This window comes from Protomyctophum parallelum (assembly GCF_964188405.1).
Source record: "Protomyctophum parallelum genome assembly, chromosome: 22".
NCBI lineage: Eukaryota > Metazoa > Chordata > Actinopteri > Myctophiformes > Myctophidae > Protomyctophum > Protomyctophum parallelum.
In genome coordinates this window covers 34,217,658-34,361,836 of record NC_139714.1, presented here as the reverse complement: position 1 = coordinate 34,361,836, position 144,179 = coordinate 34,217,658, and the positions used below count along the sequence as shown (strand labels likewise).

General features: G+C 43.7%; 7 protein-coding genes across 11 annotated transcripts in view; 3 read left to right on the top strand and 4 right to left on the bottom strand.

Annotated features, from left to right (window-relative positions):
* Positions 1-16,831, bottom strand: part of LOC310853412 (fibulin-1-like) — a 22,646-nt gene extending 5,815 nt beyond the window's left edge. The window contains exons 1-15 of the mRNA XM_083757745.1: positions 16,705-16,831; positions 16,316-16,424; positions 14,470-14,605; positions 14,035-14,176; positions 12,315-12,470; positions 11,749-11,835; positions 11,367-11,504; positions 10,353-10,490; positions 9,115-9,258; positions 8,389-8,511; positions 7,773-7,898; positions 7,445-7,564; positions 6,935-7,066; positions 4,971-5,094; positions 256-398 (exon numbers count right to left, since the gene is read on the bottom strand). Coding sequence (XP_083613871.1) covers positions 256-398; positions 4,971-5,094; positions 6,935-7,066; positions 7,445-7,564; positions 7,773-7,898; positions 8,389-8,511; positions 9,115-9,258; positions 10,353-10,490; positions 11,367-11,504; positions 11,749-11,835; positions 12,315-12,470; positions 14,035-14,176; positions 14,470-14,605; positions 16,316-16,424; positions 16,705-16,753 — 1,867 coding nt within the window. The 5' untranslated portion in view covers positions 16,754-16,831. The remainder of the gene's footprint in view (positions 1-255; positions 399-4,970; positions 5,095-6,934; positions 7,067-7,444; positions 7,565-7,772; positions 7,899-8,388; positions 8,512-9,114; positions 9,259-10,352; positions 10,491-11,366; positions 11,505-11,748; positions 11,836-12,314; positions 12,471-14,034; positions 14,177-14,469; positions 14,606-16,315; positions 16,425-16,704) is intronic.
* A 1,294-nt stretch (positions 16,832-18,125) lies between these two features.
* LOC310853194 (uncharacterized protein) lies at positions 18,126-23,801 on the bottom strand. The gene is made up of 6 exons (XM_083757435.1): positions 23,746-23,801; positions 21,821-21,977; positions 20,946-21,047; positions 19,713-19,838; positions 18,502-18,543; positions 18,126-18,372 (listed from the first exon to the last, which is right to left on the bottom strand). Exons 2-6 carry the CDS (start codon positions 21,974-21,976, stop codon positions 18,268-18,270), a joined length of 531 nt encoding a protein of 176 aa, XP_083613561.1. The 5' UTR covers position 21,977; positions 23,746-23,801; the 3' UTR covers positions 18,126-18,267.
* A 1,191-nt stretch (positions 23,802-24,992) lies between these two features.
* On the bottom strand, positions 24,993-46,360 carry trim24 (tripartite motif containing 24). 5 transcript variants are annotated; one of them, XM_083757458.1, is made up of 20 exons: positions 45,611-46,360; positions 45,148-45,269; positions 44,313-44,460; positions 43,301-43,433; positions 42,479-42,595; positions 42,012-42,126; positions 41,711-41,857; positions 40,789-40,903; positions 39,997-40,181; positions 39,335-39,655; positions 37,796-37,921; positions 37,122-37,248; positions 36,527-36,584; positions 34,422-34,554; positions 28,692-29,065; positions 27,969-28,083; positions 27,477-27,542; positions 27,102-27,263; positions 26,388-26,876; positions 24,993-26,333 (listed from the first exon to the last, which is right to left on the bottom strand). In XM_083757458.1, exons 1-20 carry the CDS (start codon positions 45,894-45,896, stop codon positions 25,947-25,949), a joined length of 3,726 nt encoding a protein of 1,241 aa, XP_083613584.1. In that variant the 5' UTR covers positions 45,897-46,360; the 3' UTR covers positions 24,993-25,946. The 5 variants fall into 5 exon arrangements, with proteins under 5 accessions (XP_083613584.1, XP_083613580.1, XP_083613582.1 ...); XM_083757454.1 differs by having other exon boundaries at positions 24,993-26,876; XM_083757456.1 differs by having other exon boundaries at positions 24,993-26,876; positions 39,335-39,610.
* A 10,227-nt stretch (positions 46,361-56,587) lies between these two features.
* LOC310853187 (aldo-keto reductase family 1 member D1-like) lies at positions 56,588-60,623 on the top strand (the record flags this gene model as incomplete). Its single annotated transcript, XM_083757427.1, has 9 exons — positions 56,588-56,680; positions 56,871-57,038; positions 57,177-57,293; positions 57,644-57,721; positions 58,741-58,863; positions 59,037-59,146; positions 59,354-59,519; positions 59,624-59,706; positions 60,528-60,623. 9 exons carry the CDS (start codon positions 56,588-56,590, stop codon positions 60,568-60,570), a joined length of 981 nt encoding a protein of 326 aa, XP_083613553.1. The 3' UTR covers positions 60,571-60,623.
* Positions 60,624-61,162: 539 nt separating this feature from the next.
* On the top strand, positions 61,163-106,797 carry kdm5a (lysine demethylase 5A). The gene is made up of 29 exons (XM_083758087.1): positions 61,163-62,654; positions 63,490-63,567; positions 64,369-64,491; positions 65,653-65,823; positions 66,978-67,172; positions 68,309-68,387; positions 68,548-68,639; positions 68,747-68,905; positions 69,088-69,207; positions 69,480-69,638; positions 70,157-70,338; positions 70,807-70,969; positions 72,261-72,380; positions 72,577-72,771; positions 73,103-73,284; positions 74,404-74,528; positions 84,129-84,279; positions 84,460-84,580; positions 89,609-89,785; positions 90,210-90,388; positions 90,601-90,739; positions 91,952-92,131; positions 92,416-92,982; positions 93,952-94,110; positions 95,615-95,743; positions 96,176-96,323; positions 99,514-99,734; positions 100,911-101,396; positions 104,796-106,797. The coding sequence occupies exons 1-29, from the start codon at positions 62,508-62,510 to the stop codon at positions 105,135-105,137; spliced, it is 5,289 nt and encodes a 1,762-aa protein (XP_083614213.1). The 5' UTR covers positions 61,163-62,507; the 3' UTR covers positions 105,138-106,797.
* Positions 85,120-89,227, bottom strand: LOC310853570 (ATP-dependent RNA helicase SUPV3L1, mitochondrial-like; the record flags this gene model as incomplete). Its single annotated transcript, XM_083757950.1, has 2 exons — positions 86,852-89,227; positions 85,120-85,144 (listed from the first exon to the last, which is right to left on the bottom strand). Exons 1-2 carry the CDS (start codon positions 89,194-89,196, stop codon positions 85,120-85,122), a joined length of 2,370 nt encoding a protein of 789 aa, XP_083614076.1. The 5' UTR covers positions 89,197-89,227.
* Positions 106,798-112,743: 5,946 nt separating the features above from the next.
* Positions 112,744-128,621, top strand: LOC310853143 (sodium- and chloride-dependent GABA transporter 2-like; the record flags this gene model as incomplete). The annotated part of the gene is made up of 15 exons (XM_083757381.1): positions 112,744-112,753; positions 112,864-113,058; positions 115,203-115,337; positions 116,229-116,369; positions 116,751-116,832; positions 117,326-117,458; positions 117,861-117,995; positions 120,528-120,631; positions 121,960-122,084; positions 123,599-123,711; positions 124,039-124,176; positions 125,745-125,847; positions 127,653-127,753; positions 127,905-128,075; positions 128,469-128,621. 15 exons carry the CDS (start codon positions 112,744-112,746, stop codon positions 128,619-128,621), a joined length of 1,839 nt encoding a protein of 612 aa, XP_083613507.1.
* Between the last annotated feature and the right edge of the window lie 15,558 nt (positions 128,622-144,179).

Below are 144,179 nucleotides of genomic sequence, written 5' to 3'. Positions count from 1 at the left end.
AAAAAATAAAACACAAAGTAATACATTTCAAACAGTATAAAACATATAAAAGCTAAAAGTTGAGGAGGGACTAGGAAGGCCTAACTGTAGCGGGCACAAGACTTGTCTCGCTGCCAAGAGTTGCAAGATTAGTCCTTGACACTTGACAGTCCGTGTGTGTGTGTATGTACAAAATCAATGCATTATCCTTATTTTTCCCCTCTCCTTCCCTTTTTTGCCGGTTGTTAGTGTGGTGAAGTATAAAGGAGGTCTTACCCTCTGCGGCAGTGAAGTCTCTGTAGGTGGGCAGAGAGATGACGGTGTGTGTGATGAGACGAACAGGGTCTACAGCACAGCTGATGTCCCTGGGCTGACAGGCCTTCACACATCGTACACTGACCGAACCCACATTTCTCTGTCTAGGAGAGCAGAGGGACAAAACGGACAGAGGTGACTTACAAAGCTGCTTCAAACAGAGCAGTGCACCATTCAACTGAACGGTCACACAAAGAATTACACAGCATACACATAGATTTGTCACAAGTCTAACCATGACATTCTAAAACAAATACACGTGCTTCACCATTAATATGAAAGAAATGGCTTTTCACCAACACCACCACACGAAGGGGAGTTGCATAAGAACTCGACAACCCCTGAATAGCCCGATACACATCTATAGTTTATCAATGGATCGATCGCCAAACCATAGAGGCGTTTTAAAGAGGTTCCACTGAGGTGACGACGGGAGGGGAACAGGTCCTTGTAATTTGTAGGAAGCAGGTGGGTTCAAGTTGGTCTTTAAGCCTCAGGCCAAAAGCCACAGAAATGCTATCCATGGCATGGTGTGTTGCCACAGAGAAGAGTACAAAGAAAGGACTTGGTCATTCGAGGTGATCTGATGAGAAGAGTACTAGGGCTACTGCAGTGATTCTCAAACCTTAATTTGGCCATTTGATACCTTTTTCTTTTCTTTTTAATCTCTGGAACCCCAATCTACACTGTTAAATCCTCCGTGCATTTTACGTAAACCAAGGACTGAGAGAGAGAGAGGAGAGAAATGTGAAACAAGACAGCGATCAGATTTGAACTCTGGTCCTCACGCTCACAAGAAACGCATCCTCACTGTCAGGCTCAGGAGGAAACATGTCCAAAACATAGTTAGACAAAAATAAATAACATTTAGTCACAAGCTCTTGTTAATACTTTTCATTGGTTCAATATTGATCAAACTCTCTGACACATATAACCACTTGGTGTCCCTATTTTGGTGATGTGTTGTGATGTAGATCGGCTATTGTCAGCTCCTTTTTGCATGCCACTGTCATATGACAAAGTAAATGGGGCATTCATTTTTGAATAAAGAAAACATAAAATAAGAAATACACCTAATCAACTGTATCAGACATTCATGCGTTTTCAAGTAACACTGCAAACCAGACAACCCACAAGGAGCCTTTCTGCTGTTGGTGCTAGTCAGTCCAAACTGATGCCAGATATTTGGCTCTGATGCCAATCCCCACCTTGGAGGGACCTAGAGTCCTAGACCTAGACCACCGATTTATCAAATCTTCAATTTTTTTGAAGGTTTCTGAAAAAGTTTGGAATTGTTTGGCCTACAATGACATACATGCCCAAAATAGGAACACCATGTTGAAAGTGGTTGAAAAGATTGGGACACATCGACTTGCATAATTTGCCAATACCCTTCAAAGAAAATGTCTAAAAAAAAGGAAAATAACGGACAATATATCAGGCAGACTGATATATCGCTTGGGCTCCGGTGGTGGCCGGGTGCCCTTCAAAGGGCTGGAAAAGTGCTGTAGGGCTGCTGGTGTTTTGGTATCATTCACTGTATATTAACTGATATCAACCCAAGACCAACACCAAAAGCACCATCCATCCTGAGAGCTGTAGCGCTGGCGCACCACTAATTGAGACCCCGTCCTGGCCCGGGGCCGCCCCGGGGCCCCAGGTTCCCATAAATAAGTGCCATGCTTATTTTTCTTTGCTCTTCGCTAAAGTGGGACATCCTGAATTCCATGGTAGAGTCAGGTCTGGCACATGGAGGGTAAAGGAAATAACTGCATTTGCCAATATTAATGACCACAGAGTATAGGAAAACTGCATTGGCAATACTTAGTGTGCATGATATGAGCGTGAATGAGGGAATTATCTTTGAAAAGCAGTCGTTTGTGTATCACATCCATTTTAATTGAAGACACATATAATACAAACGTACAAAAAGACCTGCTGCTGTACAGACATGAGGTAGATTGAGCAGGCATGATCATTATCAATCAATCACTGCCTTTGAACAAGTCTTGTAATCGCTAATACAGGCATGATCTCAAAAACAGCTAAAGATCCCCACCTAGTGGTAAGAAAAAGTCAAAGCATCACTAGTATGTTATAATATAACATACATATGTTATAATATAACATACTAGTAACAGTTATATCATAAAATAAATTAAATAATAAAAGGAAAAGCTGGAAGACACAAAGAAAAGATAATAGACCTGTTTCGTTATAATAACGCTTATGGCACAAACAAACAATGGTGGCTGATTCAGGGAACAAAAACTTTCAGTGTCAGGAAAGATTCACCCCTATGGTCTACCTTAACTTATCATGCACAGTCCCTTAGGCTCAGGTCAGTTTTATACTGTCAGTACACCCTGACTCTATAGTGCATAATTATACGATAGTATCTTCAGTGTTAATTTATCCATTTGTAAGATAGTGTAAGTGTACAAATGTACCAAGTGTACTAATGTGACCACAAGGACCATCTTGTACACATCTGTACACCCCCAGAGGTCAATTACAGCTGAATGGGTAACTTCTATGTTCTATACCCAGAACATGCGTCCCCCGTGTGAGAGACCAGATTTCTACTGCTCAGCCAAGAGACAGTCGCTGCTTGGCGTTGGGGAGAGCTTCAGTTCAAGTACATGACACCAGGGCCAAAAAGTATTCTTGAAAAAGTAAGGTAGACCACCTCCAAGCACTGCAGAATGATGTGCCTGCTAGTTATATTGTGTTAACAATAACATACATCAAATTTCATTTCATTCATTCAAATAAGTTCTGGGTTTGCCGCTTTAATGCGTCAGATTTCACTGTATCCAGTCACTATGCAAAGTTCACCCATACTAGACATCTATGGGACCCGGCCACGCCAGGCTAGACATCTATGGGACCTATCTATGGGATCTATCTAGACGTCTATGGGACCCGGCCACGCCATACTAGACATCTATGGGGCCCGGCCACGCCAGGCGGAGGGGCTGCTCATGGGTGACGAACACGGCAATTTTGGCCATGTAGAGGTGTGTCTTCCCGTAGCGTACCAGCCTCATCTCCACGGTCAGAAAGTAGTCCCTGGGCCCGCTCGGGGAGCGTCGCAGCGAGATCACTCCGCCGTGGGCCTGCCTCTGTGTGCCAAAGTATCCGTCCTCGTCCCCGGACACGATGCTCAGCAGCATGCTGTCCCCCGGCACGGAGTTGGAGGGCCCCATGCGGAAGACGTCGGCGGGGACGGGGGCTTCGGAGGGGACGGTGACGGTGTAGAAGGAGATCCTCAGGGGCAGCGAAAGACACGCCGTGGGATCCCGCGTGAACTCACACGTTACGCGTTCGCAACGGCTGAAAGGGAGAAACGCAGGGGATGGGTACACGGGCGATGAGGGGGCAGAAACCACGGCACATACGGATCAACGAGGGAGGAAGACAAGACTGGAAGCCAATGGGTGTGAAGAGTAAGATAGAGAAAGATAGGGAGTTCGAGAGTACAAGGGAGACTGGCGTTTCTTGGTCGCTCTGGTTCCTATAGGTGAGATCTCCATGGGTTATTCGTTTAATAAGAGATCAAAGGGCACACCTAGGTGTGGAGAAAGTGAGATGCATCATACCAATTACATGAGCCCTGTCATAATATTCCACGAAAATAAGCATTCGCCAAGACAGTGGCCAGACAGTGACCTTGTGGTAGACAGTGTCCGCCCTGAAACTGGGAGGTCGGGGTTCGATCCCCGGCCGGGTCATACCAAAATGGGACCCAATGCCTCCCTGCTTGGCACTCAGCATCAATGGGTTGGATTGGGGGGTCAAATCAACTAATCAAAATGTATGATTCCCAAGCGCGGCACGGCTGCAGCTCACCGCTCCAAGAGAGGGTTGTCCTGATCGGACCGGGAGATCGGAAATCGGCTCCGATCACATGATTTTCAAAAGATCCGATTTTTTATTGTCTAATGTAAATCTCAAAGAAAGTCAAAACGGTTGTGTTTATGCAAATTGTTTTCCTTCTGGTCCCAAGTGAGAGATCATCAAACAAAGACACTCAGAGGCGTGAAAGACACCTATGATGAAAACATGCAACCCCCGCTATGCATGATGGCATAGGTGTCTGAGAGATACTCTTTAAGAGTTTTAACTTGACTTCAGTTCTATAAGCTGTAGAACTATATTCACTCTAATTAACCAATACATGGTTATTTTGCTATGATTCCATGCTTTCGTAGAAAGAAAGAAAATACACAATGACAGTCATTCTAATAAAAGTATAGTCACATTTTGCCTTTCAATAATTGAAAGGCAACACAACAGACTACACTAGAGTGACATACATTAGGATATTTGCTATTGTGATATGGCAGTGTTATATAAAAATATAAAGATCAGATCGGGAAAGATCGCTATCGTTATGTCTCAAAATGAAATGATTGTAATCGGATCGGGACATCCCTAGTCAAATGCGGAGAACACATTTCACTGCGGTAACGTGTGACAAATCGTACGACTTTGACTTTAAAGAATAAGCAGAGTGTTGCGACATATTGTCAGCTTGTAGATCGGCTATTTTCGTCGAAGCGATTTGGAGCAGAGGGGAAAAGGAGCAGACCAAGTACAGTGCTGTGATGGTCAACTGAAGTACCGGTATACACTGTTTAAGTAATTAATTGATTAAAATGATCAGCTCTTACCCCTCTGAGGCACGTTTGAAGTTGTGCGGGCAGTCGAAGGACAAACAACGGAATCCTCCCTGGATGTTGAAACAGCTCTCCGTGACAGAGCAGGAGTTGGTTCCTGTGGCACACTCATCAATGTCTGAAAAAAAACATAATCATTATGGAATAATTATTACATGGCTTGGTTGAATGCTTGATTCTGATTGGTCAATCGCTGAATTATCTAGGTCTGTTATGTCCAGATAATGACCGCTCCTCTCTATAATAGACCGCTGCCTAATCAAACCCTCTGAGCACCAGCTGCGCCCGCTTGATTTAGCCTACTGCTGTTTCCAACATGACAGCCGTGTAAACACACACACACACACACGCACACACACACACACACACACACACACACACACACACACACACACACACACACACACACACACACACACACGCACACACACACACACACACACACACATTTACAGCTAAACATTGCTCTCAAAACTGTTTTTGAAAACATTTTAGCGAGAAATAGACAAAGCAGTGCCCGAAAATGGATTATATTTGATCAACTCACTTCAACTCACTTCCTTGTTTTGTTGTGTTTTGGGTCAATTTATTAATTTATGTTAGGTAGCCATGTAATAAGCAGGATAATATCTGGCTAGGTGGTCATTGTCGGGATATAATTCACCTTTGGATAATTCACCTTCAGGCGATCTCCCGGCAATGACCACCTAGCCAGATATTATCCCTTACATAATGGGGTCATAATGTAACAGGTTGAGTGAAACATTGTTGTCTCCAGTCAGTTCAATTACCAAAACAGCTGGGATCAATTATGAAGAAACTTCCAGGAGAAAGACAAAGAAAGAATCCAAAAGCTCTGTTAGTGAGCCCTTCAGGCAGTGCTGCTTTTTCTTTTCTTTTTAAAGTTATAATTATTATTTTAGATAGGAGTGCAGACTGCAGAGGGACAGTAAACCAATGGCAAGACAAGACAGCGGTTGGATTCAAACCGAGGTCTCATCCTCGCACTCACAAGCAGCCACCAGACATCCCCCATGTAAAAATGGAAATCCAGCAAGTAGTTTCCAAGCTAAGTGGTGGTTCCTTTGGGGTATTGTTTGGCACAAAAAGATGTGAAAGTTATCCTCTGCATTTTACCCATCATAACTATTAGGAGCAGTGGGCAACGCCTGGAGAGCATTTAGGGGTTAAGTGTCTTGCTCAAGGACACTTTGACACATGGGACAAGGGAACCTCTGATTCCCATATACAGTCACTCTACCAATTCAGCTATGGCCCCCCTGTGGAGGACAGAGCATGCTCATCATCCGTAAAGCCCTGCCACTAGCAGGTTATCGAAACGATCAAATTGAGGTGCCTGGTGGATCAGCCCATAGAAAAGATACATGCCTCATTGGCCGCTGCAGTTAATTGGAGCGACGTGTCTCCAATGAAGGCAGGAAGTCAAGCGGAAGTGAGTGCCGAAGGCATTTCTTTCCCCTTTTCCCCCCATTTTTTTCTGTTTTTTTTCCCTACATTTATATGTCTATGGATCAGCCGGTTGCTGACAGACGAGACCACATGCTCCCTTTCCCACATTCCCTTCACGTCTCCCTTCTATTATAATACTCTGCCCTTCGCTTTCTTATCTCCCGCCCCAGACCTTTATATCTACATAAAAAGCTAAACAAAATTTAATAAATATAAATCAACACAAAACAAGGTGGGATTTTCAGATTCAAATATACTCACAATCTTACTGCATCTGCTCAGACAACTGTTACATGCATTTGACGGCCAATAATAACAAAAGCTGGCATTGTGTGAAAACAGCTTAATCATTAGGGTAATAGTAGAACCCAGAGAACCAAATGGACACATACTGTAAGTGTCCATGTTGTTCCATTTGTACACTCAGTTAAATTGACACACAGGAATAGGATAGTGAAGATGTGTTCAGATAATGGTTATTCCTTCACCTTGACATGAGCGTCCGTTGGTAGACAGTGTGTAGCCCGTTGGGGGACAGGTACAGAAGAAACTCCCAGGGGCGTTGACACAGCGGTAGGAACACACATGGCCTCCAGTCGGCAGGGCGCACTCATCAATGTCTGACAACAGAGGAGAAGAACACTGGTTGAAAAGACGCAGATAAAAGGCAGAACACTGCGTTGAAGAAGGAAAAGGGGTGGCGGTGGCTCAGGGGTAGAGTGGCTGGATGGGAACCGCAAGGTTGCCAGTTCGAACGAGTTAGTGTCGAAGTGTCCTTGAGCAAGACACTGAACCCCTAATTGCTCCCGATGTGCAGGTTGGTGCCTTGCATGGTTTCCTCTGGCATCGGTGTATGAATGTGTGCGTGAATGGGTGAATGTAATGCAAAATCTATGTAAAGCGCCTTGGATAAAGGCGCTATATAAAATGCACCATTTACCATTTAAAATCCACACGCTTCTTTGACGTCGCAGGGTGGCTGCGCTCCAGAAACATACCTTCACACGTGATTCCGTCATTGTCACTCAGCTGGAAGCCACGACGACAGTAGCACTGGTAGGAGCCGTAGACGTTGGCACACTCCTGGGTGCACGGGCTGTCCTCGCACTCGTTTATGTCTGGACGACGACAAAACAAATGCACATAGCACAATGTCACTACAATGTCTATGCAACTTTGCCTTTGTTTAAACTTTGAATAGCTACAAAGCACTTAAAACCTATTTACTTAGTTGACTGGGGGAGGGGGGGGGGGACTTTCACTACTTGTTGTACAACAAAGTATATAGGGCTGAAGTGATGAAGGCCAGCCCAGGAGTGTGTTTACCGTTACAGTTCCTTCCATCATTTGACAGTTTGAAGCCTGTGGTACAGCTACAATGGTAGGACCCCTCCGTGTTGTCACACTTGTGGGCACAGAGTCGTCCTGGATAATGCCGGCACTCGTTGATATCTGGAGCACATAATATAGCAGTTAACAGCAGTCGTTACAGATACTAGATAGAAACATAATACTAATAAAATAAGTCCCGACGGCCCCAAATGAAAAGAAGGAAAAAGAAAAGAAAAAGATGAAATCCAGAATTATGGATTATACTAATGAATGAATTCCATTTATTATATTTACCATTTGAGCACATTTCAATGATGCGGTTATGTACTCAAATGGTAACTATTAAATGCTTATAATTGGGTCCATATTTATAACATAATGCAATGTGTTTAATCAGTGACCCATCAGTGACCCATCAGTGATCCATTAAATTAGCAGGTTAATTTAATGGATAATTCACTATCAGAGTTAAATTAACACACATTTTACAGTGTAACATCAGGCTAAGACCTAACCTGACTCCGCCAGATGGGGGCAGTAACAAATGTGAAGCAAGCGTCTCTTTCATCTGGCGGAGTCAGGTTAAAGTAAATATTAATGTAATGATGACCTTCACAGTGCTTCATGTTGCTGTTGAAGATGAATCCGGCTCTACATTCACAGCGGTACGTCCCTACGAGGTTCACACAGCCATGGCCCCCACACGCGTCACCTACACGACACTCATCTACGTCTAAAGAGAGACAAGGAATGAGGACGCGATAGAGGGAAGCCAGCGAGAGAAAGACAAGGAGACGGACATCAATTTGATTACTTCATTACTGTATTGTACTGACTCGACAGACAGACAGACAGACAGACAGACAGACAGACAGACAGACAGACAGACAGACAGACAGACAGACAGACAGACAGACAGACAGACAGACAGACAGACAGACAGACAGACAGACAGACAGACAGACAGACAGACAGACAGACAGACTGGATCAGGCTTTCCACAGCAACCCCACAACACAGCAGGCAATGTGCTGGAAGTGCAGACAGCAGAGCAGAAGCTCTCAATGTTTTAACCATAATACAACTAAACACAAATCTCACTGGAATTGGATTGCAATACTTTACAATGTCATCATTAAAAAAAACAAATGAAACCCCAGAATTAAATATGACATTATTTAGTAGTTTATCTATTAATTGTTTGATTTATTTAATCTATTTTTTATATAGATTTCTTTCTTATGGGGTCTGGGGTGACGAGTGGTAGTTGAATCATAACATAATAATAATAACAAGATGAAGTAATAAAATGATTAATGTTCATGACAGCAGCTACCTTCACAGCGCGTTCCATCCTGGATCAGCCGATATCCACGACCACAGGTGACGGTGTTTCTGAGACAGGTGTATGACCCCACCGTGTTGATGCACGTCTGGCCGGCCCGGCACGGACTGGTCTGAGACACACACTCGTTCATGTCTGTCAGCAGTGGTGGGGGAAAAGTATTTTTTTATTTTTGTTTTAGTCAATTCAATTCAAAGGGCTTTATTGGCATGAGAAAACATACGTTTACATTGCCAAAGCAGAAAGAACAATACAACAATACAGCAATACAATCAATACAAAAATTATGTACATTTGAAGGTCAGAATCTTCAATAGATCAAATTCTATGTACCCAGGTCACTCGATGCAGGTATAGTGCAGGAATATACACAATGCTTAGTCTTTAGGGTGGTTGTGTTCCATTTGATATCCTTCTCCTATCACAGCAACTCACAAATCTTGCTGCTGTGTTTGCACATTGTTGTACTTCGCCCAGCAGATATGGGATTTTTTTGTCGTTGGTCATGTTTTCAAAATCTCTGTGTGTGGTTGTAATCAGTGGGAAGTATGTGTCTCTGATGTCTTGGTATAATGGACAGATGGTTAGGAAGTGTAGCTCGGTTTCCACTTCATTTTGTGTGCAGTGAGTGCATAGTCTGTCTTCTCTCGGGATACACGTCTGCCTATGACGGCCTTTCTCGATCGCGAGACTGTGCTCACTGAGTCTGTACCTAGTTAAGATTTTTCTTTGTTTTGGGTCGGTCACGGTGCTCAGGTATTCTTTAGTCATAGTCTCTTGAATAGTTTTGTAGTTTTAGTCACATTTTCGTCACCTGGATTCTTTTGTGTGTTTTCTAGTTTAAGTCGACTACATATCATATTATGCATTTACAATTATGTTCTCCAAAGTCCTGAAAACGTTACAGAACTTCCCTGAACAATAGCATGCAACCAATGCTCGTGAATAACAGAATAAGACACACACAGACCCTATCATAGATTACTAGTCCTCTTGCAGAGCCACAGCATAGAAATATTCACAAAATGTGAAAAATATATTAGCCTATGGCAACGTACCTAGGAAATTTGGTGCTGATCGTGCAGTGATGTTTAAGATTAGCAGCAGACACAGGCAGACATTATGATTAACATGGGGCTAAAGCATAATCTCCCCCCTGCCTTGGGCCTGGTAGAGATGATATAATACTGGATTTCTTGGGGGTACATAACGTGTGACACCAAACTCACCGATACAGCTGCCAATTGCATCCTGAATGAAGCCGTCTCCACAGCTCTCCTTAGGGTGACAACGGAACGAGCCTGGTGTGTTTTTGCATGCAAAGATCGCTCCGCAGTAATGAGTCCCCAATGCACACTCATCAATGTCTGCTCAGACGCACACAGACAGACATCGGGAAGAAGAGGAAGATCCAAGACATTAGAAATAATTCACATAAATTGTATTCCGTTGACTTTTTATGCAGTTGTACTTTTCCAATGTGTATTTTATGAAAGGTGGAACTAACTAACGCGACACTGTACACATCTTTACCAGCTAAATGACAATGGGTAACTCTTTCCATGATGCCCATAAAAGACCAAATAAAACACAAGCACAAAACACAAGCACAATAAGTGAATGATAGTAAGGTGGCCATTATTGGAAAATAACCCCCAAAAGCTTATTCTGTTTATGTTTATTGAGAACGACTGTTATCTGTTATGGTGTGTTCTAAAGAACACATGCTAAATTATAAATCCTCATTCAAGGACTTGGATCAACTTGTTTTCAGATTTCTGATCCGGTTTAGAGTGAATCAGTGGATACAGATGTAGTCTATGCTCTAAATAATTCCCTCTGAAACCAGGAGCACCATTGTGGTAGAGGACCTACCCAATAAACCTTTAGATTATTTGAACATTTCTTGGTAAACTTTGTTTGATAGTCCATGTTTCATTCCAATTCGTCACAACTGCCGATACTGGGCAACTCGATTCTGCATTCATGTGGGGGAGCAATAAGATATGGATATAAGTTGGGGAATTCATGACCTAAACCAGGTCACACTAGTCAGTTCGGAACAGAAAACTGTCTTTCTGCAGTGTGGAAAGCCTAGTGAATGATGCGACATATCTACACAGGTTTCCCGAAAATAGACAATCATCAAGCTCACAACGCATCGCGATTCGATGCGTTGTGAGCCGGTAGATCTGCTATTTCTGGCGAGCAGTTCAGAACGGACGTCTGGGCAGCGAGACTACCTTGACATTGGTTGTCGTCAGTGAGCTGGTAGCCGGTCCCGCAGCTGATCTTCCTCTGACAGCGGAACGAACCCAGTGTATTGATGCACACCTGACCCAGGACACAGATATGACCGGCGCTCAGACACTCATTCAGATCTGTGGAGAGAAACATGGACGGAGGACAATGTAGTGTGACCTACTGTAAGTCAAGGCAAGAGCGTCAATATCTAAGTGGTCACGCATATTGTGGTTATTCGTGCAACTGTAGGAGTTAACTGTGACAAAGGCACTAGAATACACAGGGAATTGGGCACTAGCACAACAACCAAATTGGACCTAAAAGAAGTAGGGGAAAATAAAGATTTGTATGATTGAATTCTTGCGTGAGTTGCGCATTTACCGTCACAGGTCACCCTGTCTGCTTTCAGCCGATAGCCGTCGCGGCAAGCACACACACCTTTCACACAGAGCTGGGAACAATTGTGTGCTGCAAAGAAACAATCAACACATCACCTCACAACGTCATAACATTCTATTATGTAACCTTTATTTAACCAGTAAAAAATACTGTGAGAGTACGTCTCTTTTGCAAGTATGCACTGAACCAATGCACAGGAATAGGTTTCATGCATAAAAATAAACAATACAAGACAAAACAAACACACATACTGACTATCTCAACGTGGGATCCAGGGACCACCTGGGGTCATTGAGGATGTTTCACCAAATGGACACTTATTGGTCTGTAACTCAGAGAGTTTACCCTTAAGGGTCCATTTGGTTCCATTTGTACAGGAAAAGGAGAATAACTGTACTGTCACATGAGGCACAGATACTTGACTTGATGAGAGAAAACCTAGCAGGGTGTGTTGTTGCACAAGGCTATAGTTGTCTAAGCCTCTTAGGAGGACACATTAGCAGGAGCCAGGAGGGAGATTAAATAATTATGTTATGAAGGTGTCAAACCTTGACAGAAGTCCTTTTCCTTCTCTGTTATTGTGGTCACATCACTTGAGGTGACATTGCTTGAAGTGGCATCGCTTGAGGTGGCATTGCTTGAAGTGGTGTCGCTTGAGGTGGCACCAACACCTGAAGAAGTTATATCTGTAGTTGTCACTGGAGCTGTGAACGAAATACAATTAAATACAGCATTTCTAAAATACAGCTATGATAGCATCCACCAAACAGCATACTGTCCAAACTCCCCACTTAGCTAAAGACAACGTCTCCTGCAGTCCAGGTTCACAGGGAGCCACAGGTCATTTGGCAGTCAAATGCAGTTTCCATCTGTTCCTTCGTTTTTATGTGTGCAATACATGTTTTTAGATATTTTAAAGTGCCAGTGATGTCATGGACACTGGTCTCACTTCCTTCCTGAACTACATGTTGTGTCAGTAAGACAGCCCTTTCCCTTTCCACAACTTTGAGTTTCATGTAAAGAAGGTCACCCAGTCTTGTTTTGACCACTTACGTAATATCTCTAAGACCTAGAAATAATTATTCATGCTTTTATCTCTTCCCGCCTCGACTACTCTAATGGACTATATACTTCCCTCACCACTTCATCTATTCATCAATTACAGTGAATACAGAACACAGCTGCCAGGATTCTTACAAACACTGACCGCAGATCACATATCACACCGGTGCTCGCTTCATTGGTTACCCATCAAATCCAGAATCAACTTCAAAATGATTTTAACCTCATATAAGGCATTACATGGGCTGGCCCCACTCTATATCTCAGATCTTCTGCTTCCAAAACCTAATGTAAGATCACTCCGGTCTTCAGATATGGGCCTTTCTAAAATTCCTGCGACTAAAATGGAATATATTGGGTGACCGGGCATTTGCAGTAGCTGCTCACACACTGTGGAATACCCTCCACTTTTCTATAAAGAATGCAGAGTCTGTTGACATTTTTAAGAATTTGCTGAAAACATAGTATTTATTTCGTTTGCATTTTGGGCTGTGAAATGTCTACCTGAACTATTTGTGCAGGTCAATGTTTTGCTTTTCTTCTTGTCGTGTTATTAATCTTGTGTTTTAATCTGATGTACTTACTTACTAAATGCCTAAATTTGTAATTTGTTATTGTTTCACAGTTTCACTAAATACATGTGATGGTGCTATGGTTCACAAATGTCTTCTGTGCCAAAAGGTTTAAGCCACAACAAAGCACCACTTGGTCTTACGTGAGTCACCATTTGCCAAGGTGTGTATTGAGCTGACACTGTTGAATATCCTTTGCCCCTGAAGACAATACATGCCTTCAGTAGGTCTCACACTTGCTGTAGAAGCTGTACAAGCTCGCAGGGCGGCACGAAGTGTAAGCTGCTGTGATCTGCTATTTTCAAATAGCCAACTCTGAAATCTAAAATAACACAGATGCTTTCCCAGTTTTAATGCATGAGTTAAGTCCGATTTAATAGTGAGCGCATAACAACGCACTGCGTTTGTAGAGCTGCTATTTTCACTATTTGTTACAGTTTCGTTTTCCTGAAATTCTTTTGAATAATATGATGCTAATGTTCTAAATGGCATGTACTATATATACATACCTGCTTTCACAAAGGCTATCTGTAAACGGTATACATCTTCCTGTTCTCTATCTCTTGGCTCTCACTCTACCTTTGTAGGCGTTTAGGCGACACAGCAGGGGGCATCATTTTGGGGTGGGTGTTACCTTGCTTGGCTTCCTCTGTGCTGTTTTTCCCGCAGCAGGTTTCAGCCGCGTGTGAACACTGTTTCCCCAGCGACAGACCTAGGTCACAGCTCTGACCCCGGCCCAATGCCATTAGCCCCAGCATGCAACAGTCGCAACACGTCTACAGGACAGACAGACAGAGACAAGGAAGGAAACTCAAATTAATAAGAAATCATCTCATTTTCTGATCTTAAAAGTGATGAAAGTAAATATTTAAATGTAGAATGTATGAATGATGTGGCTGGTGTGAGTTAACAATTATACACATGCTGCCATGTTTACTGCACGCTAGACTGCTTCGGTAAGATCATTATGACAGTTGAGTTGCACACTAAAGAGCAGACTGAATTATTTTGTTCTGTTGAAACTAATGTGTATAAAAGTGCAGTGTTTTCCAGGCTATAGAATCCCCACCTTGGAGACGCGTGTTTCCCAGGGCACTCCTTGAAAGAAGGGCCTCTCGCAGGCCTTCTGTTCTTTGGCCATGTCCATGCCACTGCTGCAGAGACGGTCTATAACCACCACTGCGCAGCACTGCTCCTGTGCTATCCTGCAACGGTCACGGCAGAAGGTTTAGCACGGAAACCGGTGTTCATTTCATCAACTAAAACTATGACGAAAAATGTCTGTCGACTACCTTTTTTCACTGACTAAACTAAATAAAAACTAAGCTATGATGACTACAACTAAGACTAAATAAACCGAGCAAATGTCTTCAAAATCCTGACAGTTTTCTGAAAATCCTTATGTTTCTGTATCAGTGGTGCTCAATATTTCAATATGTCAAGGTAAGGACCCCAAAAACTATATGTAATTGGCCGCTGCCCCCAATCTGAAAATATGTTGTTCCAGGAACCTCCCCAGAAGCAAAGATTTGAGTTAAAATGTTCACTCTGTAATAATATATTCAAAGATTTGAGGCACATGTCACATGCTGGCTTGTGACATGGAGAGAGATATGTATTTAATTGTATACTATATATATTGTCGTTGTCGGACCTTGTATGTTCAAAATTGTAATTGTATTATATTCAATAAATATATTCCATCCAAGAGTTGTCCTGACTGAACTAATGTACTTATTATATGGTCACAATCTCTTATTAATACTTGGTAATTACCGTAGTTGGATATTTATAAAACCCACAGACAGACTTAATCACTTACAACTATAAGCCTGTCATTCTATTATATATGATTTACACACACACACACACACGCACACACACACACACACACACACACACACACACACACACACACACACACACACACACACACACACACCACACCGACACACACAGAGTATATCTTTCGTTCCCTCACCCAACAACACCTCATTCCTGTCTCCACGCTGCACATGTCTCCCCACCAGCGTCCATATGTTATCCAGGTGTTACGGTACTCTACTCAGCATCAATCACCACCTCTGTGTTCTTATAGAGTCAGACAGGGGCCCTTTGGTGTTAAAATGCTCCAGGGGGGGCACTTAACTCCTTGTACTTGCTATGTAGTTAGTTAGTTAGTATGTGTAAATCCTCCCCTTTAGCGAGGACAGGTGGTGGGCTCAGGTTGAGACCGAGGGCGAGGACTGAGTGTGGAATGATGAGCGGCCTTCAGCCCCCAAGGGTATTTCCTGCTTTTAAAGATGTCATCACCAACTCACACATGCACGCACGCACCCACGCACGCACACACACACACACACAAAGGTTTAAACCTCTACAAACCACTGGGCTGTGATTTCTTGTCGTGTACTTACTGCTTAAGTACGGAAGTGAACCCTTATATAGCATGCTGGAGATGGGGGACACACAGACACGCAGCAAAGGTCGTCAGGATCGGGACTCGAACGCGTCGACACGCTTACCAGCCTTGGTGCCTGGACCGCTCAGCCGGCTCAGGCCAAAACTTCAGAATATTTTAACAACGTACATCTTGTATGGGGGTCCCCTGGCACAAAATATTTTCAGATAGGGGTCCATGGTCAATCAAGCCCTTATAGGACTTTTTGTGTTATCCCTTTAACAATCATTGAAAACTATACCTCTGTACAAATTGCACACTGTTAAATGTGTTAATAATGTGTGCAATCAATCAATCAATATTAAATTGGGAGTCCTTGACATGAAAATGTTTGAGAACCACTGGCATATTATATTACATAGCCCAGTAAAATAATTTGACAAGGGGCCTCCCCACACAATAAGGCCCCAGGCCCGTGGGGGAGAAGGTAAGGTGGAACCAGGTGTTTGCTGACCTGCAGATATGCGAAGAGGAGAACAGGGGCATGATTGCACAGTCATGTCCTCCCAAAGCCCGTTCCCTCCCATCCTCACAGCACTCCTTTAATGTTGGCTCCTGGAACTCTGCAAATATGTGAGGATATGGGATACCAATTACCAACTAGGATAACAGTTGGAGCCTAATAACAATAACACACTTACTACTATAATAACACAATGATTGTGTTAATGAGTACAATGAGTAGCCTTTTAGAAATCATCATTTTCTCAAATAAAAATTAATTCGATTTTTTTCCCCCACTAGTTGGAAACACAAAGGTACAATTCTAGGCAATTTGCGCAATGGCTAATGGCTTGTGAAATATAAAATGCATAATTATTTACGAACATCTCACAACGTTACCTTGTCCGCGCACAACAAGTCCAAAAAAACATAATATCCAAAGTTCCATTTAAACTAGTGTTGTGTTGTCTGTCTGTCCACTCCGTCGGTGTTGGATAGTTTTTTTGGACGCTCCGTTGTGTGGGATCCTCTCTGAGCCGCTCAGTCATTAACAGGAGGTGGAGACACACACACACACACACACTGACTGACTGACTATAGTGACTACACTACAAAGTCAGCCTCAGTGACAACTTCATTCATACTGCTGCAAAGCCTCATTCATCAGCTGTCTGTCGGACCGCGGCGAGTCGACGCGCACCCAAAATAGCAGACCTACAAGCTCACATTGCGTGGTTTCCGCGACGCCATGTGAGCTTGTAGGTCTCCCCCCACCGACCCCCCATTTTCCCTCACTATATATTGTATCTTTTCCCTTTTTTGCTTCCCATATGACGAATTCCTGTTCTGTTCTTTAGCTACATAGAAATGTCTATTTGTATGTCTCTAAATGTTTGTATGTCTTTAAATGTTTTGATGAATTGAACAATGTGGACCCTGTTGTAAACAAGTGTAATGCTTAATTGGGTCGTCCACTCACAGTTGACAGTATTTGTATTGAGTTTGTGCTTAAAATGTACTGTAAATTCTACAAACTGTTAATAAATATTTCAATCAATCAATCAGTCTGCTATTTTTGGACGCGGGACAGCCCGGACAGGACAGGGGACACCGTTGTGTGGCGAAGCATAAACCAGGCTCAAAGTTACCCGTCAAGAACAAGTCTAACTTCCGGTAACCGTAACGTATTTCAAACTAAAAGTAAAACATGTCGCCACCTTTATTTGTTCGAAATAGAATACAAGATGTATTAATTTATGTATTATTAGAATAAATATGTAACCAGTGTAAAAAATAAGTGTATATTTAACTGTATGAAAAGGTGTCATATAATCCCATGAGGGAGTCTCAGGCGCCAGTATATAATGCATTTCACAATAACATCAATCAATAAAAAACATATGGATGTCTGATTACCGGTATTATAAATCATAATGGGTCTATATAGGCTATAGAAAATATTAGTTTGAAAACATCAGACACAGGCACTTCTTGATTACAAGTCATACTACGAAACAAACATGACAGTTTGTCATGCCTTGGGTCACATTAAGATTTTAAGCTCTCCACAGAGATGGCTAAATAGCTGGACCCAATTATAACCACATATTAGGTGAGGTTCCATACACCCTTGCTGTTTTTGTCACTTTGTCTTTGTAGGCCCACATTGGAAATTGTATGAATGCATTTATAGATTCTATTTTTCTGTAATGAGTCTCTTTGCACCCCCTTCCCCCTCACTCACTCAAAGGAACAAAATGGAAATAAGCTCTCAAGCTTTATCGTGTTTTATTACAAACAAATATGTACATTCATGTACATACAACAATGTTGTAGACAGAAGAAAAACAAAAACAAAAAACAAACGCTCCTTACACCCAACTGGACAAAAGTGGGTAGAACTGAACGACATTTTCAGAGCACTGTAAGTGGATTGAAAATTCTCAGAGCCCTGTTCTCTTACTACTCTACTGATTTGTCACTTCCGTTCAGCAGCAGGTCCATATAAGCTCCGGTCACCAGACTGTCCTCTGAGACTCCCAGTGCCTTCATAAGATCCCGGGCCACCTTAAAACAAAACAACGCCAATGAAACTCAAACATTAATGATCAGCGTGTCGTCAATATCAAAATACATCAATAAATTATTCACTATGAGCAACCTGAGGGAGAAAAGAAGAACAATTGAAAAACAAACCTGCTGTCCCTCCTCAACACTCTGGCCAGGACGCATCACAACCTAAGAGAGAGAGAGAGAGAGAGAGAGAGAGAGAGAGAGAGAGAGAGAGAGAGAGAGAGAGAGAGAGAGAGAGAGAGAGAGAGAGAGAGAGAGAGAGAGAGAGAGAGAGAGGAGAGAGAGAGAGAGAGAGAGAGAGAGAGAGAGAGAGAGAGGGAGGGAGAGAGAGAGAGAGAGAGAGAGAGAGAGAGAGAGAGAGAGAGAGAGGGAGAGAGAGAGAGGAGAGAGACAGAGAGAGAGAGAGAGAGAGAGAGAGAGAGAGAGAGAGAATTATGTTCAAGCTGCATGCATCCAATACAAAGTTTACATTATGTTTAGGTCTGTCACAATCAATACATCACCTTATCGCAATTATTTGAGACGATTGCAATCATTTGTCATACTCATAATTTAATAAATTAATCTGTTGAAAAATGTTCATTTATACATTTTCATGCAGTGCGTTGTGTAGATGAGCTATTTCCAGTATTCTATAAGTATTAACCCATTTTGGGCGTTTTAAGCATTGTTATACTTTAGCCATTGAAAAATAGCAGATCTACAAGCTCATAGCACGGCACAGTGCCGCGCTATGAGCTTGTAGGTCTGGTATTTTTGAAAAAGTGTCGTGGCACAGAACATGAACTTTGCAAACTTGTGAGTTAGAGCAAAGCACAAAATTAACCTCTTTTTTATTAAGAGATATTATAATCATCTATGTCTATCGCCAAATATGGAGTACAGTATATGCAGATGTCAGAACATCATTGTGATGTCAGAACAGGCCAGCTCCATATAATTATGGAGATATAGGGGTGATCAGGTCCAGAGCCCGGGCAGACGCTTTTGTGCTGGTTCTGGAAAACCGGCTATCTGATGGACTCGACATCAGGCACTGCACTCCCTGTGGGGCTGGAGAATGCATGTGTCGAATTTGAAGTGGGTGGGGTTCCAGATTACAGACGTACGTACAGAGACGTGGTGCATTTATAGATATAGAGATGACTAATGTGTTGTGACTGGTAGCTCAGTGTCTGTGTGTGTTATCTGTTAGGATGAATGAGTCATGATTGAATTAAATACACATTGTGTCTTCACCTCATGACTCTAACACTTATTTTGACAAAGATTTCTGAGGTCACCATCTGAACCTCCAGCTCCATAGTGTTACTGAGTGTGTGTGTGTTTATTACCTCCAGCTCCATATATTGTCCCAGTCCCTTCACTGTGTCCAAATGAACCCTTGTTTGACCGATCAGATAGAGATGCCTCTCCTTTCGCACCTCCCCTTTAATACCGTGGGCATCAGACAGCACCTCCTACACACACACACACACACACACACACACACACACACACACACACACACACACACACACACACACACACACACACACACACACACACACACACATTTCGATTTCTTTATTTGAATCCACAAATTACAATTAATTTTACAAGGAAACAAATATAACGGGGTTGACAGTTCATGTTCACTTAGGGATACACATGGCACCTCCTTCTCCACACAGACAAACTGCCTATAACAGACAAGACAGAACAGTATTTGGCAAGTTGTTTGGCTTTGCTTTTTGTCATGCCAGCTATTCTTAGGCCACTCATGGTCAGTTTATGCACATGGCCCAGGCTTCCGAATATCAGTATGGAAAATCTACAGCGATACCCGAAGTTTGTTAAACTTCCAAGTAATGGTTGATACTTAGAATATTTATCATGGAATGCCTGGTCCATGTACAAATCAAAGACACAGCCCACCTCCAGAATCAGGACCTCCTTGTGTCTGGTGTCAACAAAGACAACATCAGGTGTATTCGGGATGTTAGCAAAGACATCGCATGCACAGCTAAACCAATCTGGTAACACTCTTGAATGTTTATACATTGCTGCACTAGATGGCACATACTTTCGAACTGCATCAGACACTAGGTCAACAATCCGGTCGTGGCGAGCAATATATAGGTTTTTGTATGCACTACACACTCACTACACACTACACACACACACACACACACACACACACAGTTAAAACGTTTTAATTTTAAGGACCCCCACCCATTTTGGTATGCATTAAGCTGCAAGGACCCCCTTAATGCGGAGTGTAGAAATGGAACCAAATGGACCCGTATTTGGTTCCTAATAAGGACGCTATGATATACAGTATGAATATATCGATATAGCAATTCTAAATTGGATTATTGACAAACAATCAGCACCTTGTTCCATTGAATGTTATTGGTTATCAAAGTGGGTTCCAGGGGGTTCCTTTTTAGTGGGTTCTAGTAAATGGACACTTCCAGGTCTGTAACAGTGAGACTGTACAAGTGGAACCAAATGGACCCATAAGGGGCAGACTTGTGGGGGTCCTTGAAATTAAACCATTTGAGAACCACTAGTGTGTCACTCACCTTCAGGGCGTCAGGGTTCTGTGTGGGACTGATGGAGTAACTAGACAGTTTTGGTCCATCAGAGTCTGGACGATCGTAGAAGATCAACTGTCCTGTGCCATCCTGGTACCCAGACAGAAACACAGCGGCAGACAGACAGATGAGAATGAGAAAAATACAGATCCATATTTAGGTCATTACTTTTGACCCACAACGGACTGATTGGATTTTGAAGCAGTAAATCAACTATGATTTAAAAGGGGCTGGTTACTGTGAAATGGCACAATATTTACCTTTGCCGATGTGTTGCCAATCGGCGATCGTCAATACACAAAACCATCATAAATACAAGTAAGACGCGCAAACGCGTGAAGCGAACGCAGCTCGTGTGTGTGTGTGTGTGTGTGTGTGTGTGTGTGTGCTACAGCTGCGCCCTGTGTGTGTGTGTGTGTGTGTGTGTGTGTGTGTGCTACAGCTGCGCCCTCTGGTGGTGGGCCGGTGGTGTAACAGCGTGACACACACACACACACACAGACATTCAGCCCTTGCTGTCATAGTAAGTGGCTCACTGCGTTCGCAATAATAGATAGATAGGCTTGAATGTAGTTGCGAACGCAGTGAGCCACTTACTATGACAGCAGGGGCTGAGTGTCTGTGTGTGTGTGTGTCACGCTGTGTGGTGTCACGCTGTTACACCACCGGCCCGCCACCAGAGGGCGCAGCTGTGGCACGCACGCACGCACGCACACACACACACACACACACACACACACAGGGCGCAGCTGTAGCACACACACACACAACCACACACACACGAGCTGCGTTCGCTTCACGCGTTTGCGCGTCTTACTTGTGTGTAGTGTGTGTGTGTGTGTGTGTGTGTGTGTTTCAGTCACCATGAAGTCTCGCAGTTTCAGTCTCCCGTTGTTGCAGTTAAAAAAGGTGTCATGTTGTCTGATGACGGTGCCCTCTGATTGGCTGAGCTCACGAGCCTTCTCAGCCAATAGTGTAGCGTCGGTCACTCTGGCCTTGATCTCCACGTTGGATGGCATTCTGTTTGTAACAATGGTACATTTTTATTTCAACTTTCTTTTACAGCAAAACGACTCAAAGGGGAAAAGGATTTCATCAATGTTTTTGCTGAACAAATTAAGAGGTAGGAGCGCACACCAGTAGTGGGGAGGTGCTGACCGCAGGAGATAAAACTTGAAAAAAAGGGAAAGAGGCCACACATTGAACCAACGTTTCGGCAAACAGGATTCCTTCGTCAAGGTATCATACCCTGAAGAAGGAATCCTGTTTGCCGAAACGTCGGTTCAATAAATAATTATTGCATCGTGACGAGTTGTGCAGCCTCTTTCCCTATTTTCAAATCAATGTTTTTGCTACAATTGTGGGAGACTTTTGGTTGCTAATCACTGTTAATCAAGCCTTTCGTTTTTTACTCAACATTCTAGAATACCTCAGAGGAACATTGTTCTGTGAGAATGTCGATTATTCTGACCTGAGATATTCTAACCAGTTCATTTGTCTGACGTGCTCGGGAAGCTTGAACAGTGCCAAGTCGTAGGCGTCCTGGGATTTCCTCAAGAGGTCGTCTTTCTTCACTTTCAGCATTTCAATTCTAGCTGTCACTTGACTGTCAAAGTCTTGCATGAAATCTTCCACCTTCTTCATCTTGACGTCTTTTATCTTTTGCTGTTTGTTTTTTTTATTTTTCCTTGGAGCCATGGCTGTGTAGTGTATATCCACCATAACAAACTACAGTCAGGCTCAGGCATTTAACCACTTTGAACTTATCACTATTTTTAGCACTATTTTCTGGGGGGTCCCCAGTTCAAATATGATTATTTTGCACGGTCACAGCCTGAAAAGGCTGAAAACCCTAACTCTATGTGATGGGTCATAACTACTATTCAGTGTTATTTCAGCCTAGTAAACAATCTCTTCTATAGTTATAATTATAGTTATGTAACGCAACCTAAAACATTGATAAAAAGGCAGTTAATAAACAGTGATACTTATACTTCTGGTATAGGGTATAAATATATACTGTATATGCTACTTTCTGAAGTCATGTGGCTAGAGAAGGATACATTTACAGGTGGATTTGCATCAGCAAAGGGGGGTTGAGACATAAATTTAGGGACAAACATTGATTTCAAGATTTTAAGCATTAAAAATACTTTTATCCAACATTTGGTGAGAAGCATTAGAACTATACTATATAATAAGAATGTAGTTATATTTCCAACTGAAGCTGAATAAACATGATGGGGGCATTTTAGCATACCTCTACTCTACTCAAATCAAAGGGATTATTGTATAATTATATATTTTTATATGATAGAAAAGCTTTATAGTATGAAATTCGTGTTTTGCTTATTTTACACCAGCTATGCTATGTCATGGCGACACATGCCACCGAATGACCCTGACATACAATCCTGTGATTTAAGGTAGGACCTTTTTGGACACACGAGAACCACTGTAAATCACAGGATATGTTTTCTAAAAGTAGTAGGGTATAAAATAGGGATAAAGTGGTTAAACTGATTTCATATCAACTAATTTAGCTAGGAACCGAATGAGTAGTGAGTGGACCACCGCACCGACCACCTTTCGGGTCCAAAATGGAATTCCCATTTAATTTCGTAATTTGTCCACTCTGAGTTATAATGGGGTCCTTGAAGTGAACACGTTTGACAACCACTTACTGTACACTCTGAATGTGTCAATGTCTTAATTTCTCACACAAAGAGACGCAGTCACACCAAATTAACATTGAGACGCTGGGTTAAGGTTAAGACACAGTTCTTACCTGTTTAGTGAAAGTAAAATAAATCTTTGTTGAGAGACAGCGGCGGGCGGCGCGAGGCGGCGTGCACTGAGTCTTGATTTAACCGCCTACCGGAAAACACTTCCGCTTCCGAATATTCCTTCCGGTGTTAGATTAGTAATAACAGCACAATAATAATAAAAAAAATGATTATGACAAATGAGGGTGAACTGGTTGCTCTTCTGAATTATGTTATATATTTATATATTTACCTGAAGTTCCTGAACGCGTCTTCCTTCTTACTAGAGGAGTAGCATCGGAGACGTTTCGAGTGGGCGTTTTTATACTAGAGGAGAGACAGTGCTTACATGAGAAACGTCACTACACGTATTTTACCAGTAGGGGGCAGCATCGTACAATATTTGCAGCCTGTGTGTACAAAGAGAGAGGGGGGGGGGGGGTTAACCCCTATGGGTTAACCTGTTGTTTTGAGAGATTATGGGAATTCCCATTGAATACACATATGTGTATCCAATTGTAAATGATAAACTAGCCACTAAGCCACTCTGAATAAGCCAGGGATCTTCAACATTTTTCAGGTGGACCCCTTATGAGAGATGAAGCAGGAACCCCTACTATATTCCTTTTAATTGATTTCATGATTATCAACATCTTTGTGTAATTTTGTTTGTTTCCCGATACTAAGTAAACTTGACCTATACAAGACATTTGGCTCTGTACCGTTTGGTCCTTTTTCCTTCTACACCAAACCTGGCGTTGTGAGCTTGTAGATCTATTTTCAGCAAATGTTCCTCTCAGAATAGGGATGCTGGGGTGCTGGTTCCCGTACCACCGGCCTAGTGGTCTGGTCATGCACCGTCCTATAGGCTCCATTGTAGGTTCAAGTGCTGATACAGACGGCCTTTGCTGCGTGTCTCTCACCCTGTTTACTTACTTCACTAAGGCACTAGCCACTACAAGTCCAAACATAAAAGCAAAAAAAGTTCCCATCACACAAAGATTTGGCAGCCGCCGCCTGTAGTGACTGGGGACGGCCTAGACGGATGCGTAACCCTGTACACTCAAGACACTGCCCCCCCACTGCCACCCTTAAATCTCTATATATGGAGCTGACCTGTTCTGACATTCCATATGTTGATCTGACGCCCCATTCCAAAGCACCAGTGCTCGCCCAGCATTCTGCTGTCACCCAGGCGGACAAAACATACATCAACTAGTTCAGCCCGGTATACATTTTGATGAGACAGATTGTGAGTGTTTAGATCGGCAATTTTCAAAAGATTTTTACTAGACATTTTCTACATTTGAAAACTTTGAAAAAAAAATGGGACCTTTTGCATGAAGAGTACCTTCTACTTTTGGTACATTTTGGTATTATTTAGAATTCCAAACTTTCATTTGTAACAGAGTATTTCTAAATTTCATTGCAAGTACTTTTGCAACTAATTACTTGGTACTTGGCATTTTTTTAAATCCTTCCTGATCAAAGTTTAAAAAAGAAAAAACACAAGAGAAATGCAGGATCATGTGTTTTATATTATCCTCACAATTGAGCAGTGTCATTTTTCAAAAGGTAATTTCCCTCAATGTCCAAAATCTATGTAGGACGTTCTATACACAAACTATGTCCCATTTCCATCAGCCTCATCTGTTACGCATTCAACAATAAAACATAAATAGACCTGACCATCTGATTATAACTAAAGGAAATGGTTAAAGTGAACTACATATCTACAAACATAATAGCATGGAGACACGATAAATACTATTGCATGCATTAACTAATAGGAAAGTGTTTTCATGTACTGAATGTGGCTCTGGGACCTACAGTACATGGCAATGATGTTATGTACAAGTGTTGACATGATTAATTTAAGATAAATGATAAAAGAACATTGGATCCTCATGAGATTTGTGTGCTTTCTGTAGTCATCAGAAAAAATAACCTTATGTTACAGTATAATTGAAACCTTTTCCAGGTCCAAAAAAACAAAGCAATTTGTGTTATACTGCAGCTGTTGTGAACTATAACACAGGACAGTTTTAGTATTGCAGTATCGTTTTTTTTCCTATTGCAAATTATAGAGGACAAAGTGACAAACATAATTGTCTTGATTGCAGCAACTAATGTCCCCTGGTTGCCGGCAAGGGGTCACTTTGGTGGAAGACAAATATCATCCATCTTTTTCATTTCATTAGTTTGTCTCTCTTTCACTCCCCTATCACACCACCTCCTGCCCCCCTTCCGTCTTGTCTTTGGCTGCATTCGGAGGAGTCGCCACCTCCTCTCCCTCCTCCACCAGCTGCTGTGATTTTACGGGGGTGTCCTCGGGGCTGTCCGTAAGGGGCGGAGGGAGGTCGTCTTTTGGGGAGGCGGAAGGTGCCGGGTCGCTGGGTTCACTGCTAGCAGCAGTGTCCATACAGTCATTCTCTGGAGTTGGCAGCAGCTCTTCCTTTACCTCCTCCACGGGGGTCTGCTCCTCCTGCTTAATGTCATCTGCGGCAGGCGGCGACGACGTCCCTTCGTCCTCCTCAGCTGGCTCGGTCCCTCCTTCCTCCTCAGCTGGCTCAGTCCCTCCTTCCTCCTCAGCTGGCTCAGTCCCTCCTTCCTCCTCAGCTGGCTCAGTCCCTCCTTCCTCCTCAGCGGCCTCCGTCTGTCCTACCTCCTCAGCTGCTTCCGTCTGTCCTTCCTCATTGGCCGCCTCAGTCTGTCCTCCTTCCTCAGCTCCCTCCCTCCCTTCTTCCTCCTCCGCTACCTCCATCCCTTCTTCTCTGTCAGTAGAGAGTATTGTCTTCTCCTCCACACTCTCCTTCCCTTCCTCCATTCTCTCCTCTTTCTCTTCCTCCTCCATTCTCTCCTCTTTCTCTTCCTCCTCCTCGTGGGCTGGACCCATGTCATCCAGTGGAGCGGGGTCCTCCTCTCCATCCTCCTCCTCCTCCATCGGTGGGATATCCTCTAAGGCGGGGCTGACGGTCAGGATGAGGGTCATGCCATCCTCCGGCATCTCCTCGTCTTCGATCTCATCCTCCAACGGAGGGATCATTCTCTCCTCCCTGCCCCCGGGGAAGATCTTGTCCGGGTAGACAAGCTTCAGTTGCTCCTCGAAGTAGTCCTCCAGGTACAAGCCGGCGCTGCCCACTTCAGACGTCGCCTAGGGCGCACACAACACAATTCACACAACTGAGATTTCAGGGCAACCTTAAAGCATCAGCTTTGCTGTAAACTTTAACATGAAGGCGGACATTAATGAGGAATTGAGCACCATCCACTTAATGCCATTATATATACACAGCATCACCACACTAATAACATGTTATCTAATATCCCATATCTCAGACTAATGAATTCATGTGTTGTATAGCCATTCCATACTAACCTTGTAGTACTTGGCGCAATTGAGGAAAATGAGCCTGACGTCTGCCACAAACTCCTCAGGGTTTACATAGTGTGTCTCTGACTTTGACTTCACATCCAGTTTGCCTTTCACTATGGACAGATCCATGGGCGTCTTAATCAGCTCCTTGTACCTCTTCGTCTCCTACATTAGTCCAAAAACACATGACTAATTTCAAAATCATAATGGACAACAAAAACAATCAAGCACAACGAATACTCTCATCTTTTATGACATCACTGAAAGTCTTATTATTTAATCAATGTGCATCTATAATTGTTTACCATATTCACATCATAATTATCAGTAATATGCAATGAAAGGTGCTGCACATGCTCTTGGTCAGTGGTTTCTTACCGATGGTTGCTGGAAGTCAGTGCTGAAGTCGTTGCAGTAGAGACGCAGCAGCAGCCTCTCGCACTTCTGAAGTTCAAAAACATTATTTTTTACATTTAACGTTGTATGCCTGCAGAGCATTGATCACGTTTACTCATTGCTTATTAATACATAACCTATTATTTTACTCTCATCTGCTGAATATATTTTTCTGATTCGTTATGGAGAACAATGTCAACTTCCTCACATGTGGTGAACACACCTGACCATTAAACAGATTCTGGTTAAACAGTAAGATTTTACAATTTACAATTTACAATTTAGGCATTTAGCAGACGCTCTTAATCCAGAGCGACTTACATGTAAGCAAGAACAAAAGCATGGGAATTTTGTAATAACCTTCTCAAGTTCTACAGATGACCCCCCCCCCCCCCCCCCCCCAACAACAGGAAGTCTTAGCAGCTATAGACAGCACAGGCCAGAATAAAAGAAATACAAATAAATTGAATGTACCCTTCTATCAATAAGAGGGAATGCCACTTCTCTGTCGGTCTCTTCGTTCTCGCCAATGTTGTACACCATCTCAGGAGACACCAGGTCACGGCAGAACGAGCAGAACCACTCACCACTGGGAGAGAAACAACAAGAGCAGATAAAAGACTTTAAACCTGAGGTGTTCCTCCAGACTCATTTTCCAAGACAAAATGGCTCTACCGCCACGGGTATCATCTTTACTCCCTAATCTTGTTCATTTGTATTGGTCATATCTATGTAACACACTCATTTACTAAACATGGTCAAATGATTACAGCTTGCGTCCTATCTGTGTTGAAATGCATGAGTGGTCCGATTTCCAAACAATTAAATACATTTTCTTTATTTGGAAATGCCAGAAAAGAAAGAAAGCTAGCAAGAAGCTTCTCTTTTGGGTCTTGAAATGTTTGGGAACGACTGCTCTAGCAAACTTTACTGTAGAGTCTAGTATGCATGCATGCTGCATGCAGGCGTTGAAACAGCCACTTCTCAGATGGCCACAACATTTATAATTTGTGAGAAAATTAGTTTCACTTCTTCAGTTCTAAACCTGCATTTATACTGATTTAACGGAAATGAAAGGCAACACTGTTATGGTCAGACAGAGCCCAAATTCAGGTTTGCATTAGCTCTATTTCAGTAATTTCACTTACATTTTTCTCTGTCCATCAACCAGTTGACTAAAGGTATTTTTTTGCTCACCTGGGGGACTCGTTGAGCGCAGGTATGTGACAGTTCAGGTGGAACACTTTTGGACACTTGTCGCAGCAGAGCAGTTCACCTCCGTTCTGACACACAGCGCACCAGTCTTCGTTGGGGTCTTCCTCTGGCGCAGAGCTCTTTTCTGGCTGCGGTTTGGTCAGTGGTTGGGGTTCTGGCTCCAATTCAGGCTGGGCCTGGGGCTGCGGTTCCAGGGGCTGCGGTTCCAGGGGCTGCTGTTCCAGGGGCTGCTGTTCCTGTGTGCCGTTGGGTTCTGCTCCCGGGGCCGGCTCTGGCGGAGTCTCCCTCTGTTGCTGGGAGTTGGACTGGACCCCAGTGCTGCTGTCTGGGAGACTCGCCCCTATACTGGACTGCACCTGTGGATATATTCATATCTATTGAATAATTTGAAGATTACGTTTTGGCTGGGTGACGAGATTGAGATGGTGGTTCCAAAGTTCTTCCATTTGAGAATGATGGAGAGTAAGAGTACAGTGCTCTTGGGCACTTTAAACGCTGCAGAAACTTTCTAGTATCTTTTCACAGATCTTTGCACCAACACAATCCTGTCTCGCAGGCCTATTCTCTTGACCTCATCATGGGTTGGTTTTCACTCCGACGCCTGTATGCACAACATCAAATGTGAGACATTATCTGGTAGGCGACAGGCGGCCGTAATTTCTGGTCCAGCAAAATATTTTGTAAATAGTTTAAAATATTGAGCAGACAAGACAGTCCCCAATTACATGGATACGAAAACTAAAATGTTGATTAATGTGCACTGTCCCTGGTAAATAAATAAATGTCCAAACAGAAAATCCACCTCCACCTGAAGAAATGTCTGTTAATATTGACAAGCTGAGCACATCTGCAAGTTGAGTGAGCAGTCAGGCTAAAACTAAATGCAAAATATTGTGTGACATGACTTACACAAATGTTTCTCTACTTATAAAGATATACATTTAGGTAGGGTACCGGTAAGTGGTATTTAAAATGCTTTGTTAAAAGGTTAAAGCCTACTTCAGTAATCATTGCGATTGCTACAGTGTGTTCAGTAACAGATCTCCATCTCTTTAATAAATAGAAAACACATAATCAGGTGAGTTGCCAATTTTCAGCCACTCATGTGCCCACTCATCAGCTTCAATATTAGTGTTCCAATTCCAATTGTGTCTGCCCATTTCTTTGTGTAATCACATCCAATTTAACTTGTTTAATGTGTATCCCGTATGAGTTCTCTCTCCGGGTTGGATACAATTGGTACCCCAACGAGTTTATTAGGATCCTCATTAGCTATTGCACAAAATCAGGTAATCTTCCTGGGGTCCACCACACCTACAGTGGTGTCATGGTGTTTTTTTTTTACTGGTACCAGGTGTTTTAATGACGTCGCGTGTGTGCATATTGTTAAATAGTGTTTGAGTTTTAGACAAACAATAGTAGACTTAAAATAGTCAGACAAACATCTTTACTGCACACTAGCAAAACTAAAAAGTTTGCTTTGGACGAATCCGTTCTTTGGAGGAGGCATTCTTCTTGTGTGCAGATTAAGAACACCACACAGACAGCATTGATGAATTGAACATGGTGGACCCTGTTGTAAACAAGTGTAATGCTTAATTGGGTCGTCCACTCACAGTCTTTGTATTGAGTTTGTGCTTGAAATGTACTGTAATTCTGCAAACTGTTAATAAATATTTCAATCAATCAAAGCAGCAGTAGCCTACTGGAGCCATCTAGCCAACTGCTGTAAGTGTGCATGCTTACCGTATAGGCTACGTGCTCTCAGGTATAAATAGTTAAAGCTGTTATGCAAAGTAGTATCCATTTGATTCGGCACGGTACTTGACACTGTGAAAATGGAGAGGGGGAGGGGGAAAGAGGGCACCACTGCACCTACACAAACCTATAATATTGTGGTGCACTGTGTTTTTCTTATAACTATTAACTAGCATTCACTAGTGTCTGTCTGCAGCGAGCATGCATACAATCCAATAAAATGTCAATGAAAGAAGCCGTCTTGTCTTTACATCATTAGTTTATTAAAATAATTGTTTCTTCGGAATACCAATTTTAACATTTCTTTGCGCCACGGTAAAGTGCAGAGTTGGAGAACATTCTATTAAGGAAAAGTGGCAGCAACATAATGACAATTGGAATCCGACATAACATTTGAGCACAATGATACAGATTTAACCAAAACAAATATACATTTTTAATTAATCCACACATTGTAGTGTACCTTATGTTTTCTAAAAAACTTCAAATATTTATATAAAAGAAAAAAATAAATCACAAAAACGTTTTTGATTGCATCAAGCTTACAGCTTTCAGTTCAAGTAGCCTAGGCTTTCTACTGACAGTTAAAAAGAGCCTTTTTATAACTTGCAACATTTCCATTGAGGCTCCTTCCATTTGCAACAAAGCTCAGTTCATGGAAGTGAGTAGCTGCTGATTTAAAATCAGAAGTCTCCAACTTTCTCCTTTCAGGTGGCTTCTGAGCATGGTTTTGATTCTTTTTTTTTTGCAGCGAGAATCCCTGCTCTGCTGGTACACAGACACAAGGCCACTTTTGTCCCCTTTAGATAAATGTTGTGAAGCTCTTGGATAAAACATCACAGGCAGTTTGAAATCTCGGTAGTCCCAAAGTCACATTTGTGCTACTAATCAGTGCAGGGTCACCGTTGAAATAATCCACAATGCACAATATGGCTGGTGAAGCAGATTCATGATGATCTGTGTGGAAATGGTGAGAGATAATTAGTATGACCTTTTTTAGAGGGCTTCAGTAGTCCTCCATTGTATTTGACCATTTACATATTTTAGTCTGTGCAAGCCTACAAACAGTGTGCAATAGGCCTATTATCTTTTGAAATCTCAATACATGTAACATATTGTGTAGTCATATCACATGTAATAATTTAGCATGATATCATAACATTTAGCATGTTGTTTCAATTGAGATATTTTGGTCGAATACAATGATTAAAAAAATAAATACAGGCTGCTTATAGATGACACAAAATAGCCTACAGGAAAGCAATAGCCAGAATAAAAGGACTCACCGGCATTCTGTGGCCATCTTTTGGGTTTTGATGACAACCATTAAAAAGATCTAGGTCCTCCTCTGGGAAGCAAGGTTATGAAGCTTCAGTCAGAGGGCTGATGTAGCACTCTTTGTTTGTCTAGTCATTTCCAAGCGTCATCTCCACATCCCTGAAGACACAGTTGTTGCATTCATCTTGGAACCTTTGTCACTTTGGGCCTGAGGCTTCACATAGCTGTGAGAGTGCAGTGACACTGAAATGTTTTACAATGTCTTTCTGGAATACAAGATTGAGCTTGTTCATGACAGGGAGGACATCACAACGAAGGTGTGATTACAGGCAATGAATACCGTATAAAGGTTAGAAGCTTGTCCATTGCACCCATCAATTGCCCCTGGGTGCCTCTTCGGTGACCTCCTTGAAGATTAAAGGCCAGTTGGATTGGATGCTCTCTACTCAGTGACGTAAGGAAAGCCGGCAGATAGCACGTGGTTGTTGCAGGCTCCGTACATCCTCACCCTGAGGGAGTCCAGGCCTTCAGTTGACGGAGGCGACTCAGTCATGTGGTAGAGTGATGGTAGAATCAGTAGACCCCATTAACGGTGTGTTTATAGTCATTCATGGCCTTGGTTGCTGCCAACGGAGCACAATGTGCAATAAGAATAGAGACTGCCCCTGTGGCTTGCCTGGTAGTGTGCGTGCCATGAAGGGAATGAGTCTTTCCCACAGCTGGCCTGGGTTTGGGTCCGACCTTGGGCCCTTTGCCGTGTGTCGTCCATTCTCTCTCTCCTGCCTTTCCTGTCTCTCTACTGTCACTGTCGGATAAAGGAGAAAATGCCAAAACAAATAATCTTTAAAAAAAAATTGATTGTCCTTTGAGTAAAGCTCCCACTCCTGCGCTTTTCCCCATAACTCTGGCCCCATCCGACCCCAGACCGATGTGTTTACTCCTCCACATGCAGCACACCCACCACCTTGTCATACAGTTTTATACATTGAGCAACCTCAGCTTCAGTAAAACTCCCAAGAAAACGGGTCTCAGATTTCTTCCCACTTTTCCGTTTCAGAAATGTTGAATTTTCAATCCACTTTTATATTGACTCACTCCACAACAATTCTGAAGTCACTCCTCTGTTGTTGGCTTTTGTTCATCCATCTCTTTAAGATTTATAGACATCAATGATTTCTTGAAATAATCAAACGAGCAGCCAATGGCTGAAACTGAGGACTGGGAATGTAATATTTTGTCATGTAGAAAACTACTTTCAGCTGCAACTCGACTGTGTTCCTGGTAGAGCTCTTCACGGGTCCAAAACAAATGGTCCCGAACCCGAAATTCGACGCCAACTCTGGGGGAGCGTGGGATTGAACTGGGAACCTTGCGGTTTCCACCTGGCTGCTCTACTGGCCACTCTACCCCTGAGCCACTGCCGCAAAAGTTAAACTTCATTGCATTTGTCTTCCATCAGTGCAGCATGTCGCGGTCGCACCGCACACTGTCACACAATAGTACGGGTCTTCTCGGATCCACTCAGGTATTACACATAGATACAGACCCGAGTTCCGTGGGACATACGGCCGATTCCGACCCAGCTCCGAGTGGTGATAAAACACGGATCCGACCCGTGCGGGTCTCGGGTCCTCTTATGCGCTCCTACTAAGAAAACACAACGACAATCCAACATTGTCCAGTGTTGTGGACTTAAACCAATGGTTCTTTAAGTGGGGTCCGGGAACCCCAGGGGTCCTCGAGGGGGTTCCAGGGGATTTCCAGCTAAATTATTGATTGAATTATCTTACCTGCTCTGATGAAGACTCGTTTGGAGTCGAAACATGGAGTCGAAACATTTCTAAATAAAGTACCTTTTTATCCACCCTCTCCTCATTTTTAAACATTTTTTGAGTGCTCTGATGACCGCCTTCTTTTTACTAAATTATTGATAGTTAGGAACCAAGTGGACCCTTACAGGTCTGTCACTCTTGACAGTCAGGGCTATAAGCGACACTTCACCCTTTTTGCAAAAATATATATGTTAATGACGTTTAGAAGCTTTAGATCACTTTCCTGGGGGTATTTATGTGTGTAATATGTGGTTTTAGTTATTTTAGATTGTAGCAGTGAGCCTGTTGTCTCTGATGTCATGGACACTGGTCTCACTACCTTCCTGGAATACAATTCCCATAATTCTTTGGTGCACTGCTCCTCCTTGTGGATAGGGGGAGAGCTGTCTTACTAGACAACATGTAGTCCAGGAAGGAAGTGAGCCCAGTGTCCATGACATCAGAGACAACAGGCTCACTGCTACAATCTAAAATATCTAAAACCACATATTACACACATAAAGATCTCCAGGAAAGTGTTCTAAAGCTTCTAAACATCATTAACATATATTATTTTGCAAAAAGGGTGAAGTGTCCCTTTAAAGCCCCCAAAAAATCCCAAGACTGAAAATGATTTTTTGCAAATCTGCACTGATGCCATTAAATGACCCCTAAGAAAACCTCAGGACTGAAATCAGTCCCCAGGACTGAGAACTTTAAGCCCTGTGACAGTGTACAAATGATAACAAATTGACCCTTGCAGGTCCATTTGTACCCTGTCAATGTTAAGGGAGTCCGTGGCCTACTGCATACTAAACCGAGTTTGAGAAGCACTGATTTATAAAAACCAGAGTCATTTGCTTACAAAATGAACTTCATCTTCGTCCTCCGGCTCGTCCTTGATGACGATGATGGGGCCGGGGGACGACCTTCGTCGTCTCTTGGCGGGGGTGGAGGCTGGCGGCTCAGTGGAGCGCTGCTTCCATGAGGTCGTCGTCCTTCAAACACACACACACAGAGACATACAGGAACACAGGTTAGGGAATGGGTTACATGAACACACACACACACGCCATTTTGGAAAAGAACTTGGGCCCCGTACGTCCTTCACGAGTGTTACTGGTGCTGATACTAATCAAGGTTATGTCCAGCTTCCCTGCGTTGGCACTCAGATCAGCCAACGCAGGGAAGCTGGAAGTACCCTCACTAAAAACGCCGGGACAACGCTCCACACGTCCCAAACTCTTCTCCCTTCTGGCTCCAAAACTGTGGAATGCACTTCCCATTGCAGTCAGAACTGCAGCATCACTCCCAATCTTCCGCCGTAGTCTGAAAACCCACCTTTTTAGACTCCATCATGGCCCATAGCACTTACCCTACCCCCTTAGATAGCATTTCTGTAGACTTAGATAGCATCTGATACAGACTTATAGCATGTTATGTAGACGGCACTATAATTGCATTGTATATAGTCATAGCACGCCATAGTACATATGTATAGCATAGTAGTATATATATATAGTTTATATGTATAGTCTCATAATATAGATATTCCACTGTTACTTTCTTAGCTTACGCATGTTTTATGATAAATGCTTTTGTGATGTATTCCCATGCTTTTGTTCTTGATTATTGTAAATCGCTCTGGATTAAGAGCGTCTGCTAAATGCCTAAATTGTAAATTGTAAATTGTTCACAAGTGTTACTGGTGCTGATACTAATCAAGGTTATGTTCCATTCTGGTGAAACAGAGACATACAGGAACACAGGTTAGGGAATGGGTTACATGCACACACGCCATTTTGGAAAGAACTTGGGCCCCGTACTTCCTTCACAAGTGTTACTGGTGCTGATACTAATCAAGCTTATGTTCACATTCTGGTGAAACAAGAGTCAGGGTGCTGCAATTGTGCATGTTGGCTCACAGGAAACACTCTGCTATACCAGTGTCCTTGAGTGGGTTCCAAATGGCACCGTACGCCTATGTAACTCTGAGATTGTACAAAAAATTTAACCAAATGGACCCGTAAGGTTCATACGTTTTTGAAACTGAAAGGGAAAGTTATGGTATGCTAGTCGCCACGTTAGCGACCATATTTACAATAGGAAAACCATGCATCCGTCACTTAAACATTGAAGGTTACACACGTTGGAATGACTTAATGCAGGGATGTCAAACTCAAATACACAGTGGGCCAAAATAAAGAAATTGGTACAAGTCGAGGGCCGGACTGTGTTTCAACACACGGGCCATTTTTGGGGAGAGGGGTGTAGCTGAAAGTTGACCACAAGTAATATACTTTCACTGCTGATCAATAGTGAAGAGAAGACGCATGCTTGCGCTTGTGGGCCCTCGATACGTGACAATGCACTCGCAGTGCATTGTGGGACTTGTAGTATTATTGTGGTCCGTGCAATATACCAGAGGGCCAGTTCTAATACTAATTAAATATCATCCCGCGGGCCAAAGATAATTCATTCACGGGCCTGATTTGGCCCCCGGGCCTTGAGTTTGACATATATGACTTAATGGAACCTGCAGCATTAGGTGTGTAATGTTTGTAGTGGTTGTGCTAATGATAAACGAGCACCTGCTGCTTAATGTTACAAATACACTGTAGCTTTGCATCTGCCCGTGTGAACGCAGCACGTTGTGGCAGAATAGGAACGCCCCCGTCCCCCCCGCAGCTGTGCGCACCAAGCTACATCTCCAGGTGCTCCTTTGAGGACTAGCCCAAAACAATAATGTGCACCCCTGCCCATTAAGACCCGTCCCGAGGCCAATTAAATTTCCTTCTAACAACGTATAGCAACGATGTTGCTATACGCAGTATACGGTACATATAAATGTAAATGACAGATTCTAAAATGACAGATGCTTTTCAACTGCTTTTAGCAACTGAAACATTTAATTAAAAAAGGGACAGCAACTGAAACATTTAATTAAAAAAGGGACAGAGTGAGCCTTACCCTGTACTTCTGTCTGAGGAGGAAGGCTTAGCCATAGGTGAATCCTGTCTTCCTTGCACTTCAATGACAAACGGACGGAAAGAAAATACATTATTAAATTAAATACATCATTAAAAAAAAGGACTTGATCTCATGTTAACACGTTGATGTTGACAACAGAAATAACGGATTAAATCCAGCCGATAATGAATTATATTGTCAAATTATGTGGTTGCAGTGATGCTAATAGGGTGCATTTTGCATCCCAAAACGCAGATTATTGAGTAATAATCAGCACTGTACTGTCATTTGGTGCCATTTAATCTACTTTGTTTGCATAACTCTTTGCAATTGTCAGATTTAGAATTGTGTTTATTTCTTTCAGATATATTGTCTGCATGAATATAACCATATTATAACCATATAAGATGAAATGGGAGTTAAATGCTGCAATTTGTAAAAAAATGACAAAATATGACTCCTACCGTCGTTGAAGTGGGACTCATAAAATGTCCATGGGACGAATCTAAAAGACCACTCCTGGGTCCCGGGACCCATTAGATTGAAAACCTATTTACATCACTGCGGTTGTGTGAATATGTTTGGTCAAGTGTACCGGTCCTGTCTGTGGCGGCTGAGGCAACGTTCTGGGTGAAGCTTCTAGGGATGGAGATGGTGATGGACGGGATGGTACTGCCACTGGCCTCAGTCCTCTTCAGGAAGGTGGGATCCATTAGACCCCGCTGGTACAAACAATACAAGTACAACCCAGTCATTCAGTTTTGGTTCTGCCAACTGCAGCGGTGTACACACAAGGATTTGTAGCCCCAGAGGGATTTAAAGAAAGAAAAAACAACTTTATGAAATTACCCTTTCTTTTTACACAGTGCCATTTCTTAAAGGCCAAGTTAAAACTAGGGAGGTGACAATATATCAGAAGAACCATATCGGATCAAACCATCAGTATCAACGATGCTCGTCCAATGCTTGAACAGGCTGTCTATAGGTGACCTGGAAGGCGCACCACGTGCATGTATGTACACATGGTGCTTCCATGTCACCCATTATTAAAAAACATTGGAAGGAATGCTTGTTTTACTAAACTAGTAAAACAAAGTGTTCAAGTGTTGCAACCCCCTAAACTAATGCTACAACTTCCATTATCTCAAGAGAGGCATGTCCGAAAACCTTTACCAATGTCATATGATACAACAAGAAACTGTGTTTTCCACAGTTGGGCCCAACACAGGTCTTGGGTCAAATGTTCCACCATTCTGTTCTTTTACCAACCTGCTGTAATTGATTTGTTTGTGTGGCTGATCCAGAGGTGAGGGGGTGGGCGTAGCGTGACGTGCCCTGCATGGCGTCCATGGGTTTGGGAGGGAAGTTGGAGCTGTGAATCAGCTCTCTCAGGGACTGGACGGAGGAAATCATCAGAATAAATGTTAAGCCATGTTGCACTATATCCGAGATGTTGTTTCAATACCTGGGGGTTAATTAGCCCATTAAGACCCAAGGCTGATTCTACAAACGCCTTAATCTAAACCAGTAGTTCTCACACTTCCAACATTTTTCAAAAATGTTCAAAAAGCGAGCTTGCATAGCTTGAATAGAATGGCCAATGTAACTATCTAAAATGACAGATGACAGCTTGTCAACATACTAAGGCACAATGTACTCTAAAAAGATGGCTGTTAGTTTTCACTGTCAGTGGATCAACACCAGCAGATAACATTGACAAGCTTTATGTTGATGCTGATCTTCCTTTTCCAGCAGCGTGTGTTGAGACTATGGACATGACAAAACACAGTGATATGTTGGCAACACACGTGTTGGCCACGGGGGCCAACTGGCTTGACCCCACAGAGAATCTAGGTTGTATTGTCAAGAGGAAGGTGTTTTCCACACCTTCTGAACAAGACTGAACAATATAAATTAATTTACGGCTGTTATCAAAGCAAACCTGGGCTTCCATAACACCTCAACAGTGCCACTGGCTGATCACATCCATGCCACAACCATTGATTAAATGATTTGTTCAAAAGTAGCCCAGACCAAGTATGAACTGCATACATTGGTCTCGTAAAATATTCTAATTCATTGATAGGATTTTTTGATTTTCATGACCTGTATGCCATAATCACCAAGATTAAAACAAAAAAAGGTTGTATATATATATATATATATATACACATGTATATATGAAAGTTTCCCTTTTTGAATTATATTACGTTAATTAAATTAACTTTTACAAAATATTCTAATTAGTTGAGATGGACCTATATATCTGTGTGAGATTAGAGAGATGCAACCCCAGGGGAAATATGCTTCATGACTCACCCTGGCCTCATTTTTAAATGAGATCTCCTCTCTGACTAAAAATAAGTCTTTGGAAGAAGGAACTAGGCATTACTACTAGGCATTGTTAAAGACCATCTGACTGACAAGGCTTTTGCCGACGATATCAAGACGTATTTCCTAGTGAAACAGGGGCTGGTTGCTTCCTCAGCCAATCAAGCTATCAGATTTAAACTCCTGCACACTGAGTCATCATTTTATTGGTTGAAATTGGTACTTAGTACCTGCCGATGTAATCACGCATTTGTTTGACAGGTAGTAATTAACACAGGACTTTGTATCTACAGTAAATACAGACATTTTTTAATTAACACATTTCTTACCCACTATTGTTAGCTACAGTATACGTACAAACAGTAACACCATGACCACAGACATGCTCTAAAAGTATGAAAAACATTTACATCGAGTACTGAGGACAGTCACCGTGTTGCACATAAGCAGCCACCCTCCAAGGCCCCACCCACTTACTTGAGCTGGGGGGAATCCCGTGTTGTGGAGCATAGACGAGGTGGGGCTGCGCGGGTTGGGGTGAGAACTTCCGTACCTACGCCCCTGCTGCTGCTGCTGCTGCTGCTGCACCAGGGCAGGGGGACCCTGCGAGGGGGAGCCCGTCCCCTGGATGGGCCTCGCGGGTGGCGGGGGACCGGGAGGGCCGGCGGGCCCAGGTGGCCTGACGCTTTGGTACCAGGACCAGTGGTTGGGTGGAGGCTGCTGCCGGTTGGGGTGCTGTGCCAGCTTCTCCACCTGCAAGGAGAGGGGTGAGGGAGGGGTGAGGGGAACCGACCAGGGCTGGGTTGAAAACATCAATTCAATGCGATCAATTTAGGAAGCGATTTTGTTTTCCTTAAAAGAAGTACAGAAAATATCATAAATCCATGATGTAATTGTAATGGGTTCAAAATAAAACTTATTGTCTAAGAAATTGTATTATTTATGATGCTTACATATACTATACAAATACATATTATCAATGTAATCACAAAAGGGTATATTAACACAAAGCAATATTTGATTAATCAATAAAAACAGATATGGCCAAAACAGTTCAAAACAGTTCAACCATGTTCTTGTCTTCTCACACTGCTGTATCAAACACAAGGAGATTTCTCTTAAAATGACTGAACCCTCACCTGCATCTGGAGCTGGGCCAGGGTGCTCTGACGCTGCTGTGCAGTGGTGGAAAGACCCCCAGTAGGGCCAGGGGGCTCTGTTCTGGGGCCAGGCTGTTGGCCAGGCTGATGGCCAGGCTGAAGGCCAGGGGCCTGATGGTTGCCAAGGGGCGGCCGGCCTGGGGCCCTCTCTACCACCAGAGAACCTGGGAAAAACACAGTGAACCACTTTCAACTAAGAGAAAATGGCAAAGATGCAACTCTACAAGCTACGTTTCATGGCAACGCGTTCCGAGCTTGTACATTGGATATTTTCACCACGGGACGCCATCGACGGCCTTAAATTGTTATAATACTAATGTGGCTGTGGTGTGATGTTTGGCCAAAGGGTGGCACTCTGGTGCAGCAGTCACCACCCACAGTTCACCCACAATTCATGTAATTAAATTTACAGAAGTCTAGGAGCTTTCAATGTTTTCATTTTCAAATATATATATTTTCAATATATTATTAAAATAAATTGGAATGATGTTCAGCTTAGTCATTTAATAGCTTTTTCTAAATGTGATTATGTCCTTGTTACCTATTCTGTTAATAGCATGCTTTGAACTCTGACTGTCAGAGTTAACACCTTCGTATTTTTATAACGTCTAACCACCCACTGTTTTGTGATTGCGTAAACCTGGCCAGAACACGGTCACTCCAACCCCAACCAGACACATTGTCGCAGTATGTCAAATACAGATGTCTGCATGTTATTACTTTAATTATTCTAAATATTCTTATAAGTAGTTGTTATCTTAGAAGTCTTACCCAGGTCTACGTTAGTGGCCCAGAATCCAGAACGACACTGGAAGCGAACCGAGCTCTGTGGGACAATGGAGGAGTTGCAGTTGGCCCTCATCAGGTAGTGGATCTGGAAAAGGATCTGGGAGGGGGAGGGGGGTGTCACTAACTCATGTCAGAGAGCCTTCCATCATGTACTTAACTTAAACCCACCCTATATAACAACTCCGTTGCCTGGGGTCCCCCATAGGTCTTGTCTTTAAACTCCTCCTTTTCCCCACAAACATAGCCAATCTACAATCTCATGTGTAGCGTGTAGATATGACAAATGTTATGACATGCCCAGAATAGGGCATGTCATGGTTCAACTCTAGATGCAGGTTTTCTCAGGTGAACCATTTGCTTAGTTCAGTTTGGTTTACCTGCACAAATCTCAGGGGTTATAAGAGTCATTATAGGAAACAGACGGTTTTCAGTTTAAAATGCTGGCTCCTCCCGGAGTGTTGGTAGGTGTGGTACTCCACCTCTCCCAGGGGGCTAGCACATTGAAACTGGGATAGACGCAGCTGATACAGACTAAGCCTCTCCGACCCTACTTACTAAAGGCAGACGGGAAGCTGAAGCGATGAATGCGGTGAGAAAGGAAATGAAGAAAAACAGAAAAATGGCAAACATACAGCAACACATTTGTGAATTAGAAATCCCATAAACACCAACGGACTTGCAAAAGCCAATCACTCAAGGATCATCCGTCAACTCAAAACAATCTATTTGATGGATCTCTCAATTTGTATGAATTCTTGTTCTAACATGGGGGATCCATCAAGCAATTCCACTCTCTGATTAATGTCTCTACTAGTAAACGTTCTGTGTTTCCCATAGGATGAAGATGAAATGTCATGGCGTCACATCCCGTTAGATCAAAGAGTGTATATTTTAGTGTTTGTACCAGTCTCTTGCAGTAGAGGAGAGCTGTGCCGCTGTGGCTGGCTGTGGCCCACTTTGTGAAGCTGATGACATGGTCTAGATGTCTGGTCAGAGAGCTCACGTCTTCCTGCTGCTTTTTTAGCCCGGACTCATGGTCCTTGGTCAGAGCCTGAGAATCAAACATATTGCTTTATGAATCGAAAAAAAAGTCGAGAGGGACCAAAGATCACACAAGGATTTGGCAACTAGTACTAAATTGAGGAGAAAATGGGGATATGCAAAATAAATAAATAACAGATTGTGGATGAGCTAGATATGCATACCTCAAGCTGGTTAACCAGGATCTTTCCCTTCCTGTTGATCTCCATGATCAAGTTACAAATGGACTTCTTGATTTCATTGGTGACCGTCTTGCGATTTTCATCAACTTGCTGGAGCCTATCATGAAGAAAAGACAATCAATGCTTAATGCTGCCAAGCATAAAGCCAATTCCGTCTAAATGTAAATAAATGTGAATAAAAATGAATGAATCTCTATCAAAACAAACATAAACATCAACACCCAGGTTCAGAATAGGAACTCTGTTATGGGTGACGGTAGCAGGCAGGATAGTTCTGACTACTCGGCTGTCTTGGATGCACGATCATTTTCAGGAAATACATCACATCGGACAACCAAAACAACAGTTTAACGAATTAATTAATACATTTGGTTACCATTTTTGTCTGTTGTCTTTAGAATAAGACAAGCTTTAATGTTACCACACACTAGTGTAGAGGATTCCATTACCCAGTACTGATACACTTGGAGACGTCCTCAATGGCCTTCCTTTTCTCCTGTAGCTGCGCTGTCATTCTCTCCAAATACTGCCTGTGGTTCCTGTATGCATCCTCAAGGAACTGGTAGCTATGCAGAGAACAATGATATAAGCATACAGAAACAAAACTGCAACATAGGAATGGAAACATAACTTAAAAGTATTCAAACAAATGAATAATTTCCCTCCACAATTTTATGATTTCCATTTGTTCCCCATGCAGTCCTTTTGGTGACAAATCCCACCGTTGGACTGGGGATGGAGTCAATTATCACATCTCTAAATACACATGGAGTTGCCAGACACTACTTTTCACCTGACATTGAGGGGTTTCACCACAAATGTGTAACGCATGGGGAGGTTCGTGATCTCTCCCCCAGTTCCCCACTCCGGTGAACATGCACCCCAAACAAGTTGTGTCTTAGTTGAATCCTTGATGGATCCGGTTTGGCTGGGCGCTCCAAAGAACACAATTGACCGTGTTTGTGGGTGGGAAGCCAGCTGGGCAGGGCGATCTCTGTCGCTGCACTAATGACTCCTACAGGATGGTCTGTAGAACCAGAGCTGGGAAGGATAGCATGTTCATCCGCACACACATTATGACCTCCTGGTGAGTGAGACTCGACGATGCCAGCTGAAACGATGCAGCTGCCAATGCCATGTGTATCAGAGCAGACAGGTGGCCAAAATAAATTACAGTAGGGGCCAGCAGTGACAGGAACTATACACAAGTAAGGATTGCATCATAATAACTACATTTGAAGAAAATTGGGATAAATAACAAGATTGTGTACTTGTGGTCCTTGTGCCTGAGTAGCTGACAGTCTCGGCAGGTGAGCCGGTCACACGTCTCACAGAACAGCTTCAATGGCTCCTGCTTGTGGATGTCACAGAACACAGGCTTCTGTGAGGACAAGCCTATTGCCTCTGGAATATACAAAAGCAAAGAGCGATGTGTTATAGTGGAATCTTGTTTTTTTAATATACATTAATATTTCTTTAATTGCATATTATTAAGTAATTCTCCTGATCCGAGCAAATCCGGTCAATAAATAAAAATGGTATCAAGATGGTCATGTTTGAGTAATATTGGGAAGTCACTCATTTTGCATTTGTCACTTAAACCCTATATATTTTGCCATATACTTGCCCCCCTCCTTTTGTCCCTCTGTCTCAACAGTCTTTGTCGAAAATAACAATCTAGTGTGAATGTCAGTGAACGATGGAGTGACGTTTAGTGAAGAGAGATGTTTTTCAACTCGACTCTGTAAGCTCGTTATTAATTGACTCACATAATGTCACGAAGGTTGTAGATCTGCTATTTCAGACATATTTACACACTGCTATGTGGACTGTAAGTAAGTAATGTGGACCATCCTGAAATTACCTGTAAAACTAAGTGTCCCAATCCAACCACAGTGCATTTGATTCAAATAGGCTAAAGGCTGTGACAGCTTGTCAACTGAAAAGCTGTTGCTTTATCTCTGAAGTTTGGTAGCATTAAGGTGGCAGATAAGACAAATGTAGTTTTTCCAGCAGATGTTTGCCAGTCTAGGTGAACATCTGCTAAAAACTATTATGTGTGATCGTTGAAACAGTAAACACCATATTACCAGACAGCATGTGACATTGCACTATGTAAAGCTTGCAACTCTCCTAAAACTACAAAATATTGAACAATCAAGAGACTCCAATCTCAGTTTTGTTACAGATTGTCTTGGAAACCTGCATATCCTACTTAAAATTCAACTACCTGTCAATTGGCTTGAACTTGACCAAGCAGAGTATGTGATGGTGAAACACTACCTGGAGACATCTCTTCCTTCTGCCGTATGGTGTGATCCCTGGTGAACTTGACCCTCTGGTGGGCCTCGATACAGGTCACGCACAGGAACTCCACACACTCCACACAGTACCCTGTGGCCTCTGTGTTGTCATCACAGCTCATGCACACCTAAAATGGAAGGGCCAAGTGATGTGTGGGTATGAGTGAGTCAGTCACAGATACCCAAGAAAGTGGAAGAACACCCCATGTCACACAAAAGTTAGGACGGAGAATCAACACTATGTAATGAAGCTACAGTAAGGACACGATGCACTGGGAGGTAAAGAAAAAGAACTATAGGTCGTCCTCAGACGAGCCCTCCATCTTCGCTTCCAGTCATCCCGCTTCTCCATACATTTGGCCAGTTCGTTGGTACGTCTGATGTTACGTGTTAACATAGCCCCAAATCGTCAGTGTTTTATCAATTGCAGAGTCAACAAAACCATCGATTAGGATATTTTACAGCACTGTGCAGTGTGCACTTCCATATGTTGACAAGCTTCATGGATACACTGATTTCCTTTTCCAGCAGCACTTATCGCCTGCCCACAGTGCCAAAACTACTAGTAATTTTGTGGTTTCATACAATATTCTAATATTTTGAGATAGGATCTTTTGATTTTCATGAGCTGTATGCCAGAATCATCAAGATTAAAAGTAACAAAAAAAAGGTTTTAAATGTATCTATAATATATGAAAGTATCACTTTTTTAATTATATTACGGAAAGAAAAGTAACTTTTCCACAATATTCCTTTTTTTTTGTGAAGCACCTGTACCTTCTTTTCATAACCTTGAGGAGAATCAAGATACCAACCTGACTGCTTTTCTCCACCGTGCTGCTTGGCACCTCCGCTGAATCTTTGACAAAGAAGTTGTCCAATACATCCATCTCCCAACATTCTTGTCTACACACCGGGCAACGAATGGCACCTACTGCTAGAACAATTATTTAAAGAAATGATAAAACAAAACATGCAATTATTTAGCAAGGGAGCTTTGTTGCGAGTTGAATTTCTATTCTAATTCCATGTCATGAAAGGAGAATAATATGCAACAACGTGTGGTAAGTTGGATGCTGTACATCAACATGTGCAAGCCAGTTTATGATAGTTGATGTACAAATTTACACAAAAGGAATCTTAAAATCACAATCAGACAAGTGACAGAAACATTTGTGAGTGACCATGAGGGCTATAATTTGGTTCCATCGTGTGTGCCCTCCTCTCAGAGTTGAATGAACATACTATAGAAGATGTTACTTGTGGTTGCTTTCTCACATGGTTTGTTGCTGTCGGGAGGAGGTTGCGGGTCTCCGCGGCGGGGGTCTGCGCTCCTGAAGGGGGGCGGCAGACACTTCTTGCAGAAGGAGTGGAGACATGGCAGCAGCTTGGGCTCCCTGTTGTGGAAGCTCAGCTTGCAGCTGGGACAGGTATCCATGAGCCCGAACGATGCGCTGCCCCCCTGCAGCTGCTTCAGCCTCTCCTCCTCCGCGGGGAGAGACTCGGCCTCGTTCTCAACGATGATGACGATATCATCGTCAAGATTCTGAGTATTATCATCCATTTTGATGCAGCTTCCTTTTTTCTTTGCAATCGATTAATAGTCAATCAATCAATATGATATTTTCCGAATGGGAACAATGCAATGGCTAGCCTTAAATGTTTTCTGGCTCCAGCAAAGCCAGACGTGCACATCAAATATTATTGTAATTCATTACAACACTCGCGGTGCAGTTATTTCCTTAATTACGTTATTTGAACTCATTAACTGCGATTAGTTGAGTAAATGTTCTTCCCGTTTTACAAGCTAAGCTAGCTAGCTAGCCAACTTTAGCTCACCCATGTGTCCGATAAAAAATAAACCCCTTGGAAGACATTCTTAAACAAACAGACGGAGTATATAACACGCACACATTCATAGACGAGTAAATTCTTATAAATATTCGAAACTGTAAAGTCCGTAGAGGCGCTAAAAAAGGCAAACATTTGTGCATTCTTTCCAACAACACTACAACTACCCACACGCCATTGCGAATTGCGATTGTTAAAAGGTAGGTACGGTGGCTGTCTGAGTACAAACCTAGATGGACTTGCTCGTCAGTCCAAATAGCAAACGACAGACCCGTGAGACCCCTATACGACAGATACATGCACTGCACTGGCTTTTGCATGAGAAACCATACGTTCACATCAATTGCCAAAGCAAAAAGTGGAACAATACAATACAATCAAAACAAAATGTATGTACAATTGAAAGTCAGAATCTCCACTAAATAAATTTCTACCAAGATCACTCAATGCAGAATTGCAGGGGGGGGGGGGGGGGGCAGACTTTTGTCCGACATACCATACAGGAGCATCTAGGCCTATCGTTGGATAATATTTTGTCCACATTTTGCAGTATTGATGAGTATGAAAGGATCCTCGGTTACCTTTTCTGTAGGCCTATCATGTAACTTGAGTATGTTAAATGAAAACTTATTTGGTTTCATTTTACACTCTCAAGAGTTAAAGATCTATAAGGCTCCATTTGCAGGTTAACAACTCCCCATCATGTAGTGGGGACCAACTGGAACCCCTTCAAGGACCACTGGTTGAAAACCACTGTGTCAGACTGTTAGATTTAATTACCAAACATAATCCAACACAGGTAACATAATAATGAAATATTATTATACAACATCCATCCATCTTCAATCTCGTGAGATTAGTGCAATTAGTCCTGGCTTTCCATTTTCACAAAAAATAGAAAAGCTCTCCTGCCTGAACAGAGCTGCTGGGTCTTCACAGATACAAGAACTATAAGGAAGAAGTGGGCACCTTGAATGACATTTTATTTTGTCCAAAATGTAAAAAAAAGAAAGAAAAAAAAGTACAACATTATTTGAACATGAACGGTACATCATTATCAGACCTAAATGTATGCTTCAACTTCTTGTTCTCTTCAGCCAATTATTACCCTGGATCCCAGGTACTTTGCATGTGGGACCGTTTGGCTTCAGGGTCAGACTCTTGAGGTAGGGAGACACAGTAGACTTCTGTCTTTTGTAATAGTCTCGATAATTGCCTCGATCTGCTCGCCAAAGGTGAGGCTGCTCAATGCTGCTGCATGGTGTGCATTCTGCAGACATATTGGAATTCAGCATAAGCACAGCAAGTATAGCACATCATCTACTAGTATTCTAGTTAATTAGTGTAAAATAAAATAATTTTAGTGAAAAACGTCCATACATTGCTATTAAAGTTGAAATAAAATAGATTCAAAAGATACATCTGCAGTCAATGGGTAGTAGGCTACAGTCTACTGTATATCATTATTATCACTTGTTTATGTTCAGAATTATCTAGTCTGAGAATGTGTGATGATCGTCTGGGACTACACCCTATAGTCTAGGACGGTGAATACGCCTATCTGTCTCTTGGGTATGATGAAACTTCTGCAATATACGTCTTCTCTCCACTTCCACAGCCTTCATCACAAATGAGATTTAAACCGTTATTAGTCAAAGCAATCATTATCATACATTTAGGCCTACTTTTGGTTCAAAATTTACTCTTCATGTGACTCATAATACCTACTACTCAGATGACATGCTCTCTAACTACTCTTTTTTTTTTTTTTTTTTTTTTATCCCACAATTTTGTAACCCATTTTTCACCCCTGTGTCAATCATCTAATGTGATCCTGGGCTCTACACACCCTCCGCCAACCTGGGGAGAGCAACGGACTTAACTCATGCTTCCTTCATGCTTGAGTGTCCAAGTTGCTCCTTTACACCTGACAGGGGGGAGTTTCCCTGGTTGGACGTAGCGCGTGGAAGGAACACGTTATTCCAACCAGTTCCTTTCCCCTCCATCAGGCGCCCCGGCTGGCCAGGGGGAGGCAGTTTAGAGACTAGGATTACTGCATATTTTTGTGAGGGTACCTACCCTAGGGGACACGGGGAGAACATGCAAACTCCACACAGAAAGGCCCTTTCGCCAACCCCGCCTTCGGGTATGGGCACTGATGACGCGGAGGAGGAAACACGCCGCCAGCACCCACAGCACCCCGAGCAGGAATCGAACCCAGGACCTTCTAGCTGTGAGGCAACAGCACTACCAACTGTGCCACCGTGCCCCCTCTCTAACTACTCTTATGTTGATGTGAATTCTCCACACTTCACATGTTTTGCACATGTTCCAGTTGCAGCCAGTCAAGATATTCTCCATGGTGTAGAAATGGCCCTGTTGCAGAGCATCCTGGAGTCCATACTAAATAGGCTCTATGCAAAACTGGAGTCCTGGGTCTGAAGGTGGTGACATAGCCGTTTCGTGTTCCAGTTGATCTTCCCATATAGCTTTGTTTTATTGGCACAGCAGAAGATCTGAACTGGAAACACATATGACACGCTCCATGCGTTTCCTTGGGAAAATCAACTGGAACAGACCAGATGCAGTCTCATCATTGTCTGTAATCAGGCCAACGGCAGTGGTCATGTCATCAGCTGTGTGGCCACACCATCGTCACGTGTGGACAGCAGCATAGACTTGGCCTGAGCACACAGGCTTTTCACCTTCAACAGCGATAGCCAACTCCATTCCCACTTCAGATTAGAACGCTAATCTGAGGAAGAAGAGACGTCATCTTCACTGTTCCAATGTCACGATGAGCACCAGACCACTGAGACCAGACACTGTTGGCATGTGTGAAATGTAACATTTTTACAACCCAGTCCAGAACTGACAGAATCCATAATTAAAATGACCTTTATAGGCCTACTATGTATCCCCACTATCTGTCATCTGTTCATATGCATATAGTACAAACAGAGCTCCTGATTCTCTTGTGCAAAAAAAAGAAAACACACACACACACACACACACACACACACACAACTGTGTGTGTGCGTGCGTGCAACAACCAGACAGTATGTGCGTTGTATTTGGGATTTGGGGATACAAACCCAGTCTCAAAACTATTCAGTTAACTTAAAATAGTAATTAATTTAATGAAAAAAATGCATAGCCTACATAAACATATTTGTACATATCTGTGAAAAGCACAAAAAAACGCAGCAAAGGTCATCGGGACCAGGACTCAAACCCAAATCCAGCCTAGGTGCCTGGACCGCTCGGCCGGCCCAGGCCCGGATTAAATTCGGTTTGAGTGCAATTGGCGATCCAGTTTTAGCGGCACCATGAGAGAGCTTCTTCAACTCTTAACAGATTTTGTCCAAACTTCACGCAAGTTATTATTATCCTAAACATTGACAATTTCGTAAACTAATAAAAACTAGACTAAAATGTTTGGGACTAGTGGACAAGAGATCCTGTATAAGTCATTTTACCCGTGGTTACATGCTGAAAATAGCAGATGTACACAGGGGAGGGGAGGATTATCCAACGGGCCTGTTGGGCCCCGCCCAGGGGCCTCTGAGCTAGGGGAGCCCCTGAGCTTCAGCCTCCACGGGGCCGCGTTGCTGTCACACGGAGGCTCAAGCTTAGGGGCCCCCAAAAAGTGCAAAGTTAATAACAGTTATTAACTTTGAACTCTTTGCCAGTAAGCTTATCATGGCAATAAAATAAGCCCAAATGTCCTAAACCAGTGGTTTTCAACTGATTGTGAATGAGGGACTGCGACCCTGACTTAGAATCAACCTGGGGACCACTGTTGTGTTCGGTGGGGATATGGGCTAAGATTAGTGCTTTTGTATCACTTGCACAACATGCAAGTGCACTGTGTCTCAACTCTCAACCAATGGTCCATTGACTAAGAATCTCCTAATAATAATGACTCATCCAGACATTCTGGTGAACTTCCCCCTCTTGAGATTTTAACTCTCTTTTTCTGTTGAATTTCTTGACCTCCCACTCAGTAAATGACTGCATGGATGGTCATCAATGTCACCAGGTCATTCAGTTCACTGTTTCTCAACTAGTAGAAAGAAAATGTAAAAACAAATCTCATGTTGCTGAAGCTTTTGTCACACTGGTCACAGTAATGACGTTCAGACAACTCAAGAAGGATGTAATATTTATTGAATATAGATGAGCAATGCCGTATATTTATTATGGTTTGGCGATGTATTGGATCTGCTTTTTAGGTACTCAGATCAAGCGCATCAGTCCCGGCCATAGGGACTCTGAAATCCCCCGTACTTAAACAGTAGATCCAAAACGACAGGTGGTAGCTGGGGTGGAGGTGGGTGCGCAGCAGGTTTGTATACAGCGGCACGCTGATACAGCAGCAGCAAGCAAGCAAGCAGGCAGAGGAAAGCAAACCTCCGGTTAAAGTAGCCGGTATGAGATGGAGTGAGTGTGTGATTGGCTGAGTGAATCATGTGGATGAGAGCATGATGCTGAGGCGGCCCAATTAACGGCCAGCGCGACTCAACTGAGGTTTCCTGACTGAACTTGCTCTGCGCATGTCTACGACAGGCACAAATGCTCATTTCCTCTTCTCCAGTATGGATGCACTGATGAGCCTTTCATTTGTGGTTTTGATAAAAACTCATCCCACATTGTTCACAGTAGAAAGACGCTTCAGGGTGAATCCTTTGGTGTCTTTGTAGGGTTGTCTTTGTTTTGTAGATTTTCCCGCACTGGTCACAGGAGTTATGTTTTTGTTTCACTGGGGACAAGGCAGCTGGGTATCTGAGATAGACAACAGTAAAGTATTAGTCACATATGAAAAACAGCAAAAAGAAAAGCATTTCATTTGTCTTTCAGTTCAACACTTGGCAAAGATGACCTCAGGCCGATGACCTAAAAGTCTAATATATCTCCCCTGAGCCATAGGGAATTCCCATTGGATTAGTGGTTAAGACATTGGCTTTCCACACGGGAGACCGGCCAGGTTTGAATCCCGTGTTGCATTACTTCATCTATAGACCACTGTACTGCATATATAGACCATGGAATTTTATATCCTTTTCCATACCTGAGCAGGGAATCCAGGGAAATCTTCCTTATCGCTGTCCTCTTCAAACATTTGGAGGATCAGTTGATGCTGTGCTCTCACTGCTCTGTCCATGGCTTGACTTGGACCAGATTGGAAAGAGGAAAATAGAACAATGAAAACGTATCAAATGTAGCATACTTCACTCAAATTTTAGAATTTGTGCTGCCTTCATTATTATTATTATTATTGTTAATATATTTTAGGCTACATATTTGCTGAGCCTTTGTTTATATATTATTATTATTATTATTAGTATAAATGTATGCTTTGCCCATCTGGGAACCCATCGGAAAGATAAATTAAAAACAGCGCCCTCTGCTGGCTCAAGCTCAGCAAAGGGTCAGCAAAGCTCATGTCATGTAACTTAAAATATCTAAAAAAATTATAGCAGGACAAATCCAGCACTAAAGAATGACACAGTTTGTATTCATGTTTTCATCATAGCCTATGAGGTGCCAACTTCACTGAGCTGTGGTCTCAGACCTCCGTGATTTTGCAGATTCCCTAGGGCCTAGCCTAGTCAATCTGCAAAAATCACTGAGCAGTGGTTGTTACGCACGCTCACGCGCGTGTGCGCGCACACACACACACACACACACACACACACACACACACACACACACACACACACACACACACACACACACACACACACACACACAGTTGATAGCCCTACAACAGAACAGACATAGCAAGCATGAAACTTACTGGTGTCAAGGTGGTCTTCAGGTTCCTGTTTAAGGTGGTCTTCAGGTTCCGGTTTAAGGTGGTCTTCAGGTTCCTGTTTAAGGTGGTCTTCAGGTTCTTGTATATGGTAGTATTCGGGTTCATGTTTAAGGTGGTCTTCAGATTCTTGTATATGGTAGTATTCGGGTTCCTGTTTAAGGTGGTCTTCAGATTCTTGTATATGGTAGTATTCGGGTTCCTGTTTAAGGTGGTCTTCAGGTTCTTGTATATAGGGTAGTATTCGGGTTCCTGTTTATGGTGGTCTTCAGATTCTTGTATAGGGTAGTATTCGGGTTCCTGTTTAAGGTGGTCTTCAGATTACAGATTCTTGTATATGGTAGTATTCGGGTTCCTGTTTAAGGTGGTCTTCAGGTTCTTGTATATAGGGTAGTATTCGGGTTCCTGTTTATGGTGGTCTTCAGGTTCTTGTATAGGGTAGTATTCGGGTTCCTGTTTAAAGTGGTCTTCAGGTTTGTATAGGGTAGTATTCAGGTTCCTGTTTAAAGTGGTCTTCAGGTTCTTCTTGTTTAAGATAAGTGATCATGGTTGGTGCTGGAGAACTGGAGAACTCATCTTCAGGTGCAGGCTGGTCTGAAATTAAGGATTAGAATAATTTTGACGGCCCAGGCGGTGGCGTAACCGTCTGGGCACCCGACTGGTAATCCAGTCGCAGTGTGCCGCGGGTTCGACTCCCGAGCCCGACACGGCCTTTACTGCATGTCTTCCCCCATCTCTCTCCCGTTTCCTGTCAGCCTACTGTCTGTCCCTTAAAAAAAAAACAATAAAAGGCGTAAGCAGCAAAACATAATTATAAAAAAAGAAAAAAATAATAATTTTGACATGGGCTTCAGATGAAGAGAGAACAGAGGTTGTAAAGGATGGCTGGGAAGTGAGTCAAAATACAATACATCCCCAAGCTGCAGTCAAGTCGGTCTCCACGTAGGTGTGCGCACGCACGCACACACACCTGGGTTGACTTGGTTAAAGCGACTCAATTACGCCATTAAGTGGCCGTTTTGCAGTGGAGATCAGCCACTATACTGTATGCTTGGAATGGATTCAGCATCATGAAACCCCCCTAGTTTGACATTTCACATGCTACATAAAGCATGATGATTTCTTTCTTTTTTTTGCCTTCTATAGGTTGTTAATGGAATGGTCACATATTATGCCAATTATGAAAATTGCTCAACATAATTATGCAAGTTAGCATCCGGCAGTTTCTACATGCTGGGGACCCATACTCAACATTTCTAACATAAAACATTGGTGTACTCAACATGCCTGGGTTCACATTCTGGCAAGTGTGGACTATATTTTCAGTATCATTTTTGAACTCTTGGTGTCAACTTGGGTGTATTTAAATGGGTGACACTGACACAGGTGCACTGAGTTTGGGGATTGGACTGGAGGCCGCCCACACAGTTCCTACCAGCAGCAGCACTCAGCACCCAGCACTCAGAGAAGCAGACAAACAGAAAGGAGAAAACAAACTTGATGGTATACACCTAAACTGGATTCATGACTGCAGGACCTCCATTGTTTTGTGTTACACTCACTGCTGCAGGATCACTCCCAGACCTGGCTGTGAAGGAACGAGCCAAGAAAGTTTGGAAGGTGAAAATGGTCTGGCCGTGCCCGTATGTATTTGGTTTCGGAACCCCATCTGAAAATATGTTGTGCCAGGGACCTATAGGTGAGACCGCCATGCAAGATCTGTGTTGTTAACATCTTTGAAGAATATAAATAAAATCACACCTGTGTGCTGTGAAGTGAGGGGCGCTCTTATCATCATAACATGACGTAACACGTCGATTTGCTCATCCACATATGACGTAAATTCTCCATTCATTGTTAATGGGAGTTTTGTGTAGGACAAAAATCACACCTGTGTGAAGTGAGGGGTGCTCTTGTCGTCGTACATCATCCAATAATAAATGAATATACTACTTCATGAATTAATTTGTCAACTTTTAACCATGATACAATGTTTAAAAAATATCACACCTGTGTGAACTGTGAAGTGAGGGGCGCTCTTATCACATATACAGCATCATACATCATCTCATGAACAACTGAATTTATGTGATTGGTTAGCCGATTTGCTTGTCTACATAGGACGTACATTTTCCCTTCATTGTCAATAGCATTTAATGTTTGTGCTGCCACAAATTTACATCATATTTGAGGCACATAATGACCTAATTTCTCTTTTCATTGTCAATGGCGAATATTGAGTCGTGTGGGGACAAAAGCTCGTATATGTGATTGGTTAGCCGATTGCTCGTCTACATATGACGTACATTTTCCCTTCATTGTCAATGGCATTTAATGTTTGTGTTGCCACAAATTGCATATTTGAGGCACATATGATCTAATTTCTCCTTTCATTGTTAATGGCAAATATTGAGACCTGTGGGGACAAACACTGTATAGGACTGCCCCTCGAAAAACGAATCTTTTCACCATGATCATGTGAGATGACAACTGAATTTATGTGATTGGTTAGCTGATTTGCTCGTCTACATATGACGTAAAGTTTCCTTTCATTGTCAATGGCATTTAATGTTTGTGTTGCTCCAAATTTACGTCATATTTCAAGCACATATGACGTAAATTCTCCTTTCATTGTTAATGGCAAATGTGAGACGGGACGAAAATATATGTATATAGGAGGGGCTAGCGACCCTCAAACATTTGCTCGTCTACATTATGACGTAATTTCTCCATTCAATGGGAATGTAATGTTTGTATGGGACAAAAATAGACGATTTTCTCGTCCACATATGACATGAATTCTCCATTCATTGTCAATGGGAATTTAATGTTTGTGTGGGACGAAAATAGCCAATTAAGCTCAAACACATGACATAATTTTCCATTCATTGTCAATGGGAATTTAATGTTTGTGTAAGACGAAAAGCTAGACTAATAGCTGAATATCATTGTACATCATCATGTCGTGACACATGATGTCAATTCTCCACGAACATCTACACTTAACCCATTCTGACCTGAGATCAGATTCATACGAGGTTTCCGCCGGACACACACTGGTCTGATTAATAGCTGAATAGTGCCCCTCAAAAAAAGGTGCTTTATGTTGGCACATAAAGCCAACAGAAAAAGGGTTACTTCGAATCTCAAGAGGAAGTGCACCGGGTTGTCTGGTTGAGTCATTACTAGGAAATTATTTATTACTGTTCAGTACGTGGACCATTGGTTGAGAAACAGTGGGATGTACTGTATACACATGATGCATAGCAAGTGTTACAAAAGCCCATATCCTCACCCAACACAACAGTGGTCCCCAGCCCCAGGTTAATTCTAAGTCAGGGTGGTCCCTCGTTCACAATCGGTTCAAAACCCCTGAAGTAATTAAACCCTGGTCTGGGCTTTATGTGATGTATTATTTTTGTGTATTTTTGTTTAATTTATATAACATGATTGGATGGATTTATGGGTTGAGGTTTGACTCTCCCTGTCAGCTCACCTAATAATTATATCTTAAACTAATCATTTTAGTAATGCCCTCAATCTTTGAGGGCGGAATTGGTGCAATTTGGGGCGCCTAAAAATGCCCATGTATGGTGCCGAAATTGGGGCTGTGGTTGGCCACTGTGTTTGGCTGGAAGGTGTGCCATTTCTGCACTGTTCATTGGCTGAGCATCGCATAACGGTTGCGCCACAGGGGACACCCGTTATATATATATAAGTGACAGAGATATGTCATAAGAGATTGTGAAACTCTCTCCTCATATCATTACCACAGAATGTACAGCCATAGATTATAGAACATGCATCTTGTATCATTGTGCACGTCAGTCTCTGATAAAGTAGTTGATGGTCATCGTACCACACGTATCAAATATGCTTATGTAGGCGCTAGCCCCTTCTACAGCTTTTGTCCCCACACGTCAAGATTTGCTATTGACAATGAAAGGGGAATTCAGGTCAAATGTCCGCTAAATCTTGTCCCCACACGTCTCAATATTTGCCATTGACAATGAACGGAGAAATTACGTCAGAATTCTGCTAAATATGACAAATTAAACATCAAAACATTGACATTGAAGGGAAACTTTACGTCATATGTAAACGAGCAAATCAGCTAACCAATCACAGGCAACAGGCATTCTGATGCCCCTAACTGAGGGCCCCCCCCAGGTCTGATTTTTTTTCTGCATAAGTTCCCAATGGGTTCCCAGAACTCTGCCTTTATACCTCCCGAGCAAGGCCCAAATTAGAGACTTACCTGAAACCGAACCATAGCATGTGGAATTAAATCCAGAACCTGTGTGAAATGGTGTATGTTTCACAGCACTAGTAGTAGTCAAGAATAGCTACTTATTACCCATAGCTGCAGTGTAACACACCAGAGTGTAGTGTACTGAGCAACAACGGAGTAACGGAGGCGGTTCTGTGGGAGGAGTTTGGCAAGTGAACACAGAGCTGAGAATACTCATATAATACAATACTCTTGTGCAGGTTTATAGCTTGACCTTTATACTACACCGACTAACTAACTAACTAAGAGCCAAGCAAACCACACTTGATTTGCATTGCAGTGATTATCTCTCAGGAACATGGACCTGACAGCAGAGAGTCACTCTATCCCTTTGAGTGATGGAAACAAAATGCCTTTGATAGGATTAGGAACTTATGGGGATCCCCGGACGGTAAGATGAAAATAACATTGTTTTATTCCACCATCAGAACAGTGATTTCTTAGTTCAAACTTCAAATAATTATGTAAGGAAAGCTTAAAATTTTCAATAATGTTATATATCTGTACAACAGAAATAATTGCATACAGAGTAAATGTAACTTGACACTACTAAAGATATATGATGTTTGTGTGTTTGCTAGACTGCTAAGGAAACTGCACTTCAATCAGTGAAATTGGCTATTGAAACCGGATATAGACACATTGATGGGGCTCTGGTGTACTTCAATGAGCATGAAGTTGGGCAGGCCATTCGGGACAAACTTGCAGATGGGACTGTGAAGAGAGAGGACATCTTCTACTGTGGGAAAGTTCGTCAGAACATACATATGTCTGAAATGAAAGCCTGGGTATCGAGGCTAGTGATAGTGATTCTCTTCAAACCCTGTAGAAATGTGGATGTGATCTGCTGGTTAATATCATGTCTTTTGATTTTGATTGACATGCAGCTTTGGAACACGTTCCATCCCCCGGAATTGGTACGACCTGCTTTGGAGCGAACCCTGAAGACATTGCAACTTGACTATGTTGATCTATACATTATGGAAATGCCTACAGCCTTCAAGGTATAATGTATAATGTATACCACGTCATATTCGGCATCCCATGCAGGAAATGTCACCATACTTTAGTATGGTGATAACAGCATTGCATCAATGGAATGCAATCATATGATCATATGATCCCAGTTAACATTATAGCATCTCCTGGTTGAGAAGTAAGTAAGTAACCACTTTAACCAGCATATATCAGATCGGCGGTTGCACCGCCGATCTGACTCCATATATATGCAGATCTATGTATCTGTCAGTTCTTGTCGCTTTTATGCCCACATCTGATCACTGATGACATATATGCCATATATGATGCTTTTGTTTTGTAGAGCGTTTCTAAATTCTTTGTCTGTTTTATAAAGCCAGGAGACACATTTTATCCCAAGGATGAGAATGGCAAATGGGCCTACCATGAAACAGACCTCTGTGCTACATGGGAGGTGAGACACAAACACACACACACACACACACACACACACACACACACACACACACACACACACACACTGAACAGCAGTTCACTCCTCGTTGATATTGGGACGTTTGTCCTACTTTCAATCTATTACGTAACTTGAGCAAAACATTTGTTTTGTTCCTTCTTAAAGGACAACTTTAGTTTTTTTCAACCAAGGTTCATGTTTTAGGTTGTTATTAGAGAAACTAAAAGGTGAGTGTTAATTTTCTTTAATTTGCTGCTTTCTTTTGTTTTTGGGATTTTAGCAGTTTTTGACAGGGGGGCGGGGGCATTCGAGCCTGGGGCTAAATATGTATTTTTTTTACAAATTATTATGGCGATTTATTATTTTATTATTTACTATAGTCCTAATAAACCCCAAGAAATTACATCTGGCCACAAAAGATCACAGGATCTACTGAATGTGACAAACTGACATATTGAGCCTATACACACAGTATAAGCCTTATAGGCTACCTTCACATTCAGTAGATCCTGTGATCTTCTGTGGCCAGATGTAATTTCCTGGGGTTTATTAGGACTATAGTAAATAATACAAAGATAAATCACCATAAGATTTTGTAAAAAAATACATATTTAGCCCCATGCTCGAATGCCCCCGCCCCCCGGTCAAAAAGAGCTAAAATCCCTAAAACGAAAGAAAGCAGCAAATGAGAAGAAATGAACACTCATCTTATACTTTCTCTAATAACAACCTAAAACATGAACCTTGGTTGAAAAAAACTAAAGTTGTCATTTAATTAAAAAAGAACAGGGTAGCAGATAATTGTGTATACACAGCCTACAAACCCTCTGTTGTATTTGTCCCATATTGTGTCTTAACCTCCGGTGAACAAAACCATAAAATGTCATACAATCTATTGAATAAAGGCCAAAGTCCCAGCTAACCAGCAGCAAGTCATGTTGCCCTGGCTGTATCTTTAACCTATATCCCCGGGTTCAATGTGCTACATTCTGACTATTTGTTTTTCCCACTTAAAAAAGGCAATGGAAGCTTGCAAAGATGCTGGACTGGTAAAATCTCTGGGAGTGTCCAACTTCAACAAGCGGCAGCTGGAACTGATTCTAAACAAACCTGGGCTGAAACACAAACCTGTCTCAAATCAGGTAGACACACCGTACACACGTAATCAGACCTAAGCTTGGCCGATTACGGTTATTATAGGCAAGGTGCAATTGACTCAATTATGACCACTACAGGCTCATGGACCCAGCGTGAAAGATAGTATTTTATCTTATGTACTTTTATTTGAATCAACTGTTTATTTTGTCATACACAGGTTGAATGCCATCCGTATTTCACTCAGCCAAAGTTGCTTGAATACTGCCGACAGAAAGATATCGTCATTGTGGGATACAGCCCCATAGGAACATCCAGAGATGCTTCATGGTATGCTGGAGAAATGTGTTATTCATTACACTGTGATAACCACTTTCAACCTGGAATTCCTATTTTGGTCACTTTTCAGCTGGAAATGTAGAGAGAGAATGATAATGCAAAGAATGGGAAAGCAGCATGTCTAATCTATCTGTCTCACTGAGGCCATGGTATAAGTACTTTTCTGTGTGTTGGTCAATTTCCCATTCATTTCAATAGGGTAAACCTCACATGCCCACCCTTGCTGGAAGATGCCGTTTTGGTATCTATTGCCAAAAAGTATCAAAAGAGCACAGCCCAGGTGGCCCTGCGTTTCAATGTACAAAGAGGTGTGGTGGTCATTCCAAAGAGCTTCAGCCCCCAGCGCATAAAGGAGAACTTTCAGGTGTCAACCCAAGTTTATTTATATATTGCACATTTCAAACGGCATTTATTCGTTTATTCAGTGTGTGGACCTCCAAAACATGCTTGTTTTGTCAATCTTTGCAGATATTTGACTTTTCGCTTTCTAAGGAAGACATGAAGGCAATCGAGGGGCTGAACAAGAACATTCGTTTTGTGGAGCTTCTCATGTGCGTAGGCCGGCCTACACAGCAGACCGATAAGCAAATAACAAATTATCTTATAAACACTGTATGCACAGGAAAATAAAGGTGTCGGCTGGAACCGAAACTACTTCTTCAGAGTGATGCCAAGAACCCTTAACATTTAAACCCTAGCCTATAGTAATAGTCGGCATCGAGCACCTTAACCCAGCTTTCGGTTCATCCTGCAGCGCCAGTTCTGCTTACCAAAAGTGTCCCACTGGGCGCTGGCATTCCACGCATGAATTAAATACGTTGAGATCGTTTCGGCCCCAAGACCTAGAGTTCATGGACCTTAGGTCCCCCAGGGAACTACACTTGGTCTCCAAATTGGATATATGCACACCAGGAGTGCAGTATTAGTTTGTATTGCACAGTGTGCCCAGTGTGCTATATCCAAATGCATCCTTAATCTCTATTTTGACAAATGTTCACCTAGCTAAAGACAGGCCCAGAAGAGGGACACTATAGAGAGGGTATGCGCATGATGCATAAAGTGAGTTTATGGTAGTTTAGCGTTGTTTAATGCAATCAGATAGATCTGTTTGGATGTAGGGGCTGTGAAGGCCATAAAGTATTTTTTTTGTCACTCAGCTGGCATTCCCACATAACTTCCGGGTATGATGTCACGTGCATACCCTCTATATGAAAGTCATGATGCCTTAAAAAATACATCTATATATGGTTCCTCAAATAAATGTGACCCAAAAAAGTTGAATGAAGAACCATTCACTAAAGGTTCTTTAGTACGTGATTGTTCTTCGTGGAACCATAGCTTTTGTAATTTGTGTATTACTTTACTTTGACAGGTGGAATGATCACCCTGAGTATCCATTTCATGACGACTTCTAGAGCCTTCGATGAAGACACCTCTATATTTCAACAAATAAACACATACTTTAATACTTTATAGCGTTGTCTCTCATTTCATTTACTGTATTTATAATAATGAATTTGAAAAATATTGACTTGAACCAGCAGGTGTCACTGTCAACCAAACCTACAACCATATAACTCAACACTTCTGTTTCTGGCTGATATTTGTAACTTTAACACATTGCATTGTTTTGTTTTTTTGTCAATTGATTATCAATGCCACAGAGGGTATTTTCTAGTTTGAATAACAACAATACAGTTTTGTATTTAAGCTTTTGTTTTATTTCATGTAAGATACAAATACAAATGCAACTAAGAAGGCTACACAGCACAATCCTGTTACGCTTTACTCACTTTGTAACTGAATAGTACGGGCCTATGAGTAGTATTTATATTTATTTTTGTGCAGAGTCAGAGTGGACTTAATGTAAGTCGGAGTGCAACGTATTCTACTATTCTGTGTACTTTTCATTTACATTTTGTTACATTCAGTTCAGTTTAGGGGCGGAGAGCAGGCTCTAGTCCGAGAGCCGGAAGTGGCGGAGGAACACATTGTTATTGAGCGGCGGTCGTGCGGCTGTAGTCTGTTTGCAATGCTAGCAATATGCTAACTGTAAGGAACTTTTTACGATATACTGTAAATAACGAACACAACACGTTGGAAGGTTATACGAGCAGCGACACACAATCGCCGTCCTTCTGCAGAAGACTTCAGCCTGTTGGGATAAAAACAAACGAAGCTTTCATCTCCTACCAGCCAACCCCCTCCAGGAAGCTAGCCTGCTAGCCTTAGCACGGTAGTCACTTTGTACTGCTAGCCTGACGCTGGGCTAGTAAACGCTAGCTTTACGTTCGTTGAAAATGGAGGCCCTTTGCCGTCAGTGAGGGCCGTTTGTGTTGTGTTTACCGTATGGTTTTGTCTCTGGACAAACACAACCATCCGACCCGGGATTGTAACGTCGACACGACGGCTGGGAGGTGCGCAACGACCCCCGGGGGTGCCGTGACACCCGGTGACCAGACGGGGAGCTAACTGTGTTAGCATGTGGACGTTAGCGTCAATGAATGAGTGAATGGACACATACTCATCTATAAAAACCAGTACATTTTGCTTGTACAACTAGTTCATTTCCAGTACAACCAGTACCCCTTCTGCATCATCATCACGGCACCACTAGACTAATGCCATGCACGCACGGGAGGGGCTTCATTGATCAGACAGCCACAACGCTGAAAGATCCCTCACCCACTCATCTATTCAGTATTTAAAATAAACAAATCAATGTATCGTAGTAAAACGCCGTAACAACCAGGACGATGCAGTTGGTTTGCTGGCGTGACGTGTCGCAGATCATAAGCGGATAATAACCAGACTTGTGTGTGGTTGTCAGACCTGAACAGAATTTAGTGTGTGTAATTTTCCGTAAGACAGTGGATCGTGTGTAAATGTATTTATTTATGAGTTGAGATGAAGGATCATCGGGCGGTGTGATGATGGATTTCAGCGTCGGCCCTGTGTCATTCAACAGGGGAGTGGTGGATCAACACTCCCCGACGAGGCCCGAGGCTTCCGGGTGACGGACATAAACATTATGCTTTGGACATGATTTAAAACGATTTAGATAATAGATATCCGTTAATTTACTTACCGTCCACATAAATATATGTATATGTTCTTCTTTTTGGACACGCACCAAGAAATGGCTATTTTAAAATGGAAGAACCATAATGCATCAGCATCACACTGAGTCGAAGTTCTCAGAAAAAACAGGACAATCTGCCGTTCTTGGAGGAGAATAATGGACTGCTGACATGACACTCAACCCATCACAACTGAGTGCGTTTTATAACATTATCAAATAACAATAATCATTGAAAAGAGGGAAGAGTGGCGGCTGCACATCCACAACATCATGTCTGGATTTGCAGAATTCGTCCCCCCTCCAGAATGTCCCGTTTTTGAGCCCAGTTGGGAAGATTTCTCGGACCCGCTCGGATTTATAAACAAGATACGACCCATTGCAGAGAAAACGGGCATCTGCAAGATCCGACCCCCAGAGGTAAACTTAACTTGGTGTGATTAATAGTAAACATAAGCTGATTATTAAATAACTCCATATATTCTCATTTTGTGTTTTTTTTGTGCTGCAATGTTGCATGGCATTTTGGGCCTATGTGCATTTTGCGATAGCAACGTTAATGGCCATTGCACTAATAGAGGTCAAGTGAGGCTTAAATCCATCACTGTTCTTTTGCTGTTATTTTGAATCGCTCTTCATTTATACCACGATGAGCAATCAGACCAGTCTGTTTGAATCCTAAATTGAGTTATTAGTTTTGTTTACCTTTAGTCCTTAAAGCCAATTAAATAAAGGCCCTGATTGGTAGCATATGGGCCTGGTTTAATTGTGAGAAATGCAATACATTTATAGAACTATATAATTCCTTAAGCTACTTAATCATGTAATGTTTGAGTCCTTCTCTAACGTTAATATGAATATGCATTATATCACCAGGCAAAATATGAGTCCTGAGTTGACCACAGTTGTGCTCTGAAAGAGATGTGTGCTTGGTTTAGGAAATGAGATGACTATAACTAACTACCTTTCTTTGCAAATTCATTGATTGGTCGCTTTATAACAAATATTTGTTGCCTGTCACCAATTCAGCTCTGTTAAAGCTTCTTTTCTGAATATAATAACTGGTGAATAATCATTTTGACTGAAAGTTATATTTACTGCTTTATCCAAAGACATCTTTGTATGTATTTGTGAAAATAAGAAAACTAAAGTCAGGGTCCCCATTTTGGTCTTTTCTTTAGGTATAAGTTAATGTGGTGATGCAGTGATTTGCTTCTGAGTAAAAGCTAATAATATGACTTTGCCTGTCTATTAGGACTGGCAGCCTCCGTTTGCCTGTGATGTACGCAACTTCCACTTCACCCCCAGAGTCCAACGACTCAATGAACTTGAGGTGAGTTTAACAAGCCTTGGAGAATATATATATATATATATATATATATATATGTATGTGTGTGTGTGTGTGTGTGTGTGTGTTTGGCATACGTACACCTGGACTATCTCAAATGTAGGCTAAAATGATTAGTGCCGTGTGTTATTTGGAGACCTGTTGGGCCACTTCACTTGGTAGACGTCAACATTCACAAATGACATACACCAACGTTGGAGTGATGGCGTTTCCGTTTCCACATGATCACAGTAGTATTGTCTTAGTGCAACCACTTGAAAGACATATTTTTAAACCAAGGGATTAACCAAGGCTGTGACACAGCGTATATCTATTCTACGTCCGAGCATAGACCTGCCTCTGATTGGCCTGCTGGCCAGGAAATAAATAAATAATACAAGTACGATACAATACAAGACTGACAGCTTGGCACGTGCGACAGTAACTTTATTTTTTTTGTAGAAGCTGTCATTCTCTTGTACTTGTTGTATTATTTCCCACCACAGAGTCTCGGAGGACAGTCTGGTGAGAGCATGGGGGCTAGACGGGCAGTGTCTGTAGGCCAATCAGAGGCAGAATAGCAGAATAGATATACGCTGTGACACACTGAAAGTGTTACTGACAGAGTTTGAAATAAAAAGGTTAATTTTCTGCATTACTCCAACTCATTTTGGTCGATCTAGTGTGGCTGCAGCCATTGTAAACAATGAGGGGTTTCTGGTTTTGATAGTGCGCAACTGATGCTTGCACTTAGCAGTGTGTGCTGGGCTTTATTTTCTCTTATCCCCTCTTCCTTTGCACCTACAGGCGCTCACGCGGGTCAAGCTCAACTTCCTAGATCAGATCGCCAAGTTCTGGGAGCTGCAGGGCTCTAAGATCCGCTTTCCTCATGTCGAGAGGAAAATCCTGGACCTGTACCGCCTGAGCAAGGTAGAATTGGACCCTGATCAATATCTTCATTTTTGTGTTAATGGAATGCTCCACTCTTGACAGATTTGTGGATGTTTTTGTCAGTTTGGGAAAATTACGTACTGAACACAATTGGGGTGGAGGCTGATGACCCTCATTCATCGCAACTCTGCGTGTTTTATAACATTATAAATAATCATTATAAATAAATAAAATATAAAATGTTCTAAAAAGAATAGGTCTACATCAGGTCAAACCCTTGTTGGGTTGAAACATTGTCCTGTCCTCATTAAAGTTATTCTCTTGAGAGCCGCATTGCAGACATTCTTTTCAATGTACGTATTTTTGTCCAGCACCTGTTGAAGTTGTTTTTCTGGATGTGCGTGCTTCGCCTTGGACTCGATCTTTGAAAATCAGATCACATTATCAGTTACCGGTATGTCAAGTATACCACAAATTGTAGTCAATGGGCTGATGATGCCATACCACATTTTATGGTCCTGTAACTCAATTGATGTCAACAATGTTTTGATTACACGCAATACCCAGAATTCATTGCAAGTGCTTACAAGAATACAAGTATTCCTTTTACAGGATGGCAGGTTGCCATAGGCCACAAATACCATCATCATATCACATTAACTACCACTAATATATATCTTTTAAGTAGGCCTACAATCTGGCTGCTCACAATTGTCCAAACATTGAATGTAACTAACTTTCAACGACGGAATTGGGTTTCAGACTTTCTATTTATATTTACATTTACATATTGAAGCCTTATTTATTGCATCCATAGATACACCCCAGCTCTTTCCTATTGTGACTTAGTCGTTTCCATCATGCCCCTAATTAGGCCAGTCACAATTATTAATTAATCGGCTGATTGCAATTATTTTTGCGTAATCGGCAGAATCGTTTCCGTTCATCTGCACACATTTTCAAACAAAAATAGAGGAAATAGCAGATTTTAAACTAAAATGTATGTCATATTTTGGTCATAGTATATTATGAATTTGTCATAATCAAGTTATTTGCCCTCTTACCTGTTCATGTGCAATTTTGGTTAACAAAACTTTGTATCTGTGTCTTCCAATATTCAGTGCCAAAACCACAATTTAATCATGAATCCTTTTTTTGTATAACAATCAATTTATTTATATTTTATATATGTATTTTCAGATTTTGTCATCAGAGGGTGGCTTTGAGACTGCATGTAAGGAGAAGCGCTGGTCCAAGGTGGCCAGCAGGATGGGCTTCCCTCCAGGGAAAGGTATCGGATCACTGTTGCGTTCCCACTACGAGAGAATCCTCTACCCCTACGAGCTCTTCCAATCTGGAGCCACACTCACGGTGAGTGGTGCCGAGCAGATTAATGTGCAAATGATGATTTCTGAACAAACATATTGTACAATTGAGTATAATGATTTCTTCAGTGTGAATAAAAAGTCAAATGGTTGTTCCCCCATCATCCTAAGTGACTAAAAGCCCTGAGTTTAATTAATTAATTGTATAGACAGTTGTGTACACTCGCTCATACATGGATCAAGTAAGGAGGTGGTAGCATAGCATTGTTTAATTCCAATGTTGCCGAGCTACTGCCTGGAGATACCAGGATGCTGTTGACTTCTATCAGCACAGATGTCGCTGCCTGCTGTTGTTGGCAGCCTCTTCAGAGCTGCCACGTTGGCCATTATACACTCATTCGACACCTTTCATCTGAGTCATAACCCAGGACAGATCCTTTTCCTGTGAGTCTTATTGCTCTTTTAATAGACTGCAAGTTGCAGTGGATAAGAGCGTCTTCTAAATACCCAAATGGTAAATCATAGACTGCATGTCCTCACAAGCACTCCAGATGTTTTTCGCGGTGAGCTCACTGTTCAAACAAGGGGTCGGGGAGGGCATTAACTCTACTCCAGTCGCCAACCAAAGGTGAGTACATTTTGGCTGGGTGCATATAAGTAAGCCTTGCCGAGCTATGAGAGCCTATCTCCTGTTTCTGTAGTGTGATGCAGCTTGCAAGTACACCCCCCGGACATGGCGCTAGTATGTCACAGGGACTTGCCCCAAATCCAACCCTTAATGCTCAATGCCTACAGTAACCACAAGGCCACTGAGCCATATGCACAACAAGGTTTCTGGGTTTTAGCAGCATCTTTAGCAGGTAACCAACCACCTAGTATGGATCGGGGGGGGCCTTGTCTGTTTGGAGGTAGTCCAAGATTTTTGCTTTTAGCCACTGTCTGCCTGCATGTTCTCAATGTGATTTATATATTATTATATATTATTTTATATTTACATACAATTAAACCAGGTTCAGCAAAGTACATTTTTATTCACTGAAATAAAATGACATGATTGAGCAGCTATAAGTAGTTAACATGTGTATGGAGCGGTCTCAGTTTTCCTTTTGTCAGCGGGAGAGGAAAAAAGGCCGGGAACCACAGTTTTATTGTCTTCTATAAGTGAAGTGGACGGATGGTTGTGATCCCCCCCCCCCGCAGGGCATCCAGCGGCTGTACGATGAGTGTGACGACGACGAGCCCGACGAGGGAGTCGGGGAGGACACGGTGGAGGAGGACGAGCTGGAGGAGGACGAAGACAAGGAGAGGGACAACGACAGGCAGGGCTTCTGTGACGTGCCACATGCCAAAGACCAGTCACGACCCGAGAGGCGTTCCCGTCGCCTTCGGTCAGAGGTACAAAGACTAAGAGACGACATTTTGTTTCAGTAAATACGATATAAGTATGATGCTAGTAGATATTTATTTGTGTAACCTAGGGATTCAGAGTGGAATAGTCTCATAATAGAATGTTAATGTTTATTCCGTTGTCAATAATAACCTAGCCTCGGAAACCCAGACGTTTTTATTTCCAGGGAGAGAAAAAAAAAGTCTGGGTCCGAGTCCACTTCAATTCGGCATAGAGTTGTTAAATTGACACACACACGCACACACACACACACACACACACACACACACACACACACACACACACACACTCCCCTCTCTCTCTCTGTCGTAAGTAATTAGTCTCATAGTCTCATAGTCGCATAGTTTCTCCCGGCGGATTCTGCCGGGAGCTGCCTATGCCATAGAAAGCATAGGTGAGTTCCAGGCTAATAATAACCCAGCTTTGGACAAGTAAATGCTACAGAAAGTTAATTTAAATATTAGATTATGATACAGTATACCTTACTACTACTGTATGTAACTGTAATTTTGAAAATGGTAAACTAGACCAGCGTTGTTGGATTTTTTAACTAGCAGGGCTATGTCGTGCGCACATGCCCGAGCTCGCGAGTGACTACTAACTTTAATTAACCTCTTTAATGTAGTAGGCCTATTTATTAGGCTAACCCACAACAATGGGTTATATTAAATTACAATATTAAATTGTATTCTATTTATTTGCGTAATGTGGAGACCTTTGTGTTGTCATAATTATGCATTTACCTTGCAAATGTCACCTCTGTAATTACATTATTTCAGCCACTGTTATCCAACTCTTTAGTTTAGACACCTAGAGTAGGCTACTTTAGTCAATCGACACAATTTACCGTCACCGTCGATATGCATGCACACCCTGGATAGCCCTACCGTCAGCTCGCCCCTGGTGTCATCTAATAAAAATGTACCGTATCATTTCAGTTTGTTTTCCCAAAGGCAAATTATTCCTTCTCTTCTTGTAAATCTTCTCTTCTGGTCTGTCCTAGATTTCCAGCTGCTTCAGGCATGCTCCCCAGGGCATTTGTCATATTAGCAGAAGGGAGCAAGCGGTTTTACTGACATGCCATGATGATCTTATGTTGTTGTCATTGTTCTTTTTCCTCCAGCGGGAAAACAAGGAGCCAAAAGGCCTGAAGTTCTTTGGTGCGAGTCCCAAGATGGTGGGCTTGGAGATCGTACCGGCTGGTAAGAGAAGAGCATCCCAGTTCTTTAATTAAGATATATGTCTGCCTGGTTTTGACCATTTACAACCTGTAACTACAACCGATGATGATGATGTACATACATATATACAGAACATACTGTCTGCCTTTCCACTCTTAACGTCCACACATTTAACTTTTAGACGATGGATTCCACAAGAAGCAACGTCACCTCAAAGCCCAGGCCTTTGCCATCAAAATGCGTCCACGCAAGGAGACCCTCGAGGTCAACTTTGTAAGTGCCACTAACCTTTGTAAACATTTTAATGCAACATGGATCAAGCACAATCAGTGACAGTCACCCTCATGTAACCACCCGCCACATACGTGTCAACGTCCCAGATTGACCTGTACCTGTGCCTGATGTGTGGGCGTGGCGACGAGGAGGACCGCCTGTTGCTGTGCGACGGCTGCGATGACAGCTACCACAGCTTCTGCCTCATCCCTCCTCTGGCGGACATCCCCAAGGGGGACTGGCGGTGTCCAAAGTGTGTGGCCGAGGTAAGGTGCAGAATGCAGTTGACGGGTCTCTCTGCCAGCGGAGTCTTGCACTAGAGAACAATTGATGAGAAAGTAAAAGCTGTGTAAAAGTCCACCATACATTCCACCAAATGCCTCAGGGTTTCCTCCGGGTGCCGTCGCCATTCATATATACTCTAAGGTTTGTACCTGACTGTTTGCAGGAGTGCAGCAAACCCAGAGAAGCGTTTGGCTTCGAACAGGGTGTGAGGGAATACACCCTCCAGACATTTGGAGAGATGGCTGACCACTTCAAGTCCGACTACTTCAACATGCCTGTCCATGTATGTATTTTCTGCAAATCTCTGTGTTAGAATATCTAAGCAACCCTTGTACCATTTCCCTAGTACTGCACACATTTTCATCTTTTGCACATTAATCACTTAAAGGACATTAGGCATAAGGCATTACTATACAAAAAACATTTTCAGATATGGAGATATAAGGTTTCTGCCTGACAGCAACAATATGTAAATATGTAATATGTCATGTCCAGTTAGACTGTTCTCAGTAAGTCGTTATGATGTTATGATCCGTGTCTTCCTCCCTATCCCAGATGGTTCCCACCGAGCTTGTTGAGAAAGAGTTTTGGCGCCTGGTCAGCAGCATTGAAGAGGATGTGATCGTGGAGTACGGCGCCGACATCAGCTCCAAGGATGTGGGGAGCGGCTTCCCTGTTCGCGACGGCAAGAGGAGGCTGCTGGGAGACGAAGTGGTGAGTGGATTATTTAATAAACCTGATGTGGAGGATTTGCAGGACCACGAAGCCACTGAACAGCATGAGAAATGGATCAGGTGGAAGTTGCAACATTCCACCTATCTTAACACCACACCCAATCATTAGTAACGGAATACACATTTAAGACAATCCTTGTGGATCTGATGAGATAAATTTTGTTTATTTTATGGTGGGGAGGCTATAACAAGGTTGTTATAGTTAAAAAAAACTAAAATTTAAAACATTTTAGTCTGATTCTGGGGAACAGAAAGCAGACCTGTCCCAGACGACTTGAGAGGTCTTGATGGTTCATGTTATCGCACACTATATTTTGGCCCCATAACCATGCAATGCGTTTTAAATCAACAGTAGTACGGCATTTTGAAAACAGTTCTTTGACAGACAGGAAGCCAGTGCAAAGATCTAAAACCCGTAGTAATTTGATCTACTTTAGGATTGTAAGACCTTTTCTCCTGTAAACCTGACCTGTACTGTTGTCTGCCCTCCATCTGAAGGAGTATGCCAACTCAGGCTGGAACCTGAACAACATGCCAGTGTTGGAGCAGTCCGTTCTGACTCACATCAACGTGGACATCTCTGGGATGAAGGTGCCCTGGCTTTATGTGGGCATGTGTTTCTCCTCTTTCTGCTGGCACATCGAGGATCACTGGAGCTACTCCATCAACTTCCTGCACTGGTGAGAGATACAATGTATATGCTGCCCTCTGTAGCTTTTTAACCCATTCTGACCTGAGATCAGATTCATATGAGGTTTCCGCCGGACACACACTGGGTCTGATGAACCCATTCTGACCGGAGATCAGATTCTAAAAATGTCAGTCGCTCTTTGATTTTTCAAAAAATAGCAGACCTACAAGCTCGTATCGCGCCACTCGGTGGCGCGATATGAGCTTGTAGATCTGCTATTTTTCAATAGCTAAAGCATAACATGATGCCGACACCAAAATGGGTGCCCGGTCAGAATGGGTTAAAACTATCCACCCCTTTTGAAGTGACAATTCCAATCGTCTCCATCGGGAGACGGCTACTGCATTTATCCATCAAGTAATTTCTTACTTATATATTGTTATGGTTTTACGTAAAATCAGTGTTCTTGCAATCTTCACTTATATTTGATCTCAATCTCTCCCATGGTGTCTCCCAGGGGCGAGCCAAAGACGTGGTACGGCATTCCGGCCTCGGCGGCCGAACAGCTGGAGGTCGTTATGAAGAAGTTGGCACCAGAGCTGTTTGACTCTCAGCCAGACCTCCTTCACCAGCTGGTTACCATCATGAACCCCAACGTCCTCATGGAGCACGGAGTCCCCGTACGTATAAGCCATGCATGCTCCTGTCTGAATTGTCCTCCGTCCAGATTTAAAAATCCCTAAGCACATTTAGTGCCGGAAGTGCATCAAAATAGAAGCTCCGGGGTGGCCAGAGTTGTCTGATCGCTTTTACTCTGAAAGCCATGAACCGGAAACACTTTCCTAAAAAAAGTTGACTTTACAAAGAGACCTCACATCCCCGATCATCTTAATTATTTTTTTTACGCTCCAAAAAAACCTTCATATTTTGCGGGAGAGACGGATGAGGAGCAGAAATGAAACGCCAGCATATCGATCCATTCATCACCACGGAGAGCGCCCTGGATTAGGAGATAGGAGTCATTCTTTCCGCAGCGCTAACATGGGAGTCAATGACAAGCTAATTATTGCACTGAGCGTTAGCATACGGAAAGCGAAAAGCGAAATGCCAAAAAAAGAAATTGGAAAAATTCTGAATATTCCTATCTCGCCCGCGTCGCTGGGACGTCGCTAGGACGTCCACAGACGTCGCAGGCACTAATATTTCGGGATCCTTATGACGGCCTCATGCGTCCTACGAACTGAAACGGTTAAAACAGTGTAATCGCTTGTCGTAGTGTTAAAAAATATTCCAAAGTGCCGACCACAACAACAGAACGGAGCAGAAATCGCTCCGCACCGCTCCACCCCCGCCATTGTAATGAATTGGGGACTCAATTTGCCATAACCCTTTGCACGCCGGAGCGACGGGACCTTTTTGTGATAACGTCATCAAACCGTGTATCCTATCCCACTGTCCGGTGGATTGCTCGTATGACTTAAAACTGATTAAAACGCGGATTAAACAATGAAAACATAACTCTGGCAACTCGCGAACGGGAGGGAAAGTGTTCTACAGTCAATTAACTTGAGCAACTCGCGTCAAAGTCAAAGTGTTAATCAAAAAACAACTTGAATCGGCCGATACCGATGTGTTTGCCGATTAAACTCCCATCACTAGTAAATTAAAGACACTAGTGATGGTGACTAGTGTTCATTCTCTGACCAGCCCTTTTTACCTTTAAAGGTCATATTATACTTGACGTATAACCGCAAGGTTCTAATGCTTGTCTACAGACGGGCACATGTTCCACATAGGGCACGCGGTCACACAATGTGTGAGGCTCACGGATGTGCGTGTGTGAACACGAGTTGGTTACATGCATCATGTCATATAACCCTAGAGTACAATTTGGCTTTTAGTAGCGTTCTGACTTGACTTTTAGGGTGTTTCTCATATTACTATATTATGTTGTTTTGCCTCCACCCGCAGGTGTACAGGACCAACCAGTGTGCTGGAGAGTTTATCGTGACCTTCCCTAGAGCTTACCACAGCGGCTTCAACCAGGGATACAACTTCGCAGAGGCCGTCAACTTCTGCACTGCTGACTGGGTGAGCCAAAACAACACAAAGAAACAGCAGCATGATAATAATTATATTATTCTACAGGTTTTACAAATGTCTCTCCCAATCCCGTTGAATACACTCGGAGTGTACATTGTGTTACATTTCTATAATGTACACTCGCCTTATATTCTTACTTCCATATCGTGTGTGTGTGTGTGTGTGTGTGTCTTTGTGGGGCCAGTTACCCATGGGCCGTCAGTGTGTGGCTCACTACCGGCGTCTCCATCGCTACTGCGTCTTCTCCCACGAGGAGCTGCTGTGCAAGATGGCTGCCGACCCAGAGAGCCTGGATGTGGAGCTGGCCGCCGCCGTCTTTAAGGAGATGGGAGAGACCATGGAGGAGGAGACACGACTCAGACAGGCTGTCCAGGAACTGGTGAGAGGATACTTTTATTCTTAATGTTGGGAGGAGAGGCGATGGTTAACCCATTTTTATTTTTATTTTTCAATAAACGGGTGGGTCACGTAGGGTACAGTACATATCGTAATTGTTACAAGTCATTCGTTACATTTCTTATTATTAATTTTCACAGTGTAACAGGTCTTACAGTTCCAGGAGAGTAAGGGGATGGTTAAACAGTGGCTTGTTTTTAGGTTGATAGCGATGTTATTTTGTCAGGATATTGTCGCCATATTCATATACTGTATGAGAGCCAATGCATCACATTTTCTCCACATTATTCCTCCTCATTCGTTGCACCTTGCAGGGGGTGTTGTCCTCGGAGCAGGAGGTGTTTGAACTGCTCCCCGACGACGAGCGGCAGTGCTACAAGTGCAAGACCACCTGCTTCCTGTCCGCACTCACCTGTGACTGTAGCCCTGACCGGCTGGTCTGTCTCTACCACGCCAAAGACCTCTGCGACTGCTCAATGGGAAACTTGTGTCTGCGGTGAGATTTGCACTATATCATTATATCCAAGGCAAGCAGGAAGCTCCCGGTCTGAGAAATATAGTTACTTAACCCATTTAGACCTGAAGACGATTCTACGAATGAAAAACCCATGTTTCTATGTCAGTTGTCAAACATTTTCATGTCAAGGACCCCCACAAATATATGTATTTGGCCGCCGACCCCCATCTGAAAATATGTAGTTCCAGGGACTCCCCAGAAGTAAAGATTTGAGTTAAAATGTTTCGATCTGAAAGAATACCGGTATTCAAATATTTGCGTAACTCGAAAACCGTTTGCCCCACCGACTTCAAATTCGACACACGCGTTCCACACCACCACAGGGAGTGCAGTGCCCTGTGTCGAGTCCGGTTGTCCGGAAACAGCACAAAAGTCTCTGCCCGGGCTCTGGACCTGATCAACCTTATATCTCCATATAAACCTGACACAGAACACAGTACTCTGACAAGGGTACAACAGGTATTGCATAGCCAGGCGGGGCATGGATCTCCAACTTCCATTGTTACCGACTCGGTAACAAGTCTTCCTAATGAGTTCATCATGTGCCTCACTACTTTCAATTCTTCTTCAATTCAGCATTATATTCAGTTTGTAAACTATGGTATAATTTAGAGAAAAACAAACAATTAGTAAGTAAATGGACAATAAACCAAGGTCACTATGTCTATTATTACGTTGGCCAATTAACCCATTTAGGCCCGAGGCCTCTAAATCCTGACCTAAGTTTTCTGAAAAACCAAAAAAAAAAAAAAAAAACATTTGATCATTTATTGCTTTTCAGACACGACAAGCTTACAGGAATCACTAGTATAGCAACAGAGATCTCCCTAGCCATCCGGCTCTCTAACACAGCTAATTGTATTTGTATTTTGTAGTACTGCCCGGCCAAGCCGGATGCACCGGTCCGTAGAGGATTCAAACACCTAATCTCCACTGTCATGAGTGACCCAGACGCTGCATTGGATTTCTCTTATGCATTCAGCTCACGTTGCCCAGGGAGAATAGAATATACAGCGGCATTCATTAGTGTTCATTGGTGTGTATTTTGGGCTTAAGCCACTTTCTGGCATGAATCCTTCTTTCTATGATGTCTTCCAGGTATCGATATGACCTTGACGAGTTCCCGTCCATGCTGTATGGAGTCAAGACAAGGGCTCAGTCCTACGACACCTGGGCCAAGAGAGTCACTGAGGCCCTGGCTGCAGAACAGAAGAACAAGAAAGGTACGCAGGCATAACCTTTTTATAATCTAAAGTAAAGTCTTTTTTCCCCTTAATATTGATACAGAATGACATGTTTCTACCCATCAACCAGCGATCAACCAAGTATTGCAGAGATTCTTACTCTGCCTGCTTTTGAATACTTAATCTTGACTTCATCCTTTGTTACTGTTCTGTGTTATGTCTTTGTTTTATTCACTTCTCTCCTTCTGTGTGTGTGTGTGTGTGTGTGTGTGTGTGTGTGTGTGTGTGTGTGTGTGTGTGTGTGTGTGTGTGTGTGTGTGAGGCGCGTCTTACTGTGAACTTGGCTAAATGTGATTTTGCTCGGGCCACAGTAACATACCTTGGTCGTCAGGTGGGGCAGGGTGAAGTGCGTCCAGTGCGTGCTAAAGTGGAAGCAGTGGAAAAATACCCGCCACCAACAACAAAAAAAGAATTGCAACGATATCTTGGTTTCATTGGATACTATAGAGCTTTCTGTAGGAATTTCTCAACTGTTGTTGCTCCGCTTACTGACCTGCTCAAGAATAATGCAAAATACATTTGGTCTCCTATTCGTCAGCAGGCATTTGAAAATGCAAAACAAATCCTGTATGATGCTCCTGTCCTCGCTGCTCCACACATGACAAGGCCTTTTAAACTGCAGGTTGATGCCAGCCATGTGGGGGCAGGTGGAGTTTTGCTGCAGGAGGATGAATTGGGCATTGACAAACCTGTGTGTTTTTTTTCAAAGAAATTTAACAGGTATCAGCTAAACTACTCAGTGATCGAGAAGGAGGCTTTGGCTCTCATATGGTCTTTGCAGCACTTTGAGGTGTATGTGGGTTCTGGACCTGTGGTGGTGTACACAGACCACAATCCTTTAACATTTTTACATTCTCTCCACAGTCCAAACCAGAGGCTCATTAGATGGTCCTTGTTTCTTCAGTCATATACGTTGGACATCCGCCATATTAAAGGAAAAGAAAATGTGGTGGCGGATGCCTTATCTAGGGCCCCGTGCAATTAATCCTGTTCATGATCTGTTTTGCAGTATGTCCTAACCTTTTTTCTTAAAAGCTCCAAGGTACCAGTTGCTGAGAGAGGGTGTGGCCTAGGCATGAGGCAGATGTGAACTGGGGGGTTGTTCTCAGTAGGGTTCTTATTACTTGATTACATTTAAAGTATTTACACTTTTTCTAATTGTTTATTAATATTACGTATTTTGGGCCAGGGTTCCCTTTGGGACCCTGTTTTCGAGGGGGGGGATGTGACGGCCCCCTGGGCCTTTATTCTACTATGTGGAGTTCTGTGTGTATGTGTGGCTGTGCCTTTAACCATTCCATTGCAGTGTTGGAGGGCGGAGCCAGAGATGATTAGTGGAAGAGGAGACACCTGGCCAGTGTCCTCCCCAAACACTATTTAAGACACCTGCTCTCACAACACTAGAGCTCTGCTCAGATCTGCTTGTCTCCACAGGCTGCAGGGGCGGCCATAGGAGAGTTCTCTTGTTCATTTATTTGTTTTGGTCCTAGACCTTGGGCAGCATGTTTCCCTGCCAATTTAAGTTGGAAACTTTGTTTATTCAATTCTTTAATTACTATTTACTATTCACTACAAGTATGAAATAAAATACTTATTTTTGGATTGTCCTCCGGTGTGGTTTCCCCCTTCTTCGTTATGGCCCCAGAGCCAGCCATAACGGACCATGTTATGGCTGGCTCTGGGGCCATAACGAAGAAGGGGAAACCACACCGGAGGACAATCGAAAAATAAGTATTTTATTTCATACTTGTGGAAAAAGATAATGCAAGCAATTCAATTAAAGTTTCCAAATCATACCGGCAGGGAAACATACTGCCCAAAGTCTAGAACCAAAACAAATAAATAAACAAGGGTGTTGTCCAGCAGCTGCCCCTGCAGCCTGTGGAGAAATGCAGATCTGTAGTGCTGTGAGAGCAGGTGTCTTAAGTAGTGTTTGGGGAGGACACTGGCCAGGTGTCTCCCCTTCCACTCATCATCTCTGGCTCCGCCCTCCAACACTGCAATGGAACTGTTAAAGGCACAGCCACACATACACACACAGAACCCATAGTAGACTAAAGGCCCAGGGGGCCGTCACATCCCCCCCCTCGAAAACAGGGTCCCAAAGGGAACCCTTGCCCAACATTTGTGCTACAAAAAAAAACAATCGGAAAATGTGTACATACTTTACAAGCAACCCCACTGAAACTAACCCCCCCAGCTCACATCTGCATCACTCTTTAGCCTCACCAACTCTCAGCAACTGGTACCTTGAAGCCTTTAAGAGGAAGGTTAAGACATAATGCAAAACAGATTATGAACACAGGATTAATCCATGAGGCTCCAAATAAAGCATCCACATCAAGTTACTTCCATTTGCCAATCACTTTTGCCATGTTTTTCCTTTCTGTGTGCATTACAAATGCAAACAGGGTGAAAACTCAATTGTGCCTTGTGCACCTGTGACACAGAAGGTTTCACAAATTTGACATTGACAGATTTGTGTCTGTCACTCTCCAGAAACATAATGTCATCACTTGGGCTGAACATTTTTCCCACAGAGCATCCCTTAACAGATTTGGGTTGAGCTATCTCCAAATTAGGGACCCAATCAGCCACTTTGATGGACTGATTTTGTTTTTCAGTTTCATGACAAGTCCGACAGGTTTTTATGTACATTGCCACGCTTCTTTTAACACGGGGCCAAAAGAACTTTTTGGACACTGCATCATAAGTTTTGCGCACCCCCATATGCCCTGACTCATAGTGAGCAATGCGCAAAACTGACTCCTGGAATTTGGAAGGAATGACAATTTGGAAAATTGAATTTCCAATTAACCCATTGCCATGTGGCACACATTTGCGCAGCAGCACCCCATTTTCAATGAAGTACCCCTGTGCGCGATTTTTCACCTCCTGTTTGGAGATAACCAAACTGAACAGCTCTTTCAGTGTGGGATCGGCTTTCTGCTCCCTCACCAACTCAGCATGGGAAATGGACCTAGGAAGGTTAGACAGATATGCAGTTTCGTCCTGGCACTCCACGTCAACTGCAGGTTCTAGCAGCTGAACAAACTGATCTGCAAAAACCCGCTCCCCTGCCACATCATTTCCAAGTACAACAGTCACCCCATTAATAGGAAGAGCTGGTCTCACACCCATCCTGACTTCACCTTTAAACAGAGATGAATAAAGCATGAAGTTGTGTACAGGGACATGGAAAACTGACATCTCCATGCCCAACACAGGAATGAACGACCCAGTGTTGGTCGTCTGAGAAAACGGCAGAACTGAGGAAAGGATAAATGACTTAAATGAGCCTGTGTCCCGCAAAATGGTTACTGGCACTTTCTCTGTGTTACCAATCAGCGACACATATCCTTTTGAAACAAATGGAGAAAAGGTACTTGACATGTTAGGTTGATCTATGCCACTCGAAAGTGACACTGCAAAAGCAGACGGACTCGGCCCAGGTGAGGCATACTCATTACGTGACTTAAGCACAGGGCACTGGTGTTTCCAATGTCCTGGCTGATGGCAGAAATGACAAACATCAGAGTCATGTAGAGCACGACCAGCCGGTCCACTCCTACGCTCCGACTCCACACTCCCACTGGTCCTGGCAGGGAAGTATTTTCCCCCAACAACCTGGCCTGTATCCCTGCCACCCCCAGACCCACCAACATAGTTCTGGCTGTCCCCCCTCGCTTTGTGCGTCAATGTGTATTCATCTGCAAGCGCTGCAGCGTCGGCTGCAGTCTTTGCCTTCTGTTCACAAACATACAAGGCCACCGGCTCAGGGACTGAGTTTTTAAACTGCTCTAACACAATCAGCGCAGACAGGTCATCGTAGTCCTCCACACCTGACGCCACACACCAGCGCTCGAAATGTGTTGACAGGTCACGGGCAAACTCAAGATAGGACTTATTATTGCCTCTCTGCCAACTCCGAAAACGCTGTCTATAGGCCTCGGGAACTAGTTCGTACGTACGCAGCACTGCCGCTTTGACCACTGCATACCTGCTGCTGTCTCGTGTAGACAGTGAGGCAAATGCCTCCTGAGCACGTCCAGTGAGCACGCACTGTAACAGGACCGTCCGGTCCGAATCATCCCAGCACCGAGCGTCTGCCACCCGCTCGAACAGAGTGAAGAACACTTCCACCTCTTTCTCATTGAACTTGGGTACCAACCGTAAACTGTTCAAAATGTTGCCATTGTCACCACCTGACTCGCCCCTCTGTACCTCACTCACCTTACCATTTCCCACCAACTTGAGCCTTGCGCCCTCAATATCCAACCTTTTCATCTCCGCTTCATGCTTTAACCTTTCCATAGCCAAATCTCTTTCCTTCAGTTGTAATTGCAAGGTTAACTGTAAGGTTAACAACTCCTTCTGTTGTTCGAAGGTTAGCCCAGTGGCCCCCGCGGGCACTGAGACTAAGGCTACATCCTCCTCCTCAAACGCAGACTGCTGCGGGCTCAAAACGTGCTGCTCATACAGCATCTCCTTTATCATGACCTTGACCTTGTCTTTCCCCGCCCTTTTGTCCGGAATGTCAATGCCGTAATGCTCTGCAATTGACAATAATTGGTCCTTGTTAAAGGATTCCAAGCCCTCCTCTGATGGATCAGCAACAAACTCAGGCACCTCCATCGCAAAACGAAACCAAACAAAACCAAACCAAACAAAAACAACTCCAAGCCAACGGAAACAAAAGAACGTAGCGCATTCAATTAACAGAATGCCCAACAAGCCAAATTAAGTTGAGCCTCCCCTCTAACTGCCTAGCCAAAACTTCTCTAAATCTCAACCCTAGTCTTCAGGGGATAGTTGGGACAGGTAATTATGCACGTGAAACGTTGGCGAGGGAAAAGTCTCCAGCAAGCTGGCCACCTCCCCAAGGCCAAAGAAGTGCTCCCGAGCGTATAGCTCTAACCCTTTCTCCCCACACTACGTTTCTATCTAAATGCTCACAAGTCCCAAAGGGGAAATGCGCTTTGCCTTACAGAGTCAGCCCAACAAAAAATGACTTCAAACAACAAAGTAGATTACTTACGTTCTTAAGCACCGTGACCACAAGCAAACCCTCCGATGGTTCCCCCAAATGAACTTGAATAGAGAATCCCCAATGCTGACGTCACTGGACTTGCAGACTCCCCTATTCCCACGGCTCCACCCCCTTGCTGCCACAAAGGATAGGTGCGAACCTGAACTTGGCTAGCTCATTAACTAAACAAGCAGCCCAAACTACCACAACAACAAAGTTTTGTAGCTTACCAAACTTTTAGCTTTAAACGAGCCCCCATGTGTGACGGCCCCCTGGGCCTTTAGTCTACTATATGGGTTATGTGTATGTGTGGCTGTGCCTTTAACCAGTCCATTGCAGTGTTGGAGGGCGGAGCCAGAAATGATTAGTGGAAGAGGAGACACCTGGCCAGTGTCCTCCCCAAACACTATTTAAGACACCTGCTCTCACAACACTACAGCTCTGCTCAGATCTGCATTTCTCCACAGGCTGCAGGGGCAGCTGCTGGAGAGCACCCTTGTTCATTTGTTTGGTTTTGGTTCTAGATTTTGGGCAGCATGTTTCCCTGCCAATTTAAGTTGGAAACTTTGTTTATTCAATTCTTTAATTACTATTTACTATTCACTACAAGTATGAAATAAAATACTTATTTTTGGATTGTCCTCCGGTGTGGTTTCCCCCTTCTTCGTTATGGCCCCAGAGCCAGCCATAACATGGGGGCTCGTTTAAAGCTAAAAGTTTGGTAAGCTACAAAACTTTGTTGTTGTTGTAGTTTGGGCTGCTTGTTTAATTAACGAGCTAGCCAAGTTCAGGTTCGCACCTATCCTTTGTGGCAGCAAGGGGGTGGAGCCGTGGGAATAGGAGAGTCTGCAAGTCCAGTGACGTCAGCATTGGGGATTCTCTATTCAAGTTCATTTGGGGGAACCATCGGAGGGTTTGCTTGTGGTCACGGTGCTTAAGAACGTAAGTAATCTACTTTGTTGTTTGAAGTCATTTTTTGTTGGGCTGACTCTGTAAGGCAAAGCGCATTTCCCCTTTGGGACTTGTGAGCATTTAGATAGAAACGTAGTGTGGGGAGAAAGGGTTAGAGCTATACGCTCGGGAGCACTTCTTTGGCCTTGGGGCGGTGGCCAGCTTGCTGGAGACTTTTCCCTCGCCAACGTTTCACGTGCATAATTACCTGTCCCAACTATCCCCTGAAGACTAGGGTTGAGATTTAGAGAAGTTTTGGCTAGGCAGTTAGAGGGGAGGCTCAACTTAATTTGGCTTGTTGGGCATTCTGTTAATTGAATGCGCTACGTTCTTTTGTTTCCGTTGGCTTGGAGTTGGTTTTGTTTTGTTTTGTTTGATTTGGTTTTGCGATGGAGGTGCCTGAGTTTGTTTCTGATCCATCAGAGGAGGGCTTGGAATCCTTTAACAAGGACCAATTATTGTCAATTGCAGAGCATTACGGCATTGACATTCCGGACAAAAGGGCGGGGAAAGACAAGGTCAAGGTCATGATAAAGGAGATGCTGTATGAGCAGCACGTTTTGAGCCCGCAGCAGTCTGCGTTTGAGGAGGAGGATGTAGCCTTAGTCTCACTGCCCGCGGGGGCCACTGGGCTAACCTTCGAACAGCAGAAGGAGTTGTTAACCTTACAGTTAACCTTGCAATTACAACTGAAGGAAAGAGATTTGGCTATGGAAAGGTTAAAGCATGAAGCGGAGATGAAAAGGTTGGATATTGAGGGCGAACGGCTCAAGTTGGTGAGAGATGGTACGATGAGTGAGGTAAAGAGGGGCGAGTCAGGTGGTGACAATGGCAACATTTTGAACAGTTTACGGTTGGTACCCAAGTTCAATGAGAAAGAGGTGGAAGTGTTCTTCACTCTGTTCGAGCGGGTGGCAGACGCTCGGTGCTGGGATGATTCGGACCGGACGGTCCTGTTACAGTGCGTGCTCACTGGACGTGCTCAGGAGGCATTCGCCTCACTGTCTACACGAGACAGCAGCAGGTATGCAGTGGTCAAAGCAGCAGTGCTGCGTACGTACGAACTAGTTCCCGAGGCATATAGACAGCTGTTTCGGAGTTGGCAGAGAGGCAATAATAAGTCCTACCTTGAGTTTGCCCGTGACCTGTCAACACACTTCGAGCGCTGGTGTGTGGCGTCAGGTGTGGAGGACTACGATGACCTGTCTGCGCTGATTGTGTTAGAGCAGTTTAAAAACTCAGTCCCTGAGCCGGTGGCCTTGTATGTTTGTGAGCAGAAGGCAAAGACTGCAGCCGACGCTGCAGCGCTTGCAGATGAATACACATTGACGCACAAAGCGAGGGGGGACAGCCAGAACTATGTTGGTGGGTCTGGGGGTGGCAGGGATACTGGCCAGGTTGTTGGGGGAAAATACTTCCCTGCCAGGACCAGTGGGAGTGTGGAGTCGGAGCGTAGGAGTGGACCGGCTGGTCGTGCTCTACATGACTCTGATGTTTGTCATTTCTGCCATCAGCCAGGACATTGGAAACACCAGTGCCCTGTGCTTAAGTCACGTAATGAGAATGCCTCACCTGGGCCGAGTCCGTCTGCTTTTGCAGTGTCACTTTCGAGTGGCATAGATCAACCTAACATGTCAAGTACCTTTTCTCCATTTGTTTCAAAAGGATATGTGTCGCTGATTGGTAACACAGAGAAAGTGCCAGTAACCATTTTGCGGGACACAGGCTCATTTAAGTCATTTATCCTTTCCTCAGTTCTGCCGTTTTCTCAGAAGACCAACACTGGGTCGTTCATTCCTGTGTTGGGCATGGAGATGTCAGTTTTCCATGTCCCGGTACACAACTTCATGCTTTATTCATCTCTGTTTAAAGGTGAAGTCAGGATGGGAGTGAGACCAGCTCTTCCTATTAATGGGGTGACTGTTGTACTTGGAAATGATGTGGCAGGGGAGCGGGTTTTTGCAGATCAGTTTGTTCAGCTGCTAGAACCTGCAGTTGACGTGGAGTGCCAGGACGAAACTGCATATCTGTCTAACCTTCCTAGGTCCATTTCCCATGCTGAGTTGGTGAGGGAGCAGAAAGCCGATCCCACACTGAAAGAGCTGTTCAGTTTGGTTATCTCCAAACAGGAGGTGAAAAATCGCGCACAGGGGTACTTCATTGAAAATGGGGTGCTGCTGCGCAAATGTGTGCCACATGGCAATGGGTTAATTGGAAATTCAATTTTCCAAATTGTCATTCCTTCCAAGTTCCAGGAGTCAGTTTTGCGCATTGCTCACTATGAGTCAGGGCATATGGGGGTGCGCAAAACTTATGATGCAGTGTCCAAAAAGTTCTTTTGGCCCCGTGTTAAAAGAAGCGTGGCAATGTACATCAAAACCTGTCGGACTTGTCATGAAACTGAAAAACAAAATCAGTCCATCAAAGTGGCTGATTGGGTCCCTAATTTGGAGATAGCTCAACCCAAAACTGTTAAGGGATGCTCTGTGGGAAAAATGTTCAGCCCAAGTGATGACATTATGTTTCTGGAGAGTGACAGACACAAATCTGTCAATGTCAAATTTGTGAAACCTTCTGTGTCACAGGTGCACAAGGCACAATTGAGTTTTCACCCTGTTTGCATTTGTAATGCACACAGAAAGGAAAAACATGGCAAAAGTGATTGGCAAATGGAAGTAACTTGATGTGGATGCTTTATTTGGAGCCTCATGGATTAATCCTGTGTTCATAATCTGTTTTGCATTATGTCTTAACCTTCCTCTTAAAGGCTTCAAGGTACCAGTTGCTGAGAGTTGGTGAGGCTAAAGAGTGATGCAGATGTGAGCTGGGGGGGTTAGTTTCAGTGGGGTTGCTTGTAAAGTAAAGTGTGTACACATTTTCAGATTGTTTTTTTTTGTAGCACAAATGTTGGGCAAGGGTTCCCTTTGGGACCCTGTTTTCGAGGGGGGGGATGTGACGGCCCCCTGGGCCTTTAGTCTACTATATGGGTTATGTGTATGTGTGGCTGTGCCTTTAACCAGTCCATTGCAGTGTTGGAGGGCGGAGCCAGAGATGATTAGTGGAAGAGGAGACACCTGGCCAGTGTCCTCCCCAAACACTATTTAAGACACCTGCTCTCACAACACTACAGCTCTGCTCAGATCTGCATTTCTCCACAGGCTGCAGGGGCAGCTGCTGGAGAGCACCCTTGTTCATTTGTTTGGTTTTGGTTCTAGATTTTGGGCAGCATGTTTCCCTGCCAATTTAAGTTGGAAACTTTGTTTATTCAATTCTTTAATTACTATTTACTATTCACTACAAGTATGAAATAAAATACTTATTTTTGGATTGTCCTCCGGTGTGGTTTCCCCCTTCTTCGTTATGGCCCCAGAGCCAGCCATAACAGTGTGTGTGTGTGTGTGTGTGTGTGTGTGTGTGTGTGTGTGTGTGTGTGTGTGTGTGTGTGTGTGTGTGTGTGTGTGTGTGTGTGTGTGTGTGTGTGTGTGTGTGTGTGTGTGTGTGTGTGTGTGTGTGTGTGTGTGTGTGTGTGTGTGTGTGTGTGTGTGTGTGTGTGTGTGTGTGTGTGTGTGTGTGTCTGCCTGCCTGCCTGCCTGCCTCAGACCTGATCGAGCTGAAGGTGTTGTTGGAAGACGCTGAGGACAGGAAGTACCCAGAGAACTCTCTGTTCCGTCGTCTCAGGGAGATGGTGAAGGAAGCCGAGACCTGCTCCTCTGTGGCCCAGCTGCTGCTCAGCCGCAAGCAGAGGCACAGGTCACCACACACACACACACCTCTTTACATGACTAGTACTACTCTCTAAATGCTAAACAATTTAGCTCAACTCATGGAAAGCTGTGTGTTGATGTGTTGAATGGTAATATGACATAGTCTTGAGTCTCCATTTTGTAAGTGGTGTACCTGTCCCTATGCGTATGTTGTGCATGTATGCAGTAGTCGCCTGCGTGCTGAGAGCACTCGGAATCGCAGTAAGCTGACGGTGGATGAGCTCAAGGCCTTCGTCGAGCAGCTCTTCAAACTGCCCTGTATCATCAGCCAGGCTCGACAAGTCAAGGCAAGTCCCTTCCATTCTATGCCCCCCCCCCCAACACACACACACAGAACATCTGTTGTTGATTCAGCTAAATGGTTTAATTTCAGACAACAAAAATGGATGTCTTTCTCACATGAAATCAAAATGGGGTAAACCATTGTCAACTTTGCTGAATGACATCTACCATGAACATTCTGATGGCTGTTGGATATCATGCTCGTGCATGCACGTTAGGGGAGGTATTTCTTCCCCATACATTTACCTGCTCGCCAGCCACCGAATTACAATGCTGCCTGAAAGTAACTAGTGGAAATAAAATTCCTTGACACTTGAGGAAGATGATGGCATGCTGTGTCCTTTTTTTTTTTTCTTTTTTTTTTAGTTGGTTTTTAAATTTTTATTCACTTGCTAATAACCTTTCTGAGTTTTCAAGAAACGGCATTTAATCCTTGTGAAAGCATGTGATCCTCAATTGAAATATATATATATGACTTCCACACATCCACATAGAGTAGAAGAAGAACACTGTACTAAGGCATGAAGACAAGGGTAATTCCGCATTACATCTCGAAAAATGGCCGTTGCCTGTGGGTATATTATTGTCAGACAATTAACGTCACAGGCATTATGCGGCATTATTTTGTGCGGCATTATTTTCCACCATGCTCAACAAATGGTGGGGAGTGGGGACGGAATAATTTAGTTGCCAAGTAAATTTTACTGGCAACAAGCAATAAAAATATGAACAAAGGCAAGGCAACCGATATTATAACCACGCTGAAACAATGACCGTAATGAATCACTCACTACTCGGTCGTCCGCGATAACCACACAATTCTGCTTCAGCTCAGTTTATATGGTCCTGTAATTGCTGAGATAGTGTCTTTCCCATAGGGACCATAAAACCGTCCTGGTTTTGAATGTAAATGCAGTATGGGACACGTTTTGTTGAACAGGCCTCTGGAACCACTGGATAAAAATAAGTTACAAAAAAATATCTAGTCCTCCTCCGTCTACTTTTTCTTTTTCCCTTTATTACTGGAACCTGAGTAGAGTTCTCATTTTCTGCCCGAACCCGACCCGGCCCGGCCCGACATTTTAGGGCCGGGCTGGGCCCAAAGAATATGCTAATTAGACGGGCCGGGCCGGGCCTCGGGCTCTGTGATTTTCCGTGATTTTTTATTTTTCTTCTTTTTTCAAAAATGTTATTATAATAAAAATAGCAATTCTGTTATTTGTGTAATGTGTAGGTTATACAGCCTACAAGTATGTATTTATTATGAAGAGGGCTGCGCTATGGCGATTCACTTGTGACAGGAGGAAGACGGAGGAGTGGAGGCGGGGGGCTTGGAATGGATTACTGACTGCAGGCAGAGAGAAGTGAACGGTTGGGTGGTTGTTTAATGTTTATACCGCTGGCTGGCCTCTGTTTTGAGGCGCACCAAATGAGCTTCTGCTTCAGTTCATAATGCTAAATGTTTTATAAATCAATCGGATTATCAAACGATAGACTGCAACATGACAAAAACAGTTGCACTGAGCCATCTCGTTAAACCCAGCTGGCTGCGATGAATAACCTAATCATTAGACCTAATCAACGTCATAGTCACCAACCGATCCATATAATTCTGTAGTGTATGATCTGACCACGCAATGCAGGCTACAGGCTATTTGATTTACAAAATGATTAGTATTATAACCGCCGTCGCTCAGTGCGGCAGCGGCGCTCCTCGTTATATGTGCCCGATTTAAAATAACAGAGCTGTCTCTAAGCTCTAAGCTCGAGACACGCCATGAGCGGGTGCATGGATATATATGTAGGCTATGTTTGTTCTTTTGGACACCAAACGGGGACGATACTTGGGGTCTTGGACATAGCTTCACTTCAGAGGAAACGGGGAGCTACTCACCAGTCACCACCACTGGAAATGGAATCCATTAGAATGATATGGAAATGGTAGGCTACATTAACAGTCTAACGTGAGCTACATAAATCCTTTATTTCGGCGATAAGTCCATTGAACTCCGTTCTCACTCTCACACAGACACACACTGAAAGAAAAAAAAGAACGCCACTTTATTGCATGGCCAGCGCAGCAGCACGCGCCGTCAGCGCATGCTGCTGCGCTGGCCATGCATTAAAGTGGCGTTCTTTTTTTTCTTTGTCGGGCTTTATAGGGCTTCGGGTCTAACATTATGGTATTTTTTAGGGCCGGGCCGGGCTTCGGGCTGACCCAGTTAGGGCCGGGCCGGGCCGGGCTTAAAATTTCGGGCCCGATGAGAACTCTAAACCTGAGCGCCTTCTGAAGCGCCTTCTGATCGGCGAGGTCCTCCTGTGAGACGCTGTGTTCTTTAGACCACTCCCTCTGCAGCTGTCTCAGCATGTCAGAGGTCAACAGTCCTTCGAGTACCAGGCGACTGGCGAGAGAACTGGCATTCGTCGTCTCGCCTCCCGCCGCTTGCTCTGCTTCGTGTACCGTTTGACCGCCCCTAGTAGAGACCGCTGAGATCGCCGAGACCTCAGACCTCTGCCCGAGACCTCTGCCCTGTCTGCGCTGCGTCAGTGGCGCTGCCAGTGCCGGCTTGGCGGCGGCGGTTGCTTCCGTGGCTCGGATGAGGCGCGTGATGTTGAGGACTCCCTGCAGGATGATGTCATCGAGTTCATGTTGGATGGCCCGGACCAGGGCTGTGTCCGGGAACATGTCCATGAAACGATAGCTCAGCCAGAGGTAGAGGTCCAGTACATCGTGAACGGCCTCCAGGTGGACGAGGTCTTTAATGTTTTGGGGCGGAGACAGAGGCCAGCTGATATGTCGACAGATCCAGTCAAATGTTAATGGCTCGTCTCGACTGAACTGACGGGCGAACTTTAGGAAAGACGTGCATACAAAGGGTTGTTTCTTGTTGATTGGTGCCGTACAGAACACGTAGCGTGACCTCAGGTTGAGCGGGATATGCTGGATCATGTCGGCCAGGAACTTGAAATCGTCAATGTTGCACACAAAATAGAGACCGTCCACCTGGGAGAGGCTGACAAAAATGTCTAGAAGGTTGGAGAGCGTTGCATCAGGCAGATGATAGGCAAACATCTCTATTTGTTCAGCAGTAGGATGGAGACCTGCAGTCTCTATGGGGTGTACTGTGTGGCTGAGGATTTCCTTCAGGACAGGCAGGTCATCTCTGTGCATTGTAGTTACCTCTCCTTCGCTAAATATGGAGGAGAACCTGCCTGCCCGTCCAGCAATCTGCAGAGCCTGTGACGTGCTGATGGTTTCCATGTGCTTTTCTCCCTTCTCGTTAACATTGGGCTTCACCAAACTGTTGAAGATGATGCGCTTTATGCTCAGGTTGAGGCCCATGCCAATGGCATCTGTTGCAACCAGGATCTTGCACAGGTCATTAGGGTCATTGAACTTCTTGGCCTGGGACAGCTTGGTGCCTGGCGGTAGGCTTCCATAGATTACAGCACATTCTAGCCCTCGGACCTCTATCTGTCTGCTGATTGAATAGATGTCATTTTTACTGAAGCAGACGATACAGTCTCCTGGTCTGAGGTTGTCTAGTGATTCCACAGCATGGTCCAAGATTGAGAACGGAGTTAAACGCTCGTATGTGTTAACCTCCATCTCCTCCCCTGTGGCGAACATCAGCTCTCTGACAAAGTTAATGGCAGCAGGTTCCCCACACACATGGATCTCCTTTGCACACAAACCCAACAGTGCTCTCGTCCAGGCCCAGCCTCTGGAGGGGTCCCTGATCATCTGAATCTCATCGATTACAGCCACCTCATACGGTGTGTTGACATTACACATCTCAATGGTGCACGCCACATGCTCAGCAGCTCTGCCTTCAGGGTCCACACATGTCCTTTCCTCTCCCGTTACCAAGTCACAAGGCACGCCAGCCTTGTTGCTCGTCTCGAAGATCTCGTGAGCCAGTAGTTTTAGTGGGCCACAGTAAACCCCACTCCCAGCAGCCAGGTAATGTTGAATGGCTTGGTAGGTTTTACCACTGTTAGTGGGACCAGCATGGAAAATCACTTTTCTCTGGATAGCACGGGTCTCTGGGTACCAGTTGGCAGGGACTCTTAGGTCAGAGATTTTCCTCAGGTCATCGATGCAATCCAACATGGGGAAGATCTGTTTGGCATGACGCATGAAATATGGATAGATGTCATCTATATGACCTGCCCCACAGCAGATATCATTCAGGATTATGTGTAGCTCAGCGGTGATCGATGTCATCTCCAAAACATACTTCCTGAAACTGACGAAAGCCTGGTGGAACAGACGGGCATCGAGACCCTGGTCTGCTGCCAGCTTCTGCATCTCTTTCCTCTTGTAGAAGCGGTTCAGGATTTTCAGTAGTTCGTTTTTGTCCAGAGGTTGCGTCCACTCGGCCCCCACGCCGCCATCCGCCAAGGCTTCCGTCTTGATGGGGAGGGGGACGAAAAGAGACGTGTCGAGGGGTGTCGAGTTGTTGTTGGATGAAACATGACGGCTGGAAGAAGATGAACCCACGGGGACAACCGACGACTGTTTGAACAACGCCGTGGAGACTGTGGTGCCTCGAGTCATCAACGCGTTAATTCTGCGTGGGACGCGAGAGAACACATACACGCACCGGTGTACTGACATCTTGGTCTGTGCTGTGGATAATATTGGTGCCTTGTTGTTTTGGGTTTGCGCGTGGAGTTCGTGGGTTCGGTGTGGGGCAGAGAACTGCCCCACACAGAATAGCGGTTCTTGAGAGTAAGATTCCAATAGCGATTGTAAAGTAGTCTCACTAATGTCGATCTTAATCTGCTTGTATCCTGACTTAGGCCGGTCTTTATAGTCTTGGTGACATCGCTGTGACGTCACTGCGGTGACGTCACTGCGGTGATGTCTCGCTGCCTTCCCGTATCCGTGGTAACACTCCCCTTCTCTCTTTTCCAGCCCCCCCCCCCCCCTCTTTAAATAAAAAGTATTTTTTTTTCGGAACCAGCTTCCTCTCTCTCTCTCTGTCACAATTTGACATGTCCCTTTCTCTCTCGCTCCTCTCATCCAGGAGCTGTTGGAGAACGTGGAAGACTTCCACGAGAGGGCCCAGGTGGCCCTGGCCGACGAGATGCCAGACTCCTCCAAGCTGCAGGCTCTGTTGGACCTGGGCAGTGGGCTGGACGTGGAGCTGCCCGAGCTGCCCCGCCTCAAGCAGGAGCTCCAGCAGGCCCGCTGGCTTGACGAGGTAGGGCTCCGTCCGTCTGGAAGCACCTGGTGGTTCCACGTCGTTGGGAAGGATGAGCTGTATTTATGTTGATTAGTATTATGTTGATGCCGATACTGTCTGTATGTGTCAATCGACACAAGGCCTAAATCTGTAATGACATTAGTTGTACGTTGTAGTCACGCTCAGGTTTGCTGTGTTCTAGACGGTTTCCGTTGTTTTTCCATGAATAATGGGTTCGGACACAATTTTCCCCTGCACTGACGAGAGCAAGCCAGACTTGCGTATGTAATATGTAACATTGTATTTTCTGGCACCTGTAAAAGTGAACAGAGGTAATTAGCTTACTAGCTCCCTACTGCAAGAGTTTATCCCCTCAAGCCAACAACACACTATCGGAAGAACGTGGTAACATTTAAAAAAAAAACATTTTCACACGTTTTAGGTGCGTGTTACTCTGGCTGAGCCTCACCGCGTCACCCTGGAGCTGATGAAGAGGCTGATAGACTCTGGCGTGGGCCTGGCGCCTCACCACGCCGTAGAGAAAGCCATGGCGGAACTCCAGGAGATCCTTACCGTCTCCGAGAGATGGGAGGACAAAGCCCGCGCCTGTCTGCAGGCCAGGTCAGGTCGCACACAAGTCATCACACAAACACTTAGGCCGCTTCAATTCTTGTGAGCCTGACGGCAGATTTGCTATTTTCGGCAGAGGCGACACTGTCTCACAACAAAATACGAATCAAGCTTCAAGCTGACATCCTCAACTCTTTATTCTGACATTGGCTCAGGGCTGGCGATTGTGTGACACGTTGCCTGGTGTGTTTCCTTCCCCACAGGCCTCGTCACAGCCTGGTAACTCTAGAGAGCATTGTGCTGGAGGCTAGGAACATCCCAGCGTACCTGCCCAATGTCCTGGCCCTCCGAGAGGCGCTGCACAAAGCCAAGGACTGGACCGGTAAAGTGGAGGCCATTCAGGTACTACTGCAAATGTGCAGCACACACTACATGTTTCCGCCACTGTTCTCATGTGTTCACACATGGTACATTTTGTGTTTTTGTAGAATGGCCCAGCCATGTTCAGTTTGAACAGAATTAGCCACAAGGTGGCGACTGGTTCAAATGCCAAACCCCCATTTATAAAAATGAAACAAAATCTCAACAAAGATCTGTGCATACAGTTATCTTCACTGTTGGGTGAAAACCTCATATGTCAAAGCCTGTTTATTATTAATTCTAGATAGATTCAAGAAATCGATTAAAATAGTGTAAATGGACGATCTATAAACTCACAAGGCATCGTATTGTGTTCAATTGTGAGCTTGTAGATCTGCTATTTTCACTAGTTTTGAGTGACACTTGTATGCATTGAGACCAGCTCAGTGGCAGCTCAGTGGCCTCGTGGTAAGTGTTCGGTCTGAGATTGGGAAGTCGGGGGTTCGATTCTCCGGGCCACACCAAAGACAACAAATGGGACCTGATGCCTCCCTGCTTGCCACTGAACATGAAGGGTTGGATTGGGCGTAAGTCATTATGATAGCGTAATGTCCAGGGAGCCCTGCGACATGTTAGCATCATGTTCAGGGGGTGTTGTCTTTTACAACAAACCCCCTCTCGCTACAGAAACAGGAGATAGGCTCCTGCCCTATGGGCCTTATGGCTTGGCAAGGCTTACTACCGTACTTGCAATAGTTTAGTGTTTAAAAATGCATATGTATTTGCCATTGAAATTATAGCATTTATTTAACTCTGAAAAGAAAAGTATCTGTTGGTGGCTTTTCACTGTATCAAACAGAGATATTCTGAAGCAGCTTCTAATCATGTGGATCTCTGGGTCCGTGGTTCAATGTGGAAGTGAACGCCATCTGGTGTCTACTTAGCTAAGATGTCAGACTGGTCCACTATTGCAATATTACCTAATGAATTTTTTAATCTGTAAAGCAAGGACTGCAGTACAGCATATAGAGTCTATATGCTGTCTATATTATAGACGTCTATATTATAGACGTTTCATTGAAAGTATACATTTGTAAATATATTAGGCAAATCAAGCTCTTCACAGTCATTAAAATGAAGTTCGAAATATTATTAGGCCATTGTGTATATTGTGTACTACGTTAGAGTATTTGTGATTATTTGCCTGGTGGGTAATGGTATTTCTTGGCAACGCTGCTCTAACCTCCTTTCCAGAACGGCAATAGCTATGCATACCTGGACCAGCTGGAGAGCCTGCTCGCCAGGGGCCGCTCCATCCCTGTGCGCCTGGACCCCCTGGCCCAGGTGGAGTCCCAGGTCACCTCGGCCAGAGCCTGGAGGGAGAGGACAGGCCGCACCTTCCTCAAGAAGAACTCCACCTACACCCTTCTGCAGGTGGGACCGCACCTAGTATATGACTGTAGGAGACATTCAACGTTGTGTTGTGTAGACTTCAATTTTCAACCTGGCTTCCCTATTTAAAAAAAAATAGCTGATCTACAAGCTAACAGTTGTCCATTGGCTACTTTTCCTATTCCTCGTATATGCAGTAGGGTAGTTAAGTTGCAGTAGATGAGGATATTCGGTATCTAATATCTTATCGCAGTTGCTTTTCAAATCCATCCATGGATTGTCCCCCAGCCCAACCTACACTGTAAATACCTCCGTCTCTCTCCCAGGTGCTGAGCCCGCGCGCAGACATCGGCGTCTACGGCAACAGCAAGAGCAAGCGCAAGCGCGTCAAGGAGCTGTTGGAGAAGGAGCGCGGTGGCGGCAGCTATGACCCCGACGGCGCCTGCGACGGCGAGGAGGGCGCGGACGAGGTGCGCGAGCCGGCCGTGGTGGTGGCGGCCTTCAAGGCCAAGGAGCACAAGGAGGTGGAGGCCATCCACGCGCTGCGCGCCGCCAACCTGGCCAAGATGGCCATGGCGGACCGCATCGAGGAGGTCAAGTTCTGCCTCTGTCGCAAGACGGCGAGCGGCCTCATGCTGCAGTGCGAGCTGTGCAAGGACTGGTTCCACGGAGCCTGCGTGCCGCTGCCCAAGACGGGCCAGCAGCGGAAGCCCGGCACCGCCTGGCAGAGCAACGGCAAGGAGTCCAAGTTCCTGTGCCCGCTGTGCCAGCGGTCGAGGCGGCCGCGGCTGGAGACCATCTTGTCACTGCTAGTGTCTCTGCAGAAGCTCCCAGTGAGGCTGCCTGAAGGAGAGGCTCTCCAGTGTCTGACGGAGAGGGCCATGGGCTGGCAGGTACACATCCATAGAACCATGCTCACTGTGCTGCTGGTTGGATGGAGAAACATATCATCTTTAAAACATTTTGTTGTTATAGCTGTTGTTATAACCATTCCCCGAAAACAAAAAGCAGCCCTATGAACAACAGGAGCAGGGCTGTAGGTATTAGCATAGGTATAGGTATAAATAAACAATGCAATGTGCTTTGTAAGAATGAGTCGCCGACTAAACTTATCTATTAACCACAGCAGTTTGAGAGTGCCCATAACCATGCACTCAGACCATTTATCTGCCACTAAAACATGCCCACTTATACGTCACAGTTCATCATAGATCCATAATCTTGATCAAAGCTCCTGTACCATTTTGTGCTTTAAATTTCTCTGTGTATTTTTCATGAATAATCAAATATTCCAATCTGCCACATATTGTGTATTTCACAATGTCGGAAGTTTAAAGGTGGCCCGCACACCAGGATCGGTACAAAAATAGATCTTTATTTCTTCGATCAAGTCTTGATCCTGTTGACCCACATTTCCTTACATTATCACATTCAGGCCCTCTCACAAGTAGAAGATATTGCATGTCATGAGCAATAGGGATGCACTGAATATTTGACCACCGGAACTATTCGTCCGAATATTTGGTAGTCGGTTGATTTTAGAGCCGAAACCGAATAGTCCAAGAACCGGGGTTACCTTTCGTAACCTACTGTTTTGTTGTGATGACGTGATCAAAATGTAGTCATGCCTTTTGCTATTATCATGTAACTACAACAAATGTACGGCCATGACAGCAATGGTACAAAAACTGGTTAAGAAAAGATATTACCGGTAATCGGCCAACCGTTTTCTATATTCGGTTTTGGCCAAGAATATCCCATTTGGTGTATCCCTAATGGCCATAAATACGCTGTAGTTGATGGCTTATATTTGGCATGTCCCTAATTACTCATCGGCTCTCCTGTCTGTCCTGTCCTCCCAGGACCGAGCACGTCAGGCGCTGGCCACAGACGAGCTGTCCTCGGCCCTGGCCAAGTTGTCTGTCCTCAGCCAGCGCATGGTGGAGCAGGCCGCCAGGGAGAAGACGGAGAAAATAATCAACGCAGAGCTCCAGAAAGCTGCCGCCAACCCTGACCTACAGGTACTGCTGGAAATGAGGAACTGATCAACTGTGCTAAAGTCTCATGGATTAAAGTTCTTAGTCGCCACAAGTTCCACAACTGATTTCAGTCTTTTGATTTCCATAGAAGTCAGCATGTCTTCTATGGAAGTCTGTTGTAAGCTTGTAGATAGATAGTCTATTTTTGGTTATTAGTTATTTCAAGTCTTCCAGAAAACCCTAATGATCTCAGATATGTCGCTAACGCCTCAATCTGCAATCTCTTGAGAGATGAGATGAGATATACTTTATTAATCCCCAAAGGGAAATTGAAGCGCTACAACAGCATAGAGTGACACATAAAATCAAGCTGGACAAACAAAAAACTGTAAGCACAAGTGGACATAAACCCACTAATCAGGACCATACGCAATCTTTGGGGAGGCAGTTCTTATGCATTTGCATTATAGAGTCTGATGGGCAGTTGGCATGAAAGAGAGTCTGTATCGCTCCCTGTGCATCCTCAGAGGGAAGGTGAGCCTTCGGCTGAAGGCGCTCACCCTATGCTGTATCGCTCCCTATGCATCTTCAGAGGGAAGGTGAGCCTTCGGCTGAAGGCGCTCACCCTATCCTGCAGCATGACAGAAAAGGGGTGGGAGGGATTTGCCAGCATGGAGTTTAGTTTGTCCTCGATCCTCCTCTCAGCGACTGGCTGCAGGCTCTCCATTCTGAGGCCAACAACAAAGGCCGAGCTGGCCTTCGTGATGGTTTTGTTGAGCTTGTTGAGCTCCCCGGCCTTGATGCCCCCCCCCACCCTCCAGCATACTACTGCATAGAATAGCACACTGGCGAATACCGGAAGACTCGACCCGGTGCTTGCCCGTTTTTCCTTTGTAATATGCTATTGGCTGTTTGTATTCTTTTTGGAAAAATATAAAAAGATACTCCTGTAGAAAGGCTATATTATTTTACTTATATTGACCCTATAAACAATTTAGTATTATTTAGTATATGTAAGGTTTTGCACACTCAAATGGTACCTCGTCAGATAATCCCCACATATCCTACAACAACTTCTGTGAACAGACTTCAATGTAGTAGATTTTCATAAATTATATTTGTACTTAGGCTGTCTGCTGTCATGAAAGTTTATAGTTAGAGAAATTCAAAGTCCAGCCGTCTGCTGTCCAGCCTCTCCCACCCCTCACATTGGGGAAATTTCTGGGAGGAAAACAGAAACGGGGCGAGTCTTCTTGTTACCACACTGGCTACAACAGTGTGCATATATTTGATAGAAAATGTCTTATTGATTGCATATTGAATATGTATATGTATGTATGTCTTTCTGTTGGCACAGAACATACACATTTCTCAATAGGCTACACATTGATTCTCAATATTTAAACTTGTCAGTGGATTTAGGTAGGTGCAAGACCATGAAAAAACTCTGCAGACAGAGCCAGAATATTCAAATGTGTCTTAAATGGCAGTGTGGCGTTTTGTATACTTGAGTCATGATTGTATGTCCCCTTCCCCCCCTCCCCAGGGTCACATCCAGACGTTCCAACAGGCCGGCTTCAGCCGAGCCATGTCACCGCGGCAGTCTGTAGACTATGACGATGAGGAGACGGACTCTGACGAGGACATCAGGGAGACGTACGGCTACGATATGAAGGTACACAAGAACGCACACGCAATATGTACTGTATTACGATACTCGTGAGGATATTCCTTTTAATCCTCAATATATGGCTAAACCTTTTCTCTATCCCTAATCTATCTCATCTCTCAATCTAATCTCATCTCTCAATCTAATCTATCTATAAAATAAATAAATAATAATAATAATCCCTAAAATGGCCCAAATATGCTTGCATTCCTGCATTTTCTTCATCATTCCATTATGTGGTCAAGGACCTCTCTACTTCTGTGGTTGAGAGTGTTATTCAATGCTTCATATCATCGCATATTTCCTGGTGTGCCTTTTTTTTTGTTTACGTTTTTAAATGGATGTTATTTGACACCATTTATTTTAAAAGTGTTTATTTGTATCTTTTTTAAAGCACATCAAACTAATGTTCTATGTTTAATGGTGTGTGTTCCTCAGGACCCGGGGGAGGTGAAGCCCTACCTGTTCTGTGACGAGGAGATCCCTGTCAAGTCTGAGGAAGTGGTGAGCCACATGTGGCCCGCCGTTACGCCCTCCTTCTGCGCCGAACACGCCTACTCCTCAGCCTCCAAGTCCACTGTCCAGAGTAAGAAGCCCTGAAACCCGATATAATACTGTATTACACTATATAACACTGTCCAGAGTAAGAAGCCCTGAAACCCTATATAATACTGTATTACACTATATAACACTGTCCAGAGTAAGAAGCCCTGAAACCCTATATAATACTGTATTACACTATATAACACTGTCCAGAGTAAGAAGCCCTGAAACCCGATATAATACTGTATTACACTATATAACACTGTCCAGAGTAAGAAGCCCTGAAACCCGATATAATACTGTATTACACTATATAACACTGTCCAGAGTAAGAAGCCCTGAAACCCTATATAATACTGTATTACACTATATAACACTGTCCAGAGTAAGAAGCCCTGAAACCCTATATAATACTGTATTACACTATATAACACTGTCCAGAGTAAGAAGCCCTGAAACCCTATATAATACTGTATTACACTATATAACACTGTCCAGAGTAAGATGCCCTGAAACCCTATATAATACTGTATTACACTATATAACACTGTCCAGAGTAAGAAGCCCTGAAACCCTATATAATACTGTATTACACTATATAACACTGTCCAGAGTAAGAAGCCCTGAAACCCTATATAATACTGTATTACACTATATAACACTGTCCAGAGTAAGAAGCCCTGAAACCCTATATAATACTGTATTACACTATATAACACTGTCCAGAGTAAGAAGCCCTGAAACCCTATATAATACTGTATTACACTATATAACACTGTCCAGAGTAAGAAGCCCTGAAACCCTATATAATACTGTATTACACTATATAACACTGTCCAGAGTAAGAAGCCCTGAAACCCTATATAATACTGTATTACACTATATAACACTGTCCAGAGTAAGAAGCCCTGAAACCCTATATAATACTGTATTACACTATATAACACTGTCCAGAGTAAGAAGCCCTGAAACCCTATATAATACTGTATTACACTATATAACACTGTCCAGAGTAAGAAGCCCTGAAACCCTATATAATACTGTATTACACTATATAACACTGTCCAGAGTAAGAAGCCCTGAAACCCTATATAATACTGTATTACACTATATAACACTGTCCAGAGTAAGAAGCCCTGAAACCCTATATAATACTGTATTACACTATATAACACTGTCCAGAGTAAGAAGCCCTGAAACCCTATATAATACTGTATTACACTATATAACACTGTCCAGAGTAAGAAGCCCTGAAACCCTATATAATACTGTATTACACTATATAACACTGTCCAGAGTAAGAAGCCCTGAAACCCTATATAATACTGTATTACACTATATAACACTGTCCAGAGTAAGAAGCCCTGAAACCCTATATAATACTGTATTACACTATATAACACTGTCCAGAGTAAGAAGCCCTGAAACCCGATATAATACTGTATTACACTATATAACACTGTCCAGAGTAAGAAGCCCTGAAACCCGATATAATACTGTATTACACTATATAACACTGTCCAGAGTAAGAAGCCCTGAAACCCTATATAATACTGTATTACACTATATAACACTGTCCAGAGTAAGAAGCCCTGAAACCCTATATAATACTGTATTACACTATATAACACTGTCCAGAGTAAGAAGCCCTGAAACCCTATATAATACTGTATTACACTATATAACACTGTCCAGAGTAAGAAGCCCTGAAACCCTATATAATACTGTATTACACTATATAACACTGTCCAGAGTAAGAAGCCCTGAAACCCTATATAATACTGTATTACACTATATAACACTGTCCAGAGTAAGAAGCCCTGAAACCCTATATAATACTGTATTACACTATATAACACTGTCCAGAGTAAGAAGCCCTGAAACCCTATATAATACTGTATTACACTATATAACACTGTCCAGAGTAAGAAGCCCTGAAACCCTATATAATACTGTATTACACTATATAACACTGTCCAGAGTAAGAAGCCCTGAAACCCTATATAATACTGTATTACACTATATAACACTGTCCAGAGTAAGAAGCCCTGAAACCCTATATAATACTGTATTACACTATATAACACTGTCCAGAGTAAGAAGCCCTGAAACCCTATATAATACTGTATTACACTATATAACACTGTCCAGAGTAAGAAGCCCTGAAACCCTATATAATACTGTATTACACTATATAACACTGTCCAGAGTAAGAAGCCCTGAAACCCTATATAATACTGTATTACACTATATAACACTGTCCAGAGTAAGAAGCCCTGAAACCCTATATAATACTGTATTACACTATATAACACTGTCCAGAGTAAGAAGCCCTGAAACCCTATATAATACTGTATTACACTATATAACACTGTCCAGAGTAAGAAGCCCTGAAACCCTATATAATACTGTATTACACTATATAACACTGTCCAGAGTAAGATGCCCTGAAACCCTATATAATACTGTATTACACTATATAACACTGTCCAGAGTAAGAAGCCCTGAAACCCTATATAATACTGTATTACACTATATAACACTGTCCAGAGTAAGAAGCCCTGAAACCCTATATAATACTGTATTACACTATATAACACTGTCCAGAGTAAGAAGCCCTGAAACCCTATATAATACTGTATTACACTATATAACACTGTCCAGAGTAAGAAGCCCTGAAACCCTATATAATACTGTATTACACTATATAACACTGTCCAGAGTAAGAAGCCCTGAAACCCTATATAATACTGTATTACACTATATAACACTGTCCAGAGTAAGAAGCCCTGAAACCCTATATAATACTGTATTACACTATATAACACTGTCCAGAGTAAGAAGCCCTGAAACCCTATATAATACTGTATTACACTATATAACACTGTCCAGAGTAAGAAGCCCTGAAACCCTATATAATACTGTATTACACTATATAACACTGTCCAGAGTAAGAAGCCCTGAAACCCTATATAATACTGTATTACACTATATTACACTGTCCAGAGTAAGAAGCCCTGAAACCCTATATAATACTGTATTACACTATATAACACTGTCCAGAGTAAGAAGCCCTGAAACCCTATATAATAGTTAGTTGACCCGGTTTTGTCTGCTTTGAAAGGAGCATTTACCTGCCTGTGGTTTGTTTTTGTGCCACCGTTAACACACTGGACAATAGTTCATTAGAATAAATATTGCCTTTCTCCCATCTCCCTCCCCCTCCTCCCCAGGCATGGGCACCCCCAGGAAGCAGCCCAGAAAGACCCCCCTGGTCCCCCGGAGCCTGGAGCCTCCGGTGCTGGAGCTGTCGTCCCAGGCCAAAGCCCAGCTGGAGGAGCTGATGATGGTGGGCGACCTGCTGGAGGTCTCCTTGGACGAGACCCAGCACATCTGGAGGATCCTGCAGGCCACACACCCCCCCTCAGAGGAGAGATTCTTGCAGGTCATGGAGGTAAGGTTTTGAATCTAGTTAATCATTCTTTTACGGTTTTTTGTGGCTTTCGCCTTTATTTTAGTAGGTAGACTGGAGATGTTTGGTTGCGCTGATTGGCTGAAGGGCTTGTCCCGTAACCAGAGTCGGACTCCATTCGCATGAATGGAAATGCAATTTCTGTTTAACGTGGCCAAAAAAGTGGATCGAGCAAATCATAACAATTTACTCATCAAGAGATCTAAAGGTCAAAGGTCTTTTGACGAATGAGTGTGAGCTTCAGTTCCTGAGGATCCTCACAGCCCACTACCATATTGCAGAATTTCGTGAAAAACGATAGCACAGAACTGCCAAAACTGCTAAAATGTCGGAATGTTCACGGAAACAAAAAGGGTCTACACCCTTTGGGCTTGACTTTGTTATACGTCGTCAACTTTTGCCAAAAGAACACATTGAGATACAAAACTTGAGTGTTAGGTCAATCTCATGGTAACTTACATATTCGATTTATCGGCATGTCGGTGAACATCACGTCAAAACCGCGACTAGCGGAACTAGACTTGCCAGGACGAACAGCTGTTCTGAGTGACGAGGGAATAGGGGGCACTTGTGTATTTACAAGCGCCACCCGGGCCGGAGTCATTCAGTCACCACTCACCATCCTATGTGCGTGGGCGGTGCTTATAAGCCCACATGGCCAGGGTTTGTAAGGAAATCAAGCGCTTTCCTTCCGTAGTTTAGCTACAGATATGCTGGATCACTGTAACGCACCTGGGATTGATAATAACTGATTTTAGGTGTAGATTGTCATGAGATTTACTACATGGTTTAATCACAAACCAGCCATTCAGAATCAAGTATAGGGACTAACCGTTTTAGAAGAGGATTTTAACCCATTCTGAACGGGCACCCATTTTGGTGTCAGCATCATGTTATGCTTTAGCTATTGAAAAATAGCAGATCTACAAGCTCATATCGCGCCACCGAGTGGCGCGCTACGAGCTTGTAGGTCTGCTATTTTTGAAAAATCGAAGAGCAACTGACATTTCTAGAATCTGATCTCGGGTCAGAATGGGTTAATCAGACCAGTGTGTGTCCAGTGGAAACCTCGTATGAATCTGATCTCAGGTCAGAATGGGTTAAAGTTCATGTATACCGTGTCGCATACAACTTCATGTTTTCTTCTCCTCTTTCCAGTCTGACTCCCTGATGGGGAAGCCGCTGAAGCTCAAGCTGAAGGATTCAGAAAAGAAGAGAAAGAGGAAGTTGGAGCGAGCCGAGCACCACCACATGATGATGGTGGCCGCGTCCTCCTCCTCGGGCACCGGGGCCTCTGGCCTGGGCGACCACCGGCCCGGCGGCGCCAAGTCCAAGGAGCTGAAGAGGTCGGGCCTGGAGCTGGGCCTCGGAGGCAAGCCCAAGAAGAAGAAGCTGAAGCTCAACCTGGAGAAGAGCCGCGAGATGAAGCAGCTGGCCAAGCGTCTGGCCAAGGAGGAGAAGGAGAGGAAGAGGAAGGAGAAGGCGGCGGCCAAGGCCGAGGCCGTGCGGGAGGGCCTGGAGAAGAGGAAGGAGAAGAAGATCCTCGACATCCCCTCCAAGTACGACTGGTCCGGAGCCGAGGACTCCAACGACGAGAACGCCGTGTGTGCTTCCAACACCTGCCAGAGGCCCTGCAAGGATAAGGTGAGGGTCAGTCAACCATCCATGTCCGTGTCCATGTATTTGGAAATGTGTGTGTTAACCCATTTTGGTGTTTTAAACATTATGTTAGAATTTAGCTATTGAAAAATAGAGTGGCGCGTCAGGTGAACTTGTAGGTTGCTATTTTTGAAAAATCGTTAAAATGTGCCTTAAATCTTTCAGAAAATTGTCATGATTTAGAAAACCTTTCTTTATTTATTTTTTTCCGACGTCAGGCCTAAATGGGTTAATATTGCATTCCTGATTGATTTGACTATAGGTTTGCTTTTTGTGAAGGCACGGGGGAGGGGCTGTAGCCTGGCATGGCCAGACTAATCATCACTGCGTCCACTTCGGTGTGGAAGATTAATTTCCGAGGAGCTAGTGGTTACAGCTCTGGGTGTGAACGAAAGTAAACCGAGGAGGGCCAAACAAATCTGCCCAGGGCATTTTTTTGCTTTTTTCCTGTGGCAGATTGGTCTGGTTTCCAGGATAGAGGATAGAGGGGCTGCTCTGTGCTCACTGCCCTTACGTGAGAGGTACTTTACTGAGGTGATGCTGCAGAATGTTATTATTATGACAGTCTACAAAATGCATTTTATTCATGAGAAACACTTGAGTGTCAAATGGCCAGAGAGTGGTCGAGATTTTATTCAGACTTTGGGGAAATTTGTATGGGATTGGGATTGCAGCAATACTGGCTGACAATAAATAAATAAAACAATGTGACAATACAAAAGGCACATTAAAACGGACAGGAGAAAGTCATGTGCACACGTGGCAAGTTCATTGGATCAGAGGGGCCGATGAACGGGATCTTGACTGATGGGCATAAAAAGGCCTGTGTCATCTAGTGAAGTAATCTTCTGGGTAGAACGGCACACAGGTGACCCATAGATGATTGATGGAGACAACTTTAGCTTAGCAAGTAACAGAGGGCATAAGGTGATGTAGAAGACTAGCACATAACTGAAGTGCATCTGTACGGACTTACGGGAATTCAAACCAGTTCAAACCATCACTTACTAAAATGTGGCCACATAGTACATAGTAAGCTTTGTTTTAAAGTGTGTTTAATGTTCAGAATGTCTCTAGAAAATAACATTTTGGGTCCGGATACTCATTTTATCCAGACAGGAGAGAGAACTCCTGCAGGATAAACAAGAGAAATTGTAAATGGTGAAACAAAAACAAAAAAGCAAACACACTGGAAATTGAAGCTGATCAATAATGTTCGTGGGCTCCCCACAGCAGGATATATCCATCTTTATTCTGAAATACTGTTGTTTATATGCAGCCTGATAATTGCAATCAAATTAAATAATGTTTGAGATGAACTGCAGAAAGCTGATACTGTTGAAAGTTCAGTACAGGTTGCCTGGATTCGTCTGGTAACCATAACCCATTATAACCGAGAAAGCATCTGTGTCATTTTAGATTTTGCACGTTGGCTATTCAAAAATAGCAGATCTACGAGCTCATCACTTGAAAGTGTGGGAACTACTGATTTAGAAAGGCATTTTGTAGAATCGGTCTCATTTAATGGGTTTAATGATGCCGTGTTTTATTTTTTAAAGATATTGTTGTTGCTTTTCTGCCTTGACTTGGGATGGTACAGTGTAGAGTGACAGTACAGTGACATGGTACAGTGTAGAGTGACAGTACAGTGACATGGTACAGTGTAGACTAGAGTGACAGTAAACGGGAAGAGACACAGGGAGTGACACGCAGCAAAGGACGCCAGACGCCAGACTTGGGAATCTTCGGCACACCCAAAGGATGCCGTCTTTCCACCAACACAATCCATCATCGCTATCTGCTTACATAACACGCAAAACAATGCTTAGTAACATTGCTTTATACGGTAATAAGACAAATCTTGTGTGTCACACACTGCGTACATAATATTTGCAACCTAGCTGCAATGCCATTAAGTCCACGACAAAACACATATAGATGTTTACAAGAGATGTGTGCTTGATTTTTCAAGAAATAATTAATTTAGAAATCGGTTGATCAATCGATTATTCGTCTATTCAATTAATATTTATTAAAGTGTCAAATCTCAACAAGTTGTCTCAAGACACTTTACAAACCAACAAAGATCCACCCAGACGCTACTGCACGCTACTAGTTCCCAAATGTCAGCCATCGTCATCTACTAGGCGATATGGTCAAGTCGTACCAGCTCTATCCAGCTTTCGCAAAGTCCTGATGCCGCTGCATTTTGAAATGTGAAAGACGCTTTGGTCCCAAATGATGATAAAATAGGTCACCGGTGTTAAAACGTAACCAGTTCCCGGAGTGAATTCCACATTATGTAAATGAGCTACAAAACGCTTTAACGAGGGCTGTCAATACTGAAGTGGAGTTGGACTGTGTGTGTGCGTGTGTGTGTGTGTGTGTGTGTGTGTGTGTGTGTGTGTGTGTGTGTGTGTGTGTGTGTTAAAATCCATGTGAGACTGCCTTCTTTTTTACCCATTTTCTGATCATGGAGCCGATGATGCCCCCCCCCCCCCCACCACAGAGACAGAAAACATTTCTTCTAAAGAACATGGATCTTTATTGAATATCAACAGCCGATAACAGCACTGGAACACCTTAAAGAGAGTTACACATAACGTATTAACAGGGGGGGTGTGACCGGTCAGTCCTCTTTAGGGAGGGTACAGTAAAACAGTGACATGGTCCTATCCTTCCATGTGTAAGTCAGTGGTAGAACCCATTCTGACCTGAGATCAGATTCTATAAATGTCTTCTACATCCTGACAGTTTTCTGAAAAAGCTATGTTTCTATGTCAGTCGTTCTTCGATTTTTCAAAAATAGCAGACCTACAAGCTCGTAGCGCGCCACTCGGTGGCGCGCTATGAGCTTGTAGATCTGCTATTTTTAAATAGCTAAAGCATAACATGATGCCAACACCAAAATGGGTGCCCGCCCAAAGTGGGTTATGGACCTCCAAATTCATTTGCTATTTTATACTAGTTTGGGTCCCGGGCAAACATCTCATTTCTCTTTTGGGTCACGTGGCTAAAACGTTTGGGAACCACTGTACTAGTTTGTACGCAAAGTCCTGATGCCGCTGCATTCTTAAATGTGAAAGACGCCATGTGTAATTGGCCACAGACCACCATCTGAAATGATTTTGTGCCTGGGACCCCCCAGCAGATTTAGCAGATTGATGCTATATTAACAAATGTCACTGGGAACCCCCTCAAGGACCCACTTTGAGAACCCCTGGTGTACTGTAAGTGATATTGCACGTACAATAATCTTTACAGATTTCACCTGTTTTCAATCCCTTCCCAACAAAGATTGTAGATCCCTATTTTATCTTAATGACATCACTGATTCTCACTCACGTTTGTCATTTTGCTCTGCATCTCTGTCGCCCCCTCCAGGTGGACTGGGTGCAGTGTGACGGCGGCTGCGACGAGTGGTTCCACCAGGTGTGTGTGGGCGTGACGTGTGAGATGGCCGAGAGCGAGGACTACATCTGCGTCGACTGCTCCCGTAAGGCCGCCGGCGGCGGCGCAAGCCTGCCGCCGACCTTGGCGGCGGAGGTCAAGCTGGAGGAGGAGGAGGTGGTGACGGAGGAGACCGTGGTGACGCTGGCGGGGCCGTCCGTGGTCATCTCCGCCAGCGGGGGCAGTGCCGTGCAGCAGCAGAGCCTCCCGCCGGTGCTGCACCTGACCACCGTCCTGGTGACTTCACACCCGCAGCAAGCCCAGCAGGGCAGCTAGCCTTAGTGCCCTCAGGGGAGGAAAGAAAAGCCCCTGGACATTTTTAACAGAACAAAAATGAACGCCGAAACGCACACACACGCGCACGTACGTGCGGATGAAACCACTGTACCGAACCGGACCGGGCTACTGGATCCGGGCGTAACGGAGGTTAGAGATCACTCCCATTCCCGCTCGCCCGCTTATGAATGAATTTGGCATAAAAGGGAGCAGAATGAAGACGGCACCTTGCCCATTACTGCCTGGATGTCAGAGCACACCATAAAACACTCCATTAAAGGAGGAGAGAGAGAGAGAGGATAGCGGCGACCTCCCTTTCACAGACTGGACCTTCCGAGTGCAGAGCCGTGATGACAAGAGGAGGGAAATCGATCGAGTGGACACAAACGCACACAAAGCGACGGATAGGGACAACTCCGTCCTTTGCACATAACGTGATGGACGCTGAACAGTTAACCGTGACGCCACCGTTCAAGCTCGTCCCGAATGTTCCCCGGCGTCCTGAGCATTGAGATGTGTCCAAAGTCCAGTGGTTCTCAAACGTCATTTCAAGGACCCCCGTAACTCTAGATAGTGTGCAAATGGATCCAAACGGTCCCCGGGTCTGTTTGGTTCCATTTGTATGCTCTCAGAGTTACAGTCACACACACACACACACACACACACACACACACACACACACACACACACACACAGGTCAGCGCTTCTGTTTCCAATCTACACATCACAGCCGGTTTACTGTAACTCATTTGTCTCTGTCTAAACATCAGAAGTTTGCGACCCTATACCTTTTCATCCTCAACCTATGCTGTCGTGTTCAGTCGGAATATGATGTATCGCCAATATCTACTAGGTTTGACTGTTCTTAACTCAGCAGTTAATGTGGAACTGGTCCTCCTCCCTGCCTTGCTCCTCAGAAACATAACATCTCAATTTTTTAGGATTACAACAACTAGGAACAAACGCAAACAGTTGTAAACAGTTGTAATGTAGTGGAATTATTTATAATGTATATAGGTTTTAAGCGATTAAATAATCGGGATTGTGGCTGTTGTTTTGAGTTTCTTTTCCGTTTTCTCACCTTTAATAAAAAACTATTCCTAGTTAAATCACACAATTATCTTTCAGGGTTTTATTTTTTGTTTTTTACTTCACACATTTGATTTCCCCAAATTCTGTTTAAATGATGTAAGATGTTGGCCCACCTAGTTCCATAAATGGCATAACCGAATTGTCATTTTTGCCCTTTCCAGTCAGCCAATCTATATTACAGAGAAAATGACGGAATATGACACTGAGTTATCTGAGTTAATCGTTTACCTTCATTAGGAGACAGACATACTGTAGTAGCAAGTCACAGATTTAATGTATGTAGTCTTTTTCTTTCTTTTTTTGCTCTGTACTGCCTCTACTGTCTTGAGAGCTTTCCACATTTTTCATATTTCCATGCGTTTCTCAAAGAGCTTCATCTTTTCTTTCATTAATTATTAATAATTTGGAGGTTGTTTAAAGGTGTGCTCTATTTAGTTTCTAGTTTATTTAATCTTGCCATTCGGTAGGAAAACAAAATGCGAAACGCCACACAGGCACACAATGCTCTTGCAACGCAACACATTTATTTATTAAGAGTATTAATGTTTAGACATTACTGAATTTATTCTCTGTGGTGTTCAGCGGTGTTGCCCCCTGAAAATAACCCATCTACACGCTCAAACCAATTTGAAGGTCTTCTGATCTTGTCTTTTTTTGTTTTAACCCCCATTTTGGACTGAGGCCGATTCTAAGAAGCCCTCTAAATCCTGACCTAAGCTTTCTGAAAAACTTCAAATATTTATATAGCAGCATCAAAGTTTTTATAATTTTTTAATACTGTACATACTGTACAGAACCCTAAGAGGGGTTCCCGTCCAAAAGGGTTTAAAACTGGGAAATAATCTGTCATTTTAGGTTTGAGAGTTGGCTATTCAAAATTAGCAGATGTACAAACTCTTGCAGCGCGTCTCTTTATGCTGTGCTGCGAGCTTGAACATCTGTTACCTTTTTTTACAATTTTGAATTACGGAAACATTTTGAGAACTGCTGATTTGATTTAGAAGGCATTTGTAGAATCGGCCTCAGGTCTTAATGGGCCAATGACCAACAGATATCCAATCGAAGTCCATCTACTGTACTGTGCATCAGGGGATGGAAGCGAGCCTAATCCGGTCTGAACTGACCTCAGCTGCTTCTACCTGACCCAGTCACCTCTGTCACCCCGTTGAGCGCTGCCACAAGTGAGTTAGAACCCTGCAGACACACACGGGGGGTGTCGCTGGGTTTTTTTGGAACCATGGGTCACCAACACCAGTCCTAGCCATGTTGAAGGAGCACTAGATCATTAACCAGGACGGACTGTCACTGGCATTGTCACAATACACGAGGTAGATTATGTAATTTCTGCTCAGTTACCATGGCTTTGTGCATCTCACATGTGTCCCGTTGTATTTGATTTCCCTTTGTTATACAGTTACAACACTCATGCTATGACAGAATTGAGAAGATGTTCTACTACTTTTTAGTTTCAAACATTCATTGTTGAGCTATGTACTGTATGCTGTTTTTATACTCAAGACTGACCCAGGTGCAGCCTTGGAATTTGCTCCACTTAATCAGCCTTCAGACCTCGGACCCAAAAATTGCCACATTGTTGATCAGAGATCATTTTATAGTTTCTCATCCCTAGCAGTTGTAATTGTTAATGTTTTTATTGTGTACTGTCATAGGCTATATATTATATTATATTATATGACAGATTATTCATGACAAATGTTGTCTTCTACAGTTACACCTCAGAATGTTTACTTACAATCTTTCAGAACCTGTGTTATGTCAATCTGGGAACCCAGAGATTAGTTTTATTTATATATAGTCAGTGCAGTCAAGGGCAATGAAGTCAGTTTATGCCCTATGATAATACTTTTCTCCCATATCATATGTTTACCTACCTACGTACATTGTGTATGCACCGACAATCACTTGCCCTGACTTTGAAATGGACTGTGAACAATGATGCACTATTAATGGGCTCTATGCACACGCGCCTTTTTGAAAAGAACTCGGCCCCTTCCCTAATTCCTTCCCAGGTGTTACCTTACAGATGATACTAATGAAGGTTCTGTTCCATTCTCACCTGCTTCGAATGCCATCAATGCATTCAAAGGGAGAACCTAGACGGCTAGACAGGTAGGTCAGTAGGTCGTCTACTGAGACCATTGGAAGCTGTGATGTAACGTGATTTTCTCCCTTTGAATACATTGATGGCATTGGAAGTGGGTGCACATTCTGGTCAAACGGGGTTCGTGCTGCACGATTCTTGCTCAAATGTGAATCTCCATCTTCCTCCACAAGAATTGAGATCACGATTCTCAGACGATTGTAATTTCCGTGAAAATATTTATTGTCTTTACTTTAGTCTCTAGTTGTTGAGCATTACTACATACAAAATGTGGCACCGGGAGCCAACTACTGTGGACAGACAACATCAAAGGGCTTCACTTAAACCTCTCCTAAAGTCTCTCTTGTAGCAAAAACATAAGAGTAACTAAAATGAGTTGGAGAGCCAACTAGTGCTGCACGATTCTTGCGCAAATTCAGGAAATGAGATCGCATAGGTGTCTGAATCCAGATCTAGATCTTTTTTTGATTAATTGTGCAGCAATCGGGTTGCTGCTGCTATTGTTGCATGGTGGCTCACTGGAAAAACACTGCAACACCAGTGGGTCTCAAAGTGGCCTTGAGTTAAGGCCTATTCATAGTCTGGATTTTCGGTGGTGAGGTGACCACCGCTCCGGTGGTGAGCTGACCACCGGAGCTGAAATAACGTTGAGTAAAAAAGAAACAGAAGGGCTGGAGCGGTGGTGGTGATTTGCTCTTCACCGCGGCTCGTGAGTCGTGACGTCATGTTGTAGTTCGGTGGTCACCCCACCACCGTAAATCCAGACTATGTATGAGCATTAAGGGTGTGTAACTCTGAGAGTGTACAAATGGAACCAAATGGACCCGTAAAGGCTCATACATAGTCTGGATTTTCGGTGGTGAGGTGACCGCCGAACTACAACATGACGTCACAAGCCACGGTGAAGAGCAAACCACCGCCACCGCTCCAGCCCTTCTCTCTGTTTTTACTCACCACCGCTCAACGTTATTTCAGCTCCGGTGGTCACCTCACCACCGGAGCGGTGGTCACCTCACCACCGAAAATCCAGACTATGAATAGGCCTTAAGGTTACGGGTCCATTGGTTCCATTTGTGTTCACTGAGTTATAGGGGTCTTTGAAATTAAAAAGTTTGAGAACCACTGTACACTAAATGGAACAGAGCCTTAATATAATTAATATCATCGGTAACACTTGTGAAGGAAGTAGGGAAGGGGCGGCTGCCTGGTCTGCGTGCATAGAGCCTATTTGTCCTCTTGAACCTAATAGTACCAATACCAATTGACACATTGATGATACAAAAGAACCTTCCTCAGACTCAACCTCACCCCCCAGACTCCTCTTTCCTTTCCGTTTGTTCCATATCTTTGATAGATGCTAGTTGAGCAGAAATATGTTGGTTGTATATAGACAGACACACAGCATGCTGTTTGCTTGTCCACGAATGCTGTGTAGGCATGTTATTTAGACAGAGATACCCTTACAGTCAGTTATTTGAAGGTTCACTTTATTGTCCTTCAAACCATACATACACAGTGCACAGCACTGTACTTTGTAACATTTAAACTATATCTTGGCACTGACACTCTACTACACTTTACTTGACCGTTTACCCTGTGGTTTGTTGTGTAGGTTTCACTTCATACTATAAAGATCTTGCTCTTAGCAATTTGCTCTGAATCAGAGCATCCGCGGAATGACTAGATTTGATTTGTCCGTGGAATACCATGGTTGTGAGGGCTAAATTTAGACAACAGTCATACGCATATTGTAATTAGACAGCGGACGTCACAAACGTGCACTGTTCACGACACAACCAAAACTGTTATTGGTTGGATCGGTAGTGTGACGTATTATGTGAGGGCCGCATTACAGACCAGTCTCTACATACGAGGAGCCACACACACAGTGAGTGGTATACTGTCCTTTGAAATCACATGCACAATATCCAACAAGTTAGAGCACTGGCCTTACCCATTATGCCCTTATCCTTTGAAGCATTTAGCATTTAATGAGAATGATGATTGTCCTGGGAGTTCACAGGAAGCTTTTATAGTTTGTGCTATAATTTACAGGTCTATCGGGCTTAAAACAAATACTTGTTTACTTTCCACCACTGGAGGTGTTCCAACCTGAAATGTTTCTCTCGACCTCTGAATGACTGAGAAGGGTTCCTCCCTGATCCACTGGGACAGAAGAAGCTAAGCCATTCAAATCAGCTTTCCAGAACCAAGTCTTATCTTAACCCTGAGAGTGTAAAGGTCCATTTGGTTCTGTTTCGGTGTAGAGAAACGAGTCTTGATCCGTTTACAAATATGTGGAATATTGAGCTCCTGTGTCTTTCCAGTACCTGGATATCAAGGGTCATTGCCAAGACAGGACCTACTTCTTTTTTACACTTACACCTAGGGCAGAGATCTGGGGATTCAACAAAGTATAAAATGACTTGTCTTCTAGTTCTACTGGATATAGCTTTCTCCACTAGTCTCTCGCTAAAAAAAATTGTCTAGTTTTGATGAAATTGTCAATATATTTAGTCATCATAGCTTAGTTTTTTATTTTGTTTTCCTCAGTGAAAAAAGGTATTCAAGTCGTAAGCCAGAATGTTTTTGTCATAGTTTGTCAAAGAAATCAACAGTTGGTATGCTGTATATAGTTTACAGTACATTCATGCGAATGACAAAATCCTATCAGCCTAAAATGACCTTTTTCCTTCACCACGGCTAGTATTTTGAGTTCAAGTTTGTAGGCCTACTATTCGCTAATGAGAAGTGCATGTCAGTTGAAATAAGATAAAGAACAGAGAGAAAGGCTCACAATGCCATGCCAGACGTCTTCCGGGAGCCTCTGCTCTTCCTATTGTCTGTTTACTAAACAGTTGGGATTACCATTGATTGCAATAAGAATACAGAGCTTTTCACTTTCATCAAAAATCACATCATTTAGACCCCACTTTTAACTCTGTGTGTGTGTGTGTGTGTGGGGGGGGGGGGGGGGGTGGGCAATGGATCATGGTACAGAGTAATCTCTCAGGAAAAGACCTCTTCACCCCTGCAGACATGCTGGGTGCTGCACTTTGATCAGGGAGAAGTCAAAGGGACAAAAAGTGGAGGCTGGCCTATGTTTAGCATTACTAGACCCCACCCCCATCCCCGCACACATTAAATACTAAAACTTCAACCTCCAAAGATCAAAAATCTGTCATCCCTTCAGCCTTGACACAAGAGTTGGACACAGAAGATCGGTTGGCACTGCAATGCATGGTAAGACATGTGAAGTGAATTGCCATTTCTCTAATTATTGTTCATTAGGACTAGTGCATTAGATTAGGGGCTATAGTGATTCTTTCTTTTTTTTTGTACAATTACAGATGTATTTTTATACAATTTAATTCAGGTTATAATTTGGACAGGTTTTAGTAATATATTGTAACCTTTAACAAGTGAGTGAGAGACTGAATTAATATTATATTTGCTGGGGACTATACTGACTACTGCAGATAATGCCTTAAAATTCAGCCAACGGTTCTAGATGAAAAGTTATTTTGTCTACAATGGAAAAAATTATTTGTACATACGTGTTCCTAGCAATTCGGACTGATACAATACAGTCCTACATAGTGCAAAGAAGAAAGTAAATTAACAATGTGAACTTACAACTCAAATGACAATTCTACTAAGATGCACTACAGATAAGGTTTTGCAAGACGCTGTCAATCAGTTGACTTCTTATTTATTTCTTACAATGCTGCTATTACTGAAATATTTTTTCTTTATTTATTAGTAATGTATCCATTTGTAACCGAATGTAAAATGTACCCTTTCAGGTCAAATTGGTAACATTCACACACACTCTGAGTTCAATTAACTGTAGACATATTTCCTTTGATCTAGAGCATGTGGGGTGCAGGGAACCTCGGGGTCAATGTTAAGTAACTAAGTACATTTACTCAAGTACTGTACTTAAGTAGGGCCTACAATTCTGAGGTACTTTCCTGGAGTATTTCCAATTTTCTATACTTTTACTTTGCAGATTATTGTATTGTCACATCAGACATCACAGGTTTACAAGGTAAAAAAAAAAAAGTGGGTGAAATTAGTTTTCATGCATAGTTTCCATCGTGTCGTTATTTCTATAGAAAAAAAATCAAACAAACAAGAAAGCAAAAAACAGTACCTGAGATAAGACATAAAGGTGTGGGAGCAATAGCAGCAGATCATAGATGTATACTTTGAATGAGTCTTTTTATATTGTGGCGTCGCTACTATTACTTAAGTTAAAATATCCGAGTACTTCTTCCACCACTGCTCAGCGTTATGGACATTCAGAACTACCAACCTGCACACATTTTGTGTACCAACCATGCAATTCTAGGCGTATAGACACCTAGAATTGCGTGGTTGGTACACAAAATGTGTGCAGGTTGGTAGCTCTGGACATTCATTGGAGCCATTGGTCTAAAGTAAGAAAATAATGATTAGCGTATCATTGTGAAAAAGCTTCAGAAAACAGGTGTCCTAATTGACTTGCAGGAGACGCGGCCAGTGCAGGCATCTCCAATGGCTCCGTCCGGCCCAAGCAGCAGGCTCTGCCGCAGGCGGAGCAGAAGTTGGAGGAGAGAGGAGAGTGGGGCAATAAGATTGAGTTTATCCTCTCTGTGGCTGGCTCCATCATCGGACTGGGCAACATGTGGCGCTTCCCCTACCTCTGCTACAAGAACGGCGGAGGTAAGGGACTTCACAGGACTATGCATCAATGCTTCACGTGCATGTGTGTGTGTGTGTGTGTGTACAATAGTGCATACAATGCGTGCATGTATTGTATGTAGTAATGCAAGTTTTGTGTATGCGTGAGTATCTGTTCAATTGCATGCATGCAGGTAGGTATGCATGTTCTTTTGTATGTGTATAATGCAGGTGTTCATACGCATGCAAACATGTCCGTATGCATTTATACATGTTTGAATTGTCAATAGTTGCAATTATTGACTTGATAAAAGTTAATAGGAGAGTTAAGCGCTCTGCAAATCTGTGTATCAACGACCAATGCCAAGAACGTTTGATCAGAGTAATTTGTGGGGGCGTGCTTGTCTAGCTGGTATATCAGAACCCCCCTCCCACACACACACACACACACACACACATACCTAGTCTCTCTGTGTGTCTCTGTGGGGTGGTTGGGAGTCAGGGGTCAAGGGTCAATAAGGTCAGACAGCTGTTGTTGCTGGATCGCACAGCGTGGCTGAAATCTGAGCGCTCTGCACATCCCGGGGCTGCCCAAAGTCACTTGGAACACACAGAAGTTGCATGAGTGCGTGCGTGCATGAGTGCGTGCGTGCATGAGTGCGTGCGTGCATGCATGCATGAGGTGTGCGTGCGTGTTATGTGAGAGAACAGTGATAATGATGTTTGTTAATGATGTTAAGTCTGGGCACCACTTTGGCTTCGGTTCCTCTGACATTCAGGGACAGAGGTGACAGGTAAGCCCTAACCACACCAGAGGGTCGCCATGGTGACAGGTAAGCCCTAACCACACCAGAGGGTCGCCATGGTGACAGGTAAGCCCTAACCACACCAGAGGGTCGCCATGCAACTCCTTGCAACAACTACTTAAGTTGCAACTACTTGCAACCATTATTCCCAATGGAAGTTGCAAGAAGTTGCATTGGTGTGGTTTGTTTTGTTGCAAGGAGTTGCAGCTGGTGTGGTTTGGGCCTTAGATGATTCAAACAGGTTTATTGCAGAGAGGGGCAAGCAGTGGTGGAAAGTAACTAAGTACATTTACGTAATAGCACTTAAGTACAATTTTGAGTTATTTGTACTTTACTTGAGTATTTTCAATCTCCAGTACTTGTACTCCACTACATCTCAGAGGCTCATATTGTTTTCTTCATTTACTCCACTACATTTATTTGAAAACTTTCGTTACTGATTACTTAGTAGATTTAGATTATTATTACAAAACATACAGTAACCACTTCAGCGCTATATACATTTCAGCCATTTTAAAATAGCAGTTCTACAAGCTCACAATGCGTTGTGATGTGACGCATTTTGACCTTGTAGATCTGCTATTTTCAAAATAAGACTGAGCTTCTCTTCTTCCCAGCTAAGTCCTGCCCATAGACTGTAAAAGAATATGGACAAAGCGTTCTCCGGGTCTGATATGGACGTAATATGAAGCCAGTCAGTCCTTGAATTGTAAATCGCCATCTTTCTAGATCCGTTTGGGCCCAGCTGGCCATTGGCTGGCCCAGACAACGAGGCGGGACTTCCCCCCTTCTTCTTCGTTGGTTTTTATTTTGACTCGAACGGGGGGTGGCTCCCGATCATAGACTGTAACGGTAGCCACGCCCCTCAGAACATACGCGACTTTATGGTCATTTTTTTAAATAAATGGGACCATAATTTTCCACAAAGAATATCATGACAAGCAGAAAGTATTCATGACCATGTTTATTAAGGTAATACAGTCTAGGTGAAGTTGGGCCCAAATACATGGACCTCTATGGAGTTTTTTTGGGCCCAATGACAGACAGCGCCACAACAGGCCACTATATGAAATTTCAGGAAGTCCCGATTTCCTCAGTGGCTTCACAAAATACCTGTCTGACTGCCCCCCTGGTTAAATACCTGTCTGACTGCCCCCCTGGTTAAATACCTGTCTGACTGCCCCCCTGGTCCTGCCCCATGCAGGAGCTAACTAGTTCCATATTGGTAACTTCGGTTCCAACAGCCAAGAGCCTTGGTGTTGTCCTGGACAGTCGGCTCTCATTCAAAGCACTCCTTACAGAGGTCACTCGGCTATGGGTCAGGCATGAAAGAATCCTGCTCCAACCTCCCCGTCTTAACTGTTCCTCTCTGCCCTCCAGGAGCCTTCCTGATCCCCTACATGATCTTCCTGTTTACCTGCGGAGTCCCTGTGTTCTTCCTGGAGGTGGCTCTGGGACAGTTCACCAGCGAGGGAGGCATCACTTGTTGGAGGAAGATCAGTCCTCTGTTTGAAGGTACAACGTCTACTCTTTCTGGTACAGCAGTAAAGGTGACTCTGGCAGACTCTGTGTCCAACGTGGGACTGCATGGTCCTTTTAGTTTTGAGAGAGGCCACAGAGCAGATTGATGGAAGTTGGTGACAATAAAAGGTGATATTAATTTAGAATCTAAGAGACATTCTTTAACTTTAACCTCATCCCTAAACTTAAAGCTACAATCTGTACATTTTGTCTACCCGACAGAAGGATAAATGTCTCAATGGAAGTGTAGAGAGACCACCTCCAACTCTCTGAATTAACTTTGCACATCAACTGATATCATGGGCCCTATTTTATCCTATTTTATTCCTAAACTTTTTTTTAATTTTTACTATTTCGAAAGACTTTTTAAAATCGTTCAACTACCTGATCGATAGATACGTTGTGAGCTTGTAGATCGACTATTTTAACTATATTTTTTCATTAGTTCAAACAGCGAATCTACAAGCCCACAACGTGTCGATCGGCTAGTTGAACAATTTTAAGATGTTTTTCCAAAATGGTAAAAAAAACAACCCAAAAAGACGTGTAGGGATAAGGGGTAAGGAAGGCACTGGATAAAACAGGGACCCATGTGTGCAGGTCTAGTCTAGGTATATGGCATGGGGGGCTCCATCTTGCGCCAACCCTTACTCCTTATCCCTAAACTTATTTGCCATTTTTTACTATTTTAAAACATTTAAAAATAGTTCAACTAGCCAATCTACATCGACACGGTGTTAGCTTGTAGATCGGCTATTTGTACTATTTTTTTAAATGTTTTAAAACAGTAAAAAAATGGCAATTAAGTTTAGGGATAAGGGGTAAGGGGTGGCGCAAGATATAGGGCCATATCTGTACAGTAACAGTTGGATATGATGTGTGCAGGTCTAGGTTATGGCACGCAGGTCATAGTGACTCTCCTCAACTTCTACTACATCGTTGTGTTGGCCTGGGGTATCTTTTACCTGTCCTTCTCCTTCGCCTGGGACCTGCCCTGGTCCTCCTGCAACAACACGTGGAACACAGGTGATATGAATTAATTGATTAGTTTAATAAGCATGGCGTTAATAAAACAGGTTTCAGACTGGCCATAGCCTGGGTGATAAATGATACATTCACAAAACATAGTTATAGATGGATTTGAAAACTATTCAGGAATTTTGCTTGTGCAGTCTGCACGAGAAATGTCATCAGCGTGGCGGTTTGCTGAATTACACACACACACACACACACACACACACACACACACACACACACACACACACACACACACACACACACACACACACACACACACACACAGGGGTGAAAACATAATCTCCCCCTACCCCTGTATACAGTAATAAGTTCCATGTCTGTGGAGAAACTGGAGTTGCATTGAATGACAGCTGGGCTTTTCCCCCTCAGAGAACTGCGTGGAGTACCAAAGGAGAGTGGACAACGTCACAATGGACCCAAACGCTACCTCACCTGTCATGGAATTCTGGGAGTGAGTTTTCCAGACATCTAACCTCTACTCCAGTGGTTCTCAAAGTGGGACCCAGGGGTCCTTGGGGGGGTTCCAGGGGGTCCCCAGCTAAATGATTTATAGTTATAGTAGCTATAGTATTTATATTTGGTTCCATTTGTACACTTTTAGAATTATGGGGATCCGCGGCCTAATGCTGCTGGAGCAAACTGGGGTGGTGCTTGAAATTAAAAGGATCGAGAACCACTGCTCTGCTCAATGATACATTACGTATTACTAGTGATTACTGATTACCAGGCATTACTTCTGTATACTAAACCCCCACATTCATATCTATACCCCTCCCCCCGAACTCTGACCAAGTAACCCGCTCAACTAACCATTCATTACTAAGTTAAATTAACGCAACTGCGACTCTCTCTCTCTCTCTCTCTCTCTCTCTCTCTCTCTCTCTCTCTCTCTCTCTCTCTCTCTCTCTCTCTCTCTCTCGCTCTGTCTCTCTCTCTCTGTGCAGGAGGAGAGCTCTGAGGATATCCCCGGGCATCGACCACATGGGCTCTCTGAACTGGGACCTGGCACTGTGTCTGTTCATTGCCTGGGTCATGTGCTACTTCTGCATCTGGAAGGGGACCAAATCCACAGGGAAGGTGGGTAGGGGGACGCTAGTGGATCTCCTGGGTCCAATCCGGCATAATAATCACATCCTCAATGTAGTTTTTAATTGTATTCATTTGTGACAGTGAGGTGAAAGACAGTAAAGAGCCTTGGGTCGAATTCGAACCCGGGTCAGCTGCAAGAATGACTGTAGCCAGTTACTAATGTACGTAGCATGCAGGTGAGCCACATGGCACCCCTAGGAGTAATCCTGACGTGTGTCAGTGCAATATCAATATCTTGTTATTTCTATGAAATGCCATGTTTTTTTCCTCTTGTTAAAGCAGTTAAGTGAACATTCATCATTGTTATTATCAGTAATGTAGTGTGTGTGTGTGTGTGTGTGTGTGTGTGTGTGTGTGTGTGTGTGTGTGTGTGCACGTTTGCGTGTACAGGTGGTATATTTCACCGCCACCTTCCCGTATCTGATGCTGATCGTGCTGCTGGTCAGAGGACTCACTCTACCTGGAGCTGCCATAGGAATCAAGTTCTACCTTTATCCTGACCTGGGAAGACTGGCTGATCCACAGGTACCATGACACGACTGACTGACTGACTGACTGACTGACTGACTGACTGACTGACTGACTGACTGACTGACTGACAGACACAGACACACAGACACACACACCTAGGCTGCTTATCCAGTGGCCAGCCTGACAGCGTTTCACTCCCCATCTCTCTCTCTCCCCGTTTCCTGTCAGTCTACTGTACACTATCAAATAAAGGCAGAAAACAAAAATAATAATTATATATATATTTCAACCATGAAGAAACAATATAGTAGCAATACACTTCAGTATACACTAAAAGCAGCGTCGCAGCGGTTGTTTCCGGATTGCTCTGCAACCCCGTTGGGCGAGGGGGCTCACCAGATGCAGGCATCCCAGGGTTCTGTGCGGTGGGGCGGGGATGGTGTCGTTGTGTGTGTGTGTGTGAGGGCCCATCTGTGCTCCATGAAAGAGTCCCGGAGCACAGAGTTCACGCAGAGCGCCCGGACACCGCTGGGCTCGCAAACACAAAGAAAAGGCCTCGGCCAGGAGAGAGAGGGAGAGATGTCAGAGTGTGTCGGTCAGCTAGAGACACGACCCCCCTCCACAGCTTAAACTGGTCCAGACCGGCTCAGAACCAGACACAAGACCAGTCAAATGCTCAGTTTTGGACCCTTACTGGTCCATTTGGTTCCATTTGTACTTTTTCTGAGTTACGTTAACACAGAAACTCATGCATTATAACATGGTATCTTGTACTGAGGAATACTAGTGCTGTGCACATTGTTTTTACACAAAGCATTTTCACACGATTGCCTTTATTTGAACATAGACATTTTTCGATGCTACTCAGATAGAGTAGAACATTTAGATAAAATTATTTTTTTCAACTGAAATTTCTGTGAACATTTTTGACCTATAATGACATGCCAAAAATAGGGATGCCAGGTTGGAAGTAGTTAATAAGTAGTGGACCACAAGATGTGCCTAACGTAGTAACGTGTCCTAGTGTCATATTGGTTTGTTGGTCAGTGATTACCTGAAGTTAATGAGAACATGTAAACACTCCACACGTGTGCCCTTCTGCATACAAACACAATAATACACCTGTTACAAACACACATCGACACGTTTGCCTCGACTCGAGGCAAATGTGTGTAAATTTACTTCTTAACGTGGGGTCCAGGGAATTAATTTAAATGTAATGTATCTGTCTAGATTCTCTAGAAGTTAGCCTAAAGAGAGAATGTGCAGTGTTAGAATGATGATTCAGATCATAGTTATCTCCTCAGTTACAGCCTTTTCCACTGGTTGGGAACTGGTTCAGTTCAGATTCAGAACCAATTCTTAGTCCACGAGCCAGAGCTCCAAAATTATTCAATTATTAATTGAGTGTGCAAAACCATATCTATAATTGTTTAGAGGATCAATATAATATTATATAATAATGTTTTGCATATTTTCCTATATAATGCCTAATTTGCATAAATGTGTAATACAATAAATCATTGTCTTCGTGTAAGTAATCAACTGGGGAAGTTTCATGGGGATCATCATCATTTTTCGACCACGGTCGAGATCATGGATTTCACAATGCCACGCCAGACTTCCCGGTCCTTCATTGCCATCCCCAGTTCCTGCTTACTGATGCCTGTGTCCCTAGTGATCACATCAGGGAACAGTTTTCTACCTCTGGTCTGTTTTGAGGCAGTATTCCAGAGAAGAAGGGAAGATAGAACCTCACCTTCTGGATCGGACTAGTGAAGAAACACGAGGAAGGTTGCCATATATTAGATCAGTCGATGGGTGGCTCTTCCAAGAGAGATTTTGCGCTCTCATTAGAAGGCGGGTGTAAGTAAGTGCCATCCAGCCGTTTCTCTAATTTATTTGAAAGTGTCCATGTCTCGGAGCCATGGCACAGAGTAGAATCGGCTCGACGGTCGTCCTAAATATTTTTTCTTTGAACCTCTGACCACGATAATTAACCTGATAATTAACTCATAATTGATTCATAGTGATAATTAAGGTTCTAATTTCTGAGCTCTGGCTCATGGACTAAGAATTGGTTCTGAACTGAACCGGTGGAAAAGGGGTCATAGTGTGTGACAGTTTTTCTACTTCACTTTAAATTACTGCAATTACAGCAATATTTTATTTTATACCATTTAAGTGGTATAAAAGTCAATCAGCTATATAGTTATGTTAAACTACATTAGGCTCGCAATTCGCTTATTGTAAGATGGCTTCTTAATTAATTGCTCGCTAATGTTTGTTTACATAACCAGGGTTATGTTATAAGTTATAACCTACAGTTTTGATGTGAGTTTTGGCATAATATGTTTGGAAATATTCGAATGCACTTATGCACAAGATTTGTATCTGTATCGGCCGATCATCAGAGAACCAATTTAGTTTTTATTCAATTTTAACCACTTTCAACCCGGCTTCATGTCGATGTCGATAGGTGAAATGTTTTCTACATATGTACTTGGATATTTTCGCTTTAAATGCAGGTAAAACGTTAGAAAGCCACCGTCTCAAATAAACGTGATGTTTATTGTGTGTGTTTAGGTGTGGATGGACGCCGGCACTCAGATCTTCTTTTCATATGCCATCTGTCTGGGTTCACTCACTGCGCTGGGCAGCTACAACAAATACAACAACAACTGCTACAGGTAAACACTCATATCAGGAAATGACTGGCACATCAAGGCACTGTAATTAACCACATATCACGTATACTGGGGGGAACATTTGAAAACAAATTTAATATATATTGATTTATTATTGATAGGATTCAATAATTGTTCTTGCCATGTCAACAAGTTGATAGGAATTTGTCTTGGTTCATACTCAACATATATAGACAACCATAGATACAAAAACAAGAAAGACAATACACTACAAAAACCAGAAGCACATTCAGTTTTTTTAAAGTGCTATATGCATATTGCTACATACATACATCAGCCCAACTGTGCCCAATGAGTCAAGTTCGGATGTCTAATGGCTACGAGGTAAGTGCTATCTCTGAAGCGAGATGTTGAGCTCTTGATACTTCTATCTCCTGCCTGATGGGAGGAGATTGAAGAGGTGATGTGCAGGATGGGAGTTGTCTGTTATGATTTTTTTTAGCCTTCCTAATTATTCTGGTGGAGTAGAGTGAGGAAAGTGTAGGGAGGCTACATCCAATGGTTTTTGATGCGCAACGTACTACTCTTTCCAGCTTCGGTTTGTCTTGAGAGGTTGTGTGACCAAACCAGACAAGCATGGAGAAGGTGAGAACACTTTCAATAGTGGCCCTGTAGAAGTGAGTCATGGCTGCTTGGCTGACTTTAAACTTCTTAAGCTGCCGCAGGAAATAGAGACGCTGGTGTTATTTGCTTATTATGATGTAGGTGTTTTGATCCCATGATAAGGATTCATGGATGGTGGTCCTGAGGAACCGGAAGGAGGAGACTCTGGTCCTGAGGAACCGGAAGGAGGAGACTCTTTCTACCTCTTCTCCATTGATGAAAAGGGGGGGGGGGGACTCGAGATATTTTTTCTAAAGTCGATGAACATCTCTTTGGTTTTAGAGATGTTTAGAATCAAGTTGTAACTCTCACACATCTCACCAGCTCCTCTACTGCTCTGCGGTAGTCGGATTCATCCCCGTTGGTAATAAGACCTACTACAGATGTGTCATCAGCAAACTTATCCATCATAACTGTACTAAAGTTAGATTGACAGAAATGAGTATATAATGAATACAGAAGTGGAGAAAGGACACAACCCTGGGATAGGGATGTCATGATCATGATATGGATATAATATTGTTTCAAGGATCACGTTTTTTCGATCACGTTTTTTTGCTTCCGATCCGATCATTTGAAAATGACGTGATCGGCCCCGGTTTCCGATCACCCGATCGGCAATCGGCACAACCCGAATTATTTACGAACCATTTTGGAAACGAACGATTCCATTGCTTGGCTAACAACAACAAACAACTGTTTTCCAGAGACTGCGTGTCGCTGTGCGTCCTGAACAGCGCTACAAGCTTCGTGGCGGGCTTTGCCATCTTTTCCATCCTGGGTTTCATGGCGTACGAACAGAACGTCGACATCTCGGAGGTAGCGGAGTCCGGTGAGTCACCCAATAAGCTTTACCCATTAAAGGGACATTTCACCACTGGAAGAAACTGCAGTCACTCAATGTTAATAGTATTTGTAGTAGATAACAGTAGCACAATTTGAAATTTGCACCCTATGGCCAGAAAAATAATGAAGTCTGTGTGTTTGACTGGATTGCTGAATTCCTACAATGCCCATAATGCTTTAGTGCACTTCCCCTCCTTGTGGCGAGGGGGAGGGCTGCATGGAGGTGTGACTTTGTAGTCCAGGAAAGAAGTGAGACCACATTTTCATGACAGGTTTTTGGTCATGAACATGGCGTTATGACTAAAATATAATAAAAAAACATATCACACACATAAAAACCCCAGGAAAGTGTTTCTGTGTCCTAAACATCATTCAAATAAGCTCTGGTTGCAAAAGTGGCCCTTTACGACCTGAGAACTGATTCTACAAAATGTCTTCTAAATCTTGACAGTTTTCTGAAAAACTTATCAGTGGTGCTCAAACCTTTTCATGTCAAGGACCCACATAATTATATGTATTTGGCCGCAGACTCCCATCTGAAAATATGTCGTTCCAGGGACCCCCCAGAAGCAAATATTTGAGTTAAAAACGTTCACTGTGAAAGAATAGATATTCAAAGATTTTCAGGATTTTGTAAAAATGGCAGATCTACAAGCTCATAGCGCGGAAAGTTTAAAATAAAAGTCTTTGAAAGCTTTTTGCCTTTAAGTGGTGATTGACAGGAAAGGAGGAGAGAGAGACGGGGAGTGACATCAGGAACTGGACTCAAACCCGCTGTAGGCTGCATTAGGAGCCTAGGTACCGGACCGCTGGGCCCGCCCGGGCCCATGTTGTTACTTTTAGTTCCCTGCATGTGTTTTATTTCTTTTAATAGTTCATACTCATTTTAGAATGGAAGTCGACGCCGCTGAGATGCGGGTGCCCAGATTTCAAGAGGACTGACTTGTTTATTTGAATGTGTTCTTCTTTCCAGCAAGTGTTTCGGATGTGCATAAACCTTTTACAATTTGTCCTTATATTTTCAATCAATTCAATTCAATTCAAAGGGCTTTATTGGCATGAGAAAACATACGTTTACATTGCCAAAGCAGAAAGAACAATACAACAATACAGCAATACAATCAATACAAAAAAATAATGTACATTTGAAGGTCAGAATCTTCAATAGATCAAATTCTATGTACCCAGGTCACTCGATGCAGGTATAGTGCAGGAATATACACAATGATTAGTCTTTAGGGTGGTTGTGTTCCATTTGATATCCTTCTCCTATCACAGCAACTCACAAATCTTGCTGCTGTGTTTGCACATTGTTGTACTTCGCCCAGCAGATATGGGATTTTTTTGTCATTGGTCATGTTTTCAAAATCTCTGTGTGTGGTTGTAATCTGTGGGAAGTATGTGTCTCTGATGTCTTGGTACAATGGACAGATGGTTAGGAAGTGTAGCTCGGTTTCCACTTCATTTCATCAACTGGTGATTTGTCCTGTCTTCATTCAGGTCCAGGGCTGGCGTTCATAGCCTACCCTCGTGCTGTGTCCATGATGCCATACTCTCCTGTCTGGGCGGTTCTGTTCTTCATCATGATCGTTTTCCTGGGGCTGGACAGTCAGGTATATAGACCTTACACTTTACAGCATTGTTTCTCAAACATTTTCATGTATTTGACTGTGGACCCCATCTGAAGAGAGAAGATAAGAGAAGATAATTGTGGTGTTAAAATATTTCAATATTATTAGATTTGTTCACAAATTGACAAGTGGTACTGGCGGGAGGTCAAAATCTATTACACCCCCCGAGCAAGTAGGTGTGCTCAATTTCCCTATGGGTAAAATGTTTCCCCACTGGTGCGGTGGTGGACCCGGGGTTAAATGGTGGCATTGATGTTACCGAGTGCAGCTTTACGTGGCGTAAACATGCTTTTGAACGTGTGTTGTCAGTTTGTGTGCGTGGAGAGCCTGGTGACGGCCATAGTGGACATGTACCCTGCCACGTTCCGCCGCAAGAACCGCAGGGAGCTCTTCCTGTTGGTGGTGGCGTTCGTGTCTTTCCTCATGGGCCTTGTGATGCTGATGGAGGTGAGGGCCACACACTACACATACTGTACACATACGCATGCTTTTGAGGACGTCAGCGTTTTATGATGGCGACGATATGAATGCCATTTGTACAATTTCTTTGCATTTTAACCCTAACCCTGAAGCTCAAAATAGCCGACGTACAAGCTCACAACAGACAAAACGCCTGAGCAGAGCACACACACAAACACACACAAACACACACACACACACACACACACACCCTCACCACACACTCACACCCTCACCACACACTCACACACACACACTCGTGCACAAATAGATGAATGCACGCACACACTTCCTGTGGCTGACGCTGGGGGTCACACCTGGGAGGTTGTGGGAGTATAATCCATGTCAGGATGCTCTGTTCTGGAGAAATAAACTGTTCATGCAGTTCACTCATTTTTGCCTCTGACACAGCTGCCTTCCAGAGCTCTCTCTGCAGCGTGTTAAAGCGCAAATAACATGCATTTTAAAACGGCTTTTAATATTTAATAATCATATGGTCTATGTCCCTCAAAGTTATTTCTAATGGTTTGAGCCTCAATCACCACTCTGATATAACCAGGCCTTGTCAATTCTTTCTGGACTTTGAAAGCAGTTTTAGCTGCAGTACCACAATGTCCTGAGGTGGAGAGGGTGCTGATATGCAGATTATTTAATATTTGAGTCATTATAATACTCATGCTAGATAACACCAGGCTTGTTTCCATTCCATGCCAGCTTGGAAAAAGTGGAAATGCAAATTTGCAACTGAAGACTGAAGAAATGGAGGAATTATACAAAGTAGGGTGACATTGATGACATCACGATGAGACCAAAATCAGTCGAGCTGTTTCTGAGAGCAATTTCCATTAAAACACCCATATGACATGAAGGCCTGATTGTTCAAAATTGGTTATTTGTGGGGATAGAAAACACACATGGGAGCCCCAAAAACACAAAAGAAATTGAAAAAGTTGAATTTTATGTTATAGGTCCTTTAATGTAGGAGAATAATCTTTAGAGCCTGCTTTTCACATTTAGAGTGTTTTTATTTTCAATTCGTCACATCAGGAATTGAGGAATGGCCTGACATACAATATTCAACCTAAGAAATTAGAATGATCTCTAGAGAATTGTTTGATTCCCAAACTTTCTTGTCCCCAGAGGGAGTTTTTGGGGCATGATATTTGCTTGATTTGTGTAGTATTTATTTGCTTTGTTTTGTCTTGACCTGTTCTGTCCACTTCTCCTACGTACTTTCAGAGTTCAATTAAAACCCATTCTGTACGGGAACCCCTTTTGGTGTTTTAACTATTGAAAAATAGCAGACCTACAAGCTCATAGCGCGCCACCGAGTGGCGCGCTACGAGCTTGTAGGTCTGTTATTTTTGAAAATTGTAAAAAATGTGGCACAAATCTTTGAATATATATTCTTTCAGAGCAAACTTTTTTTCTTTTCTTTTTTTTGACGTCAGGCGAAAATGGGTTAACACTCTGGACTGTGCATAGTGTATTTATGTCCTGTAAAATGAGGTCCCATAGTCATAGTATACTCAGTGTATATCTCTGTCTCTTTACAGGGTGGTATGTACGTCTTCCAGCTCTTTGATTACTATGCAGCCAGCGGCATGTGTCTTCTCTTCATGGCCATCTTTGAGACCGTCTGCATTGCCTGGGTCTATGGTGAGTTGTCCTGTAGATGTCCCATAGGTCCTTAGTTAGAATGGTCTATGGTGAGTTGTCCTGTAGATGTCCCATAGGTCATGGGTCTATGGTGAGTTGTCCTGTAGATGTCCCATAGGTCCTTAGTTAGAATGGTCTATGGTGAGTTGTCCTGTAGATGTCCCATAGGTCCTTAGTTAGAATGGTCTATGGTGAGTTGTCCTGTAGATGTCCCATAGGTCCTTAGTTAGAATGGTCTATGGTGAGTTGTCCTGTAGATGTCCCATAGGTCCTTAGTTAGAATGGTCTATGGTGAGTTGTCCTGTAGATGTCCCATAGGTCCTTAGTTAGAATGGTCTATGGTGAGTTGTCCTGTAGATGTCCCATAGGTCCTTAGTTAGAATGGTCTATGGTGAGTTGTCCTGTAGATGTCCCATAGGTCCTTAGTTAGAATGGTCTATGGTGAGTTGTCCTGTAGATGTCCCATAGGTCATGGGTCTATGGTGAGTTGTCCTGTAGATGTCCCCATAGGTCATGGGTCTATGGTGAGTTGTGCTGTAGATGTCCCCATAGGTCCTTAGTTAGAATGGTCTATGGTGAGTTGTGCTGTAGATGTCCCATAGGTCCTTAGTTAGAATGGTCTATGGTGAGTTGTCCTGTAGATGTCCCATAGGTCCTTAGTTAGAATGGTCTATGGTGAGTTGTCCTGTAGATGTCCCATAGGTCCTTAGTTAGAATGGTCTATGGTGAGTTGTCCTGTAGATGTCCCATAGGTCCTTAGTTAGAATGGTCTATGGTGAGTTGTGCTGTAGATGTCCCATAGGTCCTTAGTTAGAATGGTCTATGGTGAGTTGTCCTGTAGATGTCCCATAGGTCATGGGTCTATGGTGAGTTGTCCTGTAGATGTCCCCATAGGTCCTTAGTTAGAATGGTCTATGGTGAGTTGTCCTGTAGATGTCCCCATAGGTCCTTAGTTAGAATGGTCTATGGTGAGTTGTGCTGTAGATGTCCCATAGGTCCTTACTTAGAAGCACCTCTTACATTAGAAGTAATGACAAAAAGAGAAAGTAGTTTCGGGTAGGCGCTTATTGGTGATGTTCTTTTAATATATATTATGATGTAATACTTGACATATTACTCATTCAAAATGAAAAAGAAGAACTTTATCCACAATATTCAATGCATGCTAAGGGGCGATTCATACTCCTATTTTAGAGCCGAATAAAAGTCGGTTCGGCTCTGTAGAGCCTACAATTTGACGTCATTTGAGGTTCGGGGGGGGGGGGGGGGGGTACCGTCCTAAAGTCGGCTCTTCGGTGCTACTGAAAATTTCTGAGGAGCCGAAATCATTTCGGCACTACAGCGCCGAAACAGCGGTAAAATAGGAGTATGAATCGGCCCTTACTCTGAAGAGGAGAGGAAAATTGGATATTTATGTGATTACCGGTAAATTAAGTATGTCGTGTTGTATAGCCCACTGATTGGTAGACCTGACATTATGCAGACCATTTGGTTTGGTCCTTATATTTTCAATTTTATATATTTTATTTTATTTATTTTATTTTTACATCCATGCTGCTGCTGCTGATTATTATCTTGTTATATTCTATTGTGGTGTTAGCACAGTCTTTGCAGGACGTGTATGCCACCTAACCTTTCACTGCTTGATTCTTATACTACTCTTGATGGGCTATGTTTATGTACAATATTTTGGCCAAAGCTGTAAATGGACAATAACATACAGCATGTTGACGCCGGTATCCCTGGTTCCTTTAAGACCCAGTGTTGTAAGCTGTGTCCTTGTTTCTCTCCGGCTATTTTCCCAGGTGCGGATCGCTTTTACGATAACATAGAGGACATGATTGGCTACCGACCAGGACCTTACATCAAGTACTGCTGGTTGTTCTTCACCCCAGCCACATGCATTGTGAGTGTCAACACAACACGACGCATGATCGCAACGGGTTGTGGACTTGTAGATCTGTTATTTTTTCATCTTTATTTTTATTTATTTTCCAAAATGGGGACACCACGGTCAATGTGATTAAACGCTATATATCTACTCCTTCCCCCTGCAGGGTACATTTGCCTTCTCACTCATCAAATACACTCCGCTGAAGTACAACAACGTGTATGTGTACCCGTGGTGGGGCTACTTCGTGGGCTGGCTGCTGGCTCTGTCCTCCATGGTCTGCATCCCCATGTGGATGATCTACAAGATCAGCATCACTCAGGGGACACTCAGAGAGGTGACTTCTTTCCAAAGTGACTACTTTCCAAACTGCTGTGTAATGTCCTTGTCATGGGCAGAAATCTCTTCTCTTCTCATCTTTTACCAGGGGGAATTACAGTTTATGTAGCATTGGAAGATTGTGGAAGAGATAGTCTGGTTTGAGAGGTTCCCTGGTGTATCTGTGTCAACCTGTGACATGCTTCCTCATGGCTAGTAGTGCCCTTGACCATTCCAGATGATGAGAATCTTGGTCTTTTAGCTTGTTTGCTTTGACCACTGTAGTTTGACCACTTTTTTCCATCATCAATTCAGCGCTGTGTTCCGCCGTGTGTTGTATTTTAAAAGTTAAAGAAAGTAACACAAACTAAAAGCTCACAATGCATGTGTGTGTGTGTGTGTCTGTCTATAGCGTGTCCAGCTGCTCATCACGCCATCTGATGACTTACCAAAGACCAAACGGGAGCAGGAGAGGATGCTGGCCATTTTTGCTCCTGAGGGTGACGGCACCGCAACCAACATGAACGGCTACTTCCCCGTGCCCGAGAAGGACTCCAACATCTGAGGTTCCATTGTTGGAAAAAAAAATCTTCAGCACGTCGAACTCTGGCCTCCTTCTTGAAGCTGGCGGTGTGTGTGTGCCTTTCTCTCCTATCCCTCCGTTGTCCTTTCTTGAGAAGGAGAAAATGCGGAGATGATATGATATACACAGTATATAGTAATCTGTAGTGTTAGGAAGTACTGGAATACCATGTAAAGGGATTGGATTATTCTGATTACCACATGGACAAAACCACCTACCGCATAATGTGTTACAGACAGTGTTCAACTTTAGAATATAGTAGTTAAAGGTATAGGGTAAGTGGTCTTCTTTGGTTCAGATAGGTGTTAAATGGCTCTGATATTCTGATCAGAATACTAGTAGTAGTAGTAAGTAGTGGTAGTAGTACTCATTGCGTATGTGTTCGGTAACAGGAGTCTCTGTCTCTCCAGCTCTTTAATACATTTCCAGGTTGGGATACCAATTTGATCCGATCAGGATAGAGAACTCATATCAGTCTCTATCTGATTAACAAGTGACATTGGAAGTGTTGACGGAAATAAGTGACAAAATCGATCTGTAGTGTAACACTATAAAGAATTAAGCCATTACACGGGTATTCTCTCCTGATTGGCTGTAAATGTGTCACCTACCTGAAAATGTATTTTCCCTATGACTGAACAAGCACTCAGAATACAGAGCTTTAACCTTGGAACTAATCTTAGGTACCTACCTTTAATTACTTACTGAATTACAGAGAACCATATTTACTGGGACATGGCGTTTTAAACTGTACAAACAATTTGTGAATTGATATAAATATATTGTAAGTGTATCTATCTTGTTAAAGGATTTCTGATGAAGTTGAAAGTGGATGACATTACTGACAACAAGTCATTGGATAATATAACAATGTGTACTTGAAAGGGTCCTTCCCAGCCGTGGCAATGTGAAGAATCGATCAGAGGTTGTTCCCTCATTAGGTTTCTCAACTTTATAGCCAATAAACAAATTTTCCCCCTTTTTCATTATCGACACAATATCAACATTGAGATATTTGGTCGTCTGTTGTGTCGCACAATAATACTGAGAATCTAATAATACTGAGGATGTATGGGTACAGTCACTCCATCATTTCACGACTTTGTATATTGTTATATTATTGCTATATGGCTCAAATAATTGTTACCTTTTCCTTCTTTACTTTACAGGAATGATGGTAAACTATTATGCTGTACAGTAGGATTGCAAATGAGACTGAGAGGCTGTACTGTATGCTTGATGTTGCTAATCAATGAAAATGTGTTGTGATGTGTGAAAATTGTTCTATATTATCATACAACAGATATATATGACTAATATGAAATGTGTACATTTTAGTTTCATTTTTTTGTGTATAACATATGACTGTACAAAGAAATGCGAATTGTGTAAGTACCTTTTGAAATAAAGATGTACAAATTAACTGAGTTATGTTGTCCTGGTTCTATTTTTATGATCATATCTAGGTTATATTTTGTGTTTGATGTTTTATTTATTTATTCAATATGTTAAAAACATCCTCACACTGGCTTTGTGATCTTGTCCTGTGGTTGGATTATTAGCTAGGTTGCTGTGTGTGTGTGTGTGTGTGTGTGTGTGTGTGTGTGTGTGTGTGTGTGTGTGTGTGTGTGTGTGTGTGTGTGTGTGTGTGTGTGTGTGTGTGTGTGTGTGTGTGACTGTGTGTGACTGTGTGTGAGAATCACATGAGTGAATTATAATTTTGAGCCTGGAGTCATTTCCCTTGCAATATTCACTGTGTCCACATGAGGGCGACAGAGATGACGGAATGGAAACGGATTGACTCAGGCCCATCAGCAGTAGCACACCAAAGGCTCCGTCTTTTGAGCTAATTTAGAACTTCCTGTCTGAGAGCTAGCTAATTTAAGACATCCAGTTGCCTTCAGAATAAAATAAGGTTATTTAATTAATAATTATATTATATAATATTATTACATTATTAGTATTATTATTACATTACAGTTATTGTAAAGACACACATTATGTTTCTGTGTAAAAATAAGTAATTAAATAACATCAAAAAGTTATCTAAATGGATAAATGCTATTCACTGGAGTGAATATTCTATTATATTCTAAAAACGACTTATAAATCCTAAAGCCTTGTTTATACTTCACTGTGCAACGGTCCTATGCTGGACAATAGCAGATATGCAAACTCACAGCACATCTCATTCAAGACACTGAACTTGCAGATCTGCCATTTTTGAACACACTATAAAGTTAACCATTTATCATGCTGCTCTACGTGGCACTGCATTCTGTGACATTAAACCAAATGGCATTTTCCACTCTATGACACTACTGTTCTACATTTTTGTCTAATAAAATAGGCTATTAATTTAATCAATCAAACTGCATTAACTAACAGAGATACTACTAACCAAGCTATCCATGTCAACATGCTCTATAGGAGTCTCAATAACAGGTATAAGTAACGTTTAATGTTTAGTAATTTTTAATGTAGCAGAAGAGGCCATTCATTGAACAGTTTTGCACAATTTTAACATCCCAGATCGATTGAAATATGAATCTACTGTGCTGTGCTACACCATGATATATTAAGAGTACAATAACATTCCATTGTGAATAAAAACGTATTAACCACAGTGTAATGCTAAAGGTTTCATCACAGGGCTGTCTGCTTCATGTAATATCATTAAAAGTGTTGTTGGTGACAGTTATATGAGTTGGAAGCATTAAGACCCATTTTAACCCCCAATGGCTTCCTTTCTGACAAATAATAATAATAATAATAATAATGTCTAGACCGCTAGACCACTGAGGACACTGCCAGGAAGGGGACTCATGTCTGTATTGACTATTTAAGAAGCCGTGACGTAACCCGCTTCCGGGTCTTACTCAAGAAAGCTCCACGTCATACATTTTCTTTGTCGTGGACACTTTACTTTACAGTTACATTAATAATAATTATACTCGAGTTGGAAGCATTAAGACCCATTTTAACCCTCAATGGCTTCCTTTCTGACAAATAACGTTATTGTAAAAAAAAAAAAAAAAAAAAAAGATTCACGCGTTCATATGTAGCTATTGTGCCGCCGCCCTCAAATACGGAAGAGACGCGTGGAGGTAGGTTTGGTCAGTGTTTGTTTGGAAGTGCCACGTCACCATCTCGCGGGCGTGGCCTCACACCGGAAGGAAGTGCCGCCGCCCTCAAATACGGAAGAGACGCGTGGAGGTAGGTTTGGTCAGTGTTTGTTTGGAACGTGCCACGTCACCATCGGTCTTCGGAGCAAGTAAGTGATAAATGTTATTTAATACTTAACGCTGTTGTTGTTTGTGTGTTCAAACGTCTATCACTTGAAGTTACTTGTTATGATGTTTATATATGATGTTTGTACGAAACTGTAAAACAGAGTTTCAGTAGCCGAATGGTTAGTGTCGAAGGTTTATAAACAACTATGCCCGGCCTCAATGTTTACTAACCGTCGACAGTACCCACTCGACTACCGAAACACGGCTTTAAAGAGTAGTATTTACATATCTAAACACAACAAGTAACTTCAAAAGTGATAACATGTTTGAGCCACGGACCACCATTTCACATTAATAGACTCTCACAATGGTGGTCAGTGGCTCAAATGGGTCTGAGAGACTAGATGGCCTCAAATGTTGGTCCGTGGCTCAAACGCTGAATAAATAATCGACTAGAGGTGAGAAGAGTATTGTCTGGTAGGTAAAAGGACAAACATTCTGTGAAAATTGGCACGAAGCAACAAACATTCTTTGAAATTGGTGGGAAACGATCCCGGGCACTCATGTTAACAAAGCTCAGTCACTAACCACTATCGCTATGCTACAATCAGCATTATATAATCCAAGGATCAAAAGTAGCAATCTTCTACATTCTCTAATTGTGTAGTTTTTTGGAAATTAAGCAGATGCTTAACAACAATTGAACTATTGAGAGTGAAAGATCTACTATTGGGGTCAATTTGGTTACCTAAATTAAATTGCTCTGTATTGTGACAGTAATCATTACTATAGAGTGTGTGTTCAGTAACAGTGTTAAATAGCTCTATAGTGTGACAGTAATCATTGCTATAGTGTGTGTTCAGTAACTTGCAACACAGCAGCCAAGTATATGCAGAACACATATACACGCATTTGACATAACACAAACAACAAGACAATTTACATACATAAAGACATGAAGACAAGAGCAATATCCACCGCTTAGATTATCCTGTGGCTACTACAACTCCTGATTAAACCCTTTTCTATTTATTAAAGAGCTGGAGAGACAGGAATATTCCTGTTACTGAACACACACTATAGCAATTATTACTGTCACAATAACTTTGTACTTTTGCTACTGATGTTTGTGTGCAACATTTGAGCTGGTGTCAAGTCACCTTAATTCAAGTGATAGATTATATACAGGGGCATGCCATATGGTCTACCTGCACAGCCTTTGTGATTACTGGTAGATCACGATGTACCTTTTGGGCACCCCTGCAATACAGGATTCCTGTCCAGAATTGTTTTTTATTAAATATAGAGGGTTTAAGTGTAGGGTTTGTCATGTTGGTGTTCTCTATAACTTTTCGTCCTGGGCATGACGTTAAACTGTCCAGTGTAACTCCAAGTTACATGGGGTGGGTATGGTTTGAGAGTTTGTGATGCTCAGTTCTTTTTTTGCGTCTCGGTTCCTCAGGTGGAAGCTGCATAGTTGGGTTTTTGATGGGTTGGGTTTCAAGTGGCTGGTCGTTTGTTTAGATATTGAAAAGGAGGGGGGCGAGCGCGCTACCTTGTGGGAGGCCGTTCTTTTCGGCTTTCCATTTACTCCTCTGGTCATTTAACTGAACATAGAAGCGCCTGTTGTTGAGGAGGCTTTTCCTGACCATTGTGCGGTGTTGGACAGTGTCGTAGGCAGCAGAGAGATCTCTGAATGCTGCTCCAGTTATTTGTTTCCCCTCAAACCCATCCTCAATGTGTTGGGTGAGGTTGAGCTCTGTCCAGCACAGGAGCGGCTGGGACGGAAACCAGCTTGGTCTTTAGTCAGCTTGGTATCTATGAGTGGCAACAAGGCGTTGGAGTAGCAGCTTCTCATATAGCCTTGTAGGTGATGCAGAGGGAAATGGGTCGGTAGCTCTTTGTGGATAATGGGTCTATGCCAGGTTTAGGGATTGCAACCACGTTGGCCTTTTCCCAGACAGAAGGGATGGTTTTCTGTGCTATGCATGTGTTCAGCATCCCCACAAGCCAGGTCTTTGCGTTGGGTCCCAGGTGCTGTAACATTTCTGCCAGTAGGTCATCAATCCCTGCTGCTTTTCCGGGTTTCAACTTTCCCATTGCAGTTTCAAGTTCTTCTAGGTCGAAGGGTTTGGTTTGAGGGCTGGCTGATTGTGGTTGGTCTGATACCACTGTGCGATGGTATTCTCCTGTGGGTCGGTGGCGGTCTTGGTCACAACTGGTGGCCAACAGTTGTAACCAACACCGCCACCGACCCACATAGAATACCATCGCACAGTGGTATCAGACCAACCACAATCAGCCAGCCCTCAAACCAAACCCTTCGACTTAGAAGAACGTGAAACTGCAATGGGAAAGTTGAAACCCGGAAAAGCAGCAGGGATTGATGGCATACTGGCAGAAATGATACAGCACCTGGGACCTATCGCAAGGACCTGGCTTGTGGGGATGCTGAACACATGCATAGCACAGAAAACCATCCCTTCTGTTTGGAAAAAGGCTGGAGTAGTTGCAATCCCTAAACCTGGCAAAGACCCATTATCCCCGAAGAGCTACCGACCCATTTCCCTCCTCTGCATCACCTACAAGCTCTATGAGAGGCACTACAATTTCTGAACAGACTATATTTACATCAATATGTCTGGGTCCCCACCTACTCACTCAGGGTTGACGTGTCACACCTGCAGTGATGGGAGGGGCACCAAAATGTGGTATTTTGATTGTTTAATGGGGGCACTCCCTTAGTATAAAAGTGTATGTTTTGTGTACACATGACCTGATGAAGATCAAATGGATCGAAACGCTGTCAGTATTTCAACAAAGAACGTCTTTCTTATACCTGTGGTGTGCGGGCTCCATCCAATACCTACACCAGTTGTGATGCAACAGAGTTTGCTGTGACCGTTGTGAATTATGGGTGGTGTGGTTTTTGCCAAGACGGTGGATTGTGGCCCATGCCTTCCTGCTGTTATTTGACATGTTGGTGTTCTCTATATCTTTTCGTCCTGGGCATGACGTTAAACTGTTCCGTTCGAGAGGACCAGCGACCCTCGAATGTAAACGGCCACGAAAGGAAATTATGTGTGTGTGAGGTGTTCTCTATAGGTTGGGTTTCAGGTGGTTGTATTGTAGTAGCTTGACATTTCTTGGAGGGCACTTTCAAGGACAGACTCAATCTTCTGGAAGTCTGCTTGTTGGGTCGTAATGCAGAGGTTGTCGGCGTAGATGAAACGCTGGCATTAGGCATTGGGTAGTGGCTGGTCGTTTGTGTAGATATTGAAAAGGAGGGGGGCGAGCACGCTACCTTGTTGGAGGCCGTTCTTTTGGGCTTTCCATTTACTCCTCTGGTCATTTAACTGGACATAGAAGCGCCTGTTGTTGAGGAGGCTTTTCCTGACCATTGTGCGGTGTTGGACAGTGTCGTAGGCAGCAGAGAGATCTCTGAATGCTGCTCCAGTTATTTGTTTCCCCTCAAACCCATCCTCAATGTGTTGGGTGAGGTTGAGCTCTGTCCAGCACAGGAGCGGCTGGGACGGAAACCAGCTTGGTCTTTAGTCAGCTTGGTATCTATGAGTGGCAACAAGGCGTTGGAGTAGCAGCTTCTCATATAGCCTTGTAGGTGATGCAGAGGGAAATGGGTCGGTAGCTCTTTGTGGATAATGGGTCTATGCCAGGTTTAGGGATTGCAACCACGTTGGCCTTTTCCCAGACAGAAGGGATGGTTTTCTGTGCTATGCATGTGTTCAGCATCCCCACAAGCCAGGTCTTTGCGTTGGGTCCCAGGTGCTGTAACATTTCTGCCAGTAGGTCATCAATCCCTGCTGCTTTTCCGGGTTTCAACTTTCCCATTGCAGTTTCAAGTTCTTCTAGGTCGAAGGGTTTGGTTTGAGGGCTGGCTGATTGTGGTTGGTCTGATACCACTGTGCGATGGTATTCTCCTGTGGGTCGGTGGCGGTCTTGGTCACAACTGGTGGCCAACAGTTGTAACCAACACCGCCACCGACCCACATAGAATACCATCGCACAGTGGTATCAGACCAACCACAATCAGCCAGCCCTCAAACCAAACCCTTCGACTTAGAAGAACGTGAAACTGCAATGGGAAAGTTGAAACCCGGAAAAGCAGCAGGGATTGATGGCATACTGGCAGAAATGATACAGCACCTGGGACCTATCGCAAGGACCTGGCTTGTGGGGATGCTGAACACATGCATAGCACAAAAAACCATCCCTTCTGTTTGGAAAAAGGCTGGAGTAGTTGCAATCCCTAAACCTGGCAAAGACCCATTATCCCCGAAGAGCTACCGACCCATTTCCCTCCTCTGCATCACCTACAAGCTCTATGAGAGGCACTACAATTTCTGAACAGACTATATTTACATCAATATGTCTGGGTCCCCACCTACTCACTCAGGGTTGACGTGTCACACCTGCAGTGATGGGAGGGGCACCAAAATGTGGTATTTTGATTGTTTAATGGGGGCACTCCCTTAGTATAAAAGTGTATGTTTTGTGTACACATGACCTGATGAAGATCAAATGGATCGAAACGCTGTCAGTATTTCAACAAAGAACGTCTTTCTTATACCTGTGGTGTGCGGGCTCCATCCAATACCTACACCAGTTGTGATGCAACAGAGTTTGCTGTGACCGTTGTGAATTATGGGTGGTGTGGTTTTTGCCAAGACGGTGGATTGTGGCCCATGCCTTCCTGCTGTTATTTGACATGTTGGTGTTCTCTATATCTTTTCGTCCTGGGCATGACGTTAAACTGTTCCGTTCGAGAGGACCAGCGACCCTCGAATGTAAACGGCCACGAAAGGAAATTATGTGTGTGTGAGGTGTTCTCTATAGGTTGGGTTTCAGGTGGTTGTATTGTAGTAGCTTGACATTTCTTGGAGGGCACTTTCAAGGACAGACTCAATATTCTGGAAGTCTGCTTGTTGGGTCGTAATGCAGAGGTTGTCGGCGTAGATGAAACGCTGGCATTAGGCATTGGGTAGTGGCTGGTCGTTTGTGTAGATATTGAAAAGGAGGGGGGCGAGCACGCAACCTTGTTGGAGGCCGTTCTTTTGGGCTTTCCAATTACTCCTCTGGTCATTTAACTGGACATAGAAGCGCCTGTTGTTGAGGAGGCTTTTCCTGACCATTGTGCGGTGTTGGACAGTGTCGTAGGCAGCAGAGAGATCTCTGAATGCTGCTCCAGTTATTTGTTTCCCCTCAAACCCATCCTCAATGTGTTGGGTGAGGTTGAGCTCTGTCCAGCACAGGAGCGGCTGGGACGGAAACCAGCTTGGTCTTTAGTCAGCTTGGTATCTATGAGTGGCAACAAGGCGTTGGAGTAGCAGCTTCTCATATAGCCTTGTAGGTGATGCAGAGGGAAATGGGTCGGTAGCTCTTTGTGGATAATGGGTCTTTGCCAGGTTTAGGGATTGCAACCACTTTGGCCTTTTCCCAGACAGAAGGGATGGTTTTCTGTGCTATGCATGTGTTCAGCATCCCCACAAGCCAGGTCTTTGCATTGGGTCCCAGGTGCTGTAACATTTCTGCCAGTAGGTCATCAATCCCTGCTGCTTTTCCGGGTTTCAACTTTCCCATTGCAGTTTCAAGTTCTTCTAGGTCGAAGGGTTTGGTTTGAGGGCTGGCTGATTGTGGTTGGTCTGATACCACTGTGCGATGGTATTCTCCTGTGGGTCGTGGCGGTGTTGGTTACGACTGTTGGCCACCAGTTGTGATGCAACAGAGTTCGCTGTGACCGTTGTGAATTATGGGTGGCTCCCTGAGGTCCTTGATCGCCATTGGGTCCAACAGTGGTCATTGAAGCGTGCACACACATGCACACATGCACCTACACACACAGGGGCACATGCGTATGCACACCTGGACCTTTAAATGAACAACAACACAAAAACTAAGGCACTGGTGTCGGACTTCTGGTTTACCGGAACGGGGTTCAACTCCCTGCAGTGCCCTGCTCAATGTGTTGTATTTCATTCATTGGTCCATGGTCTCAGGTCATTGAGCGGCGCGCTATAGTGTGCGATTCTTCATCATTGTTGAGGATTTTTTAAAGGTGAAAATCAAGGAAAAGCAAAAGGCTATAGTCCATGGTCACGGACCGCATACTGGTCAAGGTCATTTATACTGGTGAAGATCATTTACTAGTCTTCTAAAGGTCATTTATACTGGTGAAGATCATTTACTAGTCTTCTAAAGGTCATTTATACTGGTCAAGGTCAATTACTAGTCTCATGAAGGTAATTTATACTGGTCACAGTCATATACTGGTCACGGTCATTTCTACTGGTGAAGGTCATTTATACTGGTCAAGGTCATTTGTACTTGTCAAGGTCATTTATACTGGTCAAGGTCATTTACTAGTCTTATTGAAGGTAATTTATACTGCTCAAGGTCATTGATATTGGTCAAGGTCATTAAGTGGCACGCTATAGTGCGCGATTCTTCATCATTGTTGAGGATTTGAAAAAAGGTTAAATTGCAGAAAAGCGAAAGGCTAAAGTCCATGGTCACGGAGGGCATACTATAGTATGTTGTTTTTCTTTTTTTTGGTGGTGTGCGGGCTCCATCCAATAACTACACCAGTTGTGATGCAATAGAGTTTGCTGTGACCGTTGTGAATTATGGGTGGTGTGGTCTTTGCCAAGACGGTGGATTGTGGCCCATGCCTTCCTGCTGTTATTTGTCATGTTGGTGTTCTCTATATCTTTTCGTCCTGGGCATGACGTTAAACTGTTCCGTTCGAGAGGACCGGCGACCCTCGAATGTAAACAGGTGTTGGGACAGGGTCAGGTGTTGTCTTGATGCATCCTATGATGATGCCACAGGTGTCATTTAGGGCTGTGTCGACCAATTTGGTGTGACGGGATAGGCTTGTAGGTGATGCAGAGGAGGGAAATGGGTCGGTAGCTCTTTGGGGATAATGGGTCTTTGCCAGGTTTAGGGATTGCAACCACTTTGGCCTTTTTCCAGACAGAAGGGATGGTTTTCTGTGCTATGCATGTGTTCAGCATCCCCACAAGCCAGGTCTTTCCGTTAGGTCCCAGGTGCTGTATCATTTCTGCTAGTAGGTCATCAATCCCTGCTGCTTTTCCGGGTTTCAACTTTCCCATTGCAGTTTCACGTTCTTCTAGGTCGAAGGGTTTGGTTTGAAGGCTGGCTGATTGTGGTTGGTCTGATACCACTGTGCGATGGTATTCTCCTGTGGGTTGGTGGCGGTCTTGGTCACAACTGGTGGCCAACAGTTGTAACCAACACCGCCACCGACCCACATAGAATAAAGGCACGGACGGGACAGGTGTTGTCTTGACCCATCCCGTGATGATGCGACAGGTGTCATTTAGGGCTGTGTCGACCAATTTGGTGTGACGTGATCGGCTCCAGCTTGAGCAGGCATACTCTGCTGTAGAGAAAGACAGGGCCATGGCAGTTGCACGGATTGTTTGTGGGTCTGCGCCCCACTTGGGAGTTCACTAGTTTTCACAGGATGTTATTGTGGGTGTTGACCGTGGCTTTTGTGTTCACCAGGTGTTTTTTTGAAGAAGAGTGTCCTGTCCAGTGTAACTCCAAGATACATGGGGTGGGTATGGTTGGAGAGTTTGTGACCATCCCAAGTGACACTCAGTTCTTTTCTCGCGTCTCGGTTCCTCAGGTGGAAGCTGCATAGTTGGGTTTGTGTGTCTTTCTTTTTCTGTCTTTCTTTCTTAGGACGGAGATCAAGGTAGACGCCATAGGAAGGCTCAACACTAGCCGATGCCCCTAGAGATCCATCCCAAAGCTTCCCTCAGGGAGCACAGCAAGCCAGCTAGCCAGCAAGCCTGCCCAGTCAGCCAACGCAGCCAGTCAGCTCCGCCAGTCAGCCAGTGTAGAAAGTCAGGCTGCCAAGCCAGAGCATATCAGCCCTTGCAGTCAGCCATTGCAGCCATACCAGCCTTGCTCAGTCAGCTCAGCCAGGCCTCTCTTGAGGCCTGGCTCTCTGTCTGCCTGGCCCGGTCTGCCCTGCCCTGCCTTGCAGCAACAGAACCAGCCTTTCTGGAAAGCCAGCCAGCTCAGAATGCGAGCTGAGCAAGCCAGTGCAGCAGCAAGCCCAGACTAGGTTACCGCAGCCTTACTGTGCAGCCACAGCCACTCAGTCTAGACCAGCAGGAGCTGGCCAGGCTCCAACCCTTGCAGCGCAGCCTTAGGCCGGACAGTCCCCCTGCCTGCACTTTGTTGCCTTCCTGGCCTGTCTGCCTGCCTAGGCGCCTCGGTCTTCCTGTCTGTCTGCCTTGGCCTGCCAGTCTGAAACTGGTTTAGACTAACTGCGTGCTTGCCAGCTGCGCTGGCTTGCTGAGCTCGTATTCTGAGCTGGCTGGCTTGCCAGCAAGGCTGGTTCTGTTGCTGCAAGGCAGGGCGGGGCAGACCGGGCCAGGCAGACAGAGAGCCAGGCCTCGAGAGAGGCCTGGCTGAGCTGACTGAGCAAGGCTGGTATGGCTACAATGGTTGACTGCAAGGGCTGATGTGCGCTGGCTTGGCAGCCTGACTTTCTACACTGGCTGACTGGCGGAGCTGGCTGGCTGCGTTGGCTGACTGGGCGGGCTTGCTGGCTAGCTGGCTTGCTGGACTCCCTGAGGGAAGCTTTGGGATGGATCTCTAGGGGCATCGGCTTGTGTTGAGCCTTCCAACGGCGTCTACCTTGATCTTCGTCCTAAGAAAGAAAGACAGAAAAAGAAACACACACACAAACTCAACTATGCAGCTTCCACATGAGGAAGGCAGGCAGGCACGCAGGCAGGCACAAGCTGCCTGCGTGCTTGCTTCGCCCTCCAGTTGCTGCTCCAGTTATTTGTTTTCCCTCAAACCCATCCTCAATGTGTTGGGTGAGGTTGAGCTCTGTACAGGACGGGACGGAAACCAGCTTGGTCTTTAGTCAGCTTGGTGTCTATGAGTGGTATGAGGCGTTGGAGTAGCAGCCTCTCTTGTAGGTGATGCAGAGGAGGGAAATGGGTCGGTAGCTCTTTGAGGATGATGGGTCTTTGCCAGGTTTGGGGATTGCAACCACTTTGGCTTTTCTCCAGACAGAAGGGATGGTTTTCTGTGCCATGCATGTGTTCAGCATCCCCACGAGCCAGGTCTTTGCGTTAGGTTCCAGGTGCTGTATAATTTCTGCCAGTATGTCATCAATCCCTGCTGCTTTTCCGGGTTTCAACTTTCCCATTGCAGTTTTGAGTTCTTCTAGGTCGAAGGGTTTGGTTTGAGGGCTGGCTGATTGTGGTTGGTCTGATACCACTGTGCGATGGTATTCTCCTGTGGGTCGTGGCGGTGTTGGTTACGACTGTTGGCCACCAGTTGTGATGCAACAGAGTTCGCTGTGACCGTTGTGAATTATGGGTGGCTCCCAGAGGTCCTTGATCGCCATTGGGTCCAACAGTGGTCATTGAAGCGTGCACACACATGCACACATGCACCTACACACACAGGGGCACATGCGTATGCACACCTGGACCTTTAAATGAACAACAACACAAAAACTAAGGCACTGGTGTCGGACTTCTGGTTTACCGGAACGGGGTTCAACTCCCTGCAGTGCCCTGCTCAATGTGTTGTATTTCATTCATTGGTCCATGGTCTCAGGTCATTGAGCGGCGCGCTATAGTGTGCGATTCTTCATCATTGTTGAGGATTTTTTAAAGGTGAAAATCAAGGAAAAGCAAAAGGCTATAGTCCATGGGCACGGACCGCATACTGGTCAAGGTAATTTATACTGGTGAAGATCATTTACTAGTCTTATGAAGGTCATTTATACTGGTCAAGGTAATTTACTAGTATCATGAAGGTAATTTATACTGGTCAGTCATATACTGGTCACGGTCATTTATACTGGTCAAGGTCATTTATACTGGTCAAGGTCATTTACTAGTCTTATTGAAGGTCATTTATACTGCTCAAGGTCATTGATCAATATCAATGACCTTGATGACCCCAAGGTCATTAAGTGGCATGCTATAGTGCGCGATTCTTCATCATTGTTTACGATTTGAAAAAAGGTAAAATCGCGGAAAAGCGAAAGGCTATAGTCCATAGTCTCGGAGGGCATACAAAAATGAGTGGTGCTATACAGGCCGTTCTGAAAATTTGGGACAGAGGTTCATCGTTGGCATCCAGGGAGTGTGTGTGCAAAATTTGGCATCGACCGGGTTAATGGTGCTGGAGATTAGCTGTTAACAAACTGACGGACACACACACACACACACACACACACTCACTCAGAGTGCAAAACATACTCTATCCCCATGGCTTTGGCCTGGTGCCATACCGTTATTAATTATTGCCTACAATGTCAATTGTGAAATTACTTTACCGTTGCAATGCAAAATTTACATTTCAACGAATGGACCTCGTAAAACAAAACAAAAACCAAGGCACTGGTTGTGGTACTTCTGGTTTACCGGAATGGGGTTCAACTCCCTGCAGTGCTCTGCTCAATTTGTTGTATTTACATGGTTCATTTTTATTTTCTGCTCATTGTGTTGCCTTTTCATAGATGATAACCCCCAGGTTCTTTAATGTGTTTGCACTCCCTACAGTTAGGTTACCAAGTCTATTTATTTATTATTGCTGTGAATTTTACACCTCTCCCGCTTAGCGGAGAGTGTGGTGTGGTAGAGGACATCTCCCCGAACGTGTGGGTATGTCCAGATAGTTGCCTCACGGAGGCCTCTTTGTCCAGTGTCCATTCTGGGTCCGGAAACGGTACTTTTTTCAGCGTTGACCACAGTAGAAGTTCTGCTGCTGTGAATTTTACACCTCTCCCGCTTAGCGGAGAGTGGGGTGTGGTACAGGACATCTCCCCGAACGCGTGGGTATGTCCAGATAGTTGCCTCGCGGAGCCGTCTTTTGTCCAGTGTCCATTCTGGGTCCGGAAACGGTACTTTTTTCAGCGTTGACCACAGTAGAAGGTCTGCTGCTGTGAATTTTACACCTCTCCCGCTTAGCGGAGAGTGGGGTGTGGTACAGGACATCTCCCCGAACGCGTGGGTATGTCCAGATAGTTGCCTCGCGGAGCCGTCTTTTGTCCAGTGTCCATTCTGGGTCCGGAAACGGTACTTTTTGTCAGCCTTGACCCCAGTAGAAGGTCTGCTGCTGTGAATTTTACACCTCTCCCGCTTAGCGGAGAGTGTGGTGTGGTAGAGGACATCTCCCCGAACGTGTGGGTATGTCCAGATAGTTGCCTCGCGGAGGCCTCTTTGTCCAGTGTCCATTCTGGGTCCGGAAACGGTACTTTTTGTCAGCATTGACCCCAGTAGAAGGTCTGCTGCTGTGAATTTTACACCTCTCCCGCTTAGCGGAGAGTGGGGTGTGGTACAGGACATCTCCCCGAACGCGTGGGTATGTCCAGATAGTTGCCTCGCGGAGCCGTCTTTTGTCCAGTGTCCATTCTGGGTCCTGAAACGGTACTTTTTGTCAGCCTTGACCCCAGTAGAAGGTCTGCTGCTGTGAATTTTACACCTCTCCCGCTTAGCGGAGAGTGTGGTGTGGTAGAGGACATCTCCCCGAACGTGTGGGTATGTCCAGATAGTTGCCTCGCGGAGGCCTCTTTGTCCAGTGTCCATTCTGGGTCCGGAAACGGTACTTTTTGTCAGCATTGACCCCAGTAGAAGGTCTGCTGCTGTGAATTTTACACCTCTCCCGCTTAGCGGAGAGTGTGGTGTGGTAGAGGACATCTCCCCGAACGTGTGGGTATGTCCAGATAGTTGCCTCGCGGAGGCCTCTTTGTCCAGTGTCCATTCTGGGTCCGGAAACGGTACTTTTTTCAGCGTTGACCACAGTAGAAGGTCTGCTGCTGTGAATTTTACACCTCTCCCGCTTAGCGGAGAGTGGGGTGTGGTACAGGACATCTCCCCGAACGTGTGGGTATGTCCAGATAGTTGCCTCGCGGAGGCCTCTTTGTCCAGTGTCCATTCTGGGTCCGGAAACGGTACTTTTTGTCAGCATTGACCCCAGTAGAAGGTCTGCTGCTGTGAATTTTACACCTCTCCCGCTTAGCGGAGAGTGTGGTGTGGTAGAGGACATCTCCCCGAACGTGTGGGTATGTCCAGATAGTTGCCTCGCGGAGGCCTCTTTGTCCAGTGTCCATTCTGGGTCCGGAAACGGTACTTTTTTCAGCGTTGACCACAGTAGAAGGTCTGCTGCTGTGAATTTTACACCTCTCCCGCTTAGCGGAGAGTGTGGTGTGGTAGAGGACATCTCCCCGAACGTGTGGGTATGTCCAGATAGTTGCCTCGCGGAGGCCTCTTTGTCCAGTGTCCAT

Coding starts and splice junctions, on each gene's coding strand:
- kdm5a (XM_083758087.1), top strand. CDS start 62,508: ATGTCTGGATTTGCAGAATTCGTCCCCCCTCCAGAATGTCCCGTTTTT. Junction 68,906..69,087: donor GTCCAAAGTGTGTGGCCGAG/GTAAGGTGCAGA, acceptor GACTGTTTGCAG/GAGTGCAGCAAACCCAGAGA. Junction 95,744..96,175: donor CGTACGGCTACGATATGAAG/GTACACAAGAAC, acceptor TGTGTTCCTCAG/GACCCGGGGGAGGTGAAGCC.
- LOC310853194 (XM_083757435.1), bottom strand. CDS start 21,976: ATGCCATCCAACGTGGAGATCAAGGCCAGAGTGACCGACGCTACACTA. Junction 21,048..21,820: donor TGAAACTGCGAGACTTCATG/GTGACTGAAACA, acceptor TCTGGGTACCAG/GATGGCACAGGACAGTTGAT. Junction 18,544..19,712: donor GACAATATATGGAGCTGGAG/GTAATAAACACA, acceptor TCTCTCTCTTAG/GTTGTGATGCGTCCTGGCCA.
- trim24 (XM_083757454.1), bottom strand. CDS start 45,896: ATGGATGATAATACTCAGAATCTTGACGATGATATCGTCATCATCGTT. Junction 45,270..45,610: donor TCCCGACAGCAACAAACCAT/GTGAGAAAGCAA, acceptor TAATTGTTCTAG/CAGTAGGTGCCATTCGTTGC. Junction 26,877..27,101: donor ATTGCGCCAAGTACTACAAG/GTTAGTATGGAA, acceptor TGTGCGCCCTAG/GCGACGTCTGAAGTGGGCAG.